We start from the raw sequence: 138,950 nt of genomic DNA, 5'->3' as shown, positions 1-138,950 counted from the left end.
AGCCCTTTCCTGACAATAGTTTAGCTCCACAGCTGTAAAGCAATTTTTGGAGGGCAAAGGCTATGAGAGATCTTGGCATCAGAGGTCAGTACTGTACTAAATAACAAAGCATAAGGAGGCAGAAGAACCCAAAATGTAAGACTGAAATTCTTGATGGAACACATAGAGTCTAACTGTCACTCAACAGGAGCCAGCATAGCTTCAGTTTCACTAGTTTGGGTCCGCTTAGCCTTTCACTCCAACCTCTTGAGTTTTATTTATGTACAGCCTCTGTCAGTATCTGTCTTCTCTGACTGGAGTGGCTAGCTAAAACCTAAGGTCTTGACAAGTATTTCCATTAGCAAAAAAAAGATGTGGGAAGGAAGGTAACCCTATGACCCCATTTCCAAGGGAGGCACAAAGTGTACCTATCCTAGACCACAACAGGAAGTAAGAAATGGGAATGTTAACCTAAATCCCTCTCCTTAGCCAGCACTTGAATCATAATCTCTCAGCTTCTTCTTGCCTTTCCCACCAATCCAGGACTCAGTGCATAGCTCTGCCTTTCCCAGAAACTGCTGCCTAGGCTGCAATGGGAATGTGTCCCTGTCTGGGGTGGATGCTTCTTTTTTTACAGTTTTCTGACTGCATCAGGCAGAATGAGGCTGTCAAATAAGGGTGGTGACTAAAACTTTCCTGAGGCCCAGCCTAGCCGTTACATGGTTTGCTAAGAACCACGTTCCAAGTAACATCCAGGCCAGAGAGCCCTCCGGGATGATTGGTGGATGAAGGTCTACTGTCCAGACTCTCTTTCTTCCACCTTTTCCACCACAGCAGGCAAACCAGGGAAGGAAGGGGCTTTTCACTGGGCTGAGCTGTCTGGTTTCTGTAGCCACTTCGGCTTTGTGCACTGTCTTGTTGCACTTCCCCAGACTCAGTGTAAGCTGAACCTTCCTGCTCCTCTTGGCTGCAGAAATGAGGATTGCTTGCTTGCTCCTTCTTACTGTGAGCCAAATGAACCATCCCCAGGCTCAGTGTGCCAAGGGAGGTTTCCAGCTGGCAGGAACACTGTGACTCATATTTTTCCTTGGCTGTTATAAATGCACACCACCTCTCCCAATGTTCCATTTACTTCTCTGTACCATCCAGAAGTCTCTTCTCTATGATTTACAAGATTATCTCCAGACATTTCCCCTGGTTCCCCACCCTGTCTCTGTAATCCCCATGTTGTTCAATGCACTCAAAGATAGCTAACGCTTGGAAGGAATAGAATCACCTCTTCCAAGCGCAGAACTGAGACACACAGCACCGCTTGGACTGACCTGTGCTTTCTTTTCTCTCTTGACAGGTCATAGCTGTGATGGGAAGTTCTGAGCACACGTGCTGCTTCTTCTGTTTTTCTGCCAAGGGAAGACTTCTCTATGCTGCAAAAAACTGGCACTTCACCTCCAGCAGGAGCCCTCCCTCCAAAAATAGGGCATAAGACTTTTGCTTTCTGTTTTCTCTCCTTTTTGCACTCTGGCAGGTGTCTCCCGGAGGCACACAGAGTAGACAAGACCCTATTCTAGGCAGTGCTGAGAGGTGGAGCTCAGTTAGGGCTACAGGGAACACTTAGTTCCTGCAAGGCAAATGCAGAGCTATTGCATATGCTCCATCCTCCCCTTGGTTCTGTGGCAACAGGAGCTATATGCAACAGCCTGGCTGCACACAGGCCAGACCATCCATCTGCCCCTGGTGCACAGGTCCAGAAGTAGAAAAGGCTGCTGTACGGCGGAGTTGCAGAAATAAGAGGTGGGTGGTGAAAAATCTTGTACTCCTTGCATTTCCCAACCATGGCAGTTTCTAAGCAGAAGTCTGGTCTCATGGGGCTGGCAGTAAGGAAAATCAACCAGAAAAGCAAAATTCAGTCCTGAACTTATCCTCTGCAAAAGTGACTAAGTTCCCTCCTCTTTCTGGTAAGGAAAATGTTCCAGAAAGGCCTTTGAGTGCAAGTAGTCTGTGGGACTGTGGGACACATACTCATATCCTGCCTGGTCTCCTAACACAACAACCTTCAGCTGTCTGCAACTGGTATCACAAATACTGTGAATTTTTAAGGAAATCCCAAGTCGAGTTTGCAGAACAACTCTGCTTTCTTTAAAAAAAAAAACCACAAATCAAAAACAAAGACAAGATTTCTCACAGCTGGCCATGGAGCATAAGTTTCTGAGGGATCAGCATCAGGTGGGCTGAATGCCTTTTTTGAGTACTCTTCATGTGTTTTTGAAAGCCTGAGGTGGGAGGAACTATGTGTTTGCCAGCTAGGCAGGAAGTCAGCTTTCGCAAAACAAATAAAGTTTCACCTTTATAAAAACCAAAAACCGTCCTGACTCCTAGCAACAAGCTGAAAAGACCAAAGGCAGATTTCCAGTCAGTCACACTGTCTTATTTTGTTAGAATTAGCCCTTAAAATTAATTTAGGTTCAATTGATGCATGTTTAAACTATCTTCATAAAGAAGTGAGCTGAGAAATCCCTGAAAATGCTATCTTTTCCACTAGTTTACGGTACAGAGGTTTGCTGACTGCATCTGCCCATAGGTCTAGCATTTCTCAGGTCAAAACCACAGTGAACTGATGTCTCCCCACATCAGTTTTGGGGTCTTTTGCACTGAAACTGCTGGTTTCTATTCCTCACCTTCCCCCCATGGCACAGATTTGTTCACATCCCCATGACAGCAGTGTGGCCCAAATGACCTCCACTCCCTCTAAACCACATCCCACCATCAGAAAACCAGAGCAGCATTCAGGAGCTTATGCACTTTCCCCAAGCTTGCCAAGCTGAAATTTGTTGGATTCTCTCCTACCACCGCACCCTCATTGCCCTGCATGAGTACAGAAACCTTTGTGCTGCCATGTGGGCAGTAATGGCCATCCCTAGTGGTACCTGCAAGGTTAAAAAAGACTAACACTGGATTCATAGACTCGCACAGTAAGAAACTGTCACTGTTGTTTCCCCTCTCCTTGTGTTGGGACAGTCAGATGGGATGCAGGCTTCCACAGGTCTACTTCCTTGTGGTTGTTGTCTTATTTTTATTAGATTAGGAGAGGGTTTATGGTATCAATAATGTCTAAAGCTTACACCAGGCTGTCATAGACCAGTTGAGCCAGTTTAATTACAATGACAGCACAGTGCATGATACGGCCATCTGCTCTGCACACACCTCATGCTTTTATCTGTGTTTAGGCATGCATTAATTACTTGAGGCATTTTCTGCAATATTGAGCACAACTGCATGCCATCTCTGGCCTAAAAAAAAACCCCAAGTTTCAATCACATTTATCACGCAAACCTGTCTTAGCAAACAGCTGTCTGCTGACTTAGTAAGAGAAATAAACTGCAGGAGAAGATGAAGAAGGAAGAAAGTATCGCTGAAAACAAGACAAAGAAAGATAAAATTATTACCTAACTTCGACGAAATTTTTTTTAAATGAGGATTTTTTCATTGCAGAATCCAGTTTACAACAAAAAGATTTAGCATGCCAAGGAGATCAGATGTTTAGAAAGAATCCCACTACTCCTCTTAAAAAGGGGAATGGGAGAAAATCCAATGAAAATGTAGATACCTAGCTCTCCTGGGACCCCTTGAAAGACTAAAGGCAGTACCCACTGAGTAGGCTGAAACTGTGAAGTGACAAGATAACTGTCCATCAAAAGGTGAAACCAGGCTTCTCTGTTTTTCTCACAGGTCCATCTGGATAAACACTGGCATCCTGCCTGCAAAGGTTAGCTTTTCTCTGGCCCTGTTCAAGATAACCAAACATTTCCCCTTGCAACTTCTGGTTTGATTAGACATATGAGAAATATGGTACTTTCCTTGGAAAAAGAGAAAAAAAAAAAAATTTTTGGCCCATGGAGGACGTGTTCAGATTCTGTGTCTCAGAAAACTATTTATGCATAAGGTGTGTGTTACATGTGGTAATTCACTGCCATCCACCAGAGAACACTAACAACAGGTTACTAATCATTCCCCTTGCACAGCAGGAGGTCTCTTCCCCATGCTGTGATGTTATCTCTGCTGAATTTAATTTAATCTTCCACCTTTGGACTCTTGTAATCACTTGAAGAATGCTGCAAGCTCTAGCTTCCACGTACAGGTGCCAAACACCAGAAATGGTTCTGCTAGGGTCAAGGGTGAAACTGCACTCCAGGGACTCATGGGTGTCAGGATCAGCATAGAGAGAAGACGATCAGATAGTGCCAGTGTCCCTTGAGGAATACCACCCAGCACAACAGACCCAATATGTTTCCATCACTGCCATCACTGTCTAGCCTGTCTGCTTTCAGCAAATCAAGGTAACCAATGACAGCCTCATTTTTCTACCTGAATAGTGAGTTGGAAATTTCATGCTGCACCATATTGTGAATGGATTTTGGCAAGGCAGGAAATATTCGATGCTGTGGACACAGCACAGGAGGCAGGGAAGAAAGGAACAACAAGGCTTGCTTGAGTGTTTCTCTCATTATTCAAAGGACTTCAGCCTTTCAGGGTCTAAAACTGAAATCGCAGAATCACAGAATGTTAGGGATTGGAAGGGACCTCGAAAGATCATCTAGTCCAATTCCCCTGCCGGAGCAGGATTACCTAGATCATATCACACAGGAACGCGTCCAGGCGGGTTTTGAATGTCTCCAGAGAAGGAGACTCCACAACCTCTCTGGGTAGCCTGTTCCAGTGTTCAGTCACCCTCACTGTAAAGAAGTTTTTCCACATATTCATGTGGAACCTCCTGTGTTCCAGCTTGCACCCATTGCCCCTTGTCCTGTCAAGGGATGTCACTGAGAAGAGCCTGGCTCCATCCTCATGACACTTGCCCTTTACATATTTATAAACATTAATGAGGTCACCCCTCAGTCTCCTCTTCTCTAAGCTAAAGAGACCCAGCTCCCTCAGCCTCTCCTCATAAGGGAGATGTTCCACTCCCTTAATCATCTTCGTGGCTCTGCGCTGGACTGTCTCTAGCAGTTCCCTGTCCTTCTTGAACTGAGGGGCCCAGAACTGGACACAATATTCCAGATGCGTCCTCACCAGGGCAGAGTAGAGGGGGAGGAGAACCTCTCTTGACCTGCTAGCCACACCCCTTCTAATACACCCCAGGATGCCATTGGCCTTCTTGGCCACAAGGGCACACTGCTGGCTCATGGTCATCCTGTTGTCCACTAGGACCCCCAGGTCCCTTTCCCCTACGCTGCTCTCCAACAGGTCTGTCCCCAACTTGTACTCATACATGGGGTTGTTCTTGCCCAGATGCAGGACTCTACACTTGCCCTTGTTATATTTCATTAAATTTCTCCCCGCGCAACTCTCCAGCCTGTCTAGGTCTCTCTGAATGGCTGCGCAGCCTTCCGGTGTGTCAGCCACTCCTCTCAGTTTTGTGTCATCAGCGAACTTGCTGACAGCGCACTCTATTCCCTCATCCAAGTCATTAATGAATATATTGAATAGAACTGGTCCCAGTACCGACCCTTGAGGGACTCCGCTAGACACAGGCCTCCAACTGGACTCTGTCCCATTGACCACCACTCTCTGGCTTCTTTCCTTCAGCCAGTTCACAATCCACCTCACTATCCGATCATCCAGACCACACTTCCTCAGTTTAGCTGCAAGGATGCTGTGGGAGACTGTGTCAAACGCTTTACTGAAATCAAGATAGACCACATCTACTGCGTTACCATCATCTATCCACCGGGTTATGTCCTCATAAAAGGCTATCAAGTTGGTTAAGCATGACTTCCCCTTGGTGAAGCCATGTTGAGTGCCCCGAATGATCCCCCTATCCTTGATGTGCCTAGAGACAGCACCAAGAACAAGTTATTCCATTACCTTTCCGGGGATGGAGGTGAGGCTGACCGGTCTATAGTTACCCAGGTCCTCCGTCTTGCCCTTTTTTGAAGACTGGAGTGACATTCGCTTTCCTCCAGTCCTCAGGCACCTCTCCCATTGCCCACAACTTAGCAAAGATGATGGAGAGTGGCCTAGCAATGACTTCTGCCAGCTCCCTCAGCACTCACGGGTGCATCCCATCAGGGCCCATGGATTTATGGACGTCCAGATTGCTTAATTGGTCCCTGACCCAGCCCTCATCAACCAAGACAGATTCCTCCTCTGTCCTGACTTCTTCTGGGGCCTCAGGGGTCCGGGGCTCCTCAGGACAGCCTCCAGCATTATAGACAGAGGCAAAGAAGGCATTCAGTAACTCCGCCTTCTTTTTATCCTCTGTCTTCAGGGCCCCCACCTCATTCATCAGTGGGCCCGCATTGCCTCTAGTGTTGGTTTTATCTGCAATGTATTTGAAGAAGCCCTTTCTGTTTTCCTTGACCTCTCTTGCAAGGTTTAATTCCAAGGAGGCCTTAGCTTTCCTAGTTGCCTCCCTACATCCCCTGACAACAGACTTATATTCCTCCCAAGTGGCCAGACCCTCCTTCCATGATCTGTACACTCTCTTCTTCCACTTGAGAGAAATCTGCATTAAATATTTCTTGCAACATAGCAACAGTTGTTGGAAACATTCTGTTGCTCTAATTCTAAGTGCTGTATGATGAAGTGTTTCACTGGACCTTCATTCCTAGGAAAGCAGGTGGATTTTCAGAGTACACTCCTATACTGACTCAGGCCTACAATGGGAAGAAAAGCTACGGGAAACACTTGACATTTCATATTCGTATATTCATCCCAACTTGAGATGGAAAACATCATTTTGGAACCCAATTTTTTTTTCGTTTTTATGGATTCTAAGCACTTTGCTACAACATCGATCTGTTTAGTCTTATTTCTTCAAATGGACCTAGTCAAATAAAACTGATGGAAGCTCACAGCTTTTAGGGTCAATTTTTATTTAGATTTTGTTTTCTTAACTAAATGTTGTTGAAACTATAGCAATTTAGTGGATCACTTTGACTTCTTCAAAATTTTATTCCCCAGAGGGTACTGCTCTGATGGAAATGTTCTATCCAGCTCTGCTCAGTGGCCTATCAGTAGAAAAAAAACACAAGCAAATGTATATCTCTTTCTGCCTTAGACAACACACAGTGACATTCCACTGGAAACCTAAGTCACCAAACATACTGATTTGATTCAGCAACATAACTGATCTCTTAAGGTGGATGTGATTATAGTGGCTTCAGACACAACCTGAACACAAAACCATGGGGAAGCATTGTTCAACAGAGAGGGTGATAATTGAAGTCTAGAAATGCAGGACATGCTCCTGGTATGGTCACTAACTTTTTGGGCAAACAAACAGTTTAATGTCTCTATGGCTTTATGTCCCTCCTGCTGTTCCTCTTTTTTTTTTCTCTTTTGACGAGAAGAATGTTATGAAAGGGCTGGTTGTGCATATTTATAGCATCTAGTACAAGCAATGACAGACTTCTGTTGCAGTCTTTCAGAAAAATATACTGTAGCACTGGAGATGTTAATAAGATCTCATAAATGATTTGCTGGACTTGGCTGGATAGGGACGTTCCTGGAGAATTCCCAATTTGATTGCTAATCTGGTTGGTGATACCATACAACATGCTGAATTGATTTTGGAGACAAACTTCTTGGATCACTGTTTGTTCCCCTGCAAATTCAAAGATTTTCTGTTTTTCTTACTGCAGTATCCAGTCCTAACACGTTCTGGTAGACTGGTTGCCATCACAACCTGCTGTGACAGTAAGGTTGCATTGTACGCTGTTACAATGCCTGGATGGCTGCAAACCCTGCACAGGAAGGGTTTGCCATTACAGGAGGGAAAGCGATTTCCAGACATCTCCCATTGCCTGTTGTCTGACTGCAGAAAGAGAGGGAGACAGGAAGTCTTTCAGATGCAGTCTGGTGCTTGTCAGGGAGGCTTTTGCTACACTTTTCCCTTCCCCAAGAGAGCTGTCCAAGTCAAGGGTCAGCAAGAGAAATAGTCCACAAGCTCCAGCAGAGAGGTTCAACTCTGGCAGTAATAATTCTTCCATCCACATTCCAGGTTCTGCGATAACCAGAGTCTTGGTTTTAACCTATGAGAGAGAGAGACCTAAAATTTCTCACACACTCAGGGGAACACTTTGGAGGGAATCCCACTTACCTTCCTTGAAAAAGCCCTTTCCCACCCCTTCTAGACTGAAACATGAACGGGGTTGTCAGTGAAGAATGTAGGAGGAATGGAGGATAGGAGTGAAAGCTCAAAGAGTCTAGTCCTTCTTTGATACCCCCACTAGCCTCTGCCCACCATCCCTAGGCTATGTCTGCAACAACATAGTACCCAGGGGATGAAAACAGTGCAACTACAGGAATGAGGCTCAATTTAGAGAAGTTTCAGCTGATGTAAAAATCTACAAAGGAAAGCTGGCACTATTCTCCACTTCCTCTACAGACTAACAGCAGAGTCTGAGGTGAACAGTTTTCTGTTCAGTGAATGCTGGGAATGTGGCAGAGTTCGGTTGTTTTTTACCACAGTCAAACAGGAATTTCTGCCCTACATATAAAAAGGAATGCTTTGTGCAGGGTCACTTGATTTGTGCTTCCCACAATTAACCTCTAAGGCACATTGCCTGCTGAACAGATAACTCAGGCCATTCCGGGAGCCTGATGTGGAACATCAAATACACAGTTTGTACTGTTTGAAGACAGAAGATTCAACTAACTCTACCGGCAAGCACTGTGTTTTTGCTTAAAGTCCCAGTTCCTGAAGTCACATCATCTGACTTGCTTGTTATTAAGGTTCTGACCTGCACAGTTGCAGAGAAAATGTTGGGAAAAGGGCACCCCAAAGACTCAAAGAAGACAGTAAGAAGGCAAAGTATATTGCTTTATGATTTTAAGTAAATATCAGTATTTTTTGAATACAGAGGACTGATAATACTTCTCAAAGCAAAGAATTTAAAATTACTTTGCAAAATAACTGAGGTTTTCTGAGCTCTTGAGGATTAGAGGAGCCCAGTTTTGCCCAATTTCTTCATAGTAGGAACTGAATGTTAAGTTCCACTAGGAAACTTCATAAACTCTCAGCTTATAGCTGATGGTTTCTAAGCTGAATTTAGTGGTGCCCTTTGAATAGAACATGAGAATGAAGCACAGTTTAGATGCCCTTTTCAGAGTGCTTGAAAATGTCTTTCCTCTTCTGAATGGCAGACTGCAACCCATTCACAAGCTTTGAGCAATATAGTATTTTGTGGCACATGCTCTCCAGGTTAATTATCCGTAGTGAATGTTCTTGGAGCACCTGATGTGCAAACCAATCCTAACACTAAAGCAACATAAACTACACTGAAACTCCTGAGTTAAATTATTCCCTGTCCCATCAGAAGGTTAAAAACTCTAAGCAAACCTTCTTACTGGACTTGGAAAAATGAGAACTTGGAGAATGGTGTTACTGACATTGTGCTTGAGATTACAACAGTGTGCTGCTTTGCCAGCACTTTCAGGACAACAGGTGGCTTCTGAGATTGCAGCAAGGCTGCAAATCTCCTGCAGGATTTCCACTGCAGGAGAATGGAGTGCTTCCTGAAGGAATACCAGGGTGCTTGCTGCACCTTTTCCCAGATCCAGCAAGGACAGTGGAGCTCATTACGGCTCCTACGTGACCTTTGGCACTATCTCCATTGCCGTGTTACCTGCTCCTCTGATCCATCAGCAGAGCTACCACCCCAGGACCACTTCCTCACTTGAGCGATCACAAAGAGCCAAGTTACCCTGTTTCACCAGTAAAACTTTCCAGCCCTTGGTGCAAAAAAGCACAATGGTTCACACATCTGTTTCACCCCAACAATCTCTGGTTGCTAGATGTGGACATGTTACCAGTGTTTAGCCAGGATTTGACTACAGGAGGAGGAAGAAAAGACCCATGGAGGTATCCTGGCCCTATATTAGTCTCTATCATTTTTCCAAACAGTCTCAGCCACTGGAATTTTCTCTGACCTCCCACTGTCTCACTTTGTTGTTTCATCTCCTGAGGACAGCAAATCCTATGAGATAACTGCATAGGTTGAGAGGGAGCTTTTTATATGACATCACCTTCCCTGAATTTACAGAGACTAGAACATAGATCAACAAGCCAGATTTGCCATGCCAGGTAGGATTTTAGCAGCTATTCCCAAGGAGATCATGAATATTTTCTTAAGTTCCAACTGAGAAGTGGAGTGGAACAAAAAAATTCAACTACTTTTTTTTTTTTGAGAAAGAAGAAGATTTCAGTGAAACAATTAATTTGCCCAAATGTAAATCTATCTGGCCAGCAAGAAAGAAATGTTTGGTTTTTCTCCCAAAATGTCAGATACTCAAGGTTCCAAAGAAGAAGTTCCCATTTTCAATCTGTAACCAGAATTCATTACATTAGTTCAGCTGAATTTTAAACAAACAAAGATGAGAGACATGTTTTGCTTTTGACCTGAAATTTTTTTGTCCCTGAAGAAAACTCTTAAGGGCTTTGGGTGGTCGGCAGACCAAAATTTTTATTTGGTTGGTGAAGTTTCAGTCAACCTAAAATGAAAACATTTTTCAGCTTGGCCAGCATATTAGAATAAAAATCTCTGTTGATTTGCAAGGATGAGTAGTAATTTTGCTATGAAATAGCAATAGGAAAGTTCACCAATCCCAGGTCCACCATGCTTGGTCATATACAAGTCTGCAAGCTAAAAATAAATTATTTACTCAGGAATTAGGACTCCATTCTGCTAACTCCCAGAAATACTATGGGCACCTCAAAGGAGCTGGAGCAACTACAGTGAGGATCCGAGTGTGAACGGAAGACAGTCCAAATAGAAAAATCTCACCAAATGACAAAACAGCCATATAGGAGCAGATGAAATAGATGAAAAAGGAAAATACATGCCCTGGAACTTTAATGGCCTAGCCTCAGCCAGCCCTGAATACCCCACCAAGGTGTGATCCAGCCAACATGGGAAAAAAGCAACATGCAACATTTCTGCCTTTGCTCGGGACATGCTAACCTGGGTGTTTCCCAGGCACAGCCATCCTGCTGCTGTGTATGGGCCTTTGCTCTGCTCTGCTCAGCATGAGATGGGAGCTGTCACACTCCTGCCCTCCTACCCCCAGCACAGGCACAAGATGTGAGAGGGGACTGCTGCTTGTAGGTTGGCACAGGCAGGCTGACAGCTGAGGTTCTGCTGTCTGAGATAGGCCTGAACACCATCTCACCTCTCTGCACACCCAGGAAAAAGCTGACAAAGAGCCAGGTTCGGAACGAGAAATTACACTGAAACTTTTAAACAAACATTTGCACTGAAATAATGACCTTTAAAGACCAGTTAAGACTGGCTTGCATAGAAAATTTGCGTGCATGACTGCCATTGATTTGAGAAGCAGCTTTTAGTTACCTTGTGTAAAACAGATGGTGTTCTCAGAACTACTGCATTGTGCTTATTTTTAACTCACAGAGTTCAATAATTGACTGCTCTGACCTGGTGGTTAGAAGAGTGGAAAGATTCCTGTCACTAACAGTAGCAATCAGGACTATTTATTAAATGCTTCAGAGCCTGGAGCATCATGGCCTGGTGAATACAGCAAGTACTGTAGCACCTGTTCTTCAGACAGCTGTGACTCTGACCTAGATCATCGTTGTAACAGTTGAACATTGCTCAGAGATGGGAATGAAGTGTACGAAATGGCTAGTTATAGAGCATGTCATATTGCCTGGGAAGTTCTTACGTTATCCTATCACACAGCATTTCACAGAGGCAATCTTTCCCTGCAAAAGGCCATGGTAAGATGTTCATGGCCTTCCTAACTGTCCCTAAGCTTAGTCCATTAAGTAATCACTGAAGGACTCCCTGACTCCCTGCAACTGTAGGTATGCAGACTTTCAGGACACAACACAGGTTTTCTCTGACAGTCTCCTTAGATCATAGGGTCCTTGTAGTCTCGGGAAATGTATTTGTGTTTCTCCTCCCAAAAAGAAACTGGGCTCAAATCAACTGAAAGAAAGCAAGGGAAAGCAAAGACAATCCCAGATACTTTATTTTTATTCTCTTATTCCCCAAGAAGGTCATGGAGGATTTTGATACATTTTAGATTTTCTTAATTTCTAGAGAGAAAATTCCTCCCTGCTCTCTGTTAGAGGATGTAATACTCTTCTGACCCCTTCTGAAAGAGACACAGGTTAAAGAACTGACATAACACGTCTTGATTAAGGAACTGATTGACTAACAACAAACATTCAGGTTCTGATCAGCTGGGTTTCTGCTGAAAAGGAAATGAGTCACTTTCTGTTGACATCTTTGGGGCAAATAAAATTTAAGACCCTGGAGACTAGGTAAATAAAAGATAAATAAAAGGAAGTTTCTAGTGCCAGTGGATCTAGGAGGTAGAAGGGAATGAAATCAATCCTTTTCAACTGCCTTGAGGAAGCAGCATTCATTTCTGTCCGACAAAAAGCTAGTATATCCTGCTCACATAGTCATGATTAATTACCTAATCAAATTTGGGTTCTGGAGTGAATTACTTTTCCACTTGAAATGGAAAGGGACTATCAGGACTTGGGTGGGGAAAAAGAGTACAGCATATCCTGTAGAAGTGTGGGGAACAGTTCCTTGTGTTGAGTCCTCTGGGAGTTTTATTCAACAGATCTCCCATTGCCTTCAACAGCTGACAATCTTGGACTTAGGTATTAAATGTTCTATGTCTATAGGTATAAAATGCCGCTATTAATTCTGACATGAATGATATTACCTACCAAGACAATTCTTCCCCAAGAACACACTGATAAAATTGCATGAATAAGGGAATGTTATGCACATACCTTTTTGTCCGTGGGTTTCAAAAGCCACATTCTACAGTCATCAAATGGCCTCAGGAGGAGAATCTCTAAGGACTGAGAAAGACATGCAGAATTAAAGTTGTAATATGTTCCCACACCATAGCTTTTCAAAGCTCTCTAAAAGAAGAAAGGCCCACAGTAGAAATAGAATGAAGATGAGTGAGCAGCAACAGTCAGTAAAATAGCCAGGTGTGGGTCTACTCCGTACTGATTTCAATAGGGAATAAGTATATGCTTAAATTCAAGTAGTTAAATTCGAGCAGTTAAATTCAAAAGACTTCTACTCATTCAATCTGGCCGGTACAACTTCTCTATGCAAATGCATACAGATAAGCATCACAGTGATCTCGGGTTAGCTTAAATATGTGTCTAAACTGGGTCATATAGATTGGCCACGCAAAAAAACAGCCACCTATATAGTGGTGGTGGACATCCTAGGTCTGATGGAGAAGTGGATGGAAGTTACCTGATTACCAGCAGCCAGAGCAGGACATCTGACCACAGCCCTGCCTTTTGACCTGCTCACTCCTGAATGCTTGAAGCAGGTTCTGTGAGCTATTTTTGACTTGATCTCATCTGTATTTTTCAAGAATGTCTATGGTCTTTGTCAGGTATTATATGCTGCAGATTTTAGCCAAATGCTGGCAATCTTGAATTGTTTGAGCGCTAGGCATGCCATTCTTATGCAAGTATTACAGCCTTCTCTCCTTGACTGCAGACTTTTGCCATACAGCAAAGTTGTGCATACCCTTTGCTGCTCCTTCATGGAGAGAATTGTGTGCCCTTGAGTTTTGCAGCTTAAACAGAGCCCTAAGAAAAGCAGTCATATGAAAGGAGTAAAAGCACCCCCCCCCTCCTTCCCCTCTACACCATTAGGCTGGCTGCAGAACATACAGCAGCAGTTTGCTAAGCACAGTGCTGCTGTGGGACTACATACCCAAGAGATGGGAGTTGGGGTTTGGTGTAAGAACTGTATCTCTTTGTTAAAACAACTACATGACCTAAAGGGAAGAAGGGAGCAAAATAAGTGCTGCTTGCCATGCTCTGCCTCCAGCTGTGCCATGATGTGCCACCCTTGAAAGTCCTCTGAAACACAGGAAGAGGAAACAGCCCACACAGGTGGTGCTAAGTCTCTTAAGTCCTGCCAGCCCTCCTGCAGATTTGCTAATAGTTTCCCTACCTTCAGCCAGGCCTGAAGCCCAGAATGACCGCACTCTGTTTCTTAACAGCCTCAGAGCTCTCTGCTTCAGGAGAAAGCTGGGCATCACACGATCAGTGTCTCAAATACTCTGTGGTCCCCACAGATGGAGGAAGGTCTTGGTTGAGTTAGAACCCAATTGGCTAGGTACTAGAGGGAAGGGGAGTTCTGAATCTCAACACCTTTCAATGCATATTCAAAAATGCCAGTGGTGTCTTTCTACATTTTTAGTGACAAAGTAGCTTTAAAAAGTTGCCCTCCCCCAATTAAAATTCAGCACAACCTAGCTGTTGAAAACAGCTTTCAAAACCAGGCTGAAAAGAATTCAGCTAAGCCTGCTATGTGTTTCAGCACCTCTGATTTCCTTCATTGTGCATAACTTGCTCAAACAAAATCTCTTTCAGTCTGAAATGTTCTAGTCCACTCTTTCAAATGTGATTTATTTTCCTTTTTTATGAAGTACTTCAGTTTGGCTATTTTGGGGTAACTAAAACACAAAGAATAAAACATGTTCAAAAACTTTTCAGATAGCAGAAAGCCCATACATGAATTATTGCAAAACACATGAAGCACTAAAAGTTTTCAATAAGTTTAATGCTAGGAATGCTTGAAACTTGTGCACTCTATACATGCCTCCTTATCCTTTCTAGAAGTATGCATGACATTTATGAAGATGGACACCCGGGGGCACTGGGAAAAGAGTCTCTCTTGAAGGCTTAGAGGGAGATTTACCTCAGGACTTTCTCAGTGCTTGGGACTGTACAGCAGTGAATGTCAGAAAAGCTTGGTGAAATCAGTAAGGTAAGCTTTCACTGCGGGATTGTGAAGATGTGTCACTTATACCCTACATCTCTGCTTCTAAACCCTCCCTCTACACTAGGCTGCTGGCCTCACCTAAAGAAAGGAGTCTGCTAGGGTCCTCACTTGTACTAAAAACCCAGTGAGGACAGAACATAAACCATAATGTCCTCCAGAGCCTTCCTGTCTCTCTGTGGCACAGATGGATAAGATCTCCCTCAGCTTCAGCAGCGCATAGCCACAGAGCAGCTCAGCTGCAGAGCTAAGGTTTCTTCAATTCTGTCACAGCAACAGGTTTCAACAGACATTCAAAAGAGGGAATGAAGGCACCGGACTGAACTGTTGCAATGAGGAGCTGTACTGTCAATTTCTGACACAGACCTGCACAGGAAGGACCCAGAAGGAAGCTTCAGACCAGCACCTCTATCAACACAGCTCTGAGGGGCAGGAGTGTGCCAAAGAGCAGAATTAACAAAGCAGTGCTCACAAATACTACAGGAGATGTTCAGATGTCTGACAGGCCTGGGCTTTTATTGGGATACCACATACTCTTGGAGCAAAAGTGATACAAGTATAAGACACGTGTACTCATAGAGCTGCACTGTTGCCAAAGCACTTTGCTGGTACAGCATCCTGTAATTTTGGATGAGCAAAGTCCTGAAGTATGTAGGGACCTCACTTGTTCTTGAGAGAAACTCAAAAAAACTAGCCTCAATATCTGCACAAGCTTTCTCTTATCTTTGTAGAAGTGTCAGCCACACACCTCTTTGCAAATACCTTTGCCAGAACAGAAAGAACTGCTTTGTCCTCTGTTCATCTCAAACATAAAGTATGAACTCACTTTCAGGGCTGCCCTCACACAGTATAATCAGTGTTGCTCCGACTTGCAAGAAGATGGCTCTGCCTTCTTGTCTTTAAAGCAAAAGTTGCTGAATAAATATTCCTTTGAGTTTAGCTCTATTTTAAGTTCCCTTCTGCATGATGCCCACAAATATGCCTACTCTAGCCATTACATACAGGAAATCTGCATCATCCAGGGCTTATTTTCCCACCCCTGGATTTCCAAAGATCTGTTGGAGGTACAGATCTAGTACATTTCAGATCCAACACATTTCAGATTCTCACTTAAACTCTCATCACAGAATTAGGCCTGCTGTTTTGGGGATTGATCCAACAGTGAAAAATGGTCATGAAAGCAAGGCTGTCCTATCAATCATATTTTGCACCAGGAAAAAGCCCGAATCAAACAAAGATCTAAATTTCTTCACAGAGAAGAATCCAGTACAGTGGTATCTGTTCCAGGAGCTTTCTATTTTAGTCTAGCTTATAGTCAGAAATAGGCAGGATGAGATGGCAGGTGATCTGAAATGGGAAGATTGTGTGCCTGTAGGCAACTGTACAATTCTGAAAATTTTCTCTCAACAATAAATTTTTTCCTGCTATTCAGCACACCCCAAATCCCAAATGGACCCCAAGCCTAGCCCCTCAGCTTAAAGACACTAGTGTCCAACCCCGATTTCAACTCTTCTATCAAAGTCTTCTGGCCCAGACCTTCTCTCCAAAATCTCCAAGTCCCAGGCATTTGGCTCAGAGCCACCAAGACTGTAATCACCTTTGAAGTATCAAAGCCGCAAGGCCCAGATCTATAAATGTATTTCGGCTCACAGACCTTTTCTATCTTGATGTTTGAGGCCACAAGTTTCAAATTGTCCCTTGCCAACATAAAAACTAAACACACAGCTGGTCCTACAAGGATCCAAACTGCCAAACAAGAGAATCAAAACCTGAACAGGAAAAAAAATGAAAAAACAACATTGTAAAAAGTTCATGCTTGGGAAAAAACTGCAGGAATTTCTGCAATGTGTCATTTGACACACCAAATGAGCCAACACCTATAAGTCAAATATCTTCTTCCTCTTCAACAGGATCCACATCCTGCTCCTGCCCTTCCACAGATACAACACTGAGTGGAACAGGTTTGCTCTGTGGAGAACTTACTGCCAAGACACATTGAAGAAGTAATTCAGGCATTTAAACATAGGTGGCTGATATCATTTTAGAGACCTTTATCATGCCTCATGGCCTTCAGATGCCAGTACATGACCTCTACGATCTTTTGCATGTCTTCAATACTTCACAACATCTCTCACAGAATCATAGAATGGCTGAGGTTGGAAGCAATCTCTGGAGGTCATCAGGTCCGACACCCCTGCTCAAGAAGGACCACCTAAAAGCTGGTTACCAGAACTATGTCCAGGTGGCTTTTGAAAATCTCCAAGAGGGGAGACTCCACCACCTCTCTGGGCAACCTGTGCCAGTGCTCAGTCACCCTCACAGTAAAAAATGTTTCCTGATATTCGGAGATAACCTCCTGTGTTTGAATTTGTGCCCAAGGGCCTATCACTGAGCACCATTGAAAAGATCCTGGCTCCTTCTTATTAGAATCATAGAATCGGTTTGGTTGGAAAAGACCTTTAAGGTCATCAAGTCTAACCATTAAACTAGCACTGCCAAGTCCACCACTAAACCATGTCCCTAGGCATGACATCTACACATCTTTTAAATACCTCCACGGATGCTGGCTCAACCACTTCCCTGGGCAGCCTGTTCCAATGTTTGATAATCCTTTCAGTGAAGAAATTTTTCCTAATATCCAATCTAAACCTCCGCTGGCACAACTTGAGGCAGTTTCCTCTCATCCTATCACTTGTTATTTGGGAGAAGAGACTGACACCTGCCTCACTGCAACCTCCTTTCAGGTACCTGTAAACAGTAACAAGGTCTCCCCTCAACCTCCTTTTCTCCAGGCTAAACAACCCCAGTTCCCTCAGCCGCTCCTCATCAGACTTGTGCTCTAGACCCTTCATCAGCTTCATTGCCCTTCTCTGGACTCACTCCAGCACCTCAATATCTTTCTTGTAGTGAGGGGCCCAAAACAGAACACAGTATTTGAGGTGCAGCCTCACTGAGTACAGGGGGGCGATCACTTCCCTAGTCCTGCTGGCCACACTGTTCCTGATACAAGCCAGGATGTTGTTGGCCTTCTTGGCCACCTGGGCACACTGCTGGCTCATATTCAGCCAGCTATCAATCAACACCCCCAGGTCCTTTGCCACCAGGCAGCTTTCCAGCCACTCTGCCCCAAGCCTGTAGTGTTGCATAGTTTTGTTGTGACCCAAGTGCAGGACCCGACACTAATCCTTGTTGAATCTTATACAATGGACCTGGGCCCATCAATCCAACCTGACCAGATCCCTCTGTAGAACCTTCCTACCCTCAAGCAGATCCATACTCCTGCCCAACTTGGTGTCGTCTGCAAACTTACTGAGGGTGCACTCGATCCCCTTGTCCAGATCATTGATAAAGATATTAAAGAGAACTGGCCCCACTACTGAGCCCTGGGGAACACCACTTGTGACCGGCCACCAACTGAATTTAACTCCATTCACCACAACTCTTTGGGCTTGGCCATCCAGCCAGTTTTTTACCCAGTGAAGCGTACACCCGTCCAAGCCATGAGCAGTCAGTTTCTCCAGGAGAATGCTGTGGGAGACAGTGTCAAAGGCTTTACTAAAGTCTAGGTAGACAATATCCACAGCCTTTCCCTCATCCAGTAAGCGGGTCACCTTGTCATAGAAGGAAATCAGGTTAGTCAAGCAGGACCTGCCTTTCATAAACCCATGCTGACTGTGCCTGATCACCTGGTTGTCTTGTATGTGCCTCATGATGGCACTCAGGATGATCTGCTCCAAAACCTTCCCTGGCACTGAAGTCAGACTGACACGCCTGTAGTTCCTCAGATCCTCCTTCCAGCCCTTCTAGTAGACGGGCATCACATTTGCTAATTTCCAGTCAACTGGGACCTACACGGTTAGCCAGAATTGCTCATAAATAATGGAAAGTGGCTTGGTGAGCACTTTCACCAGCTCCATCAGTACTCTTGGGTAGATCCCATCTGGCCCCATAGACTTGTGTGTGTGGCATAAGTGGCACAGCAGGTCACTAACCATTTCCTCTTGGATTATGGGGGCTTCACTCTGCTCCCCATCTCTGTCTTCCAGCTCAGGCGGCTGGATACCAGGAGAACAACTGGTCTTACTACTAATGACCGAGGCAAAGAAGGCATTAAGTACTTCAGCCTTTTCCTCAGCCTTTGTCACTATGTTTCTCCCCGCATCCATTAAAGGATGGAGATTCTCCTTGGCCCTCTTCTTGTTGCTGATGTATTTATGGAAACTTTTTTAATTGTCTTTTATGGCAGTCGCCAGATTCGAGTTGGGCTTTGGCTCTTCTAATTTTCCTGAGTTCCAGACAAAGCTTTCTGTTCAGCCAGGCCAGTCTTCTTCCCCGACAGCTCATCTTTTGGCACATAGGGACAGCCTGCTCCTGTGCCTTTAAGATTTCCTTCTGGAAGGGTGTCCAGCCTTCCTGGACTCCTTTGCCCTTCAGGACTGCCTCCCAAGGGATTCTGTCAACCAGGATCCTAAACAGGCCACAGTGTGCTCTCTGGAAGTCCAAGGTAGCAGTTCTGCTGACCCTCCTCCTTAATGCTCCAAGAACTGAAAACTCTATCATTTTGTCATCGCTATACCCAAGATGGCCTCCAACTGTCACATCACCAACAAGTCCTTCTCTGTTCACAAGCAACAGGTCCAGCGGGGCACCTTCCCTACTTGGCTCACTCACTAGTTGTGTCAGGAAGTTATCTTCCACACACTCCAGGATCCTCCTACACTGTTCCCTCTCTGCTCTATTGTATTTACAGCAGACATCCAGTAAGTTGAAGTCCCCCATGAGAAGAAGGGCTACTGATCGTGAGACTGCTCCCAGCTGCTTATAGAGTATTTCATCTGCCTCTTCATCCTGGTTGGGTGGTCTATAGCAGACTCCCACCATGATAGCTGCCTTGTTGGCCTTCCCTCTGATCCTTACCCATAAGCACTCAACTCTATCGTCACCATCCTCAAGCTCTAGACAGTCAAAACACTCCCTAACCTACAGGGCCAACCCACCGCCTCTCCTACCTTGCTTATCCTTTCAGAAGAATTTATAGCCATCCATTGCAGCACTCCAGTTGTGCCAGTCATCTCACCATGTTTCCGTGATGGCAACTGTTATAGTTTTCCTGCTGTGCAATGGCTTCCAGCTCCTCCTGTTTGTTGCCCATGCTGTGTGCATTGGTGTAGATGCATTTCAGTTGGGCTATTGATTCCACCACCTTTTTGGGGGGAGAAGCCCTAATTCCTACATGACCATTCTCAGGCACTTCTGTAGTTTCTAACCCATGAATAACCCTTGTGTCTTTGCTGTCGCATGGCTCTCCATCCCCTACCTCCACTGAAGTGGCAGATCAATGGATCTCACTAGCACACTATCCCACAAACGCTGGCATGCTGTCCCCAGGCTTATCTCTAGCAAGCCTGGTTTTATCTCTTTCCCCCTTCAAATCTAGTTTAAAGGTCTTTCAATGAGCCCTGCTAACTCCTGTGCAAAGATGCTTTTCCTCCTTCAAGACAGGTGTACCCCATCTGTCACCATCAGGCCTGTTATCATGTAAAATGACCCATGTTCAAAAGCCTCAAAGTTCTGCTGGGGACACCAGGCTCGAAGTCAGGTATTGATCTCCTCGCTCCTCCTGTTTCTTTCTTCATCATACCCTGCAACTAGAGGGAGAGAGGAGAACGCTACTTGTGCTCCCGATCCCTTAACCAGTCATCCCAATGCCCTGAAGTCTCCCTTGATTGTCCTCAGACTTCATTGCCACCTACCTGAGAAATGAAAAATGGATAATAATTTGAGGGCTGTACCAGGGTAGGAATCTTTCTCTTCATATCTTTAACCCAGGCCCCAGGGAGGCAGCAGACTTCCCTAAGAAGTGGGTCTGGTCTGTATATTGGGCCTTCTGTTCCCTTCAGAAGGGAGTCTCCTATAACAATTATCTGTCTTTTTTTTCTCTATGGAAGAAGTTTTGACTCTCCCTTCAGATATTGGTACACATTGACGAGATTTCCCCCTGAGCCTTCTCTGAGAGAGTACCAGCTCTCTCAGCTTTTCTTCATATGAAAGATGCTCTAGGTCCTTAATCATCTCTGTGGTCCTTTGCTGGACTCCCTCCAGTAGCTCCATATCTCTCTTGTACTGGGGAGCCCAGAACTTGACACGGTACTCCAGGTGTAACCTTACCAGTGAACAGAGGGGAAAGATCACTCTCTCGGCCTGCTGCCAGTGCTCCTCCTAATGTAGCCCAGGATACTGTTCACCTACTTTGCCACAAGGGCACATTGCTGGTTCATGTTCATCTTGGTGTCCACCAGAACAACAGGTCCTTTTCTGCAAAGCTACTTTCCAGCCAGTTGGCCTCCAGCATATATTGGTGCATGGGGTTATTCCTCCCCAGGTGCAGGATTTGCACGTTCCTTTGCTGAACTGTATGAGGTCAAGGTCCCACTAAACAGCAACACAACCCTCCAGTGTATCAGCCACTCCTCCCAGTTTTGTATCAGCGGCAAACTTGCTGACGGTGCACTCTGTCCCATCAACCAGATCATTAATGAAGATGTTGAAACAGGATTGGATCCAGTATTGACCCCTGGGGTGCACCACTAGTTACTGGCCTCCAACTTTGTGCCACTCGTCACTACACTCTGGGCCTGGCCGTTCAGCCAGTTTTCAATCCACCTCACTGTCTGCTCCTCCAGCACATACGTCATCAGCTTCTCTGAGGATCTCGTGGGAGACAGTGTCAAAAGCCTTACTGAAGTCAATGTAGGCAACATCTACTGCTCTCCCCTCATCTACCAAGCCAGTCATTTCATCATAGAAGGTTATCAGCTTCATTAAGCAGGACTTCCTCTTTGTAAATCCTTGCTGACTAATCACAATCTCCTTCTTTCCAGGAATGAAGAGTTTCCAGGATTAGTTGTTTCACCACCTTCTCAGGAGTCAAGATGAGGCTGACTGGGCTGTAGTTCCCTGAGTACTCTTTCTTGTCCTCTTTGAAGACAGGAGTGACATTTGCTTTCCTCCAGTCCTCAGGAACCTCTGTCAATCACCACGATCATTCAAAGATAATTGAGAGTGGCCTCACAATGACATCTGTCAGCTCCCTCAGCACTCATGGGTGCATCTCATCAGGGCCCATGGCCTTAGGTATGTCCAATTTACTTAGTATTCCCTAACCTGAATCTCTTCCCACAAGAAGAGAACCAAGTCCTCCTTTCTTCAGACTTGCCTGCAGTCTCCCAGACATCTAAACAAATTCATTCCTACAGTGCTTGATAAGCAAACAGCCAAACTGAGGCCAAACCATTCCTTGCAAGCAATGAGGCAGTCATTGTTTACTGACCACAGATCGGGGGTGTGAAGCCAGAGGCCTGCTTTCTGAATGTTGATAATGCATGAAAGGCATTTTCAGTCTCCTGTGTCCAACTCTGGGCTCCTTGGTGTGTTATTTGGGACCAAAGTGAAAGTGTTTTGACTGTTCCCAAGTGCTGGGAACTGCACAAATCCACTGGCATCAATAAATCAGACCCTTCTGTGCATGCACATAGAAGAAGTAAGGACTTAATGTTCAACAGCGTGATTAGGATAACAGGGAGGGCTGTTCCCTGTCCATGCCTGTGTTTATTCAATACGACACTTTCCAGATAGGGCTGGGAGGAGGCTCATTGCTAACTGTAGAGTGACCATCATTCTTCAGAGGAAAGACCCATGTAAATTTGGATCACTGTAGTTTTCTGACAGAAGCATGTTGTTTCTCTTGTCTGTCTGCTATTAAACAAAAAAAACTGTACACCTCGATCCTTAGCTGTCCTCTGCTGCTCAGATATCTTCCGCTGTGGAAGAAAACCTCACATTTCCCCTGCTGTGACCAAGGACAGGGAGTGAGCAGTTACCAGGGTCATACCACAGAAACTGGCTAAATCATGCCAGGGCATATTTCAAGCCTAGTGATATGCTGCCACGGGGTGAGCCACATTCAGAGCAGGAACTTCTCTGAGACTTGGGACAGGAGCACTCAGTGCCTCTCACTGCTGTGTCAAGGAAGACCTGACAGGGAGCTCTGAGATCACCAGCCAGAGCTCTCTCATGCTCAGATACCTGACCACGGTGCTCCCTTCATAAACAGCCAACTCCGTGAAGAACCAGGGTTTACTGGAAAGTGCTCGATCTTGGCTGGTCCCCCTGCTATACCCCAACCACAGCAGTGAGGTAGAAGGTAGGTGAAATTATCTTCCCCAAGTTTGGTTAGGGGCAGAGGTTGTGTGAGGACTATCCTCTAACAGCAGTGTTCTCTCTGTAACAACCAAGTACTCTCTTCTGCATGCTTTTTCTCACCAAAAATCATGTGTGAGCAGGCCTAACAGTCACATGGATCTGTTTCCTGGAAGATTAATTAGATCTCATGACTCCTGCATATGGTCACAAGCCTCCTTAGAGAACACCGAAATCCATGTGGCTTTCCTTGAGCTAATCACTCAACTCCCTCAAAATATTTGTTTTTATATTTGCCTTTTCTAGCACAAAAGCAAGTGTCAATCTGAGTCAACAAGGTATATGGAAATCTATAGTCCTCCCAGGTAAAAACCTGTAAGCAACATGTGACCCTTTTTTCAATACAGGACACCAGATGGGCCCTTCTTGTTTTCTAGGCAAACATCCCATGCCATCTCCAATGAATCCTACCTCCAGCCTGCTTCCATACACATTTAGCTATATAAACGTAGTGTTCCCACACTCCTGCTTCACAAGAATGTAGCAGGGATTGTAGTTCAATGCTGTCTGAACAGTCAGAAGATAACCACCATTACAAATATTTCCTTGAACTCCATCTGTGCAGGATCCTGCAGGTCCAGCAGAGCTTGAAGCTTTTGAAATTAGAAAAGCAGGAGTAAACATGCTTTCCTCTGGTACCACATAGCTTGTGTACTAAACCATTACTCTGAGAACCTTATTACATACAGCCACATTATTGGGATTACAACAGAGGACTTAGCCAAAAACTGACTCAGGAGTAAGATCTGATTTCACTGAATGTTGTAACAGGCTGTGGACATGTAAATAAATGTGATACTTTGCTCCTGGTAGCACAGAGATGCTATTATATTTCAGATGCTATTGATTTTACTTTTAATGAGTTGTGGCTAACTAAATGTATTAGCCGTTCACCACACTGTATGCCACTAACTACAGAAACTCAACTGCCTTTACCATGTTAACACTCTTGGACTTTCAGATGGAGCTTTGACGTTTTTTTAAATATGAGTGAGCTAATATTAATCATTCGTTTGAATCTGAACAAGCTACTGGGTCTTCTTAAGCCTGAAAGCCTAGGGATTTTCCACACAGAACTTTCTCATTCTCCTTCCTCTCAGTCCAGCGTCCCCACTGTTACAGGCCCAGGATCCCCCTTCCACTCCTGTCAGACAGTCTGGCCACACTCTTACATAGGGGATGAAAAAGGCCTGTGGAAGGTCCCAGACGGTGTGAGGAGTCCACAGCCCCTCACTGCAGTGGTTGGTAGAAACCATCTCTTTTTCTGTTATTCTGGAAGATCAGACCCTTCCTTTCTCCTTCAGTAACTTTACTGTCCTAATCGTTATACTGAATTCCTGCAGTGTTTGCAGAGACATTTTTGTAACTGAGCCTGCATGAAATACATTAAGTATGTCTGCTCTTTTCTGAGTGAATTTTGTTCACATGCCATTTTCACAGGAACAGCCTGGAGGCAAATAAGGGACAAAGAGGAAGGCAGAACAAGAAAAGCTAGTATAGCAAGGTTAATTGTTTAATCAGAGATTGCTTGAAAAGTGCCTTCTATCTCTCCTTGCCTCAAAGCAGAGAGAAGTAAATATATCCTAGAAGGCATCAGAGGAGTTAACACTTACTCTCAACTTCCTGCAACACCAGCTCAGGGCTCTGAATTCCTACACAAGAGAAGAAAAAACCTTCTGCAAAACTTCCAGGTCCACATTTCAGTTTCCTCCGTGCCCAATGCCTCCTCACTCGGGCAGGGCAGAGGACTCCAGACTGTATAAACTGCAAAACAGAGATCAAGTGAACCTGTAAGATGTTGTTGAAAGCCCACGCAAAATTAGCAGGGGAAGGGTAGTGCTACCTGCCTTCCAATAGGAAAGGCCAGTGGAGGGCTGTAGAGAACAGGCATAGATGTTTGAAGACATCAGTGTATATCCTATATATCACTATACTATCCCTCACTTTAATATCCCATAATACAGTACAAAGGCAAAGACTTTTTTTCCTTCCCTCTCATCATCAGACAGCCGGGCTGCTGTCAGCTGTGTGCCAGCTGCCCAACCTGGCCAGTAATGCAAGCAGCACAGTTTGAGATCACCGTGCAGCCTGTTCGTCAGAACACCACCCCTGTTCACTGGGGTTATCTCCATCCCCAAGCCACTAGTCTGATCAAATGGAGGGAAGAGGGGGAGGAATTGAAAATTCTGTCAAATTAATAAAAAAATATCAAAATATTATTAAAAACGTAACAATTTTTTAGACTGTAGACTGAGTCGACATTGGGCAACAACATTTTACCAAGACTTGTTCCCTAAAGGACAGGACAGAAGACAAGGCCGAATATGGCACCTGAAGGTCTGGTTTTGTGTGAGAAGATAGGCACTCAATTAGGCCCAAATAACTTGTACATCCTTAGGTGACTCACAAGCCCAGTCAAGATCAGGGAGAATACAATGTTTGTCATTTGTGCAGGGAAGGAGTGGTGGATGGGTCACTGAAATGGCCTGTTGCTACTCTGACCCAATGGACAATGAGGGAAAACCTTGTCAAAGGTTCACTTTATGCAACCAGCAGCCATCCCTCCTGCATAAACCCTTACACTTATGTGTTACCATGCCTATACAGGTATGTCTGTAGAGCCTGCCTGAGAGTAATGTGACCTTTCAGCTAAGGAAGCCAAGACAAAGGGAAGTAACACTGAGCTGTTCATACTACTTTGGTGCAGAGCCTCAGACACCTTGGGGGTACTTTACTGCACCTCCAAAACCTATGGTTGTGTTTTCCTAAACACTGGGGAAAGCACCAGTACAACTCATATGGCACTACCAGGACAAGAACACTTGACTGTTCCTGCAAGCACTCAAGTGTGCTCATTTGTCTGAAGGCATTTGGTTAGCTTTCAGAGCAGACTCAAGAATGCCTCAGGCTGACATCCCGTGCTCTGGGGCTCCTGCTTTTGCAAAGTTTCAAGAAAAGCAAAAGACAAAGACCTTATGCTGGGACGTAAAGCTAACAAGGAAGTGGCCCAGCAGACACAGTTCCTGACTTAAATTTTCCACAGTGCTACATAATACAGTATTAAAGTAACAACTGAGTTAAATAAATGAGCTTTCATTAGTATCAATCCAAAAAAAAAGCCCCAAAAAAAGGAAGTGGATTAATCATCAGGAGAGTAGGAAGTAAAAGTCCCATTCCAGACAAATAATCAGTGAGACTTGGAGAAGCAAGATGACAAAAGCCTGCTGAAGTGGAAAAGTACAGTAAGAAGGGAACTGGGCTTGGGGAAGCCCAAGGGAATTTGGGCTTTTCTTTCTATGTAGAGTTGTTTCAGGGCCTCAAGCTGCAAATCTAATGTCCTTTTTTGTCAACAATGGAGAATTTTTAGAAGCCAAGTATCTGATATAGGGAAATATGAATACAGCTTATTTTCTGACATCTCACACAACTGGCAAACATGTTTTAAAAAAATATATACCTGCATATATATTTATGTGTATGTATACACATATACACATGCATAATGCAGCCCTGGGAGAAGAAAACCTGTTAAGTGAATGGTTCAGTGCTGAGAAGCAGTAGGAGCTGCAAACACGTGTGGAGGATGTGACTTCAGTAGAACAGAGTGTAACACTGGCGGGTTTCACATAAGATTACAGACAGAAAAAATAAGGTATTTTTCTGAGACAAAGAAAGCAGAGAACAGCAAAAGTACTCACAATTAAAATACATTGTGAAACAAGAATCATGCAGATATGTAATTATGTGGAAAATAGGGGAAAAATTGCAACATACAGCTCACAGCAAACTAACGAAGTACCTCCTTATTCTCTGATTCTACAAGAGCCCACTCTTTTGAAGTCTTTTGTTGTTGCTTTATTGTTCTTCCTTTTCTGCTGATGCTTTATTTAGCAGCCTGCCTTGTAGATATATAACAGGATAAAATGAGCAGCTAGAAACACACTGTGCTAACAGAATGCAAAAAATTATAAACTGCCATGGCTACAAAGGGATGAATTAAAACAGATATCAGCATAGCACATTGATCCCAAGTTAAAAAAATCTCTCAGCGATAGTCAGGGCCAATAGTGTTGAATTGTTTGTGTATAAGCATAAATCTGGTCACAGAGTAAGAGTCAATAAGTACAATTTACAGGTGCTGTACACTGATCTGCTTACTGGAAGGCTTCTGCTATAAATTTATGTGTTAGGTTGAACATTGTTTCAGGAAAAACAAGCAGGAAAGGAGAGAATGGCTGGAGACAAGTAATTTCTTTGCAAACATGAAGACCCACATACCGGAAATCAAAAGACAGGAAAGAACTGCAAATACCCCAAGATGACCCTGAAAGTTAGGGATCACACAGGTGCCCACAGCAGCTCAGAGCTCTGTGCAAGAAGGGCGACTGAAGACTCCCTTGGGACAGGGCAAACATGTAGGCCCCAGGACTTGAAAGGGGTCAGAAGTACAGCTGCAAACAAGCCACAGCAAGACACAGCCTTGAAACGGTGTATGTGAAGGCAAGAAGATGGAATCAGACTTCTAAAGTTCTGGCTGCTTCTGTCTTCCAGACCTGTGCTTGGAAGACTTGCTTGTTTGATGTAGGTGCCATACACGCTTCCCAAGCTCCTTGCCTTGAGACAGCTGCAGGTTCCTGTTGTTCTGAACAGATCTGGGTAGTCTTGCCAATGTTAAAAACACAAGGTGTCATTGATACTAGCTGGCAATATCCACAGAGTAGGCTTAGCTGCAGTAAGGCTGCCTGCATCTCCTAACTGCTGTGCATGCACAGGTGGTACCCAGCAGGGAAATGGCTCCCCGAGACACAGGAGGCAATGCCGCCTAACACGCGGGTCACCCTGAGTACAGACCCCCGTTTTCCACATTGCCCTGCAGGGATACGGGCACGGCCTTTGCAAATCCAGTGCTAAAGCCTTGGTCCCCAGCACGCCTGATGACACCCGGCGCGGGCTCCATCCCGCAACAGCCGGTGAGTCCCGGCAGACACCCAGCACCCCTCACGCCTCCGGCGCCTTCCACCGCCGAGCGCGGCCCCCGCCCGGCAGCAGGCGGAGGCAGTGCTTGCGGCGCGGGGCGGTCCCGGCGTGGCCCCGGCCCCGGGTGCCGCTCCCGTGGCGGCCCAGCGGCCCCGGCCTCGCAGCGGCAGAGCTGCCCGGAAAGCGTCTGGGCGCCGGGGACCTGCCGGCCGCCATGGGGACCAACGCGCCGCTGCGCCGGGAGCCGCTCGCCTGCGGCCCCCACGTAAGTCAGCGGTTCCGCTCACCGCCGGCGGGGGTCCCGAGGGGGGAGGGCCCGGCGGCGCGGGCGGGGTACCCGCCTGCGAGCGTGCCCGCTGTGCAGGGGCTGCGGGAGCTGCGCTTTGTCAGCGGCTGTCCCCTAGGCGGGCTGCGGCCAGGCGGCCCGCACCCGCCGCGGGGGAGGCAGCATTCTGCCGAGGCCGTGCCTGCAGGCAGACCGGACGAGGGCAGCCCTGCGGCGGGGGACGAGCCGGCACCCGGCGTGTGGTGAATCCCAGGAGGGGGGGAGCTGCCCTGCCCGCTCGGTGAGGATGTCACGGCAGGTGCCGTCTCCAGGGCCAACGCGGGACACGTCTCTGTACCTCCGTTTCTCCGTTTGGCATATGGGATTTGCGGCCGTGCCGGCTAACGTGCTGGGCATTTGGAAGTTCTCCGGAGAACAGTGCTAAATAGTTGCCCATTTGTGCGCATTCTCACTGGATTCTCTTTTCATTATTAAGCTCATAGCAAGCTATCAGGAGCTGGTGACCTTCCCAAAGCTAGCGCTCTATCCCTTGTCACTGTGACTTCCTTGTCTATTATTTGGGAGACAAGAGATTAGGGTGGACTCACCCACGTTGGGGTATTTCCTAGAGGATGGTCTCGGCAGGGTTTCAGGATTATTAATCAGTTTTATTTTGCTGATGTACCAGTGGCAATGAGGAATGGCCCCACCGTGTCAGGTGCTGTACAGGCACAGTGGGAAAAAAAGCATGGACCCTCAACGGATTCACATCCAAGCAGGATATGGACAGGCAGTGGGAGAAGAGACGTGAATGCAAGCAGGGTAACAAGGGAGCTTGAGCGCTCTGGGGTAATTTTTTAGGTAGGTTTTCTCCAAAGGCATTCAGCTAACAAGTGAAGTGAAAGCAACATCGAGGGTAAGGCAGAGGAGAGGCATACAGCAGGGAGAAGAGGTACAGCAAGTCCAGAAAGTTTGGGAAGGTGGCACTGGAAAGAGGGCCAAAGAGCCAGCCAAGCCCTCTGGTGTTGGTCATGATTCCTTGCCGCTTGGCCAGCACTCCCACTGCAGAAAGTAGTTCTGCTGATGCTGTTGCCCTAGGCTGTTCACTTGGCTTGTAAAGCAGGATTTGGCACTGCCTGTCACCTGTTTTATGCTAGTAGGAGATATGGCTCTCTGCATGCAGGAAAGGTGTGGAAAAGGCATCAGAGGTGATGTCTGCCAAAATACAAAACAAAAGGTGTGTGCCGATTATGCAAAGAAGGCCTGTCCCATTTGAATCTGAATGTCTTACCATGTCAGCTGGAAATGCATCCTTCTCTGAAGTGTTTCTTTACATAACCTCCCTTTCCTCTTGCCTCCCAGCCAGCTTTGACTTCAGATTTGGCTCCAGGTCTCCCTGAGATCTGGAGATGTTGAGAAATGTCATCACCTTGGATATTCTCCAATAAAGGCTTCCATCTACGCCTCAGATTTAGGCTTTAAAGAAATGGATTTCCAACAAGCACTGAAAATATGTCCGTTGTCCTTATTTTTAAGTAAGAAATTAATTGACAACATTTTTTGCACTCTTGTAGCAGTGTTTCCCTATGGTGCTCTAAGTCCAAATGTGACACCATTGTATCAGTACATCAGATGCTAAAGAGTAAACCAACCTAGGGACAGAAGTTAAAATTAACAAAGCTCCCCATTCATATTAAGGAAATCAAAGGCACTGATGGAAACTATAGAATTTTTGCATGTCCCCCAAGGCTTAAAATTAGAATGTCACTACACAAAAACTAAATGGACTTTTTGACTTGGGAGCACTCTTCTACCAGAAGGTTTCTCACCTCTGCTGCATTGCTCCTTTAGCATACCATACTTAACAAGTCTACCTGCAGCCTGGAGAACTTTAGCTAGTAAGAAGGTTGGCAGACCACAACTAGTGGAAGTAATTAAGGAAAGGAGATTCCCATCAACACTGTGGTGCTCAGGGAAAGGGGATTTTTATGGATTATGTAAAACTGAGACTAGGGCAGAGTCAAGGATCCCTGTAAGCTTTTCCATAAACCAGCATGATTCCATGTGGTAGAAGGCAATCATAGTGGTTTTCCCACTAAGTACTTAGTTTTGAAAATACAAAAAGTCCTTTTGGAAATCCTGTTCAAATTGGGTGCTTTTTCTTACAATTTGATTGTAAAAGATTAAGATGGTTCATAGAATTTTGCATGAGAAAATACAGGCATGAAAGCATGCTACGCAATGTCACCATCTCATAACTGCCTTTTAGAGATACACAAGGAGGTTTCAGAAAGCACAGGAAAAGTAAGAGGGAGAGCTTCCCACAACATGGAATCTCACTGGCCAAATGGCAGGGACATTCAGGCTGAGTTTCTAATAAATACTGCCTCAGCAGCCAGGCCAGTCAGAAAGTGAGCTGTAACCACATGATTTTGAGTAACCTCCTACATCCTAGCACACAGAGGGCCTTGGAAAAATAGACTGCTAGTCCCTCAATGTTGTATGGTCTTTCCTGGAGAGACTCGGCATAGCCTATGGACATGTGTGTTGAAGTTAGATCATCTATCGGGAGAGTTGCCCTTCCTTCAAAATCAGGGAATGTTTTAGCAGTTGCTTTTATTTCTTTGTAATTCTGGACCACCTGTCATTAAAACATCCAGTGCTAAATCAAAGCTTTAATAAAAGAACATGGGTAGCAAATCCAGCTGAGAAAATTAGACTATTCTGAAAGTTAAGTCAGAATAACAGCTGACTCAAGACACTCTTCATGTGACTTTTTTTTCCAGATAAGTATCAAAAAGAAGGAAGGAAAGAAGTAAATGGCCATTTAACATGGAGGTTTTTTTCTTTCCTAAATCTCATCCTGAACTCCAAAGATTTGCTCTTCATCATTTACAAGGTCCTGGCTTCCTGTCCAAGTAAAGCACATTTACAGAAGTTTTCTTGGTTGAAGGCTTTCTATGCACTCTTTAGAGCTAGTACCTCTTTTAAAATTGTGTGCTTGTTTTTACTTTTCCTTGACTTTCATTTCTTGTTTAGAAAAACAAAACCATTTCTGGAGTTTACTGATAATGAAAATAAGGGCTATAGATACTCCAAGCAAAAAATGAGGACATTTTATTCTTGATCTAGAATTAAAAACAAACACGTACTTTTGTGTAATGCCCGATACAGAAAACATTGTGCTTTTGACTGGCATTTGAGCCTTCCATTACATCTCTGCAAGCTTCTTCAAATGAAAAATCTGAAATTGTTTCAGGAAATTGTAATAGCCATGTAATAGTGTAGAATTTAAGATTGCTGTAAAAGCCACATGGTTAAAGAAGACATTTGAATAACTCAGCTAATGATAACTAGTGTGTTACAAGCTTCCAAGACAGGAGGATTTACCCTTTGCTTAGTGAACAGCTACAGCTGCACTTCTTTGCCCATTTTATGTTCTCTGTCTCTCAAAATTTCCTCATCTGTCTTTGAAACTGTAAACTGACTATATGCTTTGTACTGTAACCATCTTTACAATCACATTTTTTTCTTTCATCACATTTTTTGTCTTAGTGCAGTTAATAGCCAAAGTAAAAGTCCACAAACTACACACAAAACAAATTGTTTTAATATGGAAAAAAGATGGAAATACATGTTTACTATTATCATTCTTTAGTCCTGACATTAGATCTCTGCTTAACAGATTTTTTTTTGTAATCATGTAGTATCATTAGTACCCCTTAAAATTAGAAATTAGGAATTACCAGTGAAGACATAATATTTCAAATATTTGTCAGCCAACAATCATATTGAAAATACAGCTGCATGCAAGTAGGATGCCATTGAGCCTCAGAAGGGATAAGAAAGATGTAAAAAAGAGATACTAGTTGGACAAGAAGAGCAAATAGGAACTTCTAGACCTGTTTGCAACACAGGAGGTATTTATTAATAGTGACAAGAGGCCAGAGTTTGATGCAGTATTCCTCCTAACTGCCAGCTATTTAACTTTCTTTTCAACACTGTATGTCAATTTTAAGTGGAAAAAATGGGCAGTCTTATCACTAGATGATCATTTCTGGCTTCTCCCCTCCTTTTCTCCCAGCTTCTGGCCTGTTGGACTTCCTGCTCCAAGGCAGCACAGCTCTTGCACCTTTGTTAGAGCTCTCAAGCCCCCACAGACCCACATGCACAGCTGCTCCCCTCTGGACAGACAACACAATCCACCCTAATCTTTTTGCACCCACTGAAAGGAAGATTGGAGTAAGGGCAGAGGGCTGCATGGTGCAGAGCAGAACAGAAGATTAGAACCACAACACAACTGGAACATGGTAATTTTGGTATATTCCATCTTGAAAATTGTGATAATAGAGTAGGTATGAAGCAGAAGCAATGTAGGTTTAGCTTCCACTGAAAGCTGGATAGAGAATTAAGCTCCGTCGTGCAAACTTGCCTGTTTAAAGAAATATAAACAACTTGTTATTGTGATAAAAGCCCAAAGTGACCAGCACTGACAAAGCTTAACAGAACTTGCTTTCTGGTCTTTCACATATGAGAGCCATTTGCATCCAGATAACTTGGCTGTTTCTTCTGCATGGTTTCCTCGACCAAGTATGCATAACAAATAACTCTCCCACCTGTAGCTGAGGTGGAAACAGGGATCTGGTATTTGGCAAACCTACCCACTATTCTTACCTAGTGATGACAACTTCCACTCAAGTTGATTCCTCGCAGGTTTTTGTCCAAATACTCTGAATAGGTACAGTGGCTCTATTCATTCCTGTTTGAACATACCCCAAGTTGTTTTAAGTAAACCATGTTGTCTGCTGATCAGGGAGTTTAGATGCATAGCACAGGCATCAGCACAGTAAGAGGAAGAATTCCATCACAAGAATCACCCCAGCCTAGGCTGCCATCATTGTTCACGACCAACCGGTTTGAATCCAGCTTGGGTATGTTGAACTGTGTCATATTCCCCAGTGGATGTTTGATATGCGTCAACAATCAGCAATAGCAATCATACTTATTCCAGCGGGACTGAACAGGAGTGGAGCCTCAGAAGAAGCAGACAAACCATAGCCTTAAGAGCTTTTAGTCCAAGTAAAGAAAACGGACCCTTTTGAAGGATTAAACAGATCACACAAGCAAAGTGAATCCCGTGATGACAGCAAAAAGTGGGTCAGTTCCACTATTTTATTTTTAGAGAGAGGGAGTGGGAAAGAAAAGGTTTGTGTTTTTTTTCAGCTGAAATTAAGATAAAGGCTCAAGTTGTTAGAGGTTGAATGAACTGAAGAAAACCCTATTGAGGTTGCCAGCACTCTTTCTAGTGCTTTGCATGGGTTTCAGATGGATACTATCTCACGTCCCCAGCCCTGACCAAGGAATCCCGTAGAATGGAGATTGCTTTTCATACCATGCCTTTATTACATCCTGCAACTCTAGCTAGTTACTAGAAACTTGACTCAGATTTTATAGGATATAGGCAAATACACCAGACATCTTTCCAATAAGAAAGAAGAGGCTGTTAATCTCTTATAGAGCATTCGCAGCTCTAAAGAAAATCCTGTGATATTTTTTAGCTAATTCCTAGTTATTTCAATGAGATTCACAACTCTGCTTGTTACCGGGTGTTTCAATGCACCTGATTTTAACATAGAATCATAGAATCATTTAGGGTGGAAAAGACTTTTAAGATCGAGTCCAACTGTTAACCTAAAACTGCCAAGTCCACCACTAAACCATGTCACAGAGTGCCATTTCTACACATCTTTTAAATACCTCCAGGGATGGTGACTCCACCACTTCCCTGGGCAGCCTGTTCCAATGCTTGACAACCCTTTCAGTGAAAAAATTTTTCCTAATATCCAGTCTAAACCTCCCCTGGCACAACTTGAGGCTGTTTCCTCTTGTCCTATCACTTGTTACTTGGGAGAAGAGACCAACCTCCACCTCAATACAACCTCCTTTCAGGTAGTTGTAGAGAGCGATAAGGGCTCCCCTGAGCCTCCTTTATTCCAGACTAAACAACCCCAGTTCCTGCAGCGGCTCCTCATAAGACAACTCCCTTCACCAGCTTCATTGCTCTTCTTTGGACACATATCCTTCCTGAGACAGGGAACAAATTTTCACACAGTTTTGGATTTCCTCTCCCTTGGCTAGGAATTCTGCACCTAACAATCTTATCTAAATGCAGGTCCTCTTTTTGTGTTAGCATAAGACACTGAGCAGAGATGTGAAAGGTCTGTGTTGTGGTGAGGACAGAATAAAACCCCAGATTTCCCTTTGCATAGCATGTATGTCATTGTCTTATCCTCCATCTCCTCCCTTTCTCTGAAACATCGGATATAAGCTGCAATCCCATGATGTGATACTGGCCTAGCTAACAACCTAGCTGTTGTTGCTTACAGTCACTATTAACTGCACAGCTCACCGGTAGTTTTAACTGGGAAGAACAAAAAGGAAAATGCAGGAAGGTAATAACTTGTTATGCTTTCCCTACCCTGTGTATCTGCCTATATTCTCCTTATATCATGCAGTATGTGTTACTTGGTCTTTTCCTGTAAGAGATATTCATAATGAAGTGCATTCACAGCAGCTGGGCACTGCTGTGCCAGAATCTTCAAAAGTTATTAGTTTTGCTGTGTCAGAAGGACCTGCTCTTCTGAAAGCACTATGACCCTTACCTTTAAAATTCAATTTGCTTTCAAGTGGTTCAGGATGGACAGTACAGAACTGACATAGACAGCTGCTTCTAGTTGCTTTTGAAAATCTTTTAGCCTAAGTTTTCAAGTTCTTACACTCAGCAACTGGTTTTGACATAAATAAAATGAATGTAAATGAAGAGTTAAGAAGTAATTAAAGCACCATCTCATGTAGATGTTGATTTAAAAAGACATATTATTTTGCTTTCAGGGGGGAAGAAGTAACACGGTGCTTAGCCCCAGTGCAGAAGATCACAGTGCTACTGACTCTGTCCACACTATCCATCTCCTGGACATAGTCATGCACTGACAAATCCCGTGTCAGACCACAGTTGAGCACCTTTCACCTCTTTCAGGATGGGTTTCCAAAGAGTATGATCTTTGAGCCAGCTGCAAAACAAACCAGAGGTCTTGGTCCTTCTGTTCAAATCTCAGGCAGCATGACCTCTCCAGAAAGAAGTAAGCCACTGATCTCCGGCATTTCCTGACACTTTGAGTATTAATGTCTGTTTAGTTCCTGCAGGGCTGTTACAATTTCTGCATAGCTTTTTGATGAGGAGAGGGCCAGTAAATTAATGTGAACACTGAGACCCTACTCCTCTACTGAGCCCCAATACTGCCTCAGGGCTTGGTAAAGACAAGCGACCATCTTCACAGTGTCATCAGAGATTTTCAGCAGCAAAGGGTAAGGCTGACTGGAGCAGGTATATTATGGTTTGAGGCTTCTTCTCCCATCTCATCTTTCTGGATAGCACTTGTCTCTCTCCTGAAGAGACACGGGCTAAGGCTCACTCAGTAACACAAGATTAATTTCATCCTATTTATGTAACTTGTGAGGTCTGTGGGGAAGAAATAACCAAAAGGAGCATAAATTTTCCCCATTCTTCTGCAGCTTGTGCTGCAAGATGCTGAAATACCATTAGAACATTTCCGGAAAAAACACATAAAGAGATGCGCTGATGCTGTTGTAAGAATAATTAAATCTCAATGCAGTTGCTTCTAGCTACATGAGTACTAGTTGTTGCATTTAAGAGGACAAATATGGCAGAAGCTTAACCCCCTTGCATTTCAGCTTGTCCTCAGCTATTAGACGGGCTGGGGGTGGCTGATCTTAGCCTCTGAGTGATGTCCAATTTGATACCCTAAATTTTGGCTGAGAGAGGCCAAAGTCAGCACTGTCAGTCCGGCTGCGTTCAACAGCTAATATGTTGAATACAGGTCCGAATGCACTAATAATGCAGGGCCCAGTCATGGTCGATGAACTAACACGGATCCAGATTATGCCATAAATCTGACTGCATCTACCGAAACAAAATCCTCACGACCAGTTCCAGAGTTAAGGTAATTTATTTAAGCAACAGATACAGATTCTTTTAGATTGCCGGTGGTGAATACACTGTCTGCAAAGCACGCTTAGCATATATATGTTGCAAGATGACTATATAGGGCTACTAATATGATTACAAATACCAGCTTGATTTCTTAAATTTTTTGCAGAGCACCTGGTATAACCAAGTGTATGCGTCTTGCCCAAAGGTGTCCCTGTGGGTGGGGAGGAGAGGTTCAGCCCATCGACTGATCCCAGAAGTCCATAGTGATGTCTCCCTGACTTGTTAGCGATGGTGTCTTCCCCTCCTTGCCTCTTTCTTGAAGGCATTTTACTGTTTTCCTACATTTAGGTGGAGCTTGTGTGACTCTAGTCATACGTACCTTTATTTTTGATTGATGTAAAATTCTCTCACTTCGATTTTAAAGGTATAGACTAAGAAAAATTCAGAGAGCATGCTCAGGGGCAGAGGGAGGCAGATAGCTTTTGGGATGGAGGTGTGTGTTGGTATTATAACGAGATTATAATGAGCAAAATTAATCCACAGGACACGATTTCACCACAATCGCTAGCTCAGCGACCAGCACTCTGGTCTGGGCTATCTGACAGTAGCTATGTGATTTATCAGCTACAAGGTACCACCTAGTTCCCTTGCCTGCCTTGTTTACACAGAGCCTGGCCATGGTTATCTCCACACCATTCCACGCTCCGTTCTTTGAGTTAGCACACCAAGTTCCCTTAGTGCCGAATATCTAAGAATGCAGGCCAGGTTTCCTGGGGAACCATCACAGAGCAGATTCCTTACATGGCGACCACATCCCACCCTAGACGCTTTCTTAGTTCTGTAAGATGTGGATATAACTTTACTTATTTACTCTCAACGTGTGTCTCCAATAATTAGTTTCAGTGAGTTGCCCCCGATAATTACTCCACACTAGTATGATTCCAAATTTGTAAATATATACACACTTTCATACATGCATGCTCAAATATGATTCAGTCTCTTCTTCAGCATTTTATTTCAGTGAAACCAGCTGTAGATATATTGGTGTGTTTATCATAACCTGAAAGCATTTACAGGAGACAATTCAAACACTTATAATGACATTTCCAGAAGGCACATAGGTTTTTAAGCAATGTGCAATATGCACAAAGAAAATCTAGTGATGCAGAGAACAATGAAAACAACTTAAGTGCCTTCCAGTTGCTATTACTACCTCTGGTCAGTATTTCAAGTTAAGAACCCTGGTAATTTGAGAAGTGCGTGTGCTGCAATATTCTCAAAACACTGAGGGTTTGAGGAGCTATGACTCATTGGACCACAGCTGTCTGAGGACTTTCTGAACGTCACCATAAGATATTCTTTCTATCTCTCTTGGGAAACAGTCAGTTCAGAATTTTAAATTCCCGAGGGCAAGTCTTAAAGGTTTTTTACTTTACCCTTTAAATTACATTTCCATAGTTCCTATTCAAGATCCTTTTTAGTTGAAGACTTCAGTATTTGTTCCTCAAAGCCTTTCTAAACAAATGTTCATAACTGCTAGAAAAGTCAGGTTTTTCTCCCTAGTAAACCACAGGAATGCAACCATTCCCATTCCTTGCATCTATTTTCTTTTAGGTATGTCAGGCACAGGACTCACTCTTAAGGCTAATTTTTCTGAGAAGTAGAGGGTGAGAGCAGAAGGGAGTTGAGGCACGTTAGATATTATACGGATGAACAAAGATACAATCTGGACTGAAAAACTATGTCAGAGTGCAGATCAAACAGCTGAATGTGGCACAGGCTTGATCAGGTGTATAGCCCTACCACATTAGACTGTCAGGTTTCAGCCACATAAATATGAGATCTATCAGAGGGAGAAAAACAGGTGAAGAAATCTCATTTTACTAGGATTGTGTGACACTAGGTGCCAAAACATTTTATTTAGGTGCTTCCATAGCAAAATATAGGGGGCACAGGTTGCTGTTGTTACAAATGGTGGCTAGGGTATTGAACCAAGATCCAAGTCACAGTAATCTCACTAATAAGAGACCACTTTAACCCCAAAACACTTCCGGTGTGAGAAAACAAGACATGTCTCTGTTACAATCAACTGAAACACACGGATGTTCAACAATACTTAACAGCTGGTTTAACAGCGCTCTTGATTGTGTCACATGCCAGTGAAGTGGACACGATTTAAGGAAATGCGGGCATTCTTGGCTGAATTAACACCAAAGTCATAGAATTCTGCAGCACACCTAGAAACTCTTCATGAGCTACAGGCAGGTACTCTAACCATAGAGGGCTATAGTTCCTCACAGCCTGCAAGTTCAGGCAACTGCCTTAGTCTTCCATGCTGTGGGCTGTTTCTGTCCTCGCCTTGCATCTCCTACAGGCAACCTCACAGTTCATAGTTTTCAGACAGCTCTCATTTTAAAAGCTGTTAACATGATGGTAATCGCCAGTGAAGCTGTAAGATCATTCAGCGGTTTTAACTGGATTGCTATGATGCGTATTGCATCAGGTTATTCCATATCTAAACCGACAGTACGAGGCTGTCCTGGCACAAGGATGCGGTTCCTCGTTATGAAGGCGAACCAGCGTATGACCCTGCAATCACCACCACGGACCGCCCCCACGCTCAGCCCTTCGTCAGGGCCTGACGCTGCTCGCGGCTCCTGGCCGTCATTCTGAAAACGCCCGCGGCAGGAGGTGTGCGGTGCCAGGTCAGGAGAGACGGAGACGGCCCCGCCCCTGAGCTGCAGGGTGGGGGCAGTGCAGGTGCTCGCGGCCCGCGGAGAGCCCGCTCCCCCTCAGGGCCCGGACGCCCCGCCCCCAGCCTTCCGCGGAGGCGGGCGGGGCGGGACCGCCCCGCTGGGGGCGGGGCCTTTGTGCCGGCCCGGGCTTTGATGCGCCCGGCTCCAGCGCCGCCGTTGAGGCTCCGGCGCGGCGCGAGGCGACCGCGGAGCGAGGTGACCGCGAAGCGGGGCTGCGCCGGCCTGGCCCGGCCTACGCGGGGCGAGTGGGCCCCCGGAGGGGCCGGGGCCGGTCAGGTCGTGCTGCCGGGCCGGGAGGGGCGGGGGGCACCGGCTAACGGCCCGGGGTCGGGGGGGGTGGGGGGACGGGGGCTTCGCAGAGCCACCGGTGGCCGCGCCCCAGCGGCGGGGCGTCATCGGGCGGGAAGAGCTGCGGCCGGGCGCTGCGGCGGGCTGGGGGTAGGCGCGCATGCGCCCGGGGCGCTCCACGGGGGTGGGCGCTGGGCGAAGTGTGGGGGGCGGTGTGCGGCGGGTATGGAGAGAGTGGCCGCAGGTGTGGGTGTGTACGCGTATGCAAACCGGGGAGAACGGGAGGGTTGTCCACGGGGAGGCACGCGTGTACTGCTGCGTGTTGGAGGCGTGTGGAGGGACTGGTCTCGCACACGCGGATTTAACAGCCTGTAGAGGAAACGACCCTGTGCAGGGGGATGTGCACACATCTGTGTGTGTGTTGCATGGCAGACGGGTTTTCCGTGCAGAGGTGTGTGCTGGTGTGTACAGCAGAAACGGCACTTTGCAGGTGTAGAAGACAGGAGGTACAGAAGGGCAGACCCTGCACGTGGGTAATAAACGTGGCTGTAAATGTGAGAGGTGTGGAGGAGCTGATCTCACACACACAAGGAAGGGGGGCAATGAAGAGGCTGATCCCATTCGTGGGGAGAAATGGTGGGAAGGGTTTCTCGCCTCAGCACAGGTTAACGTGCACACAGTGATAGTGAGAATGCTCTTTCCACTCGCACAGATGTGTTCAAGACTTGATTTTGTATATGGTCGCCTGCATACGGCTTCAGGAACAGGCTTGTACGTGTGTGCATACAGGTGACAGGGAAGCAGTGGCACCATGGGTAAAGAAGGGTGGTATGAATACACATACTAGTACCTGGCATGGGAATAGTTTGGGGCAGAATAACCTATATGCATACCACACAGCAAAGCAAGTGGGAAGATTGCATGACTCCACAAATACACAGGCATATGCAGAGTATTCCAGGCTCTTTGATTTTGAAAATCATCACTTTAAAAACATGGATGTAGAATATACAAGTGGTATAATTTGTTTGTGAAATACTTGATAAGAGGGGTGTCTCATGCACTTCAGACTGTTAACAGAAATAGTAGCTACTTGGTTGCTGTCAAATCTGGCCCAGAATTCCCCAGACTTAAAAAGTCCTTGAACCTCTAATAGCCTAAAAACCTTAAGATGGGATATAGAAGAGCAGTAGACCAAAACAAGTAGAGATTAATTATTTCAAGTAGTCCTTCATGGAGCACTGTTTTATTTCTTCTCCTTTCTGCTGAAAATTACCAGTCCCAGCTAGGTGGAAGGGGTAGACCTTGGAACAGGAAGGTCCCAGACTAGAGAAGACTGTGTAGATCAAACTCATTATATCATCAAACCCCTAGAAACTAAGAGGCAACTGTCAGTGATTAATTATTTAAAAGAATTTCAGTGAGCGGGTCTGAAAGGAGATGATTAGCATGCCAGACCTGTTAATAAATTCTAAAAACATAGTGGCAACAAACTTGAAATTATATAGTTGGGACATTACAGCTCTGCGTGAAGGAATATACTGTTAATAATTGAAGAGACTTTGCCGTTACTTGTTGACAGTGAATGCTGTCTGAAAATACTGAACTATTTTTACATTTACAGGCTCAGAATAGGTCAGAGTCAAGATAGGATTCTGTCTGGTTTTAAACTGTGATGTAGTAAAGAAGTTTCTTTAAACTGTAAAGAAACATCACATGTTTCTTTAGAAATCACCATCCAACTTAACCTGAAAACCAATAAACTGGTTTAATTAGTGGTAAATTTCCACATGTAGTTAACACTAATATTAGATTGTTTTCAGTCCTTTTGCTAAGGTAGATATTTTGGTTCTTCAGAAAAACACGGGTTGAAACTGACAGCAATACAAAAATGTGTCTGCACCAAGGCCTGTGTGTGGCTTACTTGCAACTTTTTGAAACTATTGTGCTACAGAGGTTTAAGGCAGTACTAAAAATAATTCTGCTGTGGGGCTTACTGAAACCTAATGTTAACAGAAGTTGAAATGCACAAATAGCATGAATTGCTTTTGATTCTGGTCAGTTCATATGCCTTTGAAGTATCTTCACATCTGCCTCCAAAAGTATTTCAAGAGACCATTATTGGAGCCAGTAGCAACTATAATTAAATGTGATTTGTGTGGCCAGAAAGATGTATGATCTAGCAATTCAATTCTGATGGATCTGTAGTTATGGTGAACCATTAGATTTTATTTTTTTTTTACAACTTAACAGACTTGCTATTTTAGGAGATGTTATTTTCTGGATTTGGATTGAAGGGTTCTAGGATTTTAGACACTGCTTGAAGATCAAGGAGGACAGAAAACTATTCTGCTTCTTAAAAGCTTGCTTTGTGTAAATGAAAAGATAACTGCTTTGTCAGAGGGGAAGTGATGGTTCTAGCTCAGGCAGGTAACTTGGAGTAAGCAGACTTTGGGTAAGCTCACTTTGTGACTTCCTTATTCTGTGCCCTTTTACTTTGGCTTCTCAGTTTATATAGTATAGAATATGTATGCAGCAGTGGCTGACTTGAAGAGCCTTGTGAGAGGTTTGCTTCCAAGTATACTAATATTATTCATGCAGTTTCAAAGACAAGCTTATAGGGATGTCAGAAGTGGCCCTCATGTCTTGAACATGGTTTTATTTGCTGGTTTTACATATACAATGACGGGATGTCCTGCTCAGAACTATTTCCAAAAAGAGGTTGTTTTAGAAATGAGTGGGCAGTTGTTCTGTTAGATCTGAATCTAGCTAACGTGGTTTCAGGTTTCACTGAGTGATACAGGATAACATGCTCTCTGACCTACCTTTATACAGCATCTAAAATCCTGCAAGGTACTCTCTCTACATTTTCAACATGAGGTACTGAATTTCTTACATATATTTAAAACATTGCAAGCCTTTTGGACAAAAAGAAAGACGGGATTAAAACAGCTATCATATACCCACAAAACTGCAGGTGTTTTCAGCATGAGGAAATTAATTTGCCTGAAGGATTATCATCTGACCCTTTTAAAGTGTAAAAAAGTAATTCATTAACATACTACTTTTGAAGTAAGGTTCAAATGTAAAGTCAAATGATGGGCCTCAATGTAAATGAAATAGTATCTATTACTTTATGGCTGAATCCATAGAACTTAGCTTAATTTGTCATGATAGTAATCAAATGCTGAAATTCCAGGCTGTCTCTATTCTACTGAACTTGGTTGGTGTGGCCATAGCTGCTGTGCTTGAGTAAATGAGAAATGCCGTTGCTTATGAGCATAGTCACGGCAGCCATCTTTGCTTTTTGCCACTTCAGTTTCATTCTGAAAAGTAGTGTAAACTGCTCTTTCAGGAATCATGGTTGTTGGAGTTAAACTAGAAGAAACATCACTGCCAGTCATAGTTTTGCAGAGCTGTAATGGATTGCAAGTGGAGACTAGAAATGTCTCTTACCTTTGACAATTTGGGATAGATTCCTGATCACCCTAACATAACTATTACACCAAAACATTGTTTCATTATGTGTGATAAAACCTAAACTAATCTGTGTTAAAAACAGGGAAATCTTTGAAAAGTTGCTGAATTTTTTTAAGTTTCATAACAGTGGGATGTCACAATAGTCTTTCTTTTAAAAATTTACTGAAAAAAATTAAGCATAAGATAAAAGGAGCATTAAATTGGATGTCAATATTGTCATGCTGGCATAGCAGCTTCTGGAAAGAGCTGCTGTGTCAAAACCAGTAGAGAGATTGATACTGCTCTGAGTCAGAGATGAGCAATCCTTGTGCATTAATCTGGAAAAAGTTTACTTGCCATTTACTCCATTAAATTGGAGTAAAAATCATAGAATCATAGAATGGCTTCGGTTGGAAGGGACCTTAAAGATCATCTAGTTCCATCCCCCCTTCCACAGGCAGGGACATCTTTCCACTAGACCCGGTTGCTCAAAGCCTTGTCCAGCCTGGCCTTAAACACTGCCAGGGAGGGGACATCCACAACTTCTCTGGGCAACCTGTTCCAGTGTCTCACCACCCTCACAGTAAAGAATTTCTTCCTAATATCTAATCTAAATCTACCCTCTTTCAGTTTAAAAATGTTACACCTTGTTCTATCACTACATGCCCATGTAAAAAGTCCCTCTCCAGCTTTCTCATAGGCCCCCTTCAGATACTGGAAGGCTGCTATGAGGTCTCCCTGGAGCCTTCTCTTCTCCAGGCTGAAGAGCCCCAAAAATCTGACATAATGTTATACTTCTGCTACGAACTTAGTAGTTTCTCTTTGTGTGGAGAGGAAATTTGCGTTATTTTGGGGGAGTTATCGCTATATCCTTTTTTAATAGGCTTTTCTTTTTCTCTAAAATTCTTTTTCCAATTGCTAAATGAAAAAAAAAAACCACAATAAAAACAGGGGGGCAAAATGGTAAACAGAGGATAGGTAAACATTAAAAATTATTACATAGTTTAATCAGCTACTATACAAGCTGTAAAATTGGATTAGAGAAACTGTCTTGTTACAATAACTGTTGATGTTGCTTGTAACAAAAACCTGAGTTTCTATGGCATTTCAGTTGTCAGAAACCCTTTTTTTTTTAATAGCTTCCAAATTGCCTGATGATAATCATCATCCTTATTTGTCTACTTGTCTCCAAAAGTTGTTGTCATATTGTAACCTAATATTGTATTATTGAATATCTTGATGTACTTTGGCCTGCAAAATAGTATAGAAGGGTTTAGAAGTCAATGTTTAACTCGCTTTACCTCACTGAAGTGTGTTTAACAGATACATAAACTGACTCTAGCGAAAACTTTCTCTTTTTGTTCAGAGTCTGTCAGTGGATGTATCTTTTAGCAGTTTGTTCCATTGTGTGTTTTTGGAATGTGAGGGGGTTTTTTTTGTTTACTAAGGCATCAATAATTTTTCCACTTATACAGAAGTTTCCATCTGAACAGGAAAAAGTCGTTTTACTGTTTAATTACAGTTGAACTTCATAATACTTAAATTTTGTCTATATAGAATTTTTATATGTTATTTATAGACATACAGGTATTAAAATTAAGTGAGTTTTAACTAAAAAAAAATCCCCAAAATCTGTACTTTTCTAAAATCTTCTCATGATAGATATACTGTAAGGTATCAGTTGTCTGTTATCAATTGATGAGTTACTATGTGTCCACAATTCTGGGCTGCACTTGTGTATGCTGTTCATGAAGTGTACCATTTACTTGCTATAAAAATTATTCTTAATGCCACTTCTTTTTTTTATTTTCCTATTATTTCAGGAAGTGTATTTCAAGAATCTTTCAAAACAGAAACAAAAGGAAGTCATGGAGAAGAATGGAAACAACCAGAAACTTCGCATTTGTGTTGCTACTTGCAACCGTGCTGATTATTCAAAATTAGCTCCCATTATGTTTGGTATTAAGGCAGAACCACAGTTCTTTGAGCTTGATGTTGTAGTGCTTGGTTCCCACCTGATTGATGATTATGGGTAAGGTGAATTTTTCTAACTCTGACAATCTATTTCTGGGGTGTTAGCAATAACATCATGAATGTTAGATAACAAAATCCTTGTCATTGTGAATGTACACAACAAAATTTTAAATATATTGTTTCAGATTTTATTTCACTTTGCAGCTCCTTCTGAGACTGCGTATTTCTGTTTGGTTTTTATTTTTCAACCAGTCTTGGAATTTTAGAAAGTTTTGTGTAAATGCTGTAATTGAGATTTTCAACAGGATCACAGACTATATGAAGTGAGAAACTCAGTTCATTCAGATTTCCCTAAGAATCTGGTGATTTTCAAATGAAAGGTGCTACAGTCATTTTAAGTTGCAGCTCTTCCACTTTGCATAGTTATTGGAGAAAGTATTCATATTCCATATCCCAAGGAAATACTGTTAGTTCTTACTTCCAGGATTGTGGAGGAAGGAAAGGGTTGTTGTCTCTTTCTGACAAAATGAATAACTGATAGATATATTAGGTATGGTTTGGCAGGAGAGATTAGGGTCCCCTCTATAACACCCTATAAGTAAGCAGTCAGATCACCTGCCTGGCAGGATGGAATGTCTCTGTCCAAATCCCTTCCTTTGGAAGGACTTCCCACATCCCATGTGAATATTCTCCTGTTTGCTGGCGAAAAGGCAGAAGAAACAGCACACATATTCTTGCTGCGGTTGTGGTTGTTGTTTGGTTGGTTTTGCTCAGGCTGCATTTACCAGATTGGGGCCCAGTAAGTGAAACAGATAGGAAAACGCTTATTTTGCAAGTCAAAACCAGACTTTAGCATAAGGCTTGCAGCGTATCAGCATTGTTGAACTTTTAGAAATATTATGCTTATCTTCAAGTAAAGACACTTTTTGGGCTTTCCAATGAGAAATTTTGGCACTTTATAAGTTAGGGTGTGCGAAAGTTATATTATCTCAAACTACTAAGACAGGAAGTTCCACTGCTGTCCATTCTCAGCATAGTGGTCTGTTCCTTGCTTTGTATTGGATGTTGTTTCCATCTAATGACATGGCAAGGTGAATACAACACCACAAAATTAACCTCATTTTAAAAAAAAAATTAAACTTCTTGCCAGGTTAGCATGTTGAATTGCATCCTGGCTGGAGAAATAAGGTAATCCCATTTCATTTGCTGAAAAGGAGAAGCATAGCCCTGATTTTTCTATAGTCATGAACCCTTTGCTGTCTGCAAGACTTGTGCAAAGTAATATGAAATACTACTTTTCCAATTCCAAGGTGTTTAACACCTGTCTCTCTGATGTAAATGATTTGTAGTGCACAAAGCAATAGAGATTTTAATCTGACAAATGTTGTTCCTGTTAGTTGCTTTGTAGTAAGTATTCTTAAACTCTGGTACCACTCGGGGTTTTCTTCAGGACCAAGCCCTGCACTCCTTAATCTGCGGGATCCTAGAGAATTAGTGGGTCGTCAAAATGTACGTGTTCCAGTGATCTGAGTAGTGTAATCAACAGTAGCAGAATTCAAATGATAGTGATCCTGTGAAATGTTTCTTCCTGAAACACTTGGAGGATAGCAAAAGAAACAAAACACCAAAAATTCAGTCTTGTTTTTTTTCTCTAGATTTTGACCTTTCAGAAGGGAAAGAATATAGAAGAAAAGAGAAGAAAATTTTTTGAGGTAGATGCACTGAGTAGGGAAAAAGGCAGGTCTATGAAGGGTAATTGTAAATGGAGTTGGAAATGTAATGACGTTTATGCTATAAAAATCTGAGTTGCTTCACTCAGTCACATAAGAAGGATTTGCCTTTTAAAAAAACAGATTACCTGACAAGTTATTTGTAGGAATATATCCCGCGTGTTACAGCAGTGAGCAGAATTGAGTAGATGGATAGGGTTTTCTTTAGTAATGCAGAATAGAGATTGCTTCTTTACTTGAGCTAGAGCACTTTATAGTCTTTGCTATCTTTGCTCAGCTTGCAGATCATGAGATTTTCCTTTGCAGGATGTGAGTAGCAGAGTGGATTTAATGCAAATTACATCTGATTTAAATCAATTTAAAAGTGTAATCCTTTGAACAAGACACTGAATGTGTCAGATGAGTTGAAGACAAAATTGGAAAACTTCTGTGTTTTTTCTCTCTTATTCCAGCAAGAGTGTGCAGACTACTTATGTCAGGTTTAGTGAATGTGGAAGACAGGTAATCTTATACAGATGTATGATCTTTCATATTTCAAATATGTAACTGTAAACAATAACAATTCTCAGTATTCAAGGAATGTTTTAACTTTCTCATTATGGAATGAAGCTGGTAGTATGTGTGGAAAACCTTTCTTCTTTAGTGTGAAAGCCTGTTTCCTTTGAACTTAAGGCCTCTTTGTGCAGTGATTTCTTATGTCTGTAAGTCTTGCTACAGCTCAAATACAGAATTTGAAAAATGGATGCTGACTGCAAGATGTTTTCCTTGAACATGCAGGTCTCAGCTTTGCATCATATCTGTTGTATTTATACATTTGTCCAGCAAAGTTGATATACTGGTGAAGAGTCAGCATACCTTTCCTGAAAGGAAATCATGCCATATCTATTCTCCGAAAGGCTCTGCAAATACATGAACAAAGAGTTTGATTTCTGAGGGTTTCCAGGACACATTCAGCAAGGTTCCTCATTAAAGGTGTCTACAGAAATTTGGTGCTTGGAATATGAGGGAAGATCTTCATATGGATGAGAACAATCTGTTAAAATCTTAAAAACTAGTTTCCTCAATGAAGGAGATGTGATAAGCAGGCCTTTGTTCAAACCCAGTACAACTATTGTAATATGCAGTTATTTTGTCAAGCTATGTTGCTGTAAAACCAAGTTGTATTTACTCTAACCCTTTTCCTCTTACCTTCAGTAATACCTATCGTATGATTGAACAAGATGACTTCGATATTCATACGAGACTGCACACTATCGTGAGAGGGGAGGATGAGGCAGCTATGGTAGAGTCAGTGGGCCTTGCATTAGTCAAGTTACCGGATGTCCTGAACCGCCTGAAACCTGACATAATGATAGTTCACGGGGACAGATTTGATGCTTTGGCCCTGGCCACATCTGCAGCCCTGATGAATATTCGCATTCTTCACATTGAAGGTGGGGAAGTCAGTGGGACCATTGATGACTCTATCAGACACGCTATAACCAAACTGTCCCATTACCACGTGTGCTGCACAAGGAGTGCAGAGCAGCATTTGATAGCCATGTGTGAAGACCATGACCGCATCCTTTTAGCGGGCTGTCCCTCATATGACAAGCTTCTCTCTGCCAAAAATAAGGACTACATGAGTATTATACGCATGTGGCTAGGTGAGCAGTCTGTTTTTTGTGGTTTTCCTGTGACTTTCAACACTAGACAAACTCAGTAACTAGGTTATCTAGTTATTTTGGTGTAAAGGATGTATTTAAATAGAATCAGAGCTGTTCAGGGCTAATCTAAAAAAAAATCAAAGGGGATTTATATTATGAACATTCTTTTGAGGAATGCGCTGCAACAGGGCAACATGCGCCAAAGGCTTTTGGTGTTTCATATTCATTTACTTACAAATAATTCCTGTAAACAATGGGGGGTTGTGTTTGACAAAGCAATCTCCTATATGGCACATTAACCTGTGCAGTTGGAAGCTGGAATCTTCTTAGATTAGCAGGTGAATATTTTGCAGATAAACTTCTTTGTCAAATGTACTAAAACAAGTATGACTGACATTTTAAAGCCATGGGAATGAAGTCTTTGCTTGAGGACGGACAACTGATAGAAAACCTGAGCAGCTTCAGGGCTTTCATGTTATTCCAGATTTACACTGGTGTGAGAACAGGCTTTTGACCCTGGTATAGTCTTGTAAAGCTTTAGATGTAGGCCTGCAATTTAACAGTTTGTTGGGGTTTAGGTAGTGGTCTTTAAACTTATAACACTTGCTTAGAGAGGCAAATAACAAGCTAGATCCTCCTGGTAGTCCCTTTAGTTATATTGTAGCATTCAAATTTATGTGTTAGATATGCCATTCAGTGCCTTGACTGTTCAGGCTTTCACACTGATAGTTTCAAAAGTATGTCCTCCCTTCCTCTTACTATTCTATGCCAAAAAAAACCTTTTCTTGGTCTCCATTTGGACAGGTGAAGATGTCAAAACCAGAGATTATATAGTTGCTTTGCAACATCCTGTAACCACAGATATTAAACATTCCATAAAGATGTTTGAGCTGACACTAGATGCACTCATCTCCTTCAACAAGAGAACACTTGTTCTATTTCCTAATGTGGATGCAGGTGAGTGAAATACCTTCATGGCTGAGGGACACATAACAGATTGTCTTTAAAGCATACATCAGTTCTTATGGAGTGCTTTTATCCCAGAACCTCCAGCCACATGGAAACAGCTGGATGGTCTCAGCATCACGTGTGCATCTGCAGCAGCTCCATGTTCACATTGCTGGAGGACATTTCAGCTTTTCAGTGGGGGGAGGAAGATGAAGGGAAACCATGTGACATGTAGAAGCAATATTAGTGCCTTTTAATTTAACTAAAAACTACAAAAAGATTTTTGCAGTGGATTTTGGGATCAAACTTGGGCTTATGTGCCCAGCTCTGCAACTTACACTGTGAGGATAAAAAGTGAACAAAAACAACTCAGAGCTGGCAAGTCAATGAACAGCTGTTAGCTCATTTGCATGTTTGGACTTTCAGTTTAACAATAGAACTTGAATAATTTATTTTACCTCTTTTTTTTTTTTTTCCGTAGGAAGCAAAGAGATGGTTCGGGTGATGAGGAAGAAGGGCATTGAACATCATCCCAATTTTAGGGCAGTAAAGCATGTCCCATTTGACCAGTTCATTCAGCTTGTTGCTCACGCTGGTTGTATGATTGGTAACAGCAGTTGTGGTGTCAGAGAGGTGGGAGCATTTGGTACACCTGTCATCAACTTGGGGACACGTCAGACAGGAAGAGAAACAGGTATATGTTTGCTTAAGTACTTTAATTTCCTCATGGTTCTGAGGCTTTTTTGTTCCACAGGATAAAGTCAAATGAATACTTGACAGAAGCTGTCTTGCAGTATCAGTGCAACATAATTTTTGACCCATTTTAAAGCTTCACTGGCTATTCCTATATCATATTAGTGCTGCTTGTGTGTCTTATGTAAGATAATGAGGTGTTTATCTATAGACAAGTTAAAATATATCTCCCTTTGCAGTGGATTCCATTTAGCAGAACAGGCAACTAATTGTTTTCCTTTATAGCTAGTTTGATGTTTGACATGTAGTAAAATTTCTGTTTGAAAAATACAAACTCTTCACCACTTCAGGAACTAACTGTATTGTGGTATTTTACAGATATGCAGATATGATACGAATAGCAATTTACCCCCTGTTTTCATTCATGCGTTTTGAATTTAACAATAGAATTCTGTTGAAGGCTAATATTCTACTCTCTAGTCTTTTGTAATGCATGACATTTATCATGGGAGTCACCATTGCTTTATTGGGAGCAAGGGGAGGCACATAACTGATAAAGAGCGATGTCAATCTGGCTGGAGTGTTTTCTGCTCAGAGGAAACAAAAATAATTATTTCTTCATTTCTAAAGCAGTTCTTATACTCTAATGTAATTTGAGGAGCTGTCCTAATATTTTAATTTTAATTTGTGTCATCTAGGTGAAAATGTTCTTCATGTTCGTGATGCTGATACACAGGATAAGATTCTGCATGCTCTACAGCTGCAGTTTGGTAAACAGTATCCATGGTAAGTACATTCATCCTGCTTCGTTGGAGGGGATGTTAAAGCAGGTAAAAGGCACTTAGTCCTGAGGTGGTTCATCATATTTTATTGGAGTGCTTTTAATGCACTCATCTGAGGTTACAAATTATTTTTCATTTCACGTGCCCCATTCAGAATCATAGTGCAATGACTGGTATGCAGATTTGTATTTGTAGAGCAAAATGTTACTAGTAATGTTTTGATATAACTAGTAATGTAACATCCAACAGAAAGTCAAGAGAAAAAAATTCATATGTTAGCTTAGACTAGCATGATCTGGAGAGCTTGTTCCATAGGAGTAGCATGGGGGAGAACATCCTGTCTGCCTACCTCTGAGTTGTGCCTGAAGGACACAATACTTTATAGCTGGATTGACCTCAGGCATGATACATAAAGAGTCCTGAGTGCAAGCTTCCAGGGGAGCTGCAGGTTTATAGCAAGATGCTTTTTGTTATTCTTCAGCCATACGGTATTGACCCTCAGTTCTTTAATATATAAGTTCTTATAAACTTCAAGAGATAATATTTGTCTAATTAAGGACAAGAATCAAAAGTATATTTCTTAAGAACCTCAATAGAGTAGTAAAACTGAATTCTGTAACACCAAATGTCTGACACCATGTATGATGATATTTTAAAACCAGACTTACATGTTGCAAACTGACATGAATGTACCATTTATTATTATTATGTAGTTGTCATCTGTGCAATAAGTACATCTTGTCTGGACATGTAGCACATACATAAACTTTCCATAATTTTAGAGCTTTATCATGTGGGTCCTTTCATTAAGCTCTTAATTTTTTTTTTTGGCATTATTAGCTTTCCAGTTTTGTATTCCAAAGTGGAGCTAATGCCCAACTTGCACAATCTGTTGTGTGATCTTCAAACTACTGACACTATCTACCATATCCCATAACAGACTCAACTAGTGTGAGCTGCAGCATTGTCATAGTAGCCATATTACAATTTTGTAATGACGCAGCATTACAGCCTTCTGTCATATAAAGAACTTTATAGATTGCAGTGCTATTTCCAATTACATTTTTTTTTCCTATTATAGCTCAAAAATATATGGAGATGGTAATGCTGTTCCAAGGATTTTGAAGTTCCTCAAATCTATTGACCTCAAAGAGCCATTGCAAAAGAAATTCTGTTTTCCTCCTGTCAAAGACAATATCTCTCAAGATATTGACCATATTCTGGAGACACAGAGTGCTCTGGCTGTGGATCTAGGCGGAACAAATCTCCGAGTAGCAATTGTCAGTATGAAGGTAAATATTCTGTTATACTTTTAGATATTCTGCAAATTCCATTGGGCTTTATGGTTTTGTTCCTACAGCAGGGATACGGGCTTATGATGCCAAAGAGCTCCAAAACAAAGCAATCCTACTGGCTTTTGTTGTTGAGGGGTAAAGTAGATTTTCCCTAATTTGTTGCACCTCATAGTCTTGATACAATTTGCCTTCTGGTTTGCACTTCTAAGGCTGCAGTTAAACTAGCAAAGCCCATTTGCTGGGGCATGATCCTAGCTGTTCCCTCTCTGTGGGAAGTCATACAGACCTCAAAGAATAGGACAACTTTCAGATGCATTGGTTCCCCATAAAAGGTCACCCAGTTCACCCTGCAACTTTTTATATGTCAAGCAAAAAAGGGAAGGGCTCCAAGAGCAGTCTTTTTACTTTCCTGCTGCTTTACACAGCCATATAATGGACACAGAGAACCATTTTGAGCAACAACCAGCATCCAGCAAAGCAATTTACTGAAGGAGAGTGGTGGGTTCATGGTGGGTGGATTCAAGATACAGAATTTTGCATCTCTTCTACCAAGAGAAGAACAGCCAGTAATAAAAAATTCTCAATATCTTCCTGCATAGAAGCATAATCAGGAAGACAGTACCGAGCCTCAGCTGGAACAGTGTTCACTGTAATGCATCATACCACACAGATGTAGACCAATTGGAGAAAGAATCGGGAGAAAAACAACAATAATTATTACAAACATGGAAAACAGGGAGAAGTTGAAGAAACTAGAATTGTTTAGTCTAGAGAAGAGGAAACTCACTGGGGGGTGGGGGGAAAGCCTTCAGATATGTAGAAGCCTCTTCCATGAATAGAAATATCAGATTCACTTGTGCATGAACAAGTGAATTAAAACAAGTATTAAAACAGTAGAAGGGAAAATTATTTTAAAGTTTTTCTTATTATCCAGCTTAGCTGTCAATGCAAGAGAAGGCTGGACTAGATAGTCTGGAAGGTTATGGAGTCTTTATTGCTGAAACAGTAGAAACTGGTTTAAAAAGGTCTCTTGAAACCAGCTGAATTATAGTTTGTTGATCTTGCATTGGAAAAGGGTGGTGGATTTGAGTTGTAAGATGATCTTCTACAATTCCTGTCAGTGTTTTTTGTTTGTTTTTTTTTAATTGTGTTAACCGTGTCCTTTATGTATGAAAAGAGGTGCTTGATGGTTTAATACCATCATCAGCGTGAGTAGAATTTGGTACATACACTAGAATTCATAGAGACTTTCAAGATTGACTTTTGAGTCTGAAGTGCCTCTCTTCCTATAAAAGTAACCCATTTGAAATAGGCTTGAAATTACAGCCTTGTAAAGGCTGTATGGAGAGACGTTCAGGTTTAGGGATACTGTGTGATTTAATGGTCTCCACGCTTAGATTTCTCTGGTAATAGCACAGTAGGAAGCTTTCCTTTTCCTGTGTCATAGCACTAATAAGTATGCATTGCTTGCATAGCTCTGCCAGTCATAGACAACATATTACAAATGTTTGACAGCTAACTTAGGAAGATGAAAGTTCATACTTGGCAAACATAACAAAAACTGAAGTCCTAAAAAACAGCAAGTGAGGCTACCAAAATGGCATTAGTATCAGTCTGGTGCCAGATCACTTGCAAAGGCATTGTATAGTCAAACAAGTAAATACACCCATGACCATGAGCTGATCATCCGGATCAATGAAAAAAACACAAAATTTCTATTTAAACTTGTCAGCTTCAGGCATACGGGATAAAAATTACTTGGTGATGGTGTAAAAATATTTGAAATAATTCTTATCCAGGCTGATAAGTGAAAGGATAGTTAGGACTGAAGAACTGTAACTCATTTAGATACCTATCTTCCTGTTTGGGGTGGAAAAAAAAAACCCATAAAAATCCCAAACTGTGCAGCACTTCAAAGATGTGAATAAAACTCATGTTGAGAAGTCTTTGGCTTTTATTCTCTATTCCTCTATAGTATTGGACAATTACTCCTACCGTTACACTGCATGCTTCCAGATAACTAGATCAGTTAGATACAGTTATCCAGAAATAAAAGTTGCCTGCAGAAAGGTCAAGGGCTATGTAAATTGACCTGATATGGTCCAGAATTTTTGCATTCATTTAAAAGGAGATGTCTGGCAGATCTTTAAGGTCTTAACTTTTAAAAGTATAATTTTTTTAGAAGTAAGATTGACACCACTTTTTCTACCAACACAGCCAGGAAAAAAAAATTAATTTAAAAAAATCCTGTCCTTTTTGCAGAGTGTAGCTTGAGGTGGTATTTATGAAAGTTGAAATGTTAGCAAGTCAGAGAAAAAAGGATCAGACTTTCATCATAACATTTACACAACAGATATAAGTATTTAACAGGAAATGGCAGAGTTGAAGGTGTAGTTTTCTTTTCATGAAGAAAATAACAGAATTTTCAAAAGCTCCTTTTAGAAGCTGTTGTGTATTCTGATAATGTTTGCTGCAGCCTTGTCTTCCAAAATAACTGCATGTTTCCCGTCCCCACCCCCAAACCAAAACTGAAGAGGAAACTAAACATAAAAATCCCCAAACCCTGTTGCTGATGTGATGCTGAGATGGTGGGATCTAATACTCAGACCACTGACCTCTTGTAATTCTCTCAGTTATTTTGGCAACAGTGACTCAGACATGTTGCATATAGACTGTCTTTGTTACTCCTTTTTGCTTAGTTGTATTAATACACTGCTGTTCACTTAGGTACATTGTAGAGTACTCAAGATATAGTAGGGAGAATAACATTGCTAAGCAGACTGTCTTCTGCAGTTTCCTGGCCTAATCCTGCAATATTAACATTACATTAAGATTAGTTCCTTAGTACCCACAGATTCAGGCATGCATAATGAATGCTTTCATTACTACTGCATGACTCCTAGAGTTGAAAATAATCCCTTCTTCCTGGGCCCTCCCTCCTGCATAGAACATATATCATCGTAGATGGTACTTCAGAAATATTTCAAGTGACTCAGAAGTATAATTGCTTAGACAAAAAGTTATTTCTGAAAGCATAGTAAATTTTGCATTGAAATTTCTAGCATTTCTCTCTGGCTGACTCTCCTCCTGCTGGTAAAATAGCAGTGTCTGTGACACAATGTGAAACTTTAATGTAGTCAACTTGGAAACATTTTATTCTATTCTTCAAGCACTGTCAGTTTTCTGTCCTTTTTAGCAATTGCTACTCTCTTACTTTTTAACACTTTATAGTATTAGCTTAAGTGCATTTCTCTATCACGATTTACTCCTAACAACAGTTCCAGTAGCTCCTGTGATAATTCCTTACCTAATCCATGTGTTCCTTAAAATATGTATTTTATTTCAGACAGGGGAGGTTGATTGTAGAAGCAAAATTTAATGCCTAATCTTGCAAACTTGTCCCCCAGAGTTGTCAGGGATCTTGCACAGAACAACCTTTAGGACCAAGATCTAAGGCATGCATCTGTGTTTTTTTTTTAAAGAGAGAAGTTATGACTCTCCATTTTCAAGTTGACCTGTAGTTTAAATTGAAGAGAAATTTAATAATGAAGTACATTTCTACAGGGATGTTTTGTTGTTTTTAATTCCTAGGGTGAAATAGTTAAGAAGTATACCCAGCTCAACCCAAAAACTTATGAAGACAGACTAGAATTAATTCTAAAGATGTGTGTAGAGGCTGCAACGGAAGCAGTAAATGTGAACTGCAGAATTTTAGGAGTAGGTAAGTTAACAAATACTAACTTTGTCTTTTCATTTAAGTTTTTCAACATGAAATGAAGTCACTACTGATTAATTTAAAACACCTTTCTAAAAAGGATCTTGTATATTTTAAGCTCTTAAATTATATTCTTCACACAAAAACTTCTTTAAATGTCTGTGAAAATGAGAAGCTGACTATAAAGACTGAAGTTGCCCCATTTTGTAACAGCCATGAAAGCAATCTCTAAGTTATACCTCAGCTATATCTAAAATGTGTGGTATACAGATTTTGTGGATTTTGAAGCTCCCTGCAGTCTCAGAACTGTTAATTAGGTGCTTAGTGTATATTGAAACAGCTCTTGAAAGAACTGCAGATGAGTCAAGTTTCTTCTACTGTCTGTAAGCCTTTCTTTATGGTCAGGATCAACTGATGTCCTGGTTTGGCCTAAACCAGGCCGATTTTCCTTTCAGTGATTTTTACTTTCAGCTAAGTCTCCTCTAAGTAACTGCACTTTCTGAACCTAACTGCGTGTTTTGCAGACAGTGTCTGCTTCCAGGACTGATAACGCTCGAAGTTTGTAGTTATCGCTGAGGCACCGGTAGGGATGTTGTGCAGTAAGGCTCTTGCTGTACTTAGTCTTAGAGAAACCAAGGTCACTGCTGAATTCCTCACTGCTTACGAGTGAAGAGCCGAAGGGGGGTCGCAGCTGCAGGGGGCAGCAGAATCCTCATTTACACTAGGGAAGACCAAAAAGGCTAAAATGTTAGATTAAATTTGCAGCTAACAGAGACAAAAGCAGCCTTTTTGTTGATGTCCGGTTTACTTACACTGTAGTACAGTTCCAAATTAAACTGCGTGTTTATACCAGACAGGATTTCTTCCGTTTAATGATGACTGTGAGCTTTGGTCTTAGATACGAGTTATTTATGAAGGTGTCGATTAATGTGTCCTGGATTTTTAAGGACATAAAATCCTCATTTTAACTGAGAACTGCTCCAAAAGAAAAGTAGTTTGCTCCAGAACAAAATTTACTTAAATCACACAGTAGGAAAAAAAGTTAACTTGAACTTCTTTTAAAAGTATTTTTCAAAACAATGTTAAGTACACAAAGCCATAAGAAGAAATATGTCAGACCTTCAGATCAAATCTTTCAGACTATCTGTTGGGTAATACACATGACTTAACCACCCAGATCATTTTATTGTGTCCAAATGCTAAATCTTGAAAGCCTTATAGTTCCTGTAGAAAAGATGGTAAATTCTGCAGCAGTCACTATTGCAAATATCTTAAGAACAGTTTACAGTCAGCTACGTTTATTAGGATAATGAAACCATAAAGTGGTTTGCAGAGGTTTATATAAGGGGAAAAAACTTCCCTTTTGTTTGTCATTTTACAAGAATTATATTCCTATTTATTTGTAAGCCCCCTTCCTTCTCTGACATTGCTTACTGTTCTATTACCCAGTAATGAGGGGAAAAGTTGTGCTACAGAATAAGAAATTTCTTACCTGGCTATTTTTGTTAGCTGCTTTGTATCATTCAGGCTCATAGTTTGAACCAGAATACTAGCTGAAATTGAAAGGTCTCTTTAGAGAATGATATATAATTCCTATGGGAATAATTAATGTATTAGATTCTGTTCATTTCATTAAGGCTAATAATCATAAGATGGAGAGTTCCTATAACTTTGGAGAAATTTTTGCAAGACTGAGCAGAAGGGCTGGACTTAATCCTGAATTTTTTATCAGTAACACTGGCCTTCTTCCAGTTATCATAGGTAAGGGTAATAGTAATAACCATTGGAAATGAATAAGGAGAAAGAGCTACTAACAGAGAGCAATGAAAAAAAAGTGTTTTCTTCCATTTAGTCCTATAAACTGCTGTCAGCACTCAAAATATTAGCTACATGAGCATAACTTCAATTGAAGAACTCCCACTAATACAAAACAGGTTTGCAGAGTGATTAAAAAGTAGGACTCTGGAAAAAAAATCATAATTTTCAACATCTTTTTGTCTTGATGATCAAGTAAGTCTAGATTGCAACAGCTCTGCAGTTAGTTTCAATTTTGTAATGTTTGTTGGATTTTTTTCACATAAAACAAAGCATTTATATTAAAAACAGCTTTATGAAAATGAGGGAAAAGTAAAAGCTATCAGGCCCAAAGAGCACTAGCAGTTGTTACTGAAATTTTTTTACTTCTACAAAACACGAATTTTAAATCAAAGGAGACCCAGATCTATACACAAGTGTTGCATAGAGGTACTTGTGAGCGCTATCGACTTACTGCTGTTAGGCAGTATTTAAGTTATATTTCTGGAGCTGATAGCAGAGAAAAGAGGATGAAGAGAGAGCTTCTGCTAATTCCCATAGTTGTTTACATCAACTACGGAATTATGGCATTTAGAAAAAGTAGACATGTTTTATTAAGCTATTGCTGAGTTAGCCACTAAGTATTAAATAAGGTTTTGTTGTGGTAAACATTTGGTTCTCAAAATCCTAGGGAGACCTTCAGAGACAGACATGGGGAATGTCGTTTCTATTAGGTACTTGCTGACAGGTTCTCAGATGATCTGTTCTTAAGAAAGTGAGATTGTTGGAGGTTTACAGCTTTAATGGTCAATTCAGCTGTTTGTCTTGTAGCTTTTGGGCTGCTTTCTATTATAATGTTAACCTTGGGACTCTCTTTTTTCTGAACATCTTTAGATAAGTGACACAATTATATAATCTCTGTACAAGAATAATAGATAAAACGTTCAAACTTTGCTGTCTAGAGAAAATACCTCTGTAATAGAATGGCCTGCTTTTCAGAGGTCCTGACAGAGCCCATCAGCTTCGGAAGCCTCACCAGCTAGAGAAAACTGGTTTGGCTAATAATGCCTATTACTAGCCATTCAGTAGACAAATCTCTGAACACAGTCTTGATTTTTCTGGAAAACAGTGTATTTTTAAGTGGAAATTATTACACAAAAGTCCAGTGATTATTTTTAGTCATTCTACATCTTGAGAATTAAAGCAAATTTCAGGACACTTCTACTGTTCCAGGGTTTGAATGATTTATTTTTGAACAGTTTGCTATTGTATGTCTTTCATACATGACTAAAAAGAAACACAAGTATAAAGTGATTTGCTGCATTCTTGCCTGAAGTAGGAACATTAACTCTATAACACTAACAATTATCCATCTAGTCAGTCTTAAGATACTGGGTGCATTGTGATTACAGCAATGGAGTTCTGTGAATTATTTTTACATTAGCTTTATTAATCTGGCTACTCCCATAAAAGACAATAAAAAATGTTACTATAAATACATTAGCAACAAAAGGAGGGCTAAGGAGAATCTCTACCCTTTATTGGATGTGGGGGGAAACATAGTGACGAAGGATGGGGGAAAAGGCTGAGGTGCGTAACGCCTTCTTTGCCTCATCCTTAGTAGTAAGACCAGTCGTTCTCTGGGTACCCAGCCCCCTGAGCTGGAAGACAGGGACAGGGAGCAGAATGAAGCCCCGACAATCCAAGGGGAAACAGTTAGCGACCTGCTACGCCACTTAGACACACACAAGTCTATGGGGCCGGATGGGATCCACCCAAGGCTACTGAGGGAGCTGGCAGATGTGCTCACCAAGCCACTTTCCTTCATTTATCAGCAGTCCTGGCTAACTGGGGAGGTCCCAGTTGACGGGAAATTAGCAAATGTGACACCCATCTACAAGAAGGGCCGCAAGGAGGATCTGGAGAACTACAGTCCTGTCAGTCTGACCCCAGTGCCAGGGAAGGTTATGGAGCAGATCATCTTGAGTGCCATCACGTGGCACGTACAGGACAACCAGGTGATCAGGCACAGTCAGCATGGGTTTATGAAAGGCAGGTCCTGCCTGACTAACCTGATCTCCTTCTATGACAAGGTGACCCGCTTACTGGATGAGGGAAAGGCTGTGGATATTGTCTACCTAGACTTTAGTAAAGCCTTTGACACTGTCTCCCACAGCATTCTCCTGGAGAAACTGGTTGTTCATAGCTTGGATGGGCGTACACTTCACTCAGTAAAAAACTGGCTGGATGGCCGGGCTCAAAGAGTTGTGGTGAATGGATTTAAATCCAATTGGTGGCTGGTCACAAGTGGTGTTCCCCAGGGCTCAGTAGTGGGGCCAGTTCTCTTTAATATCTTTATCAATGATCTGGACAAGGGGATCGAGTGCACCCTCAGTAAGTTCTCAGATGACACCAAGTTGGGCAGGAGTATGGATCTGCTTGAGGGTAGGAAGGCTCTGCAGAGGGACCTCGGCAGGCTGGATCGATGAGCTGAGGCCAACAGTATGAGGTTCAAGAAGGCCAAGTGTTGGGTCCTGCACACAACAGCCCCATGCACTGCTACAGACTTGGGGAAGAGTGGCTGGAAAGCTGCCTGGTGGAAAAGGACCTGGGGGTGTTGGTTGACAGATGGCTGAATATGAGCCAGCAGTGTGCCCAGGTGGCCAAGTAGGCCAACAGCATCCTGGCTTGTATCAGGAACAGTGTGGCCAGCAGGACTAGGGAAGTGATCGTCCCCCTGTACTCAGTGAGGCAGCACCTCAAATACTGTATTCTCTTTTGGGCCCCTCACTACAAGAAAGATATTGAGGTGCTGGAGTGAGTCCAGAGAAGGGCAATGAAGCTGATGAAGGGTCTAGAGCACAAGTCTGATGAGGAGCGGCTGAGGGAACTGGGGTTGTTTAGCCTGAAGAAAAGGAGGCCTTATCGCTCTCTACAACTACCTGACATGGGGTTTTAGTGAGGTGGGTGTTGGTCTCTTCTCTCAGGTAACAAATGGTAGGATGAGAGGAAAAAACCTCAAGTTTGCACCAGGGGAGGTTTAGATTGGATATCAGGAAAAATTTCTTCACTGAAAGGTTTGTCAAGCATTGGAACAGGCTGCCCAGGGAAGTGGTTGAGTCACCATCCTTGGAGGTATTTAAAAGCCCTGTAGATGTGGTGCTTAGGGACACGGTTTAGTGGTGGACTTCGCAGTGTTAGGTTAGTTGTTGGTCTTGATGATCTTAAAGGTCCTTTCCAACCAAAATGATTCTGTGATGCTATCATCTCAGAAATTGCACTACAAGTAAAACTTAGAAATTTTTAGGTTCAAACTCTGCTTCAAAGCCAAGGATCAGAAATAAAAATACTTGTAATTGCAAAGAGAAAAATAGATCTTTTACTTAAAGTATTACACACAATTATTTGATTTTTCTCTCTTGTGTTTCTGGGACTTAGGGATTTCCACAGGGGGACGGGTAAACCCCCGAGAAGGAATTGTGCTTCACTCTACAAAACTCATTCAGGAGTGGAGCTCTGTGGATCTCAGAACTCCAATATCTGATGCTCTGCACCTGCCAGTCTGGGTGGACAATGATGGAAACTGTGCTGCTCTAGCAGAGAGGAAATTTGGTCATGGAAAAGGAATAGAAAATTTTGTAACACTCATTACTGGTACAGGTGGGTATGTTGTAGTTCAATGAAACCCAAAGTCAAAATACCAGCACCATCATTCAGAGGCTCAGCTGACCTTAAAAGCATAAATACCACCACTGTGTGTGCAAAACCCTAACATATTACATTCTTAAACCAAAAATCCTTTTGCCACTATATCTATTTGTTTCTTTTCAGCAAATGAAACCTTTTGCATAGTATAAGCTTCTTGATAAAGAACTTCTGCTGGTACAGCTATGCAAGCAAGCCATTTTTTCAAAATAAGGAAAATCTGAGCAACTTTAGCTGGAATAATTTTGCTTTTTTCAGCTTTATAGCTTAACTCTCTTCCAGCTGCAGAAATACAGGATATGTATCTAAATGATAAGCAACTGAATGAGAGATGATACTTACTATATTTCAAATGCAAATGTGGGGTATATTCGTTGTTAAGTATATAGTCTGTTGTTTCTCTGTTGTTTAGTATATAGTCCTTTCGAATGGTGGCTAATAATAACTAGCTGATGAATCCCCACCCAGGGTTTGGGAAGGGGCAGCAGAGTATTGAAAATTTAAGTGCCCTAGCTCTTTAGCACACAGGTTTAGCTGTCTAAACACAGCATTAAAACATCTTCTCTGAAATGCAGAATTTTAAGGCCACTTGAAAGGTTAGTTTTGTGCCTAAAGAGCATGACTCACAAGCTTAAAAGATCTGTCATAGTAGTTCAGTACCATCCATAGGCTTTTTAAGAAAGCATAAGCATTATATACCATTTTGATACATATATGAATAGGAGGGAGCTATGAGCTTGCTTATGAGGTGTGTTGAACAGAGAAGAGTTCTTCAATAACCAGTAATTTCTGGTTTCCAGTATAGAAGACCACTGTTGCACATATTTTATCTTGTCTGCATTAGAATAAGCAAATGTCAATGTCCCGCAGAATTGAGGCCTTTAAAAACTGTGGTTTATCTTTTTTTTTTGATCACAGAACTTTTCATATCTTTGCAGGAATTGGAGGTGGAATCATTCATCAACATGAATTGATCCATGGCAGTTCTTTCTGTGCTGCTGAGCTTGGGCATATTGTTGTATCTTTAGATGGACCAGAGTGCCTGTGTGGTAGCCAAGGATGTATAGAAGCATATGCCTCTGGAATAGCATTACAGAGAGAAGCTAAGAAACTGCATGATGGTATCTATGTGCTTTATTTTTGAAAACATGATTACTAAATTGCAGTATAGGAAGGAATTTGCAAAGATGATATTAAGAAAAATAGACCTGCCATCTTTTTCTAGGAGGAGATGAGGTCTACAGGCAACCAGATAGGATTTCTGTGTATGGCCAACCCAGGAGCTGCCACAACCTGCATAGTACAATACAATTCTTTTTCAATGATGGCAATACCCAGGCAAGCCACATTTTGAACCACTGATCTCAAAATTACCAGAAGCATGTAGCAGAGTTTAGTCTCTCATTCTTAAGCATGCTGTAAGGTAATCTGACAGGCATTCTCTGAGGTTTGATTTCACAGGGAATGTCTTTCAGCAACAGCTTCTCAGTCAGGTAAGTTTGAAAACATTTATATTTTATTTTATTAACTTTTGGGGCTGACAAGACTAGTGAATTACCACACTATAACTGTTTGAGTTTGATGCCCTGCCTCTACAAGTAGTTCCTTGAATAATATGGATATGACTGCTTCGGCTAAACTCAGGGTTGGACAGATTGCTCAGGATTCAGGCTTCAGTGTGCAAGTAAAAGAGATGTAAAGATCTTAACTGCTGCTTGTCACCCTCTATTTCCTGACTTATCACATAACCATGTTTTTCTCTTGGCTTTCTCTCCTCCTCTTCAAACAGAGGATCTGCTTTTAGTAGAAGGAATGTCAATGAAGAAGGAGGAGGTTGTTAGTGCTGCACATCTCATTCAAGCAGCTAAACTTGGGAACATAAAAGCAGACAGCATTCTCAGAACAGGTAAGAACATAGCCCGAAGTGTGGAACCCTCCCATGGTTAGATTTTTGGGGATACAGAAATGGTAATGCACTGTAACATTACAAACACAACTCCACACATTGAGGACCTCTCTATAATATTACTAATGGTAATGAAATGTTAAATATAAATGTTGGAGGAAATGTGAGCAGGAGTGTGTATTAAAAGTCTCTGTTCCAATAAAGAAGATTAAAAGTTTCTGCAAAAATCAGTTCAAAAAAAGCGAGGTCTCAGCATTGTCATATTGGAAAATTTGGGGACATTTAATTGTAGGCAAGTGAATGGCTAGTCTGAGCAAGCAAAGGCAATTTGCACATTACTTTATGTGGGATATTTTACTGTTTTACTAGCCTTAAACACAGTCATCTTCCTCATATGTAGCTGATAGCACTAAGATGTTAGAATAATGCTTTCCTATTTTCTCTTAGCTTACAAGAGTGGTAATGCATTGCTGTGTCTTTCACATCCATATCATTGGATAATGCATTATTTTGCAATAAAATTGCCTTTTTTTCTTTTACTTTTGAAAGAAAAATTAATGGCAAACTCATATTGTCTGATAACATAAACTCAAAACTATCTGTGTATGGAATAGAACACGTCCCTGACAAGTGTCATTTGCTGCTAACAGACCTGTTTCAACAACTGATGCTTGGGCTGCCTTGAGTATTCTACTTAGTTTCTTTTTATTTTATCTTTTCAGCTGGGACAGCATTAGGCCTTGGAGTTGTGAACATTCTGCACATTGTGAACCCCTCTCTTGTGATTCTTTCTGGAGTTCTAGCTAGCCACTATGTTAATGCTGTCAAAGATGTGATACATCGACAGGCTCTGTCCTCTGTTAAAACTGTGGATGTGGTGGTCTCAAATCTAGCCGATCCTGCTCTTCTTGGAGCTGCTAGTCTGGTACTGGATTATACTACACGTAGAATATACTAGGTACCTGGAAGAATTATAGAAATGGACTATTCAAATTCCTAATGGGTGGAGGGAATACTTTGCCCAACATTTTTCTTTGATGAGAGCAGCTACTGAATCAGAGTAGTGTTCTGAATAGTTAGTGACTACTTCAGCATTTCCTAATTGAGGTATTATCTTTTTTTTATTTTTCCTCAATTTCATCTGACTCTGTAGGAACTAATGTGCAATTCTGTTGTTTTTAATCACCTATGTTGGTAAGCCCATGTGTTGCTTTAAGTGCAGCTGAATTATTTATGCACATATCTTCATGTATGGTGGGGAATATGTGTATGGTGTGTCAAATTATAGCTAACATTTGGGGATCTATATCTCATTTCCCACTTATGTGAAATGAGTAGTCTACAATGTGACTACCTGTTCCATTTCCAGGCTTCCACCCACAAAGTAAATATGGTGTAATCACCAATAGCAGGTAGTAATTTCAGTGGGTGGAAATGAGGGAAGTTGCCTCTACAATCAAAAAGACGGCATTTGGAAATTGTAGTTCGTTAAGGACTTGGTGGAGGCAGTTATTTATTACATCATCTTTAGAGGGCAGAGTCCCATTTTAGAAGCTTTGCATACGAAGGAAAAAGATCATGGTCTAGTGAGTTTACAGCCTGCAGAGCAGTCCAAACAAACTGACAAGTATAGCAGTGAGCATCTCTGTCTTCTGGCTATGGCCAACAGTAAATTATTTTAATTTTATTGTTTGGGGTTTTCTCAAGGGACTTAGCCTACTACTTTGTCTGCCAAATTAGCAGAGAGAGGACTGTTTAGTCTTTGGTAGACAGCTGTGTTTTCAGCTGGATATTCAGCTGGATATTCAGCTACGTGGCACATCTGAGCCACAGAGAGACTCTACCTTTCAAGAAATTTTTTCCACTGCAGAGTGACATAGTGCATCTCCTCAGCAGTTCTGGTGGCTGCAGGTACACTGTTCTTGTCTTGCATTCACCAGCAACTCGCAGGATGGAAAGTCAAATCTGAGCCTCATCTTCACCTTCAAGACATTCAGAGGCCTGGGAGCAAAGTATGTCAGATACCAATGAAGGCCTGCCTAGGTAAACCACGGTTTATATTTCTTTAAGTAGTCCTTCTTGATATATAGCTCTGTCTTTATCCAGCTGCTTTTTAGCTCTTTCAAGATACTGTAGTAATGACAACTATCTGACACAAGGAGAAACTGAAAAACAGACCCATCTACCATCAGCTATCCCAGAAAGAAGATAACCTGTGTACAAACAGTCACAATCCTCTGTCCTGCGTTTAATGGCCTATTTTGACATCTGACTTGGCCACCACTGATGATATTCTCAGAAGCCCAGTAATGCACTTGTACAGGGGAATAAAAGGGGCTATTTCCACACTCAAACTTGTTCTCCAACCAAAATGAAACAACCTTCTGCAACCACTGCCCTATGCTGTACAATGACCTTGGACTGAATAGCTGTTAGTATAGTGAACCACTCTACTGGCTAATTCTGGGATATAATGTACACAAGTTGCCTTCACTTGATCCTCTCTTCTCTAAGGAATATTTACTGAGCCCTCACATCTTCATAGCAGACTCTAGAAACACCACCAAATCTCCCTGATGTCTCCAGGAATAAGTGTGCAGCACCTATACCATAGTTTTTCTTAGAATCAGCAAATACAAGTTGTAGGCTTTATGTCACCAGGGGTTCTTAGTTCCTTTTCCTATGTGTATTGGTTTACTTGCTGATTCCCACTAACTTAAATACCAGAGTGATAGCTCCATGAGCGGGTCAAGGAGAAATCAGCGTTGTTTTATGGTGAGAGTAGCTCAAGATCAGGTATAATAGTATTGAGGTTCTAACAGAGAGGAGCCCTGCCATTTAATCTTTCCATCCTCTAGCATCACAAGGAATGCCTGACTAAAAGTGGGACCAGCCTTTTGCTTTCCAGACCTCCTGAAGCTAGGATATTTTTGATATCTCAGCCTCCAGATACATTTTTCCTTAGCGGCTGAAGGGAGGGTGCAGGCATAAAGAAAACACAAAAGACTAAGACACATTTAAAAAGTTTTACTCTAATGTCTAGTCCTGTTAAGAAAATGGTTCTTCAAATGCTTTTGAAAATGTTTTTTCTGTCAACTGGACAAGAACCTGCTGTGCTAAGTGGTACAGAAGTCTTTGTAGTTTTCCCTGAGAAGTTTGTGGGTTCATAAAATAAAAAGAATAAAAAATCATTTAATAGCATAATAGTGATTTTATTTGTTTATTTCTCCTTCCTCCTCTGTTCAGAAACCTCCCTCGCACTTCAGCCACTTTATTGTGGACCAGAGGTTTTATGAACACTGGCTCCTAATTTTACCCAATCCCAGGGGAGCGAACATCAGATGTTCACAGAACATCTGCAGTACTGTGCTATGTGGTTACTTGATGCTGGCCCTATGTGTTTTAGAGCAGCCCATACCATGAAAGTCATGGGCTCCAGTGAGGGCAAACCAGCCTTTATATCCATTACTGGGAGGGAACAAGGGGAGCAAAAGCACAAAACAACAGCTTAACTTTCTTTCCCCAGCTATTATCAGCATTTTGGAGCCTAAAGAAGCAGTGCCTTCTCATAACCTCCAGTGGCAGCATCTGCTAATACTACCTGTTGTAGGAGGTGGTTTGGTTTTGCAGTGTCCCTGGTAAGTGCATATGGTATCCTAAATGTGTGGAAGCCTTAGCAAGAACGCCACTGTCCAGCCCTCTAAGCAGAATTGCATCTGACACTTAAGAGCTTGGGCAGGAGGAGCCCCTCGTGAACATACGTGTTTATAATCAGCATTGCATGAGCAAGTACCAGCAGTACTTAAACTGCAGAGTGCCAAAAGGTTGGAAAGTGACTTAAAACTGGAGTTCTTAGTGCTGTAGCTTATAAGTCATGTAATCAATATAAGACCTCTGTGGTCCCTATGCCACATTGCTCCTCATGCTTGCATCTGATGCAACAAAGACTGCTCTGCCTACCATAGAAACCCAGCCACGACTTGAGACCATGAGGCGAGTTGAGTTTTGCTAGCTATGTTTTTGCAGAACATTGCTGATGCTTTGCAAGCCACATAGCTGATCAGTACAGCATCAAGGTTTGGAATTTCTTTTTTGGTTTCCTGAGCAGCAAATTTAGTTCTTCAGTATTTTGAGTCTTTGATCTGCTATCCAGACACTCAAAATTAACAAATGCCTCAGCCTTATGGTGGTCTTGAAGCACTATGCTTTCTCCATTTATGTGTATCATCAAAACTGTCAGAAGGACATACTACCAATGGAGGAGGCACTGTCAAGTTTGTAGCACAGAAACACATCACAGACAGTAAGGTGCAGACAGAGTTTATAGTCTTGATTCAGTCTGCATCAGTGAAATCTGATGACTGTGTTTCTTTCAAGTTCTGTGGAGAGTTTACAAGCATTAGTAAGAGTAAAATACCTGACTGTACACCCCTTGGACCATTGCAGATAATTGTGTTTAGAACTAGTGTTTTGGCAGCTGAAGTGTAGGTGCTAAAGCCATGTATTTAGTACAGTTGTTTTCGTCTGGCACCAAGCTACGTTTACTTCATAATCTGAAAGCAGATGCTTTGCACTGTGGGCACATAATGTGTTTAGTAACAACTGAAAATACTCATGAGATTCTGAAGAAGACACAGAAAGCCAAATTTTTCTTAAGCCTTGCTTAAGTTTGTACATATAGTTGTAGCACTTTTGGGTTGGTTCATTTGGCAAGTTCCCACAGAACAAAATCAAACCGTGTATTTTTCTGTGGTGCCCAAACCACCCACTGCTTGTACAAAATCAAAGATGACTGCTTTTTCAGATTGAGCAAGGCAATGAGAAGACAAGTAATACAGCCAGTTCTTTCTGCTGCTGTCATGACTGAGTGAAGCTTTTGGGTTCACAACCCTCTTTCTGACCTCACACAGATATCAGTTGTATCCATCCTTAACAACAAATCACAAATTACTGTCAGGCTGTTACTGCTAGCTGAAGAAAGCTTTGCATGCTTGAAAGCACACATTTTTTTCCATTAGTCTAAAAGGAGATAACACATCTCCACACCACTTTTGCCTGCCTTGTACTATTAGACCACCACTGCTCTAACTCTGTATCTCCAGGTGTTCCGAATACTAGGTCTTCCAGGTTTTTTTTTGCAAGAAGTATATTACACAGAAATTTTAAATGTAAATAAAATGCCAAATTTGTGCTTAATTAAACAGAAAGTGTATGAAGACTGTATTTAAGGTAAAATTTTGAATAAATAGCCTAATTTTTTTCCAAAGGTTCCTTTATTTTTCATTTCAGTTTCACAACTGTGATAAGTATGGATACAGCACTTTTTAACAAGCTAATAAGATTTTACCTCATCCATACTTTGTATGCCTTGAGCCAGGTAAAATTTCTGCACGTGGTAACCAGCTGTGACCAGTGAACAGCCACAGGAAGCAAGAGATTAAATATGTGCTTGTAACTGTAGCCAAAGGCATTGCAACACTGTAATCATACGTAATTGTCGAGACAGTTGCATTACTGATAGAAGATCTAATGAAATACTGCCCTGTTAACAGTGTTGAGTAGCCCTTCCTTTCTCAGACTAGACATACCAAACACTTAAATGGACCATCCTCTACAAAGTCAGACCACAAAGGTCTCAGTTGTCAGGAACCTTGTAACATCTGAGGACCCTGCAGATCTGGTGCAGCCCCAGGCACGCTACCACCCAGTGCCACAGTGCACTGCTGCAGCAGCGCTGTTCTGCAGAGGAACAAGCTTCCCAACGTGACATGTACTACTAGAGGAATCCCCTTTTGGCAAAAACAACAGACACCCACCTTGTCCATTCTAAAATACAAGCCAGTAAACTATACATTGCCCTTTTTACCAGCTGCTCAGAGAAGAAAATCAACAAGAAACAGACAAGCCATAGCATGTTGGTTTATGGCTGCTTAAAACTGTTACCCATGTTCCTCAGGCTGAGGATGAACGTTGCAGTGCTGTCATTTTCAGGCTCCCTGCATTCTAATGAACCCATGACCTTTTCTCCATCCTCATTCTCTAAAAACTCTCATTATAATTTCAGACTGTCTGGGTGCTGGCTGTCACCTGATCACAAGCTAAACAAAGCAAGTTCTATACCAGGATGTATTCAGCAGGAGTCTGCTGCTTCTTTCTCAGTGCTGCATGAGATCTTTGTGCACATGCATCTGGGGTTTTGTTTGAAGGATAGAAAGTGTCCAGTTTTTTTCCAGATTCCACTGACTGACTCAGTTTTCTGCATCAGCTACATGCTATGGAGATAAGCAGCAACAGTGGGGAGTTAAGGCCAGTAAACAGAGGAATAAGTATGCTCAGCTAGGCCTGGTGTAGCACAGAATTGTCACATGAAGTCACAAAACAAAGGGACAGATGCTGACATCTGAAGGAAACAAGTCAGTGTTCAGATGCACACACAAGGGCTCGGATTTACACAAAGAAAGCTGAGTAGTATTTTGCTCACTGTCACAAAGTCCAAGTATCTAAAATAATTCTCAGACACAGAAAGACTGAGTAGAGCACTGGTGAGGCCACACCACTGGGGAGGCCACATCTGGAGCACTGGGTCCAGTTCTGGGCTCCCCAGTACAAGAGACATGGGCATACTGGAGAAAGTCCAACAAAGGGCCACAAAGATGATTAAACAACTACAGCATCTCTCCTATGAGGAAAGGCTGAGACAGTTGGGACTGTTCAGCCTGGAGAAGAGAAGGCTCAGGGTGGGATCTTATCAACCTGTACAAATATCTGGAGGGCAGGTGCAAAGACATCAGAGCCAGGCTCTTTTCAGTGGTGCCCAGTTACAGGACCAGAGGCAACAGGCACAGACTGAAATGTGGGAGGTTCCTTCTCAACATCAGGAAACACTTTTTCACTGTGAAGGTGACCAAGCACTGGCACAGCTTGCCCAGAGAGGTGGTGGAGTCTTGCTCCTTGGAGATATTAAAAAGCTACCTGGACATGTGTGGGGTTCCCACAGGACAATGGTCACGTGCTGAACGAGCTATGTCCAGGCATGTCCAGGGGGTGGTAATGGGGTGGTGATGAACTAGCCAATCATAATACAGAACAAGGGCCTTGGCGATGAGACCAACAAAATATGGGGAAGTTGAGGACCTTGGCTACGAGAAAAATAAGATATGGGGGAAGCTGAAAAATAAGAAAGAATGCTGCACCTGCAAGATATAGCTTTTTAGCATAAGCCAATCAGAACTAGTATAGAGGCGTGTGGACAAAGCATACTAACCAATCATAATAGAAATGACACGTACACGGAGCGTGCACAAAAATAGAATAGTATAAATGTACCTTCAATAGAATAGTACAAATGTACCCTCAGATACGTAAATAAACGAGATCTGCTTAACGATCATATTGGTCTGCGTGCAGTTACTCCGAGCCCTCTTGCGAACACTGACAGACATGGTCCTGGGCAACCAGCTCTGGGTGGCCCTGCTTGAGCAGGGGGATTGGACCAGATGACCTCCAGAGGTCCCTTCCCACCTCAGCCTTTCTGTAATTCTGTGACAGCACTGATATAGGAGGTAGAAGAGAGACAGTGAGCTAGTATATTTGAATAAAAAAAATAAAGGCAGAAGAGAGAATCTATAAAATCTCAGCACAAGAACTAGACGAGGTAACCAAAATCCACAGAGCTACTTGTTAAGTGTTCCAATTAGATGGTCTACACAAAAAAAACTGCAGGCACATTGTTGGTCCCTGCAAACCCAGCTTATGAAACACTGCTTTAACTTCTCTAACATTTTTTTGGCCTTGAATTTGAGAGTTTTTGCTCCTTTTTCTTGGATTGCAGCTCAAACCCATGCCCTTAGCACACATGATATGTCCTGTGAGATAGGACAATATGATGATTAATCAGTTCCATAACTGACTGTGCAGGAACTCCTTTAATCTGCTGATCTTTCAAATTCCAGTAAATTCAAATTAACATTTTAAACATTGTATATTTAATGCAATGGAGTTTTCTTTATTAAATTACCAATTCATTTTAGAAGCCTTTGTTTGTAGAGCTTTGTGGTGAGAAGAAAGGAAGTTTTCAGTCAAGGCAAATGCATAATTGGCCAAAGCTAGCACCGAGTATCAGTATTCTATGGGCTTGCTCTGTGCTTCAGTCCTATTGAACTCACCAGTGGTACCCCTGTGCAGTTCAGACCTGTAGTCTATCGTTCTCATCAACACTCATCAGTAGCTTGTGAATACACTTGCAAACATGAGAATAGCTCCAGTCACTATAGACAACACTAAGATACAGCTTAACTACTGAAGCCTACCTGTCAACCATTTATTCAGTACCTTATCCACCAAGGGCACACAGCTGCTAATAAAACAGCTGCTGTGCAGCAACTCCCTGAACCTTAGTAAATTTTAATCTGCATCAGCAGCCGTCTTCAAACTGTCTGGACTAACTTTCCAGCTTGTACACAAAAGGTATTAAAGCAATTCTGCTACACACTAATTAAGCTACTGTATCTTTGATAAAAATGGTGAAATAATGTATGAGACTGAACAGACTATTTTTACAAGATAGACAGCTAAGGTAACTCTTACCACAGCAAGGCTATAATACAGCTCCTGTGAATGCTGGGTCAGATTTGAGGTTAGAGAGCAAAGGAAGGAGAAGAGATTTTTTGGATGAGTGTGTTTCAAATTCAACTACGTTGGCAGACAGAGCTCCAATCCAGTAGATGAGCAGCAGTAAGAGCAAGTCGTCCTTTCTCTTGCTCTCCAAATCTCCAGTCCACTACCGCGGTGGGAGAAAGTGCCTGCAAGAGTCAGTACAGACAAGGACACAGTTCAAAAATGCCCAAACAGCCTCTACACTGCAGGACTTTGCATATGAAGCCAACATTGAATACTCAGCAGAATAGAATATGCAGTAGAATAGCAAAGGCTTTAACTATTCAGTGCCCCGTACTGTATTTCTAGCCTAAGATCTGCAGCTGGTGTGACACAGAACTGCTTACCCACAGAAGGCAGTGTCCTCACTTCTGCTAGAAGTGAGATAAGCTCCTTAACAAGCCTGCTGCTCCAGTTTCCTAGAGCTGCTATCTTGTGTGATAAATTGGATGGGGAAGCAGTTTTTAAACTAAAGCTCTCAAGAGCTTTAAGAAAGCTTCTGGAGACAAGCAGGTCAGCCTCTCAGAGACTAGGAGCATTGCTGGCTGGTCAGTCACCAGCAAGGTGAAATCACTATCAGTTAAGAGAAATGTTGGCTCACACTCAATTCAAACACCCCATGTCAAAAGGGAGCAGGAGAGCTTCTTAATTCATGCAAAGTCAACACATTTTGCTGTTTAATAGATCTTTAATATCAGTAATGTGGGAAGTGACATCTCAGTGAACAATAGCACAGAGACTACAGCTTTGGAGGTTCTTCCATTTCAGACACAAAGGAAACATGAGGAAGAACATGCAATCAAACAGTCATCAGCTCTAGATACATCATGAGGTTTGGTTCAAAAAAACATTGAAACAATTAATCCAATTACTGCAAACATAGCTTCTCTGAGTAAGGTTAAGACATTGCATCTGTAGAGTTTCCACTGTGATTTCCTTCAGCGAACCAGCGGAGCCTGCTTGAGTGAGATGAGGACTGAACGCATGCGGGACACATCTTTTGCCTGCTTACTAGACTTGGGATTAAAGTCACAGAGCTGAGCCACACGTTCCCACTCAGTGCCCGGGAAAATGTCTTCTGCATCATTCACAAAGGCTTCTTCAGCTGCCCTAAAAGCAATGCAATGCACCTTGCGTTAATGCTCAACATTTAAGGCACTCCTTCCCTCTTACAGGATGCAGTTTCTTTCAGCATGTTTCATAAGAAATGTGACCTGACAGCTGCTTGTGGACATTATGGCTACTTAAGCACCCACTGCCCCAACCCTGGAGATGAAAGTAGGTTGCAGTAGTATGCTATGCACAAGCAGTGCAGAGGATTGCTGTGTAAAATGTTGGAATACAGGTGTTTGGTTTTAAGAATAGTTAGAGACTTTGCCTAAGGAGTCACCACACAAACTGCCAGGAAGTAAGGTACTCCTATGCAGGCATTTTATTTATGGAGAAACGCCCAAGTCTTAACTAGTTAAGCCTCTGCCACTTGATGGCTTATATTGGACACTTGCCAACTGGAAATTTACAACTCCCTGCAACAGTATCTTAAAACAAATTCCATTTGAGGATTTAAATCAGCCCCAAGGCCTACAGGCCATCATAAAACTATCTGCTGAAGATTCCCAATGCTGTAGTGAAGCAGCATGAATCAAAAGGAATTTAAGTCATGAATCCCATGCTCGTGGATGCTATAGACTAAAGCATACTTTGGCAGAGGGGATGACTCATCTGAGGTCAGCTCACAGGATAAACACATTCACCTCCTCTCACCCTAAGGAGACTCTAAGGAAGCTTTTAACATTAGGTACAGGTTAGTGCCAGTGGCTTCCCAGATATATCCTCTTAGCATTGCTAGGCTGACAACAGCATTGCTTCATGGCATGGATAACACTCCAGCATCTAGTTTACGTGAACTGTGGGGCCCTGGTAGCTGCCTGAGTGCAAGAGCAGTAAGCATGAACAGATCAACCAAATCCATCTACTCCAACAAGCAGTACAGAAAAAGCAGTGAAGATGACTCTCCCATGAGGGTTCAGCACTGTTCACAGGGATAAGGTTACAGACACCACTGAAGACAAGGGTCACTACAACACTTCTACTTTATGTGATATGACACTTTTAAGGGGCAGTGAAGGTTTTTTTACTTAACTGTTCTAGGCTGTAGCAAGGATGATTTATGTTTGTGCTTAAAGGCGAAGAGAAGAAAAGAAACAAGGAGAGAAAGTTTAAGTCAGATATAGAAAATGAGAATGAGTTTAATGCAGATGATCAGCTGGCTGAACATGCACTAGTACCTTAGCCTACATTCAGGAACCAGGCTGCCAATTGTATTCTACAGCACTTATACTGCATATTTGTATTGGATATATGAAAATAAGGGGTTTATTGGAGAAAAAAAAAAATCTATCAAAATCAACTCCCAGGAGACTTCAGGGAAGTCAAACACCACCTGTACATCCATCATTTCACAAGTCTTGGCTACATCCACCTACAGTTAGGTAATCAATTCCACACTGGACCTTCAATATTAATGCACTCAAAGGCACATCACGGCTCACCAATACACATTCTAAAGGTGTCACCTTAGAATCTGTGACATGGCCATCTTTCAAGTCTACAAATTAAGGGAAGAAATTAAAACACATAAACAAGCCAATGAACATTCCAATTCTTCTACCCCACGGAAACTAGCATACTCATTGGGGCTTGAAATCATGGCTGTATTCTAGTTGATCCATTAGGCTGGCAAAATGTATACACAAAGCTGTTCCTAAATGTTCTCCCAGCAGCTAATGCTGATTTTTCCAATACTGACTTCTTGTACTTTTCATCTATTCTCTGATAGCATCCTAATTCTATATGCACACAGCACTTCTACCCTGATTTATGGCAGGTGATTCCTTTCCACCTTCCTTGGCTTGCAGAGCTTTATGTGCAAACATCGCTTGAATATTTTTCTGACTATGTGGGCAAATAAGCACAGATCAAGAGCTCAATGCCTATTACAGAGAACGCAGAGTTAAAACACTGTGCTTCTCTGTGGAAGTGACTAGGTCTAAACAGAGCACCCACGTGAGACTACAGACACTAACCCACATACCCAGCAAAGCATCTTGCTAAGCAGTGTTCACTGGTCTGGAAAAAATTGTAAAACCCTACATCTAAAGACTACTGAAGTAATTAACAAAATTCCAGTGCTATGTATACTACATGATGTACTCAGAAATTGCTGGATGTTGTGCAGTGTATGGGAACCTTACAGGAAAACTGCACTTTATACTGCAGATCAGAGTCAGTCCAAAAAGTAAAGGCTATATACTTATATTAGCTATACTGCCCTGAAATATTCAGAAGTCACCTTCAGACATTCAGCACTATTTCTGATCCTCCTCATTACCTAGTTGACTAGCAAACAGAATTAGTAGTTAAGCGACATACACATAACCAATCACGTCAGCGAAGGGTTGTTTGTAGAAAGCTTCATCTGCCACCCTAGGTAGCAAGTAGTCCAACAGGCAGGCAAGCAGGCAGGAGAAAAGAGATAAGGATGAGAAGTACGGAACACAGCTGAAGGCAGTTTTAACAAGCACATTAACCTTGTATCACCTAGACTTACTGTAACAGGAAAGCAGCTACCACACATGGAATGTATCAATTAAGCCATTGACTCAGAGGAGCAACACAAAAGCTCTACTACATCCTAGAGGCTGGGACTAGCTAGTTTAGGACCAGAGTCCCAGTGTTAGCATTAGGCTACTTCAGTGGACAGAAATTACCATTAGGAAAGAGATCTCACCAGGCTGATGGGAATGCCAAACACTCCTTCTTCGCAACACTTGTTAAATGGACTGTGCTCCAGAATGCATATCCTGTGCTCAAACACTGGCCATAATAAAGCTATGAGCGCATAATGAGCTCTGGCCACCAACTAGAAGAGTGCCAATCCTGTTTCCCTTTCTTGGCCCAATCAAAAGACTGTACCTCAGTGAATGGAAGTGTCAAATCCATAATTTTGTAGGAAGTGTAGGCCTCCTTTCTTCCTTTAATAAGAATTAGAGTCTACCGAGGACTCTACTTACTCAAGACAAACCTGCTGGACATTTTGATAAGAAAAATGGCATTTTAAAAAAAACAGTTCATCTTGAGGTCTGTGGGTTCCCAGAGTATAAAGCAGCCCTGACAATCACCTGAAGGGGAATGACACTGGCAACCCTAGGTCAGAAGTAGAGATCTAAGTGGTATTATGCCAGTACTATCATATTTACCTTTACGTAAGTTGAAGTCAAAATTCCACAGAGAACCTCTAAGAAAGTGTAAGAGCTTACTAGACTAGCAACCAAGTCATTAGTTTCTGCCCCATAATTAGACAATTCAAACCCAACATAGATGCAGTCAGCATTTAGCTCTTCACTAGCAGAACTGAGTCAGGTTATTTCTCAAAAGTTTCCAAAAGGAGCAGCCAAAGGTTTTAAGATATCTAATGAAATAACTTGTAGCAAAGACTAAGTAGAAGGCCACTTTCATGTGTTCTAAAGATAGCAAGTAAGATTGCTAGTCTCAAAGGAGGTAATTACAGTCACTGAAGACCTGTGCAGCTAGTAGCATGCAAACAATTGGGCAGATTAAAACTTCTTCTGGCCACGTTCAAACTTTGTGTCTTAAGTAATCTTCAGTAATTCTGGTTCATTATCTTAATGCTTTCTCTTGCTATTCTTGGACATTTAATCTAGATTCTAAGAAAACTTAAAAAGATAGTCTACCACTGGAGACCCATTTCTTAGTAGGAGAGATTACTTTAATGATGTGAAGGACTAGTGCCTTAGGACATACTACACGTATTCTAAACTCTCTCTCCCATTACTTTCATATCCAGTACCATAACTCTTCAGATGGCTGCAGAAACCTTACCTGTTGCTTGCTTTTATTTTCTGGAGCTTTTCATCTTGCCTTGAATACCACTCCTCCAACTCCTTTATTGCTTTCTCTTTCCATTCTGCTTCCTGCTTTCGTGAGTTGGCATCTGAAGATTTAATAATTGATTTGTCAGTCATGTTTTGTTCCCATTTCAGCTGATGGCTTAGAGTGCACCCTAGTGCAGACAGTTGCTTGATCTACTCAGATAAGAGTTAGGAGATTTCCTGATTTAGGCCATGAGAACACTAAATACCATAAACATTCTGATTAGCTGAACAGCATGCCTGCACTGTGTAACTGGGACAGTCCACTTCAGTTTAGGATAGGCATTTGTAGACTAATTCAGATTCAGTAAGTCTGTTGGCCTGCAAACTGTTCAAAACCAGAAACAGCCACCTTGCTATGCTAGTGCTAGAACAAAGCTCAGTAAAGCCTCTGTGCTTAGACAAAGTGAGGGAGCCTGGCACTCAGCATGCTTTTACACCCAGCCCACAGTTCAGAACAAGCTCATCTGCTGTAACTAGCCCAGAAGAGGAGCAACAGGTTCAGCTCTATTTAGAATCACATTGTACGGAAGGTGCTGTCCTAACAATTTTAAGCAAAGCCTCCTCCCTCATTTAAGTGGAAAGCATACCAGTTTGTAGGCTTTTAGAAGCTGTCCACAGGTAGGTACCACTTCATTTGACAGCTGTATTTAGTTCAGTTACTAGTCCATTACTTTACTTAGCTATTAGATTAAGATCCATGTGGCAACAGATGGCCTCAGCAATTACAAAATGAGCAATCTTTATCCTTTGAAAAAAGTGCTGGTGGCTGCAGTATTTATTCACTCTTTTCTGCTGATAAAAGCTGTTCATTTTCCATCAGCTTATTTGTAAGTAAAGGGCAGGCCACGTGAATACTCTTAAGATTCAGAGAGCCACTTGTGTGCTGACTCCCACACCAGTATTAAGTCTGCTTACCAGAAGACTATCCAGACTTGCTGCTCAAACTCAAGAAGTATGTTAGATTACCAAGAGCCAGAAGCCATGGCTGAGAATTCTGCTGCTTACGAAGCTGACACTAAGTTACTCACAAACAAGAACACTACTGCAACAAACATCCTCCTTACCAAGTTGCTCCAGGCGCTCCTTTTGCTCCTCTCTCCACTTAAGAATACTCTCCGGTTCTGACTGCAGTCTATCTACTTGGGATATGGCAGCATAGGTGTCTGTTGGACCATTACTCTCCTTAAAGAGAAGGAATAGTAATGTCATTCATACATGACAACTGCATATTCCAGATAACTGCCTGCAAGCTACATAAAATTAGACTCTTTGAACTGAGCACATAACACATTCATCTGATGTCATACTGCATTTACACCATTAACATGAAAAACATCTTGCCACAAATTACAGCAGGATTGAAGCAAATTAATACAGAACTGCCTCTAGCAATCAGGGATCAAACACAAATTCAAGTTGACTGGGAAGTCAAACTGTGCCAGAGCTCTGTGCCTGAAGAAAGCAGAAGGCAATGTCTAGCACCTCACTATGCATTTGCAGGCCTAGAGATCCTCCAGTTCATTTCACCCTAAATATTTGCTGTGAAACTAATTTTTTCTTTTTTTATGGTTTTGTGCATAGGAGATTAAAATGTTCTCTGTAACTTATTTGTCTACTGCAGAGACATTTTTGAACTTAACTGATATTAAAAGCCTATGTCCTTTAAAGACATTACAGAATTTGGATTGCTGTATGCAGCTTAGAACAAAAGGGCATTTCTACATTTAAGCATCAAAACAGTGTGAGTATGAGCACACTTTTTACTATACAATAGCTCAAAGACTTGCAATGAATAAGGCTATCATTAATACACCAGATCCGCAAAGCTAATGAATATTCTTTTATTTGTCACAGAGGATACTCTAAGTCCAACAACTTTTATTGGTTCACCCTACTCTTAACAGACCTAAGAAATACCACTCCTGACAGTACCAGATGGGCTGTAGCTAACAGCAAATTTGGTGGCATCTTGCCCCTCTTGGAACCTCCTGTAGCCCTCAATGAAGGAATTCTACATAGGGAAGGAGCTAGGCCAGCGCAACAGCACCAGGCTTCACATTCAATCCAAAACAAAATAAATTGGCCAGTTGCAGGGCCAAACAAGTTACAGGTAGCTAAAACAAAAGTTACATATAGCCCATTCAGTCTGTTCTTCCTCATTAAGAGGGAGATCTACCAACCAAAGCAGCTGATCACTTAGATTGCAAACACAAAATCAAGATATTTCAGCTACCTTCTGTTGTATAAGGAAGCACAAAGGGCCAGTAAGATACAGTTTTCCCATTGATCTCACAGCAATGGTGAGGATATAAAAATGTTAGCAGTAGTGAAAGCTGTTTGTGTCTCCACAAAGCTTGGTGTTCACTTAAAAACTCTATGAAGTAGCTCATATACTGCCCCCTTCCCAAGCATTCATTTAATTGGGGCTATCCAGCCAACTATGATACCAGGCAATGATGATGCCTTAGCCGAACTGGTATGAAATTCAGTTACAATACAGTGGTTGCCTTAGCATGCCTCATTCCTCCCTGACACTAATAAACCAAGTATCTCCTCCTTTTGTCACTACCATGGCTGATTAACATGCTTTCATACTATGACTGAGCTAACAGCTTGATTTCATGCAACTTTATGTCACTAAGAAGTATATGATGTTTTCAGTCAGTTCATTGTAAGACCAATCTTGATAAGACAACCAGGACACAATAATTATCCTTGAAGAACAAGCAATTCAGAAAACTGCTTTAAAGTAAGCACTCATAGCATGCTTTCAGCTTATCAGCCAGTGGCAAGTCAACGTTAAGTCATACCACAGAGCCTGTCAGTCTGCCTACAGTGGTTGTGTCCTACTAAGCCACAATTCAAAATGGACTGCTGCTTCAAGCTGCCTCTAAGTTCAGAGGAGGGGCATATTAAGAGCATTAACAGCTTTATGAGCTATCAGAATAGAAATTCCCCTTCAGAAATGAGATAACAGTACATTAGAGACAAGAAATGGGAAGTATTAGTCTAGACTAAGGTGAAGTTCTGAGAGTAGAACAGCACATTCTAAGCACAGAATATTTCTATCTTACCTGATAGACATCTCCATTAACCACTCCATCAACAGTACCTGCAAAGAAGTGACTGTAGTTTAGCCATTTGAGAAAAGACAGAGCAGGCAGATTTACTGATTTCAGTAACTTGTATGGAAAGCTCTACTAGGGTATCTAATGTGGAAGTTGTGCAAATGAGTGTTACTTGATATCCTGCAGGGTATCAACTTCCTTATCTCTGCACTTTTCCGGATAGGCACAAGAAACCAAGGGAGTGATTATTCTGCAGAACCAGTAATACAAAGTCCTTTCTTCATTACAAGATCATGCTTCAGACTACATAAACAGCAGAGCTGATGCTGCGGAGAAGCTGCTGCAGACAGTGTTCTAAAGGTACTCCCACTTTCTCCTCCCTGTCTTGGAAGCTGACTACTAGACAACTGTTCAGAAGTTAAGAAGCATAACTCTCAATGTTTTAGTTTCTACCTGGAAGACTAACAATCCTGCAGCCAACACTTAGTAATTCTTATGCTAGTTTGGTTATCTCCTAGTTCCTAATCAACTCAAAAGATATAGCTAACATTCATAGCAAAGTCACCTTCCTGCTGCCTTCTGTGATGACATGTTTGATAGCTTCCTACTTCAGCTGCAGCATTATTCCCTCTGAAGTGACACTGGCAGTAGAGCCTCAGGAACAGGATACGCTAGGAATCTTTGCTACAGAATCGTAAAGTTTTATCTTATTTAAAACACAGCCATAGGGAACATATGTCAGTAGTGAGACAAACATTTGAGTTTGTGAAACTACTGAAATCTCCAGACTATGCAAAACACACCTAGATTTTCATTGTATTAGGTAGAGGACCGTAAAGTTATCAGTTCAAACATGGTAGTTAAGTTGGAAGATACTAGTCTTCAAGAACATAGTTACTAGCTTCAGTAGGGGAAAACTCAAGTTAACAAAAACTAGCTTTTCAGTTATGAAAACCTAATGTTTTATAACTAGACTCCTATACCTGAAAGATAGTAGCTACTTTGCCTGATTGATACTCCTCTGCAAGTTACAGGAGCCAAAAAGAACTGGTTTGAGAGACACATAAAGCTAACAGCACCTGTCTGCTTCACAGCAGCTACCCTGCACATGACTTAACATGAATCTGGAAGCTCTCTCAAAGCAGATACGTAGAGATCACAGCACACTGGCTCGGGCAGTTACAGCCACAATGAACGGTTCTACTAAATAGCTTTATGAAGACTAAAGCCCACAAAGAAAGAATGCGCACACTTCACTCTCCTTCAGTTGAAGCCCTTCTCCACTACATATGCATGCTGCAGCTGTTCACCTTGTTTTGACAGGGCTGGAATTAAAGCTAAGCCAGGGTCTGTAACTCATATTGACATTAACAGCTTGAATAAGCCAGCTGTCCACTTTGCCTGCCTTGGAAGAGTCGAGCGCAGTTCACATGTTCAGACAATCAAACTGGAGACACAAGTGTATTGCTACAACACCCAAGAGAGGCTAGCCTTTAAATGTATGTAGTTCTCATCTCTGGAAGGAAGACAGTTGTTTCACAGAGAGACACCTTGGGAAGCACTGACTCTCCAGCAAGGTGAGCACGCTAATAAGTCTTAAAGATTCTTCCTAGAACTGTGATAATATGATTAAGTTTTCTTATTACACCGAAAAACATTCATTAAGGTCTTCAGTACTCAGGCTGGTAATCTGCTGAGGTAAAAGGAACAACATCACTGCTGAGGGCTGCAGCTGAGATAAAACAGATGTATTTGTCAGGGCTGCTTTTCTTCTGCATAGAAACAGCCACCAACTGGCACAGAGCTAAGTGTTTCCAGAGGGCACCCAGGTCAGATGCATTAGAAGTATTAAAACAAAACTTTCCATGTGTTTTGAGCTCCCTAGAACTCGTGATTAAGATGCAGAGTCAGCATGCTGACTGAGCATACTGCAAGCAGAAGAGGAAATGGCACTGTACTAGCATGCTGTGATATGCCAGTATAAGTATGCTAATTGGAACCAGACCAAGAGTCAAGTGTTCTCTCATTTCAGCTCTCCAGACTCAGTTTTTCTAGACATTATAATGAACTATGCAACCACTATCTCCTTGCCAGCCTTCGCATCAGTAATCAATGCTAGTTGTGTATCAGATTTCTTTGTCCACAGAAACATGTCATTTCATATCTGACTTCCCACAGAAAAAGCCTAAATACTGCTACTGCTATCATCATGTTTTCATCAGCCATGATGGCTTCAGAGTCCATCCAATTCTACCACAGTATTGCATCTTGAAGCTCCTGAAGTTAACATCACACTAACTATTCTAGTTAGTAATGATCCACATTCCCTGGTGTTTGTTTGTGAACTTAAGATAAAGTTTTATTTCTAAGGATACTGTTGCAAAGAATATGTCCAAACATCTACAGTTCTATAACACATGCTGATGACAGGGTAATAACAAACTTCCACACAGTGACCCACATAGTTTTTAGAGTCTGGAAGGTTCAGAGAGGGTAAGCGATATCATCTACCTTGCATTCACAGGAGAGAAACAACAGCCAAGCTTGCCAGAAACATACAGATAGAATCAGTGCCCTCCACATGTACTATAGCTTACAAAAGTAAGGGCTGGGTAGCTTGAAGATAAATACAACAATAGTTTTGTCACTTGAGTCCTACAAGTCAATGTATGGCTTAAGAGGCTTATCACAATGATGACCAACTACTCTGAAGGCAACTACTTGCATTGATACCAGACTCAGTACTTCTTGGCATAAAAAGAAGTTTGCTTAGCCTTGTTCACTAGACTCTCTGAACTCTTACTCACAGTGCAAAAGATGACAGCCATTAGAACAGTCAAAGGCAGGACTTTGCAGGGGTAGCTCTTCTAACATAAGTCCAACTATTTCCTAACGCATAGATTAGTTCCTCCTGAAGTCTTCCTATCCAGCTATGCTTTGGACAATATCCTCATGCAGGAGAAATCAACTTCCAATATGACCACACATAAAAGTATTTTTATGAGCTACTTTCAGCATCTTTTAAATAATAAGTACTCTACTTCTTCATTGCTACTTTGAGTGAACTAGCAACTATAGTTACAGCAACAGAAGAGCACAATCAAGTTTAATATATTCTGGCATAAGGTTAAGTAACTTCACCACTCAAGGCCTAGCTTCCCATCCTGTTTCTTTTGGGCATAGATCATGCTTCCCTTCACCTACCTCTCCCCGATAAGAGGATGAGAAAGAAGAATCTTCTCCAAAGTTTTTGTTTAGTTATGCAAGAAACTGAGGAAGAAATACTTTTTCTAGCCTAACTCATTCTCATGCCTGTGTGGAAAATAAAGGTAAGCAGGTCAGGAAGAGTGCTTCTTTCCTGTGTTTTAGTTCTAACCTGCTTTCATATCAAAACCCATTAGAGTTCCTTCATTTTCAATATAATCAATAGGCTAGTACTAGACCACACCTTCCTCTATCAGCAATGATGCTGTGCCATGAGAGCTTCTGTAACTTCCCAACAGATGTAATATTCTCTTGCAAACAGAAAAATAGGTTTTTCTGTCATGAGCTTCATAATAATGGAGCATCACCACGAGACAGCAAATACAAGTTAAACAGATACCATCCCTTTATTGTGTCTCAGTGTTACGCTAAAGTGCTCTGAAGCCTCAAGATGGCTGTTCAAACAATTAAGAAAAAGTATCAATAGTCACAAATAAGTAACTCTTTCTGTCTGTGGTGCTAACTAGAGAGACAGGAGGAAACAATTCTTTCCTAATGATATTTTCAAGCGAATTGACATTCAGTCCCTGAAAGGCTATTAAATATGGTTTATGGACAAACCACCAAACACAACTAAGTTTCTTAATTCCTAGAGAGGCTCATGAGCGTCTTCAGAAGATAAACATCATTCATTCAAGTTCATATAAAAATGACAGAGCTTGAAACTGTGAAGGCAATGTTTGAGACCAGACAGCCTATGTTAAACTTCTGTGTATTTCCATGATTGTTAACATATAAAACTGCTTGTCTTTGAATGTAATTCTCCATAAGAAGCTACTGACAAGTTGTGACAAGGTTTTTATATTGACATACAGGTTTTAGAAGCCACACACTTCAACCTGAACTTACTCTCTCCTGTTCAGAGAACACAGCGAGTGAACTGCTGCAACCTGAAGACCTAGTATTGTCAGACTGGAGAGAACTGAAGAATTTGACTGTAAATAAATGCAGGCATTGATTTATCACTGAAAAGGAGATCTCTTAGAAGACAGTGTTACTAATAACTAGGCAACAGCACTGTATTACTTGATTTATACTATACTTCCTGTCTTCTGAAGCAGTGATTATGCTTCATCTTTCAAGGGAAATAAGATTAGCTTTCACATGCCCAAGAAGCTTGAATAGGATAGCTATTTACATAATAAATGGCCTACTGGTTCAGGCCAGTATTTCAACCCTGACCATGGCAATATGAGGTGATGCTGAGTGCAACACATGAGCTTGGCAACATTCTGCCATTCCCGCCCATACTCACCCAGTATCCACCAGTACTACAACTAGCAGAAATATACGCTAATACAAGTTTCCTGATATTGATATTAACAATTCACGGAGTTCACTACTGTCCATGTATTTGTCTAATCTTTTTTTAAGAAGCTGCAATTTAAAAACTGTTTGTTGTATGAGACACCCTGTTTCTTACAAGCGTATTTTAAGAAGTTAGTGACTGCTTCTCACAATATTTGAAGTTAATATCTTCAAACTTCAGTTGAGAGCAGCATGAGTTAGGACTTTTGGCACAGTATTTAGAAAGAAAACTTATCCAACAGACCTGTAAGTAAGGAGTTCAAAAAGGTTACAGTTAAAAAAAGTAAATCCACAAATCCCTGATCACAATGGTTAAGGATTTACATAAGAATTTGTATTATTTCAAGAAGAAATTTGCATTCACCTATTTAACTTAATTACAAAACAATTTAATAAACTAATATGCACTAGAGACTAACAGTCTGATATTTGTTAGGATACTGATCAGATGCTAAGAAATCGCAAACACAAATGGCAACAGAAGTCATTAGTTCATTTGCCACCATGCCTGAACCAGTACATTTTGCACTGCTGCAGTCCACGCTTTTTAATGAGAACGGAGTGAGCACAGGCTCCAACAGTCAACAAATGGATGTTCTGTTAAAAAATGGGACCCCCAAAAGTCCACAAGCACAATCTGCTAATGCCTATTTAACAGGCCAGAGCATAAATGCAATCCCAGTGCATACAAGAAAGCAGGATAACATACAGATCACACCTAGGCTTCCAAGACCCTTAGATCGTATTACCATATTCATTATTTTATGACCCTCTTTCTAGAGACAGTTCTCCGATAACAGTTTTGCATTCCATGACAAGTAAACTTATATGACTTGAGAAAAAAAAAAAAAGCAGCTTAAGAACTACTTTTATATACCAAGCCAATCTAGAAGTATTTAACAAGTTGACTTTTTGACAAGGAATCACTGTGCAATAGCCGCATCACATGCATGTAGAGAAGGTATGGATCTAGTTGGTTCTAGCATCCTGTGAGAAAAGCCAATGTCAGAACTTTCTCCAAAGAAATTAGTCCTCAAACAGCTACTTTAATGTTCCAGAGTCTGTTTGGAATGTAAATACCATATAAGGCATAATGCTTGTCTGAGGCTTCTGAAAGTAAGAGAGGAGGTGTCCACTGTGTCTGTTTCTACATTATACATAGAATATGAAAGTCAAGTTACGTCTGATATCAAAACAGGATGGTGTTCTGGTAACGATTATTCTCATGTTCTAGTGCTTGAGCAAGTTATTCCCCTGTAAACACCCTTTTCACAGGAAGTATGTAGTCTGTATGTTTTGAACTCCATAAATGAGCTGACTCTAAGGGCTGTGCCACCACTAAAGAAGCACTGGAAGTAACAGGTCTCCATTACTCAGTTTATCTAGTTGGGCTTTATTCCAAGAGATACTATGAACCTGCATCCTCACACAAGATATGCCAGTAATTTCAGAAATCAGGTTGCATAATGAAGACTTCATTCTAAAGATGTTCCAACAGTGAACTGGAGAGCAAAGTTATTCAACTTAGTCTGAAGAAGAGTGGCATCTTCCTGAAGTGACAAAGGAATGTCACATGAGAGCAAAATATGTTCCTGTTAACCCAGTGACAAGTACAAGCAAAGTCTTCCTAGAGTGTTGAAACATTAGTTAAGTGTAGCAGCATCCTATATTCACAACTCCTTTCCACTTAGATGTCAGTTAAAAACCCCAAACCTTTCATAATGACAAGTGTTCTTTCAGGGCTGCTCCAGCTACCGTTAAACTAACTGAAAACACACTAACCTCTAGTTCCCAACGTATGTAGCCACTGTCCCCTGAATGTAGCAGTGTGTTCTGCAGTGTCAGTCTTCTCACATTCAGTACAAAGGTTACCATGGAAAAAGGCTAAAGGCTTAGTAAAATTAAACATTAGCTCAACTGCTAGCACACTTTAAGACTAAGATCACTGCCTCTGAAGGCAGAAACACAAGTGGCCAAACACAACATATTGACTTATCCAGCTTTCAGTGGATCATCTTTTCAGGCAGGCTCCTGGATTAGATGAGTAACTACTCAGCAGCGTTCTCAACAGGCTACACTTCAGCAAGCCTGGGCACCCAGGCGTCTTTGGGACACACAAACTATAAACACCATCCCGTCCGAGGGAGCAGGCAGACAACTGACGCAAGTCAGAGCACACCCAGGATGGGGAAGACGGCGTGCTTGCACGTCCGACACCTAACCCCGAGAGCAGCCCCGGACAGCCAGGCCCCGCTCACCGGCGGCATGTGCTCGGGGCAGAAAGTCGAGGCGAGCGCCCCGCCGGCACCGCCCACTCCCAGCCACGGAGTCTCCGAGGGAGAAGGGAAGCCGCCAAGCCCCGTCAGGCCGGGAACCCTCTCCTCCCCGGCCGCCGGGCACCGCGCCCCCCTCTGCCGGCCGGCCGGCCCGCCCGCCACGGGGAGGGGCGGTGGAGCAGGGCCGCCGTCCCTCCGCGCGTACCCGAGTCGAGGCCCTCAGGGATCTGCAGCGCCGCCGGCACCCCGCCGCTCTCCAGGATGCTATAGCCCTCGTCGTTCTCGATGCCCGCGATCTCGTTCTCCTGCTGCGCCAGGAAAGCGGCGGCGGGATCCTCCTCGGCGCCGTCCAGCGCCCCGTTATCGGCGGCGGCCGCCGGCTGCTGCTGAGTACCGAAGAGATCCAGGTCGGCCATGGGGGCGAGCAGCGGCGGAGACACCCGGCCACGAACAGCTGCCGCTTCCGCACCTGCGCCGACACCAGAAATCAGCGCGGAAGGGGAGGGGCGCCCCGCCTACGCCAATGAGAGTCGAGCACCTCCCAGCGGTAAAGCCAATCAGCAAGCGGCGGCCACGGCGGGGCTAATGGAACTCTCCGCGTGTTGCCTTGGGCTCAAACCAATCAGCGTCAAGAGCGTTCCGGGAGCGCGGGGTGTCGGGGGCGGGGCGTCGCGTCGCTTGGCGGCGGGCGGGAGGCGTCTCGGCCGTGCAGCTCCTTCCCCCCCCCAGCCCCGGTGGCCCCCGGAGGAGCCGGGCGGTGCCGGGCGCGACGCCTTGGGGTCCGGCCTAGGGCCTGGCCCCCTGCACACGCAGCGCCCGGCCCGGCAGGCCCGGTTGGTACCGACAGGCCTCTGCTCCCGCGTCAGGCAGCGAGCAGCGTTTGGTGTGCGGGGGGACTGACCCTCCGTTGCGTTTCTGTCAGACAAGCCTGTCAAGTGAAGCTGTGCTGGCTTCCTGCCGAGGGACAGGCACTCCACTGCACTCCGGTGCAATCGCGACAGTGATCCAGTATAAATGCCCATGCCAACACAACGTCGAGCCATCGGCATCTTGGAGACAAATCTGAACCCACAGAATAAGTCAATAAAAACGTCAGTTGTTTTCTGGTGTGATTTTGTGTGTTTTCTGTCTGGTAGTGGGAAGCTTAAATTAGTGTAACTTCAAGTACCACGTATTATATTGACCATATATTGACAAAACCATTTATTTAACAGGCAATGCTTTCTGACAGAAATTTTTGACAAAGTTACTTTGATCAGTTTCTGTATTTGGTTTATCATACAGATCTGCAAGTAGCTTATTGACAGGGCAGAGAGTAAAGGGAGGGGAAAATGATTTAGAAAGAGAAAATACAGCTTTTAAGCTAGTGCAGTTGCTGTAAGAGGTACTTGTTAAACTCCACTTATATGTTGCCTGTAGGTCTGTGTGTATGTTTCATGGTATATTCAAACATGTTTCAGAGGTTGCCAAATTCAGAGAAAAGTAACTGCAAGTCAGTTGTTTCCTATGTGAATTTAACAGTGTGAGATAAACTGCATGTTGAGTTACACTTTTTTCCCCACTGTCAACATCATTTGCTAGGGGAAAAAGAGCAAGCAAACTCATGCCATATGACAGAAAGTTCCCTTCACATCACTTAGTCAATTAAAACATGTGCTGGGTTTCTCCTGTGAAAACTCAGAATCTAGCATGGCAGGAGGCTGGACTTCTCTGAATTTTGTCTTCTAGGAGCAACAGAGCAAGGTTATTTATTTTAAAAAATCTCCAACAGCCACAGGAAAACTAAAGAGTAACAGCAGTAAGCAGGCCCATAATTCACAATAGGAGACTATAAAAATGAAACACCACCATGAAGTGTATGCCATGCTTTCACAGAAACTTACTGACTTTGTCCCATAATTTCTTTTAACAACACACTCCCATGTGCATTTTCATCACTCTTCTTTCCTTATATGTAAACAAAAGTGGAATATCTCACTGCTTCCCTTTCACTGTGAATAGTGAATTTTCGATGACAACCTAGCAACTTCCTCTTTTGCTCTTCCACCACCTCTTAGCCCTGTGGGGGTTTTCTGATGACTTAATGCCACAAACACAAATACAATATTGTGATTTAAAATGAAAAGCAAATCTCATTACTTGTTTGACTTAAAATTGCAGAATAGGGACGAAGGCATATGAAATATAAGCAGAATTACAAGTTTGCAAATGGCCCAAGAGAATTCTTCTCTTTCTCTGGAGATATTCAAAACCCGCCTGGATGCAACCCTGTGCAACATACTCAGCAGGTGAAGCTGCTTTGGCAGGGGGTTGGACTAGATGATCTCCAGACCCTTAACCATTCTGTGATTCTGTGAATTCTTATCTGCGTTCCATCAGAATGGGTAACTTAGTGTTACTGCCTTTAGATGCAAAGGTAAAAACAGTGAGTCATTAGATTTGTCTTGATGATGACTTCCAAAATTTGTATGCTATCTAAAATTCAGGTGCACCATGAAATACTTCTGCACTATCAAAGCTATCATTGTTTTCCTGCTTTCTTACCCTGCAAAAAAAGTCAAGATGCCTCCTTTTCTGAAGGCAGATGTCACTGCTTAGAGACCACTACAGAACATAAGAGTAGTACCCTTTGTAATTCATTCATAGGAGTTTGTTGATGAGTCACACTGAAGAGAAGAGTTTATTACAGGAATATTACATGTATAAACCTTCATGGAAGGACTAAAAGGCAATCAGACTACAAAAGACTTTCAAGATGGTTCTGATTCTCTCCATTGTTTGAAAGAGGATGAAATATAATTCCCATTTCTAAATGTACCGAGATCTATCTTAAAAGTAGTTTAAAAAGATGTTTTCAAGCATTTACAAAAATACAGGATTGCAGTTCTGCACTTCCAACATTAAGGAAATCATTGCAACAGAGTCGTGGGATTTTTACTGACTCCTTCAGAACCTTTTTGATTTAAGAAATTAAATATTTAGTAGAACAGATGTTTCCAGAGCAGAAAATTTAAATGCAAGTCTTTCCAACTCTCTGAAAGCATGCAGATGAGAAAGGCATCGTACAACTGACTTCTGGACATGAACAACATGACAGGAAATCTCTCTAACTAGAACCTCATTGTGCAAGAGCCAACAGTTAACAGCAATTGGAAAGCAAGAGCACATAATGACTAGGGTCTGGTCCAGGTCCATTTAAATCAATTAAGAGGTTCCCTCAACCTGCTGATGGCTAGGCACCTTCAAGCTATAGACAGAAGTCAGAAAAAAATAGCTTTTCAGTTATGAAAACCTAATGTTTTATAACTAGACTCCTATACCTGAAAGATAGTAGCTACTTTGCCTGATTGATACTCCTCTGCAAGTTACAGGAGCCAAAAAGAACTGGTTTGAGAGACACATAAAGCTAACAGCACCTGTCTGCTTCACAGCAGCTACCCTGCGCATCAACTGCCTTGTCGGGCAGTTACAGCCACAATGAACGGTTCTACTAAATAGCTTTATGAAGACTAAAGCCCACAAAGAAAACATGCTCACACTTCACTCTCCTTCAGTTGAAGCCCTTCTCCACTACATATGCATGCTGCAGCTGTTCACCTTGTTTTGACAGGGCTGGAATTAAAGCTAAGCCAGGGTCTGTAACTCATATTGACATTAACAGCTTGAATAAGCCAGCTGTCCACTTTGCCTGCCTTGGAAGAGTAGAGAGCAGTTCACACGTTCAGACAATAAAACTGGAGACACAAGTGTATTGCTACAACACCCAAGAGAGGCTAGCCTTTAAATGTATGTAGTTCTCATCTCCGGAAGGAAGACAGTTGTTTCATGAAGAGACACCTTGGGAAGCACTGACTCTCCAGCTAGGTGAGAGGGCTTGAAGGGTCTCATGCTTACTTCATATGCATATTGACAAACATATGTCTTCTGCTACAAGGCCTCCAGTACCACAGCAAGCCAACACTGCTTTCAGTTTACCATGCTGATTTCTTGCCCTGAGAATTTAACCGGATGAAGTAAGAGGAATGCTGCTGGTTAAACACGAATGTCCCAAGATAAGAAGTGCAGCTGCTTTCCAAAGAACACCCAGAAGTAGAAGGTAAAGTAAGAAATGTACCTACAACTAACAAACGTAGTGAAGTGCTGCTACTTTTTGTTGCTGTAACAGCTGTATCTCTAATCATCACAGCAGTGCTTGGTATTCAAGTAGAATCTGAATAAGCAGAGGATAGAGATTGTATAGGATAGGGAAGCACAAAGATGAACAGAGCAGAGGGACAGACTGTCAGAGCAAAACAGCAGGAAGTAATATGACAAGAAATCAGGGAGGAGTGGTATAAAGAGGCAGGTTTGCAAATACGGGGACAAGATACTTGAAATAATATGAATTACAGAAGAAGCAATACCATGAAGGTAAAGTCTTGGGAACATGAGATTGTGAAACCCCATTTTGAATGGACTGAGTGGGGCTAAAGAACCCAGAGATTGTAGAGCTTTTTATAAGGAATTAGACATTAAGGGTGGATTTTTTATCAAAAGAAGTGGCAGGTGAGTCACAGAATTGCTTGTGCTGGTTAGTCCAACGTGCTTGCTCAAGCAGGGTCAGCAAGAGCAGGCTTCCCAGGACTGCCCCTAGTCTGGTTTTGAGTATTCTCCACAGCTGAAGACTGCACAACCTCTTTGGACCACCTGTTCCAGTATTTGACCACCCTCACAGTAAAAAAGTGTTTTCTTGTGTTCAGATTAATTTATTTTTTTTTTTTTTTTTTTTATTTTTTTTAAATTTGTGTCAATTGGCTGCTGTTCTGTCACTGGGCACTACTGAAAAGAGCCTGGCTCCCTCTTTTTCATTTTCTCCTGTCAGGTATTATACACATTGATAAGATCCCCCTGAGCCATCACTTCATCAGGCTGAACAGTCCCAGCTTTCTGCCTCCACTATGTCTCCAGTACGGGTGGACTTGCTTTGGTATGTCCATGTCTTTCTTTCTTTTACTGTGGGCCCAAAAGTGGATTCAGCACTCCAGATGTGCTGAGTATAGAGGAAGGTTCACTTTCCTTGACATGCTGGCAATGGTCTTCCTAATGCAGCCCAAGATTCTGCCTTCTTCATCGTGAGGGCATATTGCTGGTAGATGGTCAGCTTCTTGTCCCCAAGAACGCCAAGGTCCTTCTTTGCAGAACTACTCTCCAGCTGCTGAGCCCCCAAGCATGTACTGCCTACCCCAACGTAAGACTTGGCATTTCCCATTGCTGAACTTCATGAGATTTTTCTCTGCCCAATTCTCCATCCTATCAAGGTCCCTCTGAGTGGCAGCACAACCCTCTGGTGTAACAGCCACTCCTTCTGGTTTTGTATTATCTGTGAACTTGCTGAAGCGGTGCTCTGCTTGATCATCTAGGTCATTAAGGAAGAAGGTAAACACTATTGGCCCCAGTATCAATCCCTGAGGTACACTGCTAGTGACTTGCTTCCAACTTGACTTTGTGCCACTTATCACAACCTCTGAGCCTAGTTGTTCAGCCAGTTTTCAATTCACCTCACTGTCCATTTAACCCATACTTTGTCAGCTTGTCTACTAGGATGTTGTGGAAGACAGTGTTAAAAGCCCTACTATAGCCAAGGTAAACAACATACCACTGCTCTCCACTCATCCAACAAGATAGTCAGCTCACTGTGCAAGGTTATCATGTTGGTTAAGCATGAATTCCCCTTTATAAATCCACACTGATTACTCCTGATCACTTTTTTGTCCTTCCTGAGATTGGAAATAGAGTCCAGGATTAGTTGCTCTACCGCTTTCCCACGGATTCGCATGAAGCTGGTTGGCCTGTCATTCCCTTGATCTTTTTTGCCCTTCTGGAAGATAGATGAGACACTTGTGCTCTTCCAGTCTTGAGAAGCACTCCTAATTGCTATGGCCTTTCAAAGATTGTCAAGAGGGGCCTCCCAATGACAGCAGTCAGGTTTCTCAGCACTCATGGGTGCAACCTGTCAGGCCCCAGGGACTTACGTATGTCATTTAAGTGCTCCCTAAACTGGTCCTCCTCCACCCAGGGTAAGTGTTCCTTGCTCCAGACTTTTTCTCTTGTTGCAGAGCCTTAGGATTCTTGAAGGGTAGGATCATTTGCTTACAGGAGACCTAATAAGGTGCTCCAAATTTCCTCATAGTTCAAGGTGGGGTGTCTGATTTAGGTGCATACAAATCCAGTATAGAGATAGGTGTCTTTCTGATAGTGAAACAATAGCATGTGGCTCCCCATGGATCATATTTCCTTAGAAGCACAAGGAAAACTAGGACTAGCTTTTTGATGCTATTGCCATTTGTTTTTTTAAGAGCATCTGTGTCCTGGTTTCACTGGGACAGAATCATGGAATCAATTTTCTGTTACATTTTGTTTTAGTTCGTGGCCAGCCATGGTATGCAGGCTTCCACGGTGATTAAGGCCATTAGTGGTTTTGAGTTAGCCAGGTGCTTAAGCTATGAGGAGAGAAAGCCAGGGCAGCTGACCCAGGCTGGACCACAGGTGTATTCTATACCATAAATGTCATGTTCACTATACATTGGAAAGCTTGCTGGGGATGGTCTCCCCTCTCAGTGGCTGCCATCTCTGAAGGGTCTTGCCACCACTATATGGGCTGAGTATAACTCTATGTATTTTGTATTAGTATTGATATTGGTTATCTTATTTTATTCAATTTGTTTCAATTGCAACCCACGAGTCTCCCTCCTTTTCCCAATTCCATTTCTCATCTGGGTAGGGGTCATTGGGTGATAGAACAACTGGTTATTGTTTAGCCCTGGATGTGGGCTAAATGGAGACAATCTGCTTTTGTGAAAGGAGGCAAAATCAGAGGAAATGCACAGAGAAAAGCTACTCCTATAGCATGTTCCATTTCCATAAAGATGGTGAGGGTCAACACTTTTTTGCTGTTATTAGAGAGCTATATGAAATAAGTAACAAGAGAGAATGTCCTTAAAGGGACCATTTTAGTTCTTGGTACAAAACCCGTTAATTATCAGGAAGAAGAAGCAATATGTAGAGACAGAAGAAAAAATTACCTCTTTGCGGGTATTTCTGGAACACATTTGCAAGTCAGCTGATCGATTCCCCTTTTCAGGTTAAAGGCTTATTACCAGGAGGAAAAAAAAATCTTACCATGTACAACAGCTGAAGCCTGGAAGAAGCCCCAGACCCCTAGCCTATTAAATTTGTTTAATCTACTCTCCTCTGGCATCCATGCTAATGAGGAAGATGACTGATGTAATTGTGAGGCCACTCAATGATCTTTGAAAGATCATGGCAATTGGGGGAGTTCCTTAAGACTGGAAGAGAGCAATTGTCATTTGTATATTCAAGAACAAGTTCACAGAAAAACCTTTTGAATTCCTCACTAGTGAAAGATAACACAGAAGTTACACAGAACACTGACTCCGCAAAGCAGTGATATGCGTGTTTGACCTCATAGTTTGTCCTTTTAGAATGCCATGCATGTTAAATTCTTCCATTCAAAGGAAGACTCTCAGCCTGCCTGACAGAATTGACCTGAGAGAAAAAGTAGTTTTCCACAGATGATAACTTCCTAGCATGTCTGATCAAACTGATTGCAACTGTGCAGGTGGTAAGCCCCTATCTTTCTGTTCTATGACCTCACCCTCATCTTCTCTGACATAACTGAAGGGACCTATTTAATTTACAGCATAAGTTTAACAAGGGAAAGTGCCACATGAAGTTTAACAAGGGAAAGTGCCGGATTTTGCACCTGGGATGTGGCAACCCTAGATGTACATACAGACTGGGGAATGAGAGGCTAGAGAGCAGCCCTGTGGAAAGAGATCTGGGGGTTCTGGTCGATGGCAAGTTGAACATGAGCCAACAGTGTGCTCCGGCAGCCAAGAGGGCCAACCATGTCCTGGGGTGCATCAAGCATAGTATTGCTAGCCGGTCGAGGGAGGTGATTGCCCCACTCTACTCTGCACTGGTGCGGCCTCACCTGGAGCACTGTGTGCAGTTTTGGGTGCCACAGTATTAAAAGGATCTGAAGATAGTAGAGAGTGTCCAGAGGAGAGCCACAAAGATGATGAAATGTTTAGAGGGGAAGCCATACGAGGAGCGACTGAAGTCACTGGGTCTGTTCAGCTTGGAGAAGAGAAGACTGAGGCGAGACCTCATTGCAGTCTACAACTTCCTCACAAGGGGAAGTGGAGGAGTAGGCGTTGACCTGTGACCTGGCAACTAGCGACAGAACTCAAGGGAATGGCAGGAAGATATGCCAGGGGAGGTTTAGGCTGGATATTAGGAAAAGGTTCTTCACCCAGAGGGTGGTGAAGCACTGGAGCAGGCTCCCCAGGGAAGCAGTCATGGCTCCAAGCCTGACAGTATTCAAGAAGCAGAATGAGTATCTCACCTTGCCCAAACCCAACACAGGTCACAAATGCCCAAGAAGAATCAGGTGGCATAGAAACAACTCATGCAAGAAAGTTACTACAAATAACTCTCTAATTCTGAGTCTTTTTCTTCCGTAAACAATTTTTCAAAGTGTGATTGTTTTTAAATTGGTTTAATTGACCCTAAAATGAATGATAGCCACTTGAAATCACAGAATCACAAAACGGTTGGGGTTTGAAGGGACCTCTGGAGATCATCTAGTCCAACCCCCTGCCAAAGCAGGTTCACCTAGAGCATGTAGTACAGGGTTGTGTCCAGGCAAGTTTTGAATACAGCCAGAGAAGAAGACACCACAACCTCCCTGGGCAGCCTGTTCCAGTGCTCCGTCACCCTCAAAGTAAAGAAGTTTTTCCTCATATTCAGGTGGAACTGCCTGTGTTTCGGTTTGTGCCCGTTGCCTCTTGTCCTGTCGCTGGGCACCACTGAGAAGAGTCTGGCCCCATCCACTTGACACCCGCCCTTAAGGTATTTGTAAGCATTAATAAGATCCCCGCTCAATCGTCTCTTCTCCAGACTAAACAGACCCAGCTCCCTCAGTCTCTCCTCATGAGAGGCTCCAGTCCTCTAATCATCTTTGTAGCCCTCCGCTGGACTCTCTCCAGTAGTTCCTTGTCTTTCTTGAACTGGGGAGTGCGGCGGGCGGCAAGGAAGGCACAGACTCTGAGATCGAGGATGCAAGGGCCTGAAGCCGAAAGGCCTAAGGCTTTTTATTGTTATGCTACTACTCTATTTAACTGCTACAATGCAGGAGCCAGACTAGGCAGTTCAAGATAACATCAACATTCACACACTAAGCACTCATCACCCGTTCTGGGAAGAGCCAGTGTTCTGGACTCAAAACATCAACAACCATTCCTTGTTTTCAGCTCTGTGTTCAGAACTGACCTTCCACACATGTTTACTTCTTTCATGCCTCAAAAAGCCCTGTGAACTGGTCTCGGCTCCTTTATCTTAGAAGCAAGCAAAAACTATTCTCAGTGCAGTGTTCCCAAGCAAATCTTATGCTCCCCAAGTAAAGCACAGCTGTTTGCAGACTGAGGGTCTTCCACAGGGGAGCCCAGAACCGGACCCAGTACTCCAGATGTGGCCTCACTAGGGCAGTGTAGAGGGGGAGGATAACTTCCGTTGACCTGCTGGCCACACTCTTCCTAATGCACCCCAGGATACCATTGGCCTTCTTGGCCACAAGGGCACATTGCTGGCTCATGGTGAACTTGTCCACCAGAACTCCCAGGTCCTTCTCCTCAGAGCTGCTTTCCAGCAGGTCAACCCCCAGCCTGTACTGGTGTGTGGGGTTGTTCCTTCCTAGGTGCACGACCCTACACTTGCCTTTGCTGAACTTCATTAAGTTCTTCTCTGCTCAGCTCTCCAGCCTGTCCAGGTCTCGCTGAATGGCAGGAGAGCCTTCTGTGTTGGCCACTCCTCCCAGTTTTTTGTCATCAGCAAACTTGCTGAGGGTACAGTCTGTCCCTTCGTCCAGGTCATTGATGAATAAGTTGTTAAACAGGACTGGACCCAGTGCTGATCCCTGGGGAACAGCACTAGCTACAGGCTTCCAACTAGACTCAGCACCGCTGATCACAACCCTCTGAGCTCTGCCAATAACAACAATAAAGGAACTGTTGAAATACGTACTGAATAGAAATCACAACTGACTGCAGACTGTTGCAAGGTAAGGAAGTCAAGTGAACAAGGTTTTGGTACAAGTGAAAAGTCATTCTTTATTGAGAGGGATTATTCTTTTTACCTTTCCAAATTAATTGCAATTTTTAGAAGAACTTTGAAAGGTATTTTGACTGTATGGGAAACTGAGTAGTCAAGAACTTCTGAAGGATCTGCCAGAATTTTCCCATTTCCCTCCTTTCTGGTGTAGTCAGGAGGTATTTGGACTGAGAGAATATTCCTGAGGTCATCTTTCATCTGTGTAAACAATGCATCCACACAGGAGAGACCTCATTGTGGTCTTCAACTGAGCACATTCCATGCAACAAATCTAAAGCGCAGGTATTTGGTAATATCACAGCCATGTTCATGAATTTGCTCACTTCTTTTTCTGCAAGTTGAGATCCGAAAATCCTTTTTGGAGCTGTGCACACTCAGGATATCCCCAAGGGAGTACACTATCCCCAAGAGAGAACACTACTCCTCCACAGGTCACCATGATGTGGGAGACCAAACCTATAAGCACTACCTCAGTCCAGGATTTGTTTTCTATGTCACATCTCTGAGCTGTCTTTGAGGTAGTGATCTGGTCTGTTATTTCTCCAGTGACACTGACTGCTAATGTTGCACTAGGAGCAGCTGCTTTACATGGCATGTCTATCAGTTTCAGCTACATGTAAGCAAAACATGCAAGCTCAAAAGCATAAGCAAAAACCTCATCATTTACATCAAGATGTAAATCTTACATCCTCTTTCTGGCCTCCTAAAATAATTATGGAGTCAATTAATGACCCCTTCCTCTGGAAAAGAAAGCAGACTTCAAGCACATTCTTGCTTCCTGTCACTCAAAAACATTTCCATCTGGGCTAGAGGGCCAGATCGTTGATAAAGATATTGAACAGAACTGGCCCCACTACTGAGCCCTGGGGAACACCACTTGTGACCAGCCACCAATTGGATTTAACTCCATTCCCCACAACTCTTTGGGCTCGGCCATCCAGACAGTTTTTTACCCAGCGAAGCATACACCCGTTCAAGCCATGAGCAGTCAGTTTCTCCAGGAGAATGCTGTGGGAGACAGTGTCAAAGGTTTTACTAAAGTCTAGGTAGACAACATCCACAGCCTTTCTCCAATCCACTAAGCAGGCCACCTTGTCATAGAAGGAGATCAGGTTAGTCAAGTGGGACTTGCCTTTCATAAACCCATGCTGAATGGGCTTGATCACCTGGTTGTCCTGTGTGTGCCTCATGATGGCACTCAGGATGATCTGCTCCAAAACCTTCCCTGGCACTGGTGTCAGACTGACAGGACTGTAGTTCCCCAGATCCTCCTTCTGGCTTTTCTTGTAGATGGGCATCACATTTGCTAAGGTCATCTGGGACCCTCCTGTTAGCCAGAATTGCTCATAAATTAAGGAAAGTGGTTTGGTGAGCACTTCTGCCAGCTCCATCAGTAGCCTTGAGTGGATCCCATCCAGCCCCATAGACTTGTGTGTGTCTAAGTGGCATAGCAGGTCACCAACCATTTCCCCTTGGATTATGGGGACTTCATTCTGCTCCCTGTCCCTGTCTTCTGGCTGAGGGGGCTGGGTACCTGGAGAACAACTGTTCTCACTACTAAAGACCAAGGCAAAGAAGGCATTAAGCACCTCAGCCTTTTCCTCAGCCTTTGTCACTATGTTTCCCCCCACATCCAATAGAGGATGGAGATTCTCCTTGGCCCTCCTCTTGTGGCTAATGTATTTATAAAAGCATTTTTTATTGCCTTTTAAAGCAGTAGCCAGGTTAAGTTCAGACACGCTGGCCTCCCAAGGAAATAAATTTATTAGGTAACTGCTAGCAGGAAATAAATCCTGTCTTCTGTTTGCCAAGTTATCTACCTAAGTATGTTGCATTTCCCAGGAAATATTAGAATTTTGCAAGGCCACATAGGAGGAACCCAAACTGCACTCTAAATATGCAGACCAAGGGAGTGACATCTGCTATAATGCTACTTTGTCAGCCTTGCAACACTGACAAATATCTTTGAGTGTTGGGCAGGATATGGCTAGTTTAAGCTTCTCAGACTATCTATCTCATCTTTACCAGCCATCATATGCATTTCAGCTGGCTCAAGAATGCCAGGTGCTTTTCTGAGGTAGGTGGTATGATCTCAGTCTCTCCCCTCCATGCTCATTTCATAGAGGTATTTAACACCATCTGTCCATCAAGAACAGTTACCCCATTGACCTTCACCTCCAAGAGCAATGGTGCACAAGGATTGCTTTCCAAGGTGCTGGAATGTTGAACTGTATTGTTCATTGTGTCCTCTGATCTGTTGGAGAAAAGCAACTGGATCCAGATTCAAGATGTGCCTCTCACAATGGGAGTGAATGTAAATTGATGAGAGCTTGTGACTAAAATCTATAAACCAACTGGGAATGGGTTCAGCTTTGACTTCAGCCCATAGACTGCAGTGATGAGGCAGGTCTGAGGTCAAGCTGCGATGTCAGCCAGGCAGGCCAGGAGGCTGAGGTGCAGACCAGCACTCCTACAGCACCACTGAGGCAGGACTGACAGCCCCGGGCTAAGCTGACTTGGGACTACAGAGCCCATGGACCCTGACAGTAAGTATTCTGTTTATTCTCACTGTTTTGTGTGTCACTCCAGGCTTTCTGCACCACCTACATTTCAACTGCTACTCTGACAACGGATTTATTCATTTCTGTCCCGTGGTTCCCCTTTGTGTCTTTTACAAGGGTGTGGAAGCTTTTTAAAGTAATAATTTACTTTTACACAACTCTCAACAAGGTGAGAGAGAATTCTTCCTCTCCCACTCTGCCTGCAATTTACAGAGACTACACTCCTCCCTCCTCTGCCCCTACAGAAGTACAGGAAGATTAGAGTGGACAGTGTCTATTTATTCTCAATGCCAATTTAGAGATGCCAAAGACCAGGTATTTTATATATATTGTGTAGCTGCAAAAATTCAACACTTCTGCAAACTAAATCATAATGCCTTGAATAAGCCAGTCATAAGTTAAAGAATTCAAATTGGCAATTAGATGTGAAAAGCTTGTTTTAGTGATTTGCCCAGTATCACCCAGCAACTCGGCAGTAAATACAGGGTGAATCAGAACTGACTCAATTTAGGGACCAGCTTTTTTCTTCCCTAAAGCTTTGATTACTGTCAGCCTGTTATCTTCTACAACACAGAATATACAGACTTTAGGACAGTCACCTCCACGTGGTACAGCCTGGGGCAAGATTCCTTTTGGTGGGGATATTTTGCTGACTGTTAAGTATGCTAAAAGAGACAAAGATAATGACCGAAAAACAACCTTAAAACTAGCAGACGTTACCTTCTGAGATTTTTATAGCCCTAAACAAGTGCTTTGTGTCATAGCCCTAATCATGTGCATTGTCAAATAAAAAAGCAGTGTGTCCCAGTGATATGCACAGGTTGTGGGGTGCATTAGGAAGACTGTGGCCAGAAGCTAAGTAATCCTCCCCCTCTACACTGCCCTAGTGAGGCCACATCTGGAGTACTGGGTCCGGTTCTGGGCTCCCCAGTTCAAGAAAGACAAGGAACTACTGGAGAGAGTCCAGCGGAGGGCTACAAAGATGATTAGAGGACTGGAGCCTCTCATGAGGAGAGGCTGAGGGAGCTGGGTCTGTTTAGTCTGGAGAAGAGACGATTGAGCAGGGATCTTATTAATGCTTACAAATACCTTAAGGGCGGGTGTCAAGTGGATGGGGCCAGACTCTTCTCAGTGGTGCCCAGCGACAGGACAAGAGGCAACGGGCACAAACCGAAACACAGGCAGTTCCACCTGAATATGAGGAAAAACTTCTTTACTTTGAGGGTGACGGAGCACTGGAACAGGCTGCCCAGGGAGTCTGTGGAGTCTTCTTCTCTGGAGATATTCAAAACCTGCCTGGACACAACCCTGTGCAACATGCTCTAGGTGAACCTGCTTTGGCAGGGGGTTGGACTAGATGATCTCCAGAGGTCCCTTCCAACGCTAACCATTCTGTGTGATTCTGTGTGATTCTGTGGGTTGGAACATATAGATCTGTGTTCCTTCAGCACAGGAAATAACTGAAGGAAAGCAGACAGTTGTGCTGAAGAAGGGTGAAAATATGCTGATGGCAGGCCTCTGCTTAAATTCAAGATCTTTACTACTTTTGAATGTGTTCTAATGGATCACAGCCCTTCACCTGTGACTATTTAGGAAAAAGATGATGTTTAACATCATTTGTTGTGTATCCTTCACTGTCACTCTCCTGCCTTTTCCTCATGCAGACTCCTTATTCCTAGTCCAATTTGTCTCGTATTACTCATCCCACTAGGGAAGGGCTCTTTGAGTTTCATGACTCAGTCCCCTCAGCTGCTGTTTCCAGCAGCGTTTCTCAGGAAACCTGTCTCCTTCAAGTTCCCATGTCCCACACCTTTCGTTCCAGCTTCTTGGGCTCCTCAGCTCTTGGGCTTCACCCCATTCTCCCCAGTCCACTGACCCATCATCAGCCAGTGTCACTCTTCATTCTCTCACTATTCCCTATCTTCTCCTTATATCTTTTTCCTTCTGAATCCCTTCCCACTTCTGTTACCCTCACTCACTGGTTGTCAGTCACAGTTATCTTGCTTGCACCATCCCAGCCACCCTCTCCAAATACTTTATGCAGTCTCAGTCTCCCCCTTCTTCCCTGTAGAAGTCATTTAAACAGTCATTTAGACTTTACAAGATCTGGTGACAGGATAAGTCCATCCATTACTGCAATTTACTGAACTGCTAGCATGTCCAGACTCATTCAAAATACACAGGCTTTCAAACTTGCAAGAGAAATTTGCACAGAGCAAAAGGGAAACATGCTGGTAATCTCGGCTAGTCAGAACTTGTGTGGAGTCTCAAGTTCAGATGCTGTGCTGAAATAGAGAATACCTACAGAAAACAAATTCTTGCTGTCATCATAAGGAGGTATACTGTCTGGGTATATTGTCTGGGTGGCCGAGTAAATATGATACTACCATTGCTAGTAAGAAACCTAACACTAGCTTTGCAAGGCCACAGAACTTGTGGGCTGTTGGGCTTGTTACCAGCTTGTGCAAATTTGCAGTGCAAACTGAAGCTTGGTACCAAGTGTCTTTTATTATGATGTGGAGTTTAAGTGTGGGATAATACCAGAGACCTTGAAAATATGTGCACAGGCTGAAAGCAGAGGCCTCAAGACTGTAAACATCTCACTGGCGGTCAGCTTCTGGTTGTTGAAGAATTATAATCTTAGGAGCTGGGAACACTGCTTTAGACATAACAAAGAGGACAAAGAAGCAGTCAAACAACAGGATAAGGCAAAAGGTGTGGCCAGGGGAAATTAACACCCACCAGCACTGCACAGCATATAGTCCAAGGAAAGGAGACCAAAGACTTAAAATCCACTGAGAAATTCAAACATTTTATAAATGGGGTAGATCTTGATATTCAAAAGGAATTGCTGCTGGCAAATGATCATCATCATTGATCATCATGGAATTCTCTTCTTACAAACTGTGTCAAAGCTGCAAGCACATTATCTGCCTCAAGGACCATGAAATAAAGGTCTTTTGTCATGCCAGCCAAGCTCCAGGACTGTATAAAAGTCTGGTTTTGTCTGAGTGCATAAACTACACGCACTTGGTGTCTCAAGCTCTGTAATTCCTGAATAGGCATTACTGCATGTAAATTCAATTTGGCTAGTGTGATAACTATCGGTGTGACAACTATCACACTCTCATCAGCCCTGAAGTGGTCAGGCAATTGGAGTAGATGATCGTTGTATGTCCCTTCCAACTGGAACTGTTCTGTTCTGTTCTATTCTATTCTGTTCTGTTCTATTCAAAGTATACTTCTCATTATTGTGCACAAATGTATCCATAAAATCCTCAGTGTGAGATGGCTCTCCCACTGAAATAAAAGACAAACCTCCAATAGAACCAGGGTTTTAAACATCACACAGAGTTTCACAGAATACATTTTTGGAATTGGTGTTGCCACACGCTCATTAGGAAGTCAGTGGTAGGTAGTATAAAACTGCCTGAGTTGGAATAGTTCTTTCACTGTTCCACAGTTTCTGTACTTTTATTATTTGTTTCTTGCTTTTGTGCTTTACCTTAGAATTATATATGTATAGCTGCATATCCTCTTACCTCCAATTCTACTGCTTTAATACAGGATAAAGAAAAGCACAGGGGCTCAATCTTCTGTCATTTTAACTATGACAGGCAAAATGTTATTCTGCCATTGTAAAGTTATTCCAGAAGTTAATTATTTGTGTTCTGGAGCCATCTTTTTCCTGCTTCTTTACCTGACGGTTGAACAGGAACTTGCTCCAAGAAAGAAGGATGTGTCTGTTCTGTGGAGCTGGTGTAGGAAGCATTTGTGTAGGAGGAATCTAGAGCACCTAATGAACTTCAAGGAACAAGTTGGGATTTTGGGCTGCAAGCCATATTGTTTATTTGAGAAATGTCTTATAGGCAAGCACAGTATATTAGGGTGTAAACTAAAATTCAGCGAGACATTGCACATTAGAGACTTGCTTCAAATATTACAGTTAAGAAATACTTTCGTAAAGAACTGCTCTTTCAATCAGCTAACTTTTGGGGGAAAGTTCGTTTAATTATTGTCAGCATTTATATGCATTCTGTATTAAGGTTACGCTCACAAGTTGTTTTGCACAGCCAATAATGAGTCTGAGGTGTTTTAATAAATGATTAGTTATTTTTTACAGTCTTAAAATTCAACAGATTATGGTATGGTTTTCAACCCTATATAATTCCTGAAATTATATGATTATGGCCCATTATGGGGTATATTAGTAATACCTGCAACAAACTTTTAACTTTCTATTCTCTCTCTAGAAACTGTTCATAAACATACAAAGTATCTATTACCCATTACACAAAATGTGACAATTTTTGTATCCACCTGTGACTGTAGTCCATGTAATTGACCAGTAGAAATGGCTGATACAGGTTCAGTTATGAAACTTTCCTGGCTATGAAATAGCCTCCAAATTGACCTGTTTCTATAGAACTGGTTGTTTTTGTAGGGATACACACATTCCTGCTTTTTATATTGTCTGCAATACTTAAGCACAAAAGCAAAAAATGGTATTTATACAGTGTCCTCTTCCCACCTTTGTTTACAAGTCTCAGTGCATTATAAAAGACAGCATCCATTCTGTATGTCACTTCAGCACTGATATATCATGGAATACTGCTCCTCAAGGGCATCTCTGGTTTGAAATTGAGGCAATTTCTTAGGCTGTTTCTCGCATAGTACTATACAGTTGAGAGTGTGGAGGTTGTGTTCAAGTAGTCACTTTTACTGCAGTCTCTCCTTAGGGAACAGCAGCAGAAGGATGCAGTTCTGACGGAACAGCCCACACCCAGGGCTAAACAGTAACCAGTTGTTCTATCACCCCCTCCCCAACTGAGAAAGGGAATTGGGAAAAGGAGGGAGGCTCATGGGTTGAAATTTAAACAGATTTAATGAAATAAGAAAACCAATATCGATACTAATACAAAAGACACAAAATTATGCTTAGCCTATAGAGTGCTAGCAAGATCCTCCAGTGATAGCAACCATTGAGAAGAGGAGGAAGGATAAATGAGGAGGGACCAGACCAAAGAGCCTGCCCCTCATCCCCAGCAAGCTTTCCCATTTATAGTGAATGTGACGTTAATGTTATAGAATTCACCTGTGGGCCAGCCAGGGTCAGCTGCCCTGGATTTAACTGCTAAGGGCCTTGATCTAAGGGCTGGCCACAAACTGAAATAAAATGTAACAGAAAATTTATTCTATAAATTTTATTCCTGCAAAACCAGGACAACCTGCAAGAAGACTTACTACACTACTATAACTGCAATTGTGCAAAGGACAGTATGTGGTGCTAATATTGTGTGTAGATGAGGCCTTAAGACCCAATTCAGCTTCACCCCACAAAAAAGACATGTACCACAAAATCATAATAAATGCAATTACTGATTTTCAGTTGCATTAAAACCTCACAGACAGGGCCAGAATATCAGAAATGTGTCTGCATGTCTGCCAGAGGACGATTTTGGAGTAGGATACTCTCAGAAGCAGCCTTCATTGGAATACAGAAGTATGTGTAAACTATTTTTTAATCCAGCTCCTCCATATTGCCTAGTTCAGGCACAGATTCAGGAGTGCTGAGAAAATTGGCTAAATCCCTGAACATGTTGGTTTTTGAAGAGTACAAGAACACAAGGCTATGATACACATATTCAGGACCTTGGAGACAGCAAACCTTACCCTGGCTTATTTGACCAACAGATAAAACTCTGCTAAATTAATGTTCCTCCTCTTGCCCATTAAGGTATTTTTAAGGAGAAAATTAAGTTCCTTTTTTTCTACCTCCGTAAGTTTTTTAACCCATTTGCTTACCATAGTGCTGATGGCCCTCTCTTCTCTTGAATCTTTTGTGAGATTTCTGAAATATTTTTGCATTTGTGTAGGATGGGTGCAAATAAATGTGTTATATACTTCTCTAGTCTTATGGGAAATCTAGATTTAAAAAAACAAGCTGTATGACCTAGCAAAGTGTTGCAGTTTAATTTCCTCTGGGATAGTAAGTTTTCTTACAAAATTAATACATTGCCATCACTTGCAATACAAGGCGAAAGCAAGCAAGAACATCCTGAATGCAAAAATTCAGAACATTCTCTAGGCAGAAATATTCAGCTTTCCAAAATATGTATCAAAAAAAATACAGATTTCTCACCTTTTCTACTTTCTGAGAGTAGCAGTGAGGTTGTTTGGGGTTTTTTTTCCACAATATTGGGACTTGCAGCAGCAGAACTGTTGAGATAGCTGCAGTCCTATGTTTTATATCACCAGTACATGGAAACATTCCTGATATTCTCACTGTCTCATTTCTGAGTTTAACCTTACTCTGATCACCAGAAATCCACTGGCGTGGTGTCCTTTCCATTCTAGGAGCCCGATACTTTCAATCTGTGTGTATTCTTTGGTCATATCATGGATTAATGACTAGGGCCAACTGAAAGGACTGTAAAGACTCTCCTATCTCCTATCCAATCAAATACATAACACAGTCAGTGTCTTCCAGTGATGATAATTCCCTATTATCTACAGATCTCCATCATATCCAGAACATTAGTTCTTAACTTCTGGGGTTTTTTTGATCAAGTCTATTCCACCAACACCTAGCTTTGCAGCTCTCCAGCAGCTTGTGTCAGGTAGACACTACCCACTTTCCCTGTCCTTAATTCACCACCTGGATATTGCTTTTTAGTTATCAGAGGGGAATACCACAACAATCTCAAAAGGGACCATTAATAACCTTCCAAATGTTCACTGGAAGGAGAGCTCCATGGTAAATTATTTTATGTAGCGGGTTCCTGTTTGATTATCTCCCATAGGTGCCAATAATGCTACTCCTGAGTGTTTACAAATTATATTTAGAGTCCAAGGGATTTTTCCAGTTTGTTTTTTTTTACAGGCTTGTAGCTTTTTTAATCTTTCAAAGTATGGAAGAGATACTGGAGGAAGACAGAAAGTAAGCCATATAAGACCTGGAGGAATGACAGGAGTGTAGAATAACTAACCATGTGAATACCTCTGAAGGCAGAGTATGTCTTTCTTCAGAGCTGTTAATTCATCATTTTTCTCCGAAGATACATATTTGTATAAAAGAAAAAAACTCTGTGACTAATGTAAGCAAACAAGCAACTCAATGTTTTCCAGTCTTACCAAGTTCAGCCAAGAGAAAATTGGAGGAAGGGAGAAATAGGGACAATTTATCATCTTTTTTGAGATCACACTGATCTCATGGTGGACTCTCTCCATGCAGCATAGCTTGGTTTGGTTTAATTCCTGACTGATAACATTATCTGAAAACAAATAGTTCTTGTTTTACTTTTATTGGAGTTAAAAGGTAGTTATCCAATAGTTATGGTCAATTAACCACTACATGCAACAAATGCAAACAGACTGCTCATTATGCTATTCCATTAGTATAACTGACCTGCAGAACCTGCTTTCATTTACACAGAAACTTGCTCCTCAAGCTTAACAACCAACTTTCTATTTCACACCTATAAATTTTCATTGCAATGTTCTTTATCGTTAAAGCTCTGGAAGAAATTAACTGCCGTCTTGGGCAAAATGTCACAGCGAAGTTGCAGGTAGTTCATGAGGAAAGCAAAAGTTTGAGTGGAAAGAAGGGATACATGTGTAGCATTACTTAAGATTGTTGTTACAATCTTTTCCTATTATACAATGGTGTTCAGTTGAGACCACAGTAATACATCCTATTTAGAGTCAATTTTGCTTCAAGGGAAAAGGAATTAAGAATTTTTTACCCACATACTCCATTTGATTGTTGTTAGAATAGTACATTTATATTTTACACTTCTAAATTATTTTTGTCTTACAAATGGCCTTACTTTGCTTACCTGTATATTTTAAGGCAAAATGAGAATGCAGCCAGCTAGAACTTTCTGATCCCTTCAAATAATTTGGTTTGAAAATTCTGAATATTTTTGCTGTGCATCTACGTGAAAAAGTGTAATTTTTCACTGAACAGAAATTCTGGTTTCCACAAGGTGCACTTCTATGTAAGGAAAGAAAACGATAAACAGATTAGAGGAAGAACCTGTAATTAGTTTGAGGGTAAATATATTAAGCAGACTCTGCTAGGGGCACTTCCACACAATTATATCCAGCACAGCAATCTATGCAGATCCAGACCATATTAACATAATCAACACACTTCCCGTCTGGAAAATAACCTTTTTTTTTTTTGGCACGTCATAAAAGAAGAAACCCACCTTGTTCTAAAAAGCATGAAGCTAAAAGGGTATACTGAATAATTATCAGGAATTTTTGCAACACGTGGCCATGTGTAATGTCTGGCTTGTTTCTGCCAATCTATTTAAAGCTATTAACTGAATGAAACACCAATATTTTGGCACAGTTTCATGACCATGCTGAGCTGAGCGGGGCTTTGTCAAGACACAGTAAATGCAATGTGTAAGCGGGCCACAAGGAATGTGGCATTCTTGACCCGAACACACCACTGCATACTCTACGATTTATTTTGGTGTAACATTGAAAGTTTTGTCTAAACCAAGCCCTTCTTGTAAATCCCCTCTCTGTCAACGATTATTAAGGGTCTCAGGTACAGCACCCAGAGTTGGTTCGTGTTTCCTGGGAAACTGTGTTCTGCCACCGCAAAAAGCGCTTCTTCGGCGAGGCCGGACCATGGTCGTGCAGGCGCTTCGGCACCAACGAATCTCCAGCAGGCCCTGCCCGGCACAGCTACACGGCCGAGCCCTTGCGGGGCCCCTGCGGGGCCCCGGGGTACGCTGCTGCCGTCCCGCTCCGCTGCCGCCGCTGCGCGGCACCGAGACGCCGGCGGCTGCGTGTCACCGGCGCCACGCTGGAAACCTCCGCCACCCCTGAGCACAGGGACCCGCCGGCTGGGCCCCTGCCGGGCGCCGCCCCCGGCCCAGAGGCGCCACACTCGCTCTTGTCAGGGCCCGGACGCATCCCCGGAGCCCCGGGAGCGTCGGCCCGTGGGGCCGGGCTGCCCATAGGACCCGGGACACGCCCCTTGCAGCGCGGCCACGCGTGCCACGCCACGCAGCCGCCGGCCGGGCCCGCCCCGCCGCGGCTTCCCTTAGGCACTCCCGGGCGCCCCGCGCCACCTGGCGGCCCCGCAGGCAGGAGCTCCGCAACCCCGCCCACCTCCCGGGCAGTGCCCAATGGGGAAGGGGGCGGCACCCGGCCCCGCCCGCTGCAGCGCGGATTGGCTGCCCGCCACAGGCCTCGTTTGTGGCACGGCCTGGGGCTGGGGCAGCGTCGGCGCAGTCGCGCGCGGGCGGCAGAGCGGTCGCCATCATGTCGCGGGAGTTCGAGCTGTGCCCCGGGCGGCGAGTGGGCGGCGAGCAGCCGTGCTTCATCATTGCGGAGATCGGGCAGAACCACCAGGGCGACCTGGCCATCGCCAAGTGCATGATCCGCATGGCCAAGGTGCGTGCGGGGCTGTTCTGCCTCCGGTGGGCGGGGTGGGCGGCGGGACGCTGCGACGGGCAGGGCTGGCCCGTCTCCCTTAGCGCTCCCTTCGCCGCCGGGAGGGCAGGCCCGCTCCCTCTAGTGAGGCAGGCAGCGAGGTGCGGCGACCGAGAGTCTCAGGGCACCGGCGGGGGCCGGGAAAGCCGGGGGAGGGCATGAAGCCTCACGCTCTCGCCGCGGGTGGCACTCCGGTCGGGGAGCATCGTCTCCGGGTGGTGCCACCGTGTGGGAGGAGGGGAGTTATTTACAGGAGTAATTTTTAACATAAAGTAGCTGCATAAAGTCGCGGTAAGTGCCAACAAAGCGGGTGCCTGCTGTGCAGCCTTCGGTCCGTACCTCACAGCCTGGGATCGCATCCCCTTCGCTTTCAGGGAGCCGCTACCTCGCTCACGGCACACGGGCGTGCGCGTACGCGGGCGTACACGGTCAGCGCACAGGCTCCGAGGCGTTACCGCAGCCCTTCGCATGTGTCATAAGCTAACTGTGAATGTGGGAAGGATCAGGGAACTGCTGAACTGTCTCTGAGGAACCTGCAGTTTAACTTGATTGCATTGGGTTTTTTTGAGGTAATACTTACATCATCCAGTAAGACAGTTGAGCTGTTCTAAAATTTGGTATTATAGACATTAGATACACCGATGTTGGAAAACGGCATATCATTGCTGAAGGAGAAGTCGGGGCATAATGTGTTCATACCTGTGACTCTGGTGTAAGTGCAAAATAATGTACTGAGAATTCAAGTTCACAGTTTGTGTCACTTCAGACAAATTTCATATTCATATTCCTTGTTCTACAGAATCCTGTCACTCATTTTCATGTAAAATTATCATGTGACAGCTAGGATTGAAAAATGCCACAGAAATAAACTCTTCAAATAAGTGGCATGTATAGCATGTGTGGCAGTGTTTAAGGCCAGATTGGATGAAGCTCTGAGCAACCTGGTCTAGTGGAAAGGTGTCCCTGCCTGTGGCAGGGGGGTTGGAACTAGATTATCTTTAAGATCCCTTCCAACTGAAACCATTCTATGATTCTATGATAGGCATTTTGGAAATAGAAGGGTGTGTGTGTATGCAGGCCCTCGGTCACTCTGTGTTTGTACCATTCCTGTGATTGCTATGATGATAAGTGAAAACTCCACTGCAGATGGGCACGTTAGTTGCACAATCCTTGCATTCAGACTGAGGATGCGTGCAGTTTCACTGGCACTTCCACTCAGTGTGCATCAGCTTGTTTTGCAGGACTGCGGAGCAGACTGTGCTAAGTTCCAGAAGAGTGAACTGGAGTACAAATTCAACAAGAAAGCCTTAGAAAGGCCCTATACCTGTAAACACTCCTGGGGAAAGACGTATGGGGAGCACAAGCGCCACTTGGAGTTCAGTCATGACCAATATAGAGAGCTCAAAAAGTATGCAGAAGAGATTGGCATTTTCTTCACGGCTTCTGGCATGGATGAGGTATGTAAGCCATACTGGAATAACAGGCAGAGTCCAGCTGTTGTTATTTGGGCGTGATAGTTCTTTCATAAAAAGAATACTAAATATGTGTGGACGTTGAATTTCTAAATGAGGAAACTAGAAAAATTGTACTTCTGCCAGTCCACTTGTGTCTCTACAATGGTTGAGTAGATGGCTGAACATTTTGGAAGACCTGCCACGTATGCTGAGGTATTTATGCACAGTAAATCATATCAGAGACAAGGCCTCAGGTGAACTCCATAAACAATCAAGGCTTTGAGAGTTTAGATCAGGACTGCAATCTGACCGCTGTCCGGTGTTGTCTGGTGTATTGGCTCCAAGCATTTCAAACTTCCCTCTGTATTTAAACCAGATTCCTTTCTCAACTTAATCCCTATTATTTTCCTCTTTTTTCCTTTCTGCTGTTTACTAGACCCTAGTTGGTGTTTCTGAGCAGCAGAAATGCTTATATTCCTTTTTCTTTTACTAATCTCATGGAGAGGGTCTTCACTTTACTCTGTTACTCCTGAAGCATTTACTGATTTTTGTCAGTGGTCTCTTGAACAGTCAGTCACCAGCTTGTAAAGCTCCATGAAGCTCATCTGCTGCTATTCCCCCTTAAAAGAGGTATATGTATTTAACTCTTGCATGTTGCCTACCTCAAAATGATGTTAAGTTACAGTATTAACAAATGCAATGTGCAACTGAAAAGTGTAAACTGGAAAGATCAGGTAACAGCTAAACCTCAATATAGATCAGAGATTACAGATTGCTTTACTTTGTGGCCTAGAAAATACAGAGAACCAAACTGAAAGAGACCCTCCAGAAGAAAGCTAGCCACTCTTGCATAAGGCAAGCACAGCAATGTCCCTGTCTTTCTGCAAGTAGCCTTATCCAGGATGGGACAAGGATGGGATTTATTTAATGTTTTAAGGTGATGTGTTTAGTGCCTCACTCTTACTACGGTCCGAGAGAATTCCTGATGTATCAGCTTAATCTACTTTCTCATCACATTTGTCCTGCCTCATCTGACATAAAAGTTCATACTTTCTTGTATCTCCTCTCTGTGTGTTTGAACACCATTATCATATCTCTTTTCTGTTTTGTATTGTGTGGACTAAGCAATTTCAATTTCTTCAACCTTTTTATGCTGTCTTTTCTAGTCCTCTGGCCATTTTCACTGCTTCTATCAACTTAACTGTCCCATTGACCAAAATTCTTGAATTGCTGTGCCCCAGCTGAGATGGTGCGAGCACCAAATACCATAAAAAATTACTTCAGATATCTGACAGACAAAATGGTGTTTTGCATGTATTGCAATAGCCTGATGCCATGGACTCGGAAACAGATCTGTGAAAAGAGGGTGTTGTTTGTTTTATTGTTACCTTCATGTCTAGGAGACCTGCTGAACACCACCTACTCCTTTAAGAAAAGAGTAATTAAATCCAGTAGTCTTGGACTTCTGTATCTGGGATCTTAAAAGACCCATATGCCTTTTGGGGGGGAAAAAATCGCACTCTTTCTTTAATGTTAAAACCTCCAGCTTCTAAAGGCTATAGTGCAATTCAGAACACCTTTCATATGCAGCAGCTAAGATCACTTTCCACCTCTGGGATCCCTCTTTTTCTCAAGATGCTGTGCTCCTTTGTGTGTGGCCTCATCAGCTAATTAACAGTACCGATACATGTTTTTGCATTCTTTCTTAAACAGTAATTATATTACACAGCTCCTAAGATTTCTGGTGGCATTTCTATAAGACATCGGTTTGGAACTTACAGCAAACATTGCATAAATTGACATAATAAGTCCTTGAGAATACATTAACTTCTGTAAATTGAACATAATCTCTGGAACTCTAGCTATGTCGAAGAGGTTAAATTGTGTGTTTAACTATATGAGGAAATCAGTAAAGTAATGTATGAAGTAAATGTAAAGACTATGAGTAATTCCTTTATCTACTCTGTTCCATTGTATACTGGACACAAAACAGGATCCCATTGAACCACTCCCTCTAGTGTCATCCTTATTGAGATTACTTCCTATTCCTTGAATCTCTTACAGAAAAGCTGCCAATTTTCACAAGATATTTACCTAATGAAGAGTGGCCTTAGATATGAGGTCTGTCTGTCGTATTTCATTTTGTGCAATCTCCTCAGATTAGATCTGTGGCTTTTTAATATAGCGTATTCGTTGTCTTCATGCACAGTGCATCTAAGAGAATAAACTAATATAGTTTAATATAAATACTTAATATAAATATTTAATATAAAGAGATGTTATGCATCCTAGGTACAAGAAATTGAATCTGCATCATAATTATGATGGAAAAATTAGACTGAAGAAGATGTGATTCTCTTTTGGACATTAGCACTCTGGCATTAAGTAAATTTTACTGCAGCAAGGAATGAGCTGAAGAAATTAAAAGTGTTTATGGGTGGTTGAAGGAGGACAAAGTTAGGTAACTATTTCATTGTTTCCCCTGGATGTGAATGGAGGATTTCAGTGTCTCTTGCCTGTGATAGGTTTGGGATTTTCTTCCTCAAAAGTACTAGTTTTTAAAAGGCCACTTACTGATGCAGTACTGATTTTCACGGAGCCTCCAATAATTCCTGAATTGTCTTCAATATAGCACACACATTTTTAGAAGAAGGCAGAGCATAATTAACATTTGAATAAACTGTTTTATAGTATTTTCGTTGGCATATTTTGTATTTATTTTTTAGTGTCTCTCCTAGAAGCAAATCCATTTTGGATTTCTCTTTTTTGAGCACTTACTTTTTTTCAGGTGCTTATTCAATATAGTCATACAGTTTTTCAGAGTGACACATCTATTCAGGAAAACTACCTGTAGTTTTAAGCACTCTGTGGTTTAGTATTTTTGACCTGCAGGAAATACGTGGCAGGAAGGCTGCTTGCATGCCTGCAGTACATTTCTTCTTCCAACAGGCAAGCTCCCGTCTGCAGGTAGTTGCTCTCTCTGGTAATGGCAAATAAAATCCCAAGAATGCTGTGGCCTACAAGCACATCTTGAAGTTAGAGGAGCAGTGGACCTCACCTGTACTTGATACCAGACGGTTCAATTTAGCAACGGTTTAGCAAGAGTAGGCCTCAGAGTTAGCAACAGTTTAGCAAGAGTAGGCCTCAGAGTAGGCTCTAAAGGCCTGCTCTGTGTTACCTTTACACAGAACAAACTTTCCTGTCAATAATTTTCCTTTTAGCTAGAATAATAACAATAGGTTCTGAAGCAAACTACATGTTTTGTAGATAGAGTTTGTTTATGGGATTGATAACAAGGTTCTAGTAAATAATGATTCATGCTGTTTAAGCTTAGTCCCAGAAAAACAAAGGTCTCTGCTAATTATATAAGGCCAAAAGACAAAACAAAACTGTAGAAAACAACTTTGTGATGTCTAAATTAACTCGATTCATAAACTCTTGTGTCAGAGGAGAGATAAGTTCAAAACGATATCTTCTTCTTGAGAACACATGTACTTGTAAACAAGAAGGCCTCGACCACGCTTGCGCAGAAGCACGATTAAAGGGGGATTGCGACCACCAGCAACCCCCAGAGACCACCCAAGACCCCTTCCCCAATTTAGTACGCATGCGTAAAGACATTACGTAATGCATTACATAACGTATTATGCATAAGTTTTTTTTTTTTTTGAATGCGTGGGCTTTTCTCGGGATTATGTATATAAGGAGCAAGCTTTTGTTCTTAGATGTGCATGCTAGGAGGAGAGATCCCCCATGCACCCAGCGCTGCAATAAACCAATGTCGGCTTTCTAAACTATCATTTGGTTTGGAGAGTTTTCTTGGTTACTCTTTTTTGGTAACATACTAAGCAGCTCTAACTACAGCTGGCTTGACCAGCTATGGCTGGGAGACCAAAGAGACTGCTTTGAGATAGGTATCTCAGTCAAAAACCTATGGAAAATCTGGTTTTTGTAATAGAAGTATCAGAGAAGGCACCTCAGTAATGCTTCATCCGGAGGGAAGTCAGAAACTTGTATCCTCGGAATAGTAAATGCTGTATCAGGAGCAGTGTATTTTGGGGGGGATATATATATATAGATATATATGACCTACTTAATTAAGCTCTGGTATTGCTATTTTGAAGGGAGGTTTACTTCCCAGCATGGTAATTCTTTATCTTTGATCCATCTGAAGTGGTATGTTAAAATGCAGTGATTTCTTTTCCTTGTAGATGGCTGTGGAATTTCTACATGAACTGGATGTTCCATTTTTCAAAGTAGGATCAGGAGATACAAACAATTTTCCGTATTTGGAAAAGACTGCAAAGAAAGGTAAGTATTTTCTTTTGAGCCATCTTGTTAAACATCACTGCGTCTCAGTAGATCAGTTATTAGATCTCTCCTCCAATTGATTTTGAGAAAAAATCTAAAGTATCTTTAGAAGAAAATCACCCTCAGACTTGGAAAAGAAAGGTTCACCCAGCTTCTTTTTTCTACTGAATTCATGTCCTTAAAGAATTTAATTTAATCTTGTGTAGGTTTCGTACAGACCTAGGACAAAACATGTGCATGTTTTCTAATGGCTAGGTCGCCCAATGGTGATTTCCAGTGGGATGCAGTCAATGAACACAATGCATCAGGTTTATCAGATTGTGAAGCCCATCAATCCAAACTTCTGCTTCCTGCAATGCACCAGTGCATACCCGCTTCAGCCAGAGGATGTCAATCTCCGTGTTATATCGGTCAGTGAATAACCCAGAGTGTGCTGTACGTAGGGTGCCAGAGAAGGGCTATACACTTATTGAGATACATTTCCAGGTCTTAAGCATGCTGGAAGTTACTTAATTAGAAGTTAGAAGATGTATCATGTTCCTCTAATTCAGCAAGTGTTGAAGTAAAAATACCTGTTGGATCCTCCTTTAGCAGAACTCAGCTTTGAGGAATATGATAAAATATACTAATTATTCACAATTAAACTGACGAAAATATGACGTATGGTTAACAGGTTAACCCTGTGCTTTGTAGTGCAAAGAAAAATTATGTAGACTGTTACCATTAAGAAGGTGCATGGAATTGAGAACATAATTCTAAATAGGGGGCTAAACCAGAAACTTTTGTTAAAAATGCTTCATGTGATTATCAGAGCAATGAAGAAAATGGATTAGGCCCTTATATAGTTTCCTTCGATGAAAATATTACTTGGATATGCCTAATAATGATGCAAGAAAATTTTTCAAAACTGGCCAGTGTTCAAGCACTTACCTAGATTTATGCGCATGTAGTATGTTTTAGTAGAATGGGACATGGCTGTATTTAATTGCCTTTAGGACTGGGTGACTGTTCCCTATGTATGGCTGAAAGGATTACTTCAGATTTTAAATACGGGGTTGAAGAAACCTGCTTTGGATACAGGTTAAGTTTAAGCAGTCCAGTGGGTTCTTGGATTAAAATAGAGCACTATTCTATTACTAACTTAGAGTGATGCAGGCTTTGAAGACCTTGAAGAGTAAAACTAAATTAAAAGGAAAAGCATAAGAGCAGTTGTAGAACAGAACATACCTCCTTTTCCTTGCATTGATAATCCTAGTGTAATTCTTAAAACATGATGGCTTCTAATGCAGTGTGACTTGTTCTATATAAAAAAAATTCATTCTCAGCATAACCAACTGCTTGTTTTGTGGCACAGTAATTGTCCATGGTTTTTATTGCAGTTATCACTGTTAAATTTGCTTTGTCTTTGAAATTGCAACCTTGGTAATTCAGACTTGTTATGATTCAAGGCATATCAGTCAGCTTTTCCTGATATCCCCATTGGCTATTCGGGGCATGAAACTGGCATAGCCATTTCAGTGGCAGCTGTTGCTATGGGTGCTAAAGTAGTGGAACGCCATGTGACTCTCAACAAAACATGGAAAGGAAGTGACCACCAAGCATCCCTGGAGCCAAATGAACTGGCAGAGTTAGTGAAAGCCATCCGTACTGTGGAAAAAGCAATGGGTTCTCCAGTCAAACAGCTCTTGCCCTGTGAAATGGCTTGTAATGAAAAGGTAACTTTTGCTTTAGATTCATGTCTAGCTGAAACTTGTTTAGACCTATAGCTAGTAACTCTATATTCAGAAAAATAGCATGCTAATTGTTTATTGCAGCAGTGTTTCTGCTTCTGCACTCAAAAATTTCTGCTGCTAAGTAGCAGCATGCACAGTGTTTATGCTTAGCACACTGTAACATTAGTGTAGACCTGTCATTTTCTATAAACTACTTCTGGCAGACAGTAACTGTTTTTACCAAAGCATGATGTTGGCCATTTTGAGTATAATGGAGTTCTGTGTGTATCATCCAGTGATTAACTAAGTTGAGGAGAATCATAGTCATTTAAGTTGGGAAAGACCCTTAAGATCATCAAGTCCAGCCGTAAATACCTCCAGGGATGGTGACTCAACCACTTCCCTGCGCAACCTGTTCTAATGCTTGACAACCCTTTCAGTGAAGAAATTTTTCCTGATATCCAATCTAAACCTCCCATGGCGCAACTTCAGGCCGTTTCCTCTTGTCCTATCACCTGTTACTTGGGAGAAGAGACCAACACCCACCTCGCTACAGCCTCCTTTCAGGTAGTTGTAGAGAGCAGTAAGGTCTCCCCTGAGCTTCCTTTTCTCTACACTAAACCCCAGCTCCCTCAGCTGCTCCTTATAAGGGTCCTATAGGACCTGTTTTGTAGACCCTTCACCAGCTTCATTGCCCTTCTTTGGACTCGCTCCAGCACCTCAATGTCTTTCTTGTAGTGAGGGGCCCAAAACTGAACACAGTATTTGAGGTGCGGCCTCACCAATGTTGAGTACAAAGTACTTGTAACAGTAATAGGAATAATTGTTCTCTATGGCTGTATACAAGCTGATTTTACACTAAGCTAGACTACTAGTCAGTCTAATCAGATGCCCTCCATTCTGATTTTGAAAAATTCCAGTGAGCCATTATGCAATTTCAGAAAGGATCTGGATGTTCCCACCAGCCTGGTTACAGTGAAGGTTTCCATGCTAACTCAACCTTCCTTTGGAATGAGAAGTAATGGGGAGGGCAGTTCTGCACAACCTGTTCCCAAGTAACTGCAGAATATTTTTTAGACTTTTTTGGTATACTAAGCCTAGGCACGTGTTTGACTTAAAACTTTTTTTTTCTTATTTCTGCCCTGTAGCTGGGAAAGTCTGTTGTGGCGAAAGTGACAATTCCTGAAGGTGCAGTACTGACACTTGACATGCTGACAGTGAAGGTAGGAGAGCCTAAGGGGTTTCCCCCAGAAGCCATCTTCGATCTGGTGGGCCAGAAGGTTAAAAAAAGTATTGAAGAAGATGAAACCATCACTGAGCAAGCAGTGGAAAATCATGCCAAAAAGTGAAGTGCTAAACCAAAGCACCCCATTGCATGTTTCATTATGTGGTACTGCACAACATAATTAAGTATAGCAGCATGGTAGATTAGAAGAAAGGGGTGTAATTACAAGGATCCAAGCAGGTTAGAGTTTTCAGGCTCTCATTTGCAGGAAGTTTCTGCAGCAACTGGGTATAAATTACGAAGAGTAATTTTATTAGAAACTGTATAGCATTGTGTCTAGAAAATAACAATGCTCCTTCTTTCTCCATGCTACTGAACCTAGATTAATTCAGAGTTTTGCCAAATCTAAGACCACAGTCTGCTGCTTTCCAGCTTCCCTTTTCTGGTAAGAATACACCAAATCACAATAATTTTGTCTACACTTTGAATTGTTCTAACACCATATCTTTGATGTTCCTCGCGTTTTCTGCCGTTTTCCTCACCCCTGTGATAACAGGATGGTAGTTAGTGTTGAATGCAGATAAGTGAAAGTTTACATACGCTGAACAGAAAACTACACATGCAACCTGATGCATTTTTCTCAAGATGAAAGCCTCAAGATAAAAAGTCTCAAGATAAAGCAGTGGGTTGCAGGAATCTGCAGTCTGGGGAAAAGGAGCTCCTTGAAAAAGCTAGCTTCTCAAGAGACAATACCAAGAAAGGAAGCAAACTGGATATGTAGAAAGGTCCCATTTAAGTGGCAAGAGAATGAATGTTTTTGTACTTCTTGTGAACTGAAAGGCAAGAGGCCAAGCCACACAGATTAAGGGGGGGAAAATAGATGGATCAGTGGAAATAAACTTAACCTATACTTCAAAAAAATGTCAGAAGCATCTGTTGTGAGCTGAGTGAAGCTTGGAATCCTAAATCAATTCTGCAGTGCATTTGGATACCTCTCTTTGTACCTGGCAGCAACTTCTTAGGTAGGAAGCCAAATGCTGGTGACGATGCAGCAGCCTACATTGGATTGGGTTTTTTCCCCCGACACTGGTATCTGAGACAGCTGAGGCTTGCTGCTTTACTAGTTCACATCCCCGTGCTTCAGCATGATGGTCAATGTTCTTTTGTGTCCTGCTCTTGCATCACAGCTGCTCACTTTTCTAAGTAAGAAATGCAATCTGACTCCAATCAGCCTGCTGCTCATCCCTTTGTCTAGGAAGGTGCCATATGGCAGCAGCTGCAGACCAGGTATCCCTCAATTAGCTTGGTGAGCACAGAATTGCTTTGGAATAATTCATCTGCATTTTTCTGTGGTAGAATCATTTACTAGTGATGGTTATTTGGAACTTGCTACCTCTTGGTCATGAGCTGGTGAAGTATCTTGAATTGGTGATAGTGTTTCTGTACCTGTGAGCTGTTTACTTTCAGAATGTTTACCCTTCTGCAATTCTGAGGAAACTATTCATATCTTTAAACTTGGAAAGAGAGATTCTTTGAATCATACGCTTGACCATGTGTGAGCTCTGACTGATGCAGTATACTTGCCTTACATTAAAAAACTACTCAATTGTTAAAAACTTTTTTAATTTCAAATTTGAAAAATAAATTTAGCTTATAAAACAAGCTATTGTTTTTGTTTCAGCCTCTGGTCAGACTTTGCCTTTGCCACCATGATTCCAGGGCCTTTAGTATTTGAACCCCATAAGATTACCTGCTTTAAGTAGCAGTGGTTTTTCACTCCAGTAGGGCTGGTCCTAGAGGCTGCTGTAAACATAGGCTCCAAAAATTTCCAGGATTTTATTTAATGTATGGGGAAAAAAATATATTATCCCTATACAGAAACTTGCAAGCTTACTCTCCTAGTTTTATGTGAGCATACCTTTATACAGCAGCAGTTAAAGAGCCTTTGCAAACAGACCACAAAAATAAATGAAGCACAAGTGTTCCACTGACCTAGTGGTTTTATTGCACCTGTGGGTCCTCTGGGCATGTAATCTTCTATTGGGGGTGGTACACAACTGTTTCTCATGCTTCTGCTCTGCAGGAAGAACAGGCCACCCAGAAGCCCAGTTCAGAGTCTCTGTCACAAGTAAGACCAGCCAGTGGCTATTAAGTGTGTGTACAGAAGCTCCTATTTGAGCTTCACTTGAAGGGACCTTCCCCATATTCAGTGGCAGTCTTTGATTTTTCTGAGATGATACTTAAGTATGAACTAATTCACTTAGTGCATTTATGATCCAAATATGACCTTGACAACTACACCACTATGGAACATATGAACTTGAAGCTTGAACTAAACTAAACGTATTACCATACACAATTGCAGGCCCTCTGGGCAGATGAGGGGAGAGAGTTCATAAAAAAAGACGGCAATACCCAGGTTCAAATCTGAGTTGTAATAGGCTTCTTTCAACCATACTTTTTCCATTTTGCAAGTTGAAAAAAAATACAAAAAATATTATATATGGCACTTTAGGTGATACATCAACATCATTTAGAAAAGCCAAATCACCTTCCCCCATTGAAAAATGCATATACATTAAAAATTAGAGTTTGTTTTCCTGAACTTAACTGTTACCTTCTAAAAGCATCACAGTTATAACTTTCCTATGACAGAGATTAATTCATGCAGATCATTGCTAAAGTGGCTTTCATAGAAAAAGCATGAAACAGTAGGCTTTATTTTGCTTCATTCCTTATGTTAGTTTGCATATTCCAATGGACCCTTCCCAGAGCCTCAAGGCTGGGTAAACTGGTTCTGTGAACTTGCAGCAGAAGGTGTGTAAATGAGCCATGCCATCGGTAACATTGTAGAATGAAAGGATTCCTGCTTCATAATCCAGAAAAATGCCAGTATGCTCAGGATCATCGTCTATCAGGATGGGGATTCTCTCCCCCTTGTGAAAGGCCCAGTACTCAAAATCAAACTTCTTAAGGCACCAAGATGCTCTATTCCAGCCCAGCTGACAGGTTTCAGAGTCTCCTTTCCTGCCAATGGAAGGGTAGGCTGCGCCAATCCACCATCCTGCTCCAGCATGAAGCAGGTCAACTTCCCAGTAATGGCTCCCAGGAAGGAACGCATCTCTGCTTAGCACTTGCCATAATTTATCAAATCTCTGGGGACCACAAGGGTAAAAAATCATCCTCCAATTACAGCTTACTACAAGATGGTCATCAGACAATTTCAGCCTTGGGTAAAGGCTGTCGTATTCCCAGGTTGGTGATCTTGCATCTGCAGTCAAAACCATAAACATACTATGTTTATCATGACTCTTGAAAGAAGTCCAAGTTATAAAAAACGTGCAAAGGAGCCCATAGCTGGAACCTGCCGCTTTACAAGGAAGAACCTGACATTTTTAATAGAAAGCACTGCACTATTTATATGCACTGATGCTTTAAAGTTGGATAGGCTTTAAAGCAGATCAGTATGTAAGTCAGTATATGCATGGTTCACAAATAAGAACCAAAATGAGTACAGCTAGGTAGGGAACAAACACTGAGAGCTTCTGCTTTATGCAGAATAGTTGGAGACTTCTGGTGGGATTACAGCCTAAGGGTTTTAGAGAGCACTGGAGCAGACTCTTGGGTTGTGAGATCCCATTCCACTGAAATCCCATTTGAAGATGCACTAGGAGCCTGTTTCTCATAAAGGTACCACCGCTGTGCGCAGCAGCATCGTACATTGCAAAGAAACAACTTACCAGCTCCCAGAGGATTTATAGCAGTTCATCTAACATGACATTTAGAAAAGAAAAATCACAGTCTGAAACTACACCCTAGGAATCACTGTCTTATCCAGCAGCAGCTTAGAATATTTTTACCCTGAAGCAGCTGTCACAGGACTGAAAAAGCCAGGGAAAAAAAAAATATATATAATCAAACTAAACAAGTTTCAAATGACACAATTACACAAGACCAGTCAAAAAGCTACAGGATTTTTAAGATGAGATTTTTCTCTGAAGATACTGTCCTACAACTTCAATATTGAATTGCTGCATGTCTCGTGAGAGTTTTCATAATATACTCTATCTCAGTTATTTACTGTGTTAGCATATGTTTTCTGATTTCATGTTCTAGAAATAACCAAGATACTCCATTTGAAAACAGGATCTGTCATTCTTAAACAATCCCCTTCAATCTGTCTGTCAAGCCGGATAAAACCAGTGTCAGAGTTGGGTACCTAAAAGAACATACATTGTCATGAATTACAGTATTGTCTAGAATACTGGTGATAAAATGTAAACTTAACTTGTATCTTAAAACTATTCCAAATAGTGAGCACATCTACTTTTTCTTGTAAGTGAAGAAAACAAAGCATAACAATACATCCAGATGAGAACTAAACAGCAGTACACTTGCAATGAAAACTGGCTGAGTCATATTTCACTCAGTTCATAGCTGGGGTTTTTTTGACTGAATATGATTTTAATCTTAGTCTAGATAAACTTTGAAGCTTAGATGTTTTAAATGCCAGATGACAAATATATTTAATATCCTGAAGCTGCTTTTCAGCGTGAGTAAATTCCTTTTTAAATGAAAGTTAGGGAAACAAGTGCTTATCTTTTAAAATCCACACTGCTTTGATTTCTCTGCAGTGTTGCATATCTGAACTACGTGTTTGGACCCATGATCTCACAGAGTACAGTCCCTCCCTGTGCTTTACACGCAGCATAGTGCTAAATGAACACAAAATGGGGCAACAGACCCATTCAAACAAGAACTTCAATATTTTACTTGCTCTTCAGTGTTGAACTTATAAATGAAAGGTAATTATACAGCAGGTTATTGTATGAGAGAAATCTGTCTTTGCAACTGAATTAATCTGTTGCTAATTTGACTTAGTTGCTATTTTCTCTCCTGTGTTCTCACATAGAACCCTCTCCCATAAGTAAGCATGTCTAGCGTGGGCTAGCTGACATATTCCATGGTCTAAAGCCCAGAAGCTGTTTTCAAGTGGGCTGGAATCCTCTTTCCAGTCAGGGCAATGCATAAACCACTCCACTCCATTCTCTGTTGTTCCTCTGTTACTCTCCCACAATTTCCTTCCATGAGCAGGAAAGGCTAAGGAAGGTCTCCCACAATTCACTGTGAAAGAGCACAGACATCTCACATTAAGTGGAGGTCCATTCACTGCACAGTTACTTGCAATAGACTTACCCTCTATACTTGTCTGTAATGTTTCAGAAACAAAAGTAGTACACGTGTTATGACTATAAGATACAGCCAGACCCCACATTTCTTCCTTGCCTTGCTGTGGCCCCTAACATCAGCTATGTTTAAAATACAGGAACCAGTGATGCACCATTATCGGTTGCTTTACACACAGAGCCTTACAGATCATCTTCAACTGGGTAAGATCACTGCACACATAGCTGGGTACCAGAAATGAAGCAGTTGCTTTGTTTGAGGCAAAGACATGTGGAGAGAGTTGCTGATGTGTGAAATGCAGCTCGTGGTGCTAGAGAGCCCACTGCTGATACTCTGCGCCCTGCCATCTGCACCTGTATACTGCAAAAAAACCAGAGAGGCAAATAGCCCTGTACATGCAGTGGGTGTTAACTGATGCATCGCCATTTTCTAAACAAAAAGAAAGCCTTTAGGATTTTAATTTTGGTATTATGTCTGTAAACAATGTTAAAACTTCCAAAAGCATACCAATACAGGGGTACACCTCACACATGCATTATCTTGTTGCTGTGATCTCCACTACACTTCAGTCAGGAAAGCTAGTATTGGCATTCATGTGGTCTGAATAGGTCCTAAGTCACATCTGTGTGCATAGTTGGTGACAAAAGACAGGAAACATGAATTATTCATGTAAGTAAAACAGCTACAGGATTGTGTCTTGTGAATGACTGTCATTGAGTCTTTGTTCCAAGTCACTTCCAGCAGGTACACAATGGGGATGCTAAGTTTGTACAGAACACAGGTGACACCAAGACCAAAAGACACTTGAAGTAGGGAGGATTTAGAAGGCCTAGCTTCAGCATCTGCTTTTTCCAGTAAGCACTTGAAAAGCTGTGCAAATAAGTAGTGATGTCTGTCAGTCAAATTTACCTGAAAACCTAGATTTTTGTAAAATACATAACTATTAAATCTCAAGCAAATGGAAATACCTCCATTCCTTTAAAAAAGAACAAAAACCCAAGGACCAAACTGCATCCTGGTGCTAATGTTTGGAAGCATAGATGTGAATTTGACTTGAAAAATAATGCAAAATAGCTACAGTTGTTTGGATTATTGGAGGACTGCAATTCTTCCACTTTTCCTAAGTGATGAAAATTTTAAGTGACTTTAAGTCCAAATATTTATGACCAAGGTTTGTCAATTTCACTGTCCTGTGAGCAGCTGCACATCTTTCTCAATGAGGTGGTTTGTCATATTTAGCTTTAACAGAGTGAAATGGTTGGGGGCCCCAAGTACAAGGGATGTTGTAAATACCTTAGACACTCGATTAACCTAGATATACAAAACAAAGGGAAGCTTTTACAATTTGGAGAGCGGTAATGGCTGTAAGATAAGGAGGCTCCAGGATGGTCTCACTTAAGATGGCTGGGCCTTGGGATGGGCGAATGCGTGAGATAAGGGAATTGCAACAGCTGCCTCGAAGGACATGGCCTACGTGATCCCCAGACTGAGTGTGCGCAGAAGCAGGGGTCAGTCAGCGAACACAGTGAGGAAGACTACCGGCCTTCATCTGAAGACCCCTGACAACCACCAGAGAAAACGACTGCGCATGCAGAACGGACATTTGCATATCTCATGGCTATGTAAATGAGTTCTCAGAAATCCTGTGACTATGTATAACTTTATGGTATATATTCTCTGAAAATTTGCCAAACTGGTGGAGCACTCATGGTGGATAATCCCCAGCGCTGCCCAGCGCTGCAATAAAGAATACCTGCTTAACAACACTCTGGTGTTACTGAGTTTTCTTTGGGACTCCTTACCCAGCCGCACCTAGCTTCCCACTTCGGTGAGGAAAGTTAGAAAGCAAGGGGGTTTGGAGATCTCAGATTTTTGTATCAAGAGTTGAGAAATTGTCTTTTCAGCGCTTAAAGTGACTGCTCACATGTGACACAAATACAGTGCTTTCTCCGTGAATCCATCAAGAGGCAGCCTGAAGGAGATACAGATCAGCATTCATGAAACTCAGGAGCCTAGTTCACTGCCTGCCAAATGCTGCTGCAGTGCTCTCTTAGTAGCAACTGCTCAGTGACGTGGACCAGCTATCCTAGCACCTTAACAGGTTCCAGTTACAAAGTGACTGACTCAATCTGGATCCTGCAGCACAGAAATGATGAAAGTGGGAAAGACCCATGACATCACAGCCACAAAGACAGACTTTGCTTGTTGCGTTCCTGATTTCTTAACAGCTGCTGCTTTTACAAGTGCAACACCTGTTGCATGCCCAGTTGAGATAACCTGTTTTGAATGAAAAAGTTGCAGTGTTTGGACTTAAAAGCTCACTCAGGAAAGCACAGAAACAAGGCAAGGTAAAAACACTGAAAAATACCCCTCTGAGAACACACCAACCTATAGATGCAGGGACAGCATGTAACCTACTCTATCAGCACAGTACTGTCCCTTGCCCTCCCTACTGAGTAACAGCCAGAAGTCAAGTGTCTGCTTGGCCACAGTCATAGGCTCCACTGGGCTGGATCCAGGCTGGAAAACAGACCTTCTCTTACAATAGGCCTCTGCCACCAAGTACTATGGTAATAGGGAATGTTACAGGTTTGAGATTAAAAACAGCTACAGCCCTCATCTGCTGCAGGCCACATGAAATGTCCATGAGCTTCCCATAAGAGAGATGAAACAATTCACTGTACACCTTTCCTGCTAACACCAGAGGAAAGGATCACCTGTAGATTGACCCATAACACATTACATGATGGACATATAATTAAGGACAGACCAGAATGATCTGGAGAACAGAAGTCTTCAAAAACTAAATTAGCCGCTAGCTGATTAACGTACTGGCAGTTCTGAATAAGAACAAAGGATCAAGATTTCACAGACAGAAAGTAAGGTTTCTTTCCCATCCTGAGGTACGGAAAAGGGTAATAATGACTTTCAGGCAGCACCGAGCACTTGTGCCTCACAAACACTGTAAACTTCAGAACCCTTTTAAGATACCATTTTAAGATAGTGGCAGCACACATTCATTGACTGTTTCAGTGACTGAGCAGTAAGTGTTCAGTGCTTCTAACTTTTGTCCAACCATACTTACGTTTTAAGAAAAGCAACCGATCAACAGGACACATGGTTTTCAACACTGTTCCAGGCTCCTTCTTTGCAGTGGCATTAAGGCTACTGAAAACATCTGGGCAGAGATGAAAAGGGACAGTTTAGGGAGTCTGCCAGTGGAAGAATATGGCTGTATTGTCATGAAGATTTTAAAAATAAAACACCATGGGCAATTTTGCTGGACAGGCTTTTGCCTCTTCAGTGTGAATTCCACCTATGTCCTGGGGAAGGTCATACTGTCACACTCCATTTTCCAACTTCATGGGACAAACTGTGTTACTTTTGCTGGGGACAGGCTACTTACTCTGTATACTTTCGACCTTATGCTCTTTGGATAGCATGGAGATGCTGGATCCCAGTGTTGCCAAGGAACTACACAATTGAGCACAACCCCAAGCAAGCACCTCCCATTCCTCAAAAAGCACCCCTCTATCAGATAATAACAGAGTCAGGCAGCTGAAGAAAACTGCAGATGCTAGCTACAGAGCACCTGCACAGTACTGACTAGCAATTCTCCACACATCCTGCAGTGGCCTTTCAGATCTGGTCTGACCACTTTCCCCAGCACCCTGCTCTACTGTTCTTGTGGCAACTCTCAGAAAAGGGATTGGTAAAAGGTAGCTGGGTGAAACATGATGGCCAGTGTTGCCCTGCTCACCTGTAACTCAACAAGTGGCAGGGTTTCCCCATGGTTATTTGTCTTTATGGCTCTGCATCCCATTAGGAAACTCCTTGCCTTAATCACTTAAGGATGAAACACCAGCTCAAAGACAAAACGAGCTCTAAGCAGAACATGTTAACCCACCTTTGAAGTACCAAAAACCAGAGAATTTTTCAGACTGCCTGAGACAGAAAGGTCACCAGGTACCTCAACTAGAAAAAGCTTTCACATTTTACAGGTACTCAATGTTCCATGCCCACCAGATGTCCTGCCAGAGCACTTATACCCACCAGTGACTGAAAGGAAAGAACAGCTATGTTGTGTAGGAGTGATGGTCTAGGGATGTAAGAAAGGAAGAAGTAAGCTGTATTGAAATAACTGATAGAGCTGGAAAAAAGCATCAGACAAACTTTAAGGCACAAAAGACCATCTTCAGAGTTGAAAGAGAAACCTCTTATGTTCCTAAATCACCACTGCTATAGCAACGTTACACCAATGCTGCCAGAGAACAGTACTCAGGTCTGAAAAGCTGCTTGTTTTCTCCAGTTATTTGGTAAAAAGTCCTGCTCTTACTTACAGACCACACTTTATTTAAAAGGAAAGCAAGAGAAAGCAAAATTCACAGCATTCTCCCAGGTACCTTCTTTAAGCCAGGCTTCTAGTGGTTTCTGTAGAATGGACTGAAGAGCTGGCACGAAGTGTTATAATGGTTAAGTACGTGCTCAAATGAGAGAGGTATCGGATGGCACTGCTCTAACAGGCACCTGGGCTCCTGCATTTCCTTCTCAATTTCTGTGTACTTCTGAGGGCAGAAAGCCAAATTCTCCAATTAGCAGAGCCAGTGACACAAAGAGACTCTTCCCTCCCAGCTCCGACACACCAGAAAGCAAGGACAGCTCCATCACTAGGTAAACATACAGGCCATAACAGGCAAGCCTTGCTGTGTTCAGCCTGCCCAATAGCTACTCCTGCCAGTGGAGCCAGGGGCTACCCCAGAGATGGAGAACCAAACAGTCATGGTTAAAACAGGGCCCTCCAGGACACTCCAGGGAATGAGTTTAACCTGGCAAGGACCCTTGTGGGAAATCCCAGCAATGGGAAAATTAAACCACTAAGTTTTAAAAGCAATCTGAAGAATAAAACCCAACTTCCCCCACAAAAAATCTGTCCAAAACCATGAAGAGCAGCTTCCCATGTGGAGGTATGTTGCTAGCACACACAGCAGAATGCCAGTGCCATATCACTCACAACAACACGAACTCTCAAGTCTGCTAAGTTGCAAGGATATAAAAATGCACCACAGGCCTTCCCATAAAGAACAGCATCCTTTGGCTTGTGTCAGGGCATAAGCACATGGCAACACATCCTTCCCAAGGAAGGTGAAGAACATTAAGAAAGAGAGGCTGACATTTATCTGTGGGCAAAAAGAAAAATACTTCCCCCTCCAGTAAAATGATGGCTATTGCTCAGCTTGATTAGGATCACTTGCAATTAAAGAAATGAGACAATTTAGCCTTCCTCCTAAGGTTCCCAAGAGGACTGCCTTTCCTCAGACCTTCATATTACACTGCATAAAGAAAGACCTGATACCGTGTTTGTCTTCAAGATGAAGAGACACGCATAATTCTGTCCCATATATGCTTAAAATTACCATGAATTTCATAGAGATCTGAAATCAATGCCATAGCAGGAACACCTAACAGCTCAAAAATCAGGAACCAAACTGGTTCACCAAAATACCAACGAAAAGAAGATAAAAAGTAGTGAGAAAGACACTGCTTACATACAGAAGGATCTACAGAGAAGATCACTAGAGCAGTTTACCAGGGACTATGAGGATAAGAGGTAGAAAGAGACCACACAATACCACCTCCAGCAACCGAACAGGATCACTGTGGTGTTGTATTCGTCTGATTCGACTTGACTTGAGAAGGTCTCCAGGACTGCAAGCTTTTCTCGACAGGACTCCAACTGCTGATCATGTTCTTCCAGGGCTTGCTGAGTCTTTTCATCAATTAAGTTTTTTGCCAAACTCTCCTCTTCCTGAAGTAGTAACTGGAGCTCAGTCACTTTATGTGACAGCTGCTTTTTGCTCATGTGCCTATAGATTAAGCAGAAGATTGTTCCCCCCCATACTCAACAGACCATAAACATCTCAGACATTTCTCTCCCAGGCTTTCAATGTTAACATTTTGGTTGAATTTTATTCATCTGCTGCATCTCTTGAGAAATGGGTATTTACCCCTTAAGGGAGTGTAGCCAAGATTTACCTGCTGATGTCCTGGATGGAAGAGCTTGAGGGCAGATTCCAAGATGCTTATTTATGCAGAAAACACTGTTTTCTGCTGGAATGTAACAAGGCCAGGTACTAACTGCTATGAGCAGCAGACCTGGTCCTTTGGTAGCAGGACTTTGCCCTGTTTTAAAGCAAGCTAGAGACAGGGAGCTGCTAAGAAAAGAAAGCCTCCAAAAGGAAGTGACATCAAACCGCAATGTCCCAAACCCATGCAGAGCTCCCTCCAGCGCTTCCTATGATGCTCCTTAGAGCAAAAACCATTTCATGCTCTATAAATGAGCTGGAGCTTAGCATACATTCCCATTCTTAAGACAGAATCAACAAAGCAGTTCTTATGCTTACTTAACTCTAAAGTCAGACTATTCAACAATGCAGTTCAATGCAATGCAACACACATCAGTTAAGCCAGAATAACATAATGCTGCTGGGGCTATTCACTATTCCTCTGCACAAAAATGTCAACATTGTTCTTCCAGAGATGTTCGGCTCATCAAGGAGAGAGGGACAGGCCTTCAGAGACTCGTTCCCTCTTCTCTCCCTTTCATAGTAATACGTGTGATGAATACAGGGAATACACTCTTTTCCTGAGAAGCAGTTGCTGCCTGGGTCTTTGCATAGCTACAGAGAAAGCAAAATGTCTCTCCTTGGAAAATGACTATCCAGTGGAGTAGCAAACCACGCTTTATCTTCAGATCATTAGCAGCCTGCTCTATGCTCCTTCTGTTACCAGCTTCTTGCTCTTTTCTCTCTTCTAGATCCTTCAAACACAATGCCATGAGTTCCTATAGAGCAACAAAACAAGATAAAAAAAGGTTTCATAACAACATCTGTAAAAAACAGAAATCAGTATCCAGCTTACTTTCCATATAGGGGAGTATGTTACTGAAACCATTTGTGAGGCTTATTAAGGCCAGTAGTGATGAAACAAGGATTTCAATATTTCACCTGCTCCTGGTGGTTTTACTGGTAAGATTTGGAGAGCTGCACAAATTAGTACCCCCTTCATAAGAACAGGGAAACCTACGGTGAAAAAACACATTTTTGTCTTTAAATCTATGGCACTGTGCATTTCAAGACTACATGCTCATGCGTTTAGCAGCTGAAGAGCAGCTAATCAAGTACTTTTATTCAGAGGACCAGTGGAAGGCTCTGTCTAGAGTCACAATCCAGTGAATGTTCAGGATGCTTCCCAGTGTACAAAAAAGCAATCAGAAATACCCCACTATCACTACAGTGATGCTGTAGTCTGAACACCTGCAACAACAAATATTATTGGTTTGGCTGGTAATCACAGTGTCTGTGACACTTGTGATGTGCCCTGAGAAGCACTGAGCAGCACAGCAGTTACTGTTCTGCTGTGTCTAATCTCACAGTTGCTCACTTGCTGTCCTCTGTTCAGCAGATTGAACAGTCTTGGTGCACTTGGTAGTGCATTTTTGTCATTAGTACCATGAAAGATGCAGGCAATGCAGCCCCATGCTCTCAGTGCACTAGTGTTGTAACAGCGCCTCTCAGTAAATACCAGATAAGCTAGCTCCAGAGGTGTAGCTGTTATCAGTGTCCTGTTCTGAAGCTGGGACACAGTCAAGAGCATCTGCATGCACAAGTACCAGCACATTGCAACATCCCCAGGTCAGCATGGCATTTACACTCTCCACGATCAACAAACTGAGCATTAAGTGTTGCTTCATGGGCAACAGTTTGCATTTCTGACATGTGCCTCCTTTGAAGACACATGCCATTTTTCATTTGGTTATGATAAGAGTGAGAAGAAATTAGGCTCTCAGCAAAAGCCAAAGACTCCACATCTGGAAGTCCCTTGGCACAGGCATGTCCACACAAGCAGATAAATGTTCTTGCATGGAGCAAGACACTCATGCCATTCATTCCAGCCACAATTTTCCAGTCTTGTCCCTGAAGGACCAGAAGGGTTCTGCACCACTTGAAGATTTAGGAGTTCTACAAGGTATCAGCCTTTCTCAATTGATTCTGCAGCCTATACCTCATTCCCTTCCTCAAAAACTGTCAAAGACCACCGAGCAAAACCCAGTCTTCCTTCTCTGCTAGTAAAACACACCACCTCAGGCACTCACTCCCTCATAACAGCGATCATACGCAAGTACTTATGCCAGTCCCAAGCATTTCTGGTTAAGCATTACTTTCTTTAGAGAGGTAAACGAAAGATCTGCTTCCTAGCAGTGGAGACACTGTGTCTGTAATACTTGCAGACAACCCATGTCATTAACCCTGAGGAACCAACTCCAAAAACATTCCTTTAGGGATTGCCTGGATGACCCAACTCACTCAAGTGAAACCACTGTAAAAGCAAGGATTTCTGAGAGATGAGACTCCCAGCTCCAGTCAGGCTCACAGAAGACATATCAAGTGCACAGCATGCTGATCTTATGTCCTGTATATGCACAGGGAGTGTCCTTACAGATGATTTTGTATAACCTTAGATCCAGGGATGAACCAGCTGATGTACCTCACACAATGGTTCTCATCTCTTCTTAGCATCCACAGCGAGGATTTGCTGAAAGCGCTGAAGAGTATTCTCACATGCTGCCTGGTTGATGTCACACCACAAGAGCTGCACAAGATAACTGCTCCCAGCAAACAAAATCACTAGTCAAAATATCTCTTAAGCTACAATTACTTTTTATAGTTTGTGCCTGAAATCTCTGCAGCCCTAAGCCAGTAAATGTCAGCAGTCTTCCAAGAGACAGTGTCACATGGGGACCCAAGTTTCTACCCTGCTCGCTTCCTATTTTGGCACTGTGATGGACAGACTTTGTATGCCTTAAACAACTTGGTTTACAACTCTGGCTGGGATGGATGATGCAGAGGCTTGCCACTCTGGCCGCAGGAAAAGATAAGGGCCCGGGGGGCAGAACAATACCTTTGCTGTGCCTTAAATTACTTGATTTACAACCCTGGCTGGATGAAGAGTTAAGTCCTGCAGAGGCAGAATGGTATCTTTTCCTTGGGGCCAACCTACATGTGGAACATCTTGGCATCAACCACACTTGCGCAGAAACGGGGTCACCCAGCAGACACCACAACTAGGGGGGGATCATGACCACCAGACATCCCTTGGGAGACCACCGACTCATTTCGAGAACAATCTAAGATGTCCCAATTAGCAAGAGAAGTGAGCGGAGGGGGGGAGATAAGAAGGATGTTACCACCCTCTCCTACCTCACATGCAAATTAACTAAAGTTTTTAGAACTTCCTGCTTGGGATGCCGATGCACCGCCCACCCGCCACCTGAGGACCGATGCTGCAAACAATTTACCAGAGGAGTGACTCTGCAAGCAATTTACACCACTGGATCCAAGGGTGGTGATCTCCCTTTTTCTCTCTCATATTCTCTAGCCTCTTTCTCTTTTCCCTTTCTCTCTTTTCTCAGTGCCTTAAGAAACCTAAGACACTTACAACCATGCTGCTTTCCCTGTATGAATAAATTGTTCTTAATTCCATACCAGTTATTTGGTGTCATTTCACCTTAATTTACTCCAAGGGATCTGCAAACTAGTTTCAATCAGGTCATAACAGGCAGTTACCAACAGGGAACCTGCACAGCCTGTCACTTTGTGCACTTTACCCTGGCTCAGATCAGGTTGCCACAGTACGATGCCTGCATCCACACATTGCCCCAGTCTCATGAGGAGAATGCAAACACTGTAGTAAGTTCCCAGCTCCAAGAGGGGTGCTTTGGATGAAAGCACACCAGCCAGCAGGAACAGTGCTCTGAGTTGCTCTGACATCTTTAGTGGTCTTTGCCCTGTGCTGCTCTTTACTAGTGTACAGCCCTCTGCCCTTGTACTGCTCTCTAACATGAAGTGCAATAAAATGCCAGAGGAATTTAGCATGACCTGAGCATCTGCTCACAACCTGTGGGAACTAGAAAACATCCTAATAACACTGCTCCAAAATACCAGAGGAGTGGGAAGGAGTTCTTGCAAAGCCTGCTGGGGCTGCTTGATGGACAGCTAAACTGGGATGAACAAAAAAAGCTTAGGGAAGAACCCCTGTGCTGGTTGTGGCTGGGATGGAGTTAATTTTCCTCATAGCAGCTCATATGGTGCTGTGTTTTAGATGTGACTGTACTGTGAGTGCACAAGAGGTTGGGAGGGGAGGCAAGATGGCAGATGACCCAAACTAACCAAAGAAAAATTCCATGCCATATAACATCATGCTCAGCAATAAAACAGAGAGGAGGGGGTCTAGGTGGGTTAGACATCTTTTGCTGAGGAACTGGCTGGGAGGAATTGATCTACCGGTGGGAGGTGGTGAATGACTGTCATTACATAACTTGGTTTTTTTTGTTCTCTTCCTCTCTTCTTCCACTTCTTCACTTATTAAACTCTTTTTATCTCAACCCACAAATTTTCTTGGTTTTAGTCTTACTTTCCTCTTCCCTTGTCCCACTGGGCAAGGAAGGGGGAGTGAGCAGGCAGCTCTATAGTGCTTACCCGCCTACCAGGATTAACCCACAACAACCCCTGCTCCCTATCCCCAGGGAGCTGTCAAAGAACAGAGGCTGTGCATGGGGACTCACTGTGGTCTAGCAAGCTACAGCAGTGGGGGAAGGGGATAAACAGAAATGGCCTTTCCCCTTCCCCTGTGGCATCCATGTTTCTGTCAAAGGTACTTCCAGCCTGGCAATGAAAACAAGTCCCTCAGGGCAACCAAGCTCCTCTGATTCCCCACACAAGGTCTGAGGAGAAAATGCTGCTGCATTTGACCTGACAGTCAATGTCACCTCCCCATTGTCCCTTGATTTATACTCCGGTTATGTGTGCACTTGGAGTGTGACTGGTAACTCTCTCCCTCTCGTGCACGAACCATGTCCCTGTGCAGTGACAGCATGCTGACACCCGTCCATGTGGGATTTACAAAGCACTTGTCAAAGTACACAAACTTTGTTCTGCTAGCCAGTACAGCCTACAAAACTGATGTGGCAACAAAACCTGAGCTCCACAAGCTGTTCATAAGGCAAGCAAAGCAAGGCGAAAGGCTGAAGATACTTGGCTTACTGCTGCCCACTGCACTAATACACACATCTGCCACCATCTCACCCTGGCAAAAGAAGTCCCAGAAACGACATAAAAAACGGCAAGGCACACAACCAAATCAGGAAGATCTCTGCTCCAGCTCCCCGTTATACCCCTGTCCCATCCCCCTGCCCTGCGGAGCTGGTCTCGCAGAAAAAGTCTCCGCCGCAGGAACCTCCGCAGCAAGGCTCGGCTGCCCTGGACAGGCAGGGCTCCGCGGAAGGCACGGGGCGGGCCGGGCGTGCGGCGGTGACATGGCACGGCGCCCGTCCGCGGCGCACACCTGCTTGTGGCGGACGGCGTGGGACAGGAGCCGGGCGCGGTGCCCGTGGTGCGGACCCAGGGCCGGGCAGAGGGCGCAGACGCAGCACCCGCAGTCCTCGCAGAACAGCTCCAGCGGTCGCCCCGCGTGGCCGCCGCACACCCGCGCCCCGGGGGCCGAGGCCCGCGGCTCCTCCTGCGCCATGACGGCCGCGGCGCCCGAGGCGAAGCGGACGGGCGGGCGTGAGGGGCGGTGCGCGGGCGGGAGGCACGCGGTCCGCAGGCGCAGAGGTGGGCTGGTGCGTGTGGCAGGTGCACCCGCCGCGCCTACTCCCCTCCCGAGAGTGCGGGCGGCGGAGCAGAGCCGACCCGCGTCTGTCCCCGCCGGAGCTGGGCCCGCGGCGGCAGCGGCGGCGTGTTGAGCCCTGACTCAGCGGTCGGTGCCGGGCGGTAAATGATGGCGAGAACCGCGCCCGGCTCCCGGTGCGCGCGGGGAGGACGAGCGGCAGCGCCGTGGAGGCGGCACGGGCGGGCAGCGCCTCCGTCCGATACCCGGGCTGGAAAATTGACTGTTCTGTGGGATTTCGGCTGTGCCGATGCGGAGTGCCCTCAGTTTTACAGCTGAGCAAAACACCTGATCTGATCCAAAAAGGAAAAATTCATCTTCAGGGCATGTTTTTTTCGCGTTCTATTTTTCAGTTAGATTTTTGTCCTGTGTGACGTCTCGTTTCTAGAAATCGAAATAAAATGCTGACAAAGTTTGCATACTTACTTTCTTTGACCAGAACTCGTAGCTACATTCAACCAAATTCATAAGGGTTTTTTTAATCTTCTTGTTTCTTTCTGTGAATAAAAGCAATCCAGAATATTAGCCAAAAAAAAAAAAAAAAAGGAAATGTGAAAAAATGGTAAGAGATTTAAAAACGAGCATTTTGGTGGAAAGTTTGAGAGTCAGTATACGTATCAATACATGAGGATGCGGAGCTCTGAGGAGCAAGGGCAGTCCCACTGAAAGCAGGCAGAATCTCATGCCTGCCAAAGATCTGATGAAATAATCAGGGATTTAGAAAGACTTTCTCCAGAAGTGCCATGTACAGAGGGCACTATATTCCATGCTAGAGTCATGGAATGGAGATCATTCGCTTTCACCTCCACACACGGAAAACTGCTAGTGCCTTCTTTAAAAAGAGCAAAGATAAGGAATTCACAACCTCCTTGGGACCCTGTGCCAGTGTTTGACGATCCTCACAGTGAAAACTTCCTAGTGTCAAATCAACATTTTCCTCATTACAGCTTGTGCCATGTTGTTTCACTGTGACCTTCCAAGGAGAGTTGGGGCCTCATCTTCTCTATCTACTCCCATTGAACAAATGGTTCTAGTTTCTGGGCCAACACTCCTAGGGTAATATGCAGTCTTTCATGTACAAATAGTTCAAATGGTTTTTCTAAGTTTGGGAGGCCTAGAGCTGGAGCACTCATTAAAGTCTGTTTTAGTTTTGCAAACGCACCTCTGAGTGCAAACAAGGAGGTTTCCTTTCCCTTGTACAGCTTCATATAAGGGTTTGGCAATGAGTCCAAAATTCATTATCCACAGGCAATACCATCCGGCCATCCCGAGAAATGCTCTAAGCTCTTGTTTCATTTGCTTTCATCTTACCGATCCGGCATCTGGTTTTGACTGGATGGTTACTGGTCCTGCCGCTCGGGATCGTCCTGGTGTTCCTGAAGCCCATATGAGAGGTGTCACAGCATCTTCTGGTATCTCCTGTAACTCGGCTTCCTTCTGTAATATAAAAACTTGGGCATCCAAAGCTTTATTTTCAGGGATATGGTTTTGGATTTTTCCTTTTGTAAACGTAATTTGTACATTCAATTTACTTAGCATATCTCATCCTAACAGCGGCATGGGGCAATCTGATATGTTGAGAAATTGATGGGTTAACACCCTTTTCCCAATTCCAAATTTTAAAGGCTGGCCGATCTTCTTTCTGCCCTGTGGCACCAATAATTGGCATGCTTTGATCACTCAAATTACCCTTGCATGTATTTAATACTGAATAGGTAGTTCCCATGTCTACTAAAAATTTTACTTTCTCATTCCCCAACCTTACTATAACCAGGGGTTCTGTTGGGGAGGGTTTTGATTCTTCCCCCAGTCCTTCTCAGTCTGAATCTAAAGTCATCATGTTAGCAGCTTTCCTTGGCATTCCCCCAAGGCCTCGCCAACCTAATTGCAGGCACTCCCTTTTCCAGTGCCCTTTCTGCTTGCAGAAAGCACACTGATCTTTCTCTAATTGCTTTCCAGCCCCTGGTACTTCATCAGAAGATTTTCTTCCCTTTGCCCTACCCCCGATAATTCTGTTCTCTGACCCTACCAGTTTCCTGGGCTATAGCTGCTGCCAGTTGCTGGTTGTTTTTAAACACCTCTTTTTTCTTTCTTTCTTCCTCTGCCTTTTCTCTGTTGTTATACACTTTCCAGGCACTCTCTAACATTTTGTCTAGTAAGCGGGCATCTGCCCCCTCTATTTTCTGCAGTTTCCATTTTATATCTGCACTAGATTGTCCCATAAAAATGTGTATTAACGAGACAGCATCTACATCATTTTCTGGATTCAAATTGGTGTATTTTCTTGCAGCCTCTGTTAGTCTTTCAGGGAAAGAGGAGGGATCCTCATTCTTTCCCTGAACGACCTGATACAATTTAAACCAGTTCTTTGACTTTGGAATAGCATTCCGAACACCATGCAAAATCAATCGTTGGTATTCTGTCAATAACAACCTCTGAGCAGGAACGTTGGGGTCCCAGTTAGGGTTATTGGGAGGAAAATGTTCATCTATGCATCCTGCTTGTGCAGCTTGAACATGCACTCATTCAGCCTCCTCTCTTGCCTTGGCCAAAATAAGTCGTTTTTCCTCGAAAATCACTAAGTTATTCAAAATAATTTGCAAATCTTTCCAATCTGGTTTTCAATTATAGTTTCCATAACCTTTGCTGCCCGTTCAAGGTCCTCCCTATATACCCCTGCCATCTTCCTCCAGGATTTTAAATCTGATACAGAAAACGGCACTTTTACCCAAACTACCCCCTCCAGTCCTACTGCTTGTCTGAGAGGGGCTTGTATATTTCTCTGCCTAGTCCTACCTGCCACCGGACTGAAACCTGCTTCACCATCGGTACTGTCCGAATCACTCTGTCCATTATCCCTTCTATCCCTTCTTGGTCCAACTAACATTTCAACATCCGCCTCGTTCTCCTCCTCCTCTCTTTTCTCCTTATACTTGTTGCACTGCCTGCCGATGCTGCATGCTGAACAACAATGCCTAGGCACTTTCTTTTTCCTTGCCTCTAACGCCAATACCTCACCTTCGCTTACAATCAAACCACATTCGTTACGCACATCATAATCATCCCGTAATGCAAAGAACAAATTCACATACAGCATCTCATCCCACTTTCCCTCTCGTCTAGAGAACATTAATTGCAGTATTGTGTTGTAGCTTATAATCCCGTTCTTAGGCCATTTCTCCTAATCATCTAGGATATACAAAGGCCACCAGTGATTACAATATTATACTAACTTTTTACGAGTAAGGGGATCACCCCCAAACTTTTTCCAGTGTCTTAATATACATCCCAAGGGAGAGCCCTTAAGAATCCCCCCCTTCGGTAGACTGTCTGTTTCCCATTTTACAAAGTTTCAAAATTAACAGGAATACCCGAACAAAGTTACACAAGTACCACAATTACTACAATTACTAATAAATCTGTCACAGTTTAAAGCCGGACTGGCTATTAAACCGGTGGCAGACAGCAAATGGCAAACGCCGTTCGCCTCCCTCCTTTCCCCCTCCGCCCCCACCGAAGGGGAAGGAACAGAGAACACGGAAAGAGACTTGCAAGCTGAAAGTCAAAAGCAGTTTCTCTAAACAGCAATGAATATATGAATATATACAGATATACAAAATCAATATTCAACCAAAATCTGGACTCTGGGCATCCCCGTAATAACGTACGGATTATCACAATTGTGCACACCGATACCAATAGCTTAACAACGTGTACTTAATTCAGGTACGACTTATTTGTAAGCAACCAAGTTAAAATACCGGTACCAATACTCACAACCAATGTCGTTAATATCCCAGATAGCTGTCTCAGAAACTCACCCGACCAGGGAACTGGAGGCTTCCCCGAAAATACTCCGGTGCTCGCTGGAGTCCTCATGATTCCTCTGGTCTGTGGAGACTCCGGAGAGCTTGTCCCATCTGGGTCGCCAAATTCTTTTACCGGAAAATAGTAATGAAGAAAACTCTCAAAACCAAATGATAGTTTAGAAAGCCAACATTGGTTTATTGCAGCGCTGGGTGCATGGGGGATCTCTCCTCCTAGCATGCACACCTAGGAACAAAAGCTTGCTCATTCTATACATTACAGAAAAATGAATATTCGTATAATTCCAAGAGAAGCCCACCTATTCCAAGAAACTTATGCATATGCTAATACATTATGTAACTGTCTTTGCGCATGTGTACTAAATTGGGGAAGGGGTCTTGGGTGGTCTCTGGTGGTCGCAATTCCCCCTAATTGTGCTTCTGTGCAAGCGTGTTTGAGGCCTTCTTGTTTACAAGTGCAGGTGGCCTCAAGGAGAAGATACTGTTCTGGTTCTCACTGGACTTATCTCTCCTCTGGCACCAGAGTTTGTGAATCAAGTTAATTTAGACATCACAAAGTTGTTTTTCACAGTCCTGTTTGTCTTTGGCCCTTGTTTATAATTAGCAAGGAATTTAACAGAGACCTTGGATTTTCTAAGACTAAGCGCAAGCAAGAATCACTGATGACTATAACACTGTTGTCAGTCCCCTCAGCAGACTCTTATCTACAAAACATGCAGTTTGCTTCAGAACATACTGTTATTCTCTGTTATTCTAGCTGAAAGGAAAATTACTGACAGGAAAGTTAATTCTGTGTAAAGGTAACACAGAGCAGGCC

General features: G+C 42.7%; 4 protein-coding genes across 7 annotated transcripts; 2 read left to right on the top strand and 2 right to left on the bottom strand.

Annotated features, from left to right (window-relative positions):
* Window positions 1-44,621: 44,621 nt before the first annotated feature.
* Window positions 44,622-64,139, top strand: GNE (glucosamine (UDP-N-acetyl)-2-epimerase/N-acetylmannosamine kinase). Of its 3 annotated transcripts, XM_068422824.1 has the most exons (11): window positions 44,622-44,824; window positions 47,691-48,142; window positions 48,947-49,099; window positions 49,572-49,784; window positions 50,482-50,569; window positions 51,647-51,857; window positions 55,452-55,581; window positions 60,808-61,029; window positions 62,013-62,195; window positions 62,864-62,980; window positions 63,703-64,139. In XM_068422824.1, the coding sequence occupies exons 1-11, from the start codon at window positions 44,661-44,663 to the stop codon at window positions 63,936-63,938; spliced, it is 2,169 nt and encodes a 722-aa protein (XP_068278925.1). In that variant the 5' UTR covers window positions 44,622-44,660; the 3' UTR covers window positions 63,939-64,139. The 3 variants fall into 3 exon arrangements, with proteins under 3 accessions (XP_068278925.1, XP_068278923.1, XP_068278924.1); XM_068422822.1 differs by lacking the exon at window positions 48,947-49,099 and having other exon boundaries at window positions 44,661-44,824; XM_068422823.1 differs by lacking the exon at window positions 60,808-61,029 and having other exon boundaries at window positions 44,661-44,824.
* Window positions 64,140-72,312: 8,173 nt separating this feature from the next.
* Window positions 72,313-86,977, bottom strand: CLTA (clathrin light chain A). 2 transcript variants are annotated; one of them, XM_068422901.1, is made up of 6 exons: window positions 86,712-86,977; window positions 79,665-79,702; window positions 77,655-77,772; window positions 76,538-76,649; window positions 73,779-73,814; window positions 72,313-72,745 (listed from the first exon to the last, which is right to left on the bottom strand). In XM_068422901.1, exons 1-6 carry the CDS (start codon window positions 86,920-86,922, stop codon window positions 72,574-72,576), a joined length of 687 nt encoding a protein of 228 aa, XP_068279002.1. In that variant the 5' UTR covers window positions 86,923-86,977; the 3' UTR covers window positions 72,313-72,573. The 2 variants fall into 2 exon arrangements, with proteins under 2 accessions (XP_068279002.1, XP_068279003.1); XM_068422902.1 differs by lacking the exon at window positions 73,779-73,814.
* A 21,503-nt stretch (window positions 86,978-108,480) lies between these two features.
* NANS (N-acetylneuraminate synthase) lies at window positions 108,481-124,348 on the top strand. The gene is made up of 6 exons (XM_068423348.1): window positions 108,481-108,654; window positions 109,935-110,150; window positions 114,359-114,458; window positions 114,714-114,868; window positions 115,907-116,173; window positions 117,319-124,348. Exons 1-6 carry the CDS (start codon window positions 108,523-108,525, stop codon window positions 117,517-117,519), a joined length of 1,071 nt encoding a protein of 356 aa, XP_068279449.1. The 5' UTR covers window positions 108,481-108,522; the 3' UTR covers window positions 117,520-124,348.
* Window positions 120,131-134,165, bottom strand: LOC137676494 (tripartite motif-containing protein 14-like). Its single transcript, XM_068423347.1, is given in 8 exon segments — window positions 120,131-120,666; window positions 125,668-125,760; window positions 126,986-127,045; window positions 127,048-127,147; window positions 128,216-128,272; window positions 128,275-128,446; window positions 129,314-129,423; window positions 133,983-134,165. Coding segments are annotated over 8 exon segments (1,311 nt in total).
* Window positions 134,166-138,950: the final 4,785 nt, after the last annotated feature.

Source organism: Nyctibius grandis, chromosome Z, assembly GCF_013368605.1.
Source record: "Nyctibius grandis isolate bNycGra1 chromosome Z, bNycGra1.pri, whole genome shotgun sequence".
Taxonomy (NCBI): Eukaryota; Metazoa; Chordata; class Aves; order Nyctibiiformes; family Nyctibiidae; genus Nyctibius; species Nyctibius grandis.
Note: the sequence above shows the minus strand (reverse complement) of the source record. Positions and strands in the feature narration are given on the sequence as shown.

What these genes read in the sequence shown, in the direction of transcription:
- GNE (XM_068422824.1), top strand. Translation starts at nt 44,661, where the DNA reads ATGGAGAAGAATGGAAACAACCAGAAACTTCGCATTTGTGTTGCTACT. An exon ending in CACCTGATTGATGATTATGG is followed by an intron (nt 44,825 to 47,690) that starts GTAAGGTGAATT and finishes TCTTACCTTCAG; the next exon opens with TAATACCTATCGTATGATTG. An exon ending in TTTGGTAAACAGTATCCATG is followed by an intron (nt 50,570 to 51,646) that starts GTAAGTACATTC and finishes TTCCTATTATAG; the next exon opens with CTCAAAAATATATGGAGATG.
- CLTA (XM_068422901.1), bottom strand. Translation starts at nt 86,922, where the DNA reads ATGGCCGACCTGGATCTCTTCGGTACTCAGCAGCAGCCGGCGGCCGCC. An exon ending in GGAGCGCCTGGAGCAACTTG is followed by an intron (nt 76,650 to 77,654) that starts GTAAGGAGGATG and finishes TTAAATCTTCAG; the next exon opens with ATGCCAACTCACGAAAGCAG. An exon ending in CCTTGCTACAGCCTAGAACA is followed by an intron (nt 72,746 to 73,778) that starts GTTAAGTAAAAA and finishes CATTGCTTTTAG; the next exon opens with GGCAGCTGAAGAAGCCTTTG.
- NANS (XM_068423348.1), top strand. Translation starts at nt 108,523, where the DNA reads ATGTCGCGGGAGTTCGAGCTGTGCCCCGGGCGGCGAGTGGGCGGCGAG. An exon ending in GGAAAAGACTGCAAAGAAAG is followed by an intron (nt 114,459 to 114,713) that starts GTAAGTATTTTC and finishes TCTAATGGCTAG; the next exon opens with GTCGCCCAATGGTGATTTCC. An exon ending in TCAATCTCCGTGTTATATCG is followed by an intron (nt 114,869 to 115,906) that starts GTCAGTGAATAA and finishes TTATGATTCAAG; the next exon opens with GCATATCAGTCAGCTTTTCC.